At 41.2% G+C, this 123,928-nt stretch overlaps 1 protein-coding gene across 1 annotated transcript; it reads right to left on the reverse strand.

The window, feature by feature from the left end:
* Window positions 1-27,215: 27,215 nt before the first annotated feature.
* On the reverse strand, window positions 27,216-91,722 carry LOC126335732 (glutamate receptor ionotropic, kainate glr-3-like). Its single transcript, XM_049999188.1, has 8 exons — window positions 91,717-91,722; window positions 81,467-81,766; window positions 78,021-78,112; window positions 62,395-62,565; window positions 58,947-59,167; window positions 52,654-52,880; window positions 39,801-39,870; window positions 27,216-27,349 (listed from the first exon to the last, which is right to left on the reverse strand). Exons 1-8 carry the CDS (start codon window positions 91,720-91,722, stop codon window positions 27,216-27,218), a joined length of 1,221 nt encoding a protein of 406 aa, XP_049855145.1.
* Between the last annotated feature and the right edge of the window lie 32,206 nt (window positions 91,723-123,928).

The raw sequence follows: 123,928 nt of genomic DNA on the forward strand, positions 1-123,928 counted from the left end.
CGAGCACCAGCCACTGTGGTCCTGATCTCTTTCGATGCGGTTATCACGCCCATAAAGAAAGAAAGGGTTGACGATTCTTTTAGGGCGAGGATTTGCAGCAGGCATTTACTGACTTCTGCACGCACCAGTACACTCAAATAGATATCTTCAGCGTGGTGCGTCGGTAGGATGATGTCTCAATATTTACGGAGATTTTGCCTGATTGGCGTACTGATTCTGGGCTCTACAGTGTTCGAACGGAAGCGTTTTGTTCACCCACTATACAGTGAGGTGACAAAGGTCATGGGGATACCTCCTAATGTCGGACCCCCTTTGTCCTGTCGTAGCGCAGTAACTCGACGTGGCATTTACTCAACAAGTTGAGCCATGCTGCCTCAACAGCCGTCTATAATTGCGGAATTGCAATTATAGGATTTTATGCACGAACTGGCCTCTCGATTATTTTCCTAAAAGCCCGATGCAATTACAGTCAGGTGATCTGGGTGGCCAAAACATTCGCTAGAACTGTCCAGAATGTTCTACAAACCAATCATGAACAATGTGGCCCGCTAAAATGGCGCACTGTCCTCCACAAAAATTCCATTTTTATTTGGGAACGTGAAGTCCACGAATGGCCACTGTTGGTCTAGGAGTAACCGAACATAACCAATTACAGTCAATGACCGATTCATTGGACAAGAGGATCTAATCCATTCCGTGTAAACACTGTTCACGCAATTGTAAAGCCGTCAACAGCTTGCACGCAGCCTTGTTAACAACATGCGCCCGTGGCTTCGTGGGATCTGCGCCACACTTGAACCCTACCATCACATTTTAACAACTGAAACTGGGACCGTCTGACCAGGCAATGGTTTTCCAGACGTCTAGGGTCCAACGGATACGGTAGCGAGCCGAGGGGAGGCGCTGCTGTTAGCAAAAGCACTCGCGTCGATCGTCTGCTGGCATAGCCCATAACGCCAAAGTTCGTCGTACTGTTCGTACGGTTATGTTCATCGTGCGTCCTACGTTTTCTTCTGCGGTCGGCTCACGGAATGTTACTTGTATGTTAACACTGACAACTCTACCCAAACGCCGCTGCTCTCGATCGTTAGGTGAAGGCCCTCAGTCACTGGGTTGTCCGTGGTGAGAGGTAATGCCTGAAATTTGGTGTTCTCGGCACCCTCTTTATACAGTGAATTTCGAGATACTGAATTCCCTAACGATTTCTGAAATGGGATGTCCGGCGCTTAGGCGTAGCGCCGCATACAGATCCTACCTTGGAGGCGGTTAAGTGGGAGATGTGTCTCAGAGCTGGATAGTGACAGATGGTGACGCGAGACTGGACGCGCATGTAGTTTATGTACAGGGTGTCCAGAAAAGGGCTCCCTGATTTCAAAGTTAAATATCTCGAAAACAAAGATCGATAGAGGAATACAGTAAACGGTATGTTTATTGTGAAAGCTGTAAGAAGTTTATACAGCAGTTTGAAATAATAGTTACAAAAGCTGCTAACAGGTGGCGCTATACGCTGTACAGCTCATATCAGAATACATAAGTGAAATAATCGTATGAAAACAATCTTTGTAAACAATCACATCACAATGTTTTCAAAATGTTCACCATTGGCACTACAGAGCTGGCGCAAACGAAGAATGAAATTCGCCATCACATTTCGTAGTGTCTCAACCGAAATGTACTCACATGCCACAGAGATCACCGATTCAAGCTCGTCCAGCGTGGTGGGATACTTCGGGTAGACCATGTCTTTCGCTGTGCCCCACATAAAAAGTCACAGGCAGTCAAATCCGGCGAATATGGAGGCCAATCCATGCCTGCACCAGTAAATTTGGGATATTCCAAAGCAATGACTCGATTTCCGAAGTATTCCTCAAGAAAGCCAAACACTTGTTCGGTCCGATGTGGTTGGGCTCCATCTTGCATAAACCATTCAGTACCTGGTCGATCCTCTTACGCTTGCTGTGTGGCGACAAATTGCTCCAAAATTGCAACGTAACGTGCACCAGTGACCGTTTCTCGAATGAAAAAAGAGCCAATAATGCCTCTGCTGCATACTGCAGCCCACACAGTAACTTTAGGAGAATCCAGGGGTTTCGCTTCACACCAATATGGCTTTTCGGAACCCCAAAATCGCCAGTTCTGCTTATTCACGTATCCATTCAGGTGCAAGTGTGCTTCATCTGTAAACCAGATGCAGCCAACATCAACTCCTTCACTATCAATCATTGTGAGCATCTGATTATTAAAGGCAACCCTTTATTGCACAGCTCGTACAGGTATGGCCTCGTGCGTTTGAATTTTAAATGGAAACATGAGTGGGCACTTTCTCAGTATTTTCTGCGTGCTGGAACGCTTCAAACAAGTCTCAGATGCAATTCTACGGACGGATGACATTGGATTTCGCTGAATAATTCCAGGAACTGTGGCGATATTTTTAGGCATAACTGCGGTTTGCTTGCGGCCAACATGCCCCACTAGATCATCAGTTACGCTGCCCGTTCGTTGAAATTTTGCGAAGAGCGTACGAATGGTTTTCGCATCGGGTCTTTTTGGAACATTAAATCGTGCTTGAAAACTTCGCCTTGTTGCCGTAGGACTCTCTTCTAACCTGTGGTACTCTAACACCAGAAAACGCGTTGTTCAATGGAGTACATGGTTTTAAACTCTTCCTTCGGTACGCTAACCTCACGTTTCAATAGTGGAACTGATCGCTCTGGGCTTCGGATCACTATTTATACTAGGCATTACGTATGACGATTACAGCGTCATCTGTTAACAGCTTTTGTAACTATTATTTCAAACTGCTGTATAAACTTCTTGCAACTTTCACAATAAACATACCGTTTACTGCATTCCTATATCGATCTTTGTTTTCGAGATATTTAATTTTGAAATAAGGGAGTCCTTTTCTGGACACCCTGTATCAGCTTATAGAGGACAGTATTGGATAGGGGACTATGATTTAGTTTCGATCGTGCTCACTAAAGTCCACTAAAGTAATAGAATGTTTTTCATAAATTGTTCTAGTATTTTCATAAAGTGTTATTATGTCTTTTTGTGGATGTAAAATGTTAATAAATGTGTTTTAGCAGTATGAATGATGCGTGAGTGTGGTTTAAGGTTAATATGAAGATAATTGTTTAACGATTTATGTAGTGGGATTTAGTGTGGGAACATTTAGAAGAAGTATGGATGTGGACAAAGGGGATTTTTGTAGAATAGATTTGTAAAGTAACTTTATGGTAAAGGGAAAGTTAATTCAGGTATAAATAACAATAGTAAAAAAATTTATGCATAAACAAACCTTCAGCATATTAGATAATTAAGTCGGTGAAAAGTTCAGTCGTTAGGTTTATTTTTTTGCGACTGGTTATTGATGAAAAGAGCGGACTGGCGCTGGAGAATGTTGTTTTGCTATTGGCTGTTGAGTTAACTGACCAGTGGTAAAGCAATATTCTTCGCGCCCCTTTTTCTGCTGGTAAAGAAGGCTTAGAGTATTCTAGAGAAGAGTCGGAGCCTAGCCATGAAACAGTTCGGACGCGTGTAGTAGTAGTTCCGATGTAAATGATAAGTTGCCGGATCTAGCAGTGATTCATAAAGTTAGGGTTTTTAACATGGCTGTCAATCAGCGACTGTTGTATAATACAAAATTTTGAAAAACACAGCCGTCAGTTGCGAACACAATTAATTTGTAACCTAGGCTTCGGTGTCACAAGGGACACTTTCCTCGAACAAAATTAAAACTAAATGTTATTCTGACTATCTGACGCAGTCAGGTATGACCGTAACTTTCGTATTTTTTGATACCTTATGCTGTAACATTTCGCTTTAATTTTGTCCGAAGAAGACGTACCTTTGTACACCGAAACCTAGGATACAAATTAATTGTGTTCACGACTGAGGAATTTTTTTTTCAAAATTTTGTGTTGTAAAGTGATGGCATAATTATTGCAATGGGTATGTAGAAATACCGGAATTTTTAAGTGAATTTCCTGACGAGAAAAGACATAATTCGGCGTGGCGTATTGAGCATATCGGTGGCTAAAAACTGTGACTGTATTAAGTACCGACAGACATAGTATTTGGCGAGCATCCTCAACCAAAAACAGTCCGTATTTTTTGTAGCTATTACGTTTTCGGGAAATGCAATACCATAAACATGCTAACGTGAGTGAAAGGGAAGGTGAGTGAATGTGTTAAGACTAGCACGGGCTTGGCAGTGATACTTGTTCACCTAAGAATATATTAATTAAGGACAAAATTTCCAGCCTTTCATTTCGTGTGAAAACTTTCTCCCGAAACGTAGATTAGTGACTTTAATTGCAGCCTGGTTGAGGTCGAAGTACAGTACGTTTCGCTCGGCTCCCCTACTGACGATCTGCTGAGACAATGTTCACAGGTAGGTGCAGGTTCGTCGCTAAGAAACGGAAGGAACCGAGCCGCCGCAACGCGTCCAGCTCCAACTACCATTCCGCATTCAAAGTTTGTGAATTCCTGTCGTGCGGCCACGATCACATCGGACGCCGTTTCACATGAATAACCTGAGTGCAAATCACAGCTCTGACCTTTTATAACTTTTGTACGCTATATCACGGTCATCTGTATACGCGCATATCTCTATCCCACTACTTTTGTCACCTCAGTGTACTATCCAGCACAAGGTCAATTATCTTCCTAAACTCGGCTTACGTTTCCTCTTCATGCTCCTGCCCAGAGAGAATTATTTTAAGGTCCTCTTTGAGATATAATATGACCCCTTCTTTCTATAGCTTACTGCGCGAAATAAATAATGAGTGAGCAGTCCATCTCTGATGATATAATTTTTATAGTCATATCAACTGTATTTTTAATTTAAGCTGTAACATTTTGACATACGGTCATGGACAATAATATCTTAATTGAAATATAGACAGTTGTACATAAATGAAACGGTACTACTCTAGTCCCGAGGAATTCTAGATGTTTTTTCTCTATTATGGCCTGCTTTTACCTGTTTCCTGCTGAGAGTGTACAATGTAGACACAGCTGAAGTGCAGGCGCTCCTGAAGCGAAAGCACAATCTGGGCCAGTGCGTCACTGTGAAGCGAGAGGCAGGCACTGCTTCCCAAAACCGCTAGCGTCGCCAGCAGGAGCACGACGGCGTCAGATGCAGGCACTCCCGCCATTAGTTTTTAAGGTCCTCGCTATTCTAGTTCATGTGTCGGTAGAAAACCTGATTGCAAAGAACCGTGAAATGTATTTCATTACTCAGAGTACTCCAGCAATCAAGTTAATGGGCAGAGTAGGAACATGAGGAGTTCTTTGAAAACTCTGCTGTCCACTGTTACTTTAAATGTAACGGTTGTTGCTTAAACGCGCAAATGTTAAACATCCTGTGTTTGATTGCTTACAGAAAAACTGAACACAATTTCTTTTACAGACAGTGCTGCACTTAACAGAGAAAAGTAATAATGAAAAGAGGTTTATATAGGTGGAATCCAGCGTATTCAAAACTGCAGATAAACATCAAATAGTCATTAGCTAATACTGTCGCCCGCTGCGCTGCGAGCAATGTGGCGTATCGCCCTGCGACATTGGTCGGTGGGCTGCGCAGTTCGTCGCTTCCAACCCGCCCACCAACAGTTCTTTGGTACTTAATATATATCATTTCCGAAAAGTTCTCAAAATTACTTATGTTAATGATGTTTACAAATTCTGCAACCTATATATATCTGTAGACAGGGTGGTCCATTGATACTGACCGGGCCAAAAAGTCTCACGAAATAAGCATCAAACGAAAAAACTACAAAGAACGAAACTCGTCTAGCTTGAAGGGGGAAACCAGATGGCGCTATGGTTGTCCCGCTAGATGGCGCTGCCATAGGTCAAACGGATATCAACTGCGTTTTTTAAAATAGGAACCCCCATTTTATTGCATATTCGTGTAGTACGTAAAGGTATATGAATGTTTTAGTTGGACCACTTTTTTCGCTTTGTGATAGATGGCACTGTAATAATCACAAACGTATAAGTATGTGGCATCAGGTAACTTTCCGCCAGTGCAGACGGTATTTGCTTCGTGACACATTACCCGTGTTAAAATGGACCCTTCACCCATTGCGGAAAGGTCGATATCGTCTTAATGTATGGCTATTGTGATCAAAATGCCCAACTGGAGTGTCCTATGTATACTGCTCGGTATCCTGAACGGCATCATCCAAGTGTCCGGACCGTTCGCCGGATAGTTACGTTATTTAAGGAAACAGGGAGTGTTCAGCCACATGTGAAACGTCAACCACGACCTGCATCAAATGATGGTGCCCAAGTAGGCGTTTTAGCTGCTGTCGCGGCTAATCCGCACATCAGTAGCAGACAAATTGCGCGAGAATCGGGAATCTCAAAGACATCGTTGTTGAGAATGCTACATCAACATCTATTGTACACGTACCACATTTCTATGCACCAGGAATTTCATGGCGACGACTTTGAAAGTAGTGTACAGTTGTGTCACTGGGCACAAGAGAAATTACGGGACGATGACAGATTTTTTACACGCGTTCTATCTAGCGACGAAGCGTCATTCATCAACAGCGGTAACGTAAACCGGCATAATATGCACTATTGGACAACAGAAGATCCACGATAGCTGAGACAAGTGTAACATCAGCGACTTTGGCTGGTTAATGTATGGTGCGGCATTATGGGAGGAAATTGGCCACCATTTTATCGATGGCAATCTAATTGGTGCAATGTGTGCTGATTTCCTACGTAATGTTCTACCGATGTTACTATAAGATCTTTGACTGCATGACAGAATGGCGATGTACTTCCAACATGATGGATGACCGACACATAGCTCGCTTGCTGTTGAAGCGGTATTGAATAGCATATTTCATGACAGGTGGATTGGTCGTCGAAGCACCATACCATGGCCCCCACGTTCACCGGATCTGACATCCCCGGATTTCTTTCTGTGTGGAAAGTTGAAGGATATTTGCTATCGTGATCCACCGACAACGCCTGACAACATGCGTCAGGGCGTTGTCAATGCATGTGCGAACATTACAGAAGGCGAACTACTCGAAGTTGAGAAGAATGTCGTTACACGTATAGCCAAATGCATTGAGGTTGACGGACATCATTTTGAGCATTTATTGCATTAATGTGTAATTTACAGGTAATCACGCAGTAACAGCATGCGTCCTCAGATTGATAAGTTCACAAAGGTACATGTATCACATTGGAACAACCGAAATAAAATGTTCAAATTCACCTACGTTCTGTATTTTAATTTTAAAAATATACCTGTTACCAACTGTTCATCTAAAATTATGAGCCATATCGTTGTGACTATTACAGCGCCATGTATCACAAGCGAAAAAAGTGGTCCAACTAAAGCATTCATATTTCTTTACGTACTACACGAATATGTAATAAAAATGGGGGTTCCTATTTTTAAAAAAACGCAGTTGATATCCGTTTGACCTATGGCAGCGCCATCTAGCGGGCGAACCATAGCGCCATCTGGTTTTCCCCCTTCAAGCTAGACAAGTTTCGTTATTTGTAGTTTTTTCGTTTGACACTTATTCATGAGATATTTGGCTCGGTCACGATCAATGGACCACCCTGTATAAAAGCCTTGTGTATGTAGGTACTGACAGACTTTTCTCCATGATGGCCGTCTGCCATCTATTCGTGGCTGTGGTGGGAGATAGCCCATGTCTCATGCTGTTAGCAAGGGAGTTTGGTCGCTGTGCGTGTCAGTGGACAGGTGCGGAGGCCAAAAATCCGAGAAATAGGGAGCAATAAATGCTCTTAGGAGAAGTTATGCCGCCTTTGACTCACGAAGTTTGCCGTACATGTGAAAATGCATGCACTGTTTCATTCGTCCGACATTATACGATGGTTGCGTGGTTTTGTCATTCATACTTTAACAATGACGTGTGATATCAAGTATATCAGTTTTTAGTCTCTCAGCGCGTTTTCGTCAATCACTTCAGAGCTAAGAATAACAGAGACGCAAATAAAAAAGAAATTGAGATAGACTCAAAGATAAAAATACTCGTAACTAACAATTGCATAAGAATTTCGCTTATTCTTTATGAGTATAATGCTTTCATAATTAGCACGTTTTCGTCAGGTACTGCAGATATAATCTATAAGCCAGTATTGTGAAAACAAGAGATTATTCTTATGTATATGCATTGAAAAGTAAATGGCTCATCAAGTAAAGAAACTTCCATTACTTTCCCGCTTCATTTTTACTCTGTTAAGACGATTTTACTACATTATTGGTGTTACCCGTCGTTAAACATCTATGCGAAACGTAATATTAATGCCAGTATAGATGGAACAGGGTGAGGACTGTATAAGCGAGTACATTCACTAATACAGAAAAGTTCACAAGTCATAAAGAATTTGACATTCTCTAATAGTACTAAGCGCTCCACACCTCTCATTACATTGAGATGTCTGCCAACCGCAGTCACCCAGTTCCACCGATCACAGCATCGATGAAGCACGTTTAAGATGCTATTACTGTTACATTGCATCACGAATGAAACAACGTTGTCACGTGTACGGTAAGGTTCGTAAATCATATATTATTTAGCATTTCGTAAGCGTATTTATTGATCAATATTTCACGGATTTTTGACCACCAAATTCACTGCACAGACTCCAAACTATCTTACTGATAGGATAACTTCAACCATAGTATCCATCAGGAGATATACGTCTGTATGCGTCTCATATCTAAAATCGGTCTCGTGCATTCTCCCATGCCATATACTCTAGCCCAGCCAACGGTTTTCTCAGGTAGTATTCTATGGTTGTATAAATAAAAGCGTTCTCTATCCAGGAGTTCAGTTCTGTTTCGGCTGTATGTTTGTGGTCGTAGTAAATGTGCTCTCACTGTTAGCTGTTGAACTTCACTGACTACGCTGCTTTCAGTTTTTGAGTTTCTATGGTTGCAACGTGACACTATAAAACAAATAAGACTCCCACCAAAATTTTATAGTAGTAAAAAGAGCTGTTGCACACTATTTCAGAATCATTATATGCCATATCTGGACGTACTGTCACAGAATAATTTCAGTAATTCCAATATAAACAGGTGTAAAACTTACAGCCGTCTATCACACTTCCTCATGTACCAACATATGCAAAGGCATCGGAAAGACTCAAACTTTCTCGCGTGCTTTCTTAACTATTTGGAAGCTTAGTTCGAGATTATTTTACTAACAGAATCCAGCACAAGGTGGAGAACATGATTCGGAAGTTAGCTACTTGCGAGGGACCCTATGAAAAGCGAATGATCGTAGATGAACGAAACCTCGTAGAAATATTTGTAAGGCCATGCGGAAGAGAAATAACGAATAAATAATCGAAAGAAACGTTTTAAGTTTCACATGAGAGTGTAAAAGCTGTAAACTACGTACCATTTTTAAATTGCACGTTACAAACGTTGCTCCATGTGACGACCGCCTGCATCTACCATTTCACAGTCGCCGGCAGCACTTTTGAAACTGTGGAGCATGGGATGTTTAGCTACTGTGACACACCCCGTGCATTGCTTGGATATCGGACATTGCTTGCAGCATTCTCAGCTAAGGTAACTTTTTCAACAACTGTGACGCGATTGGCAGTCGGCCTCTCCCAGGAGTAATTCCCAAAGCGCCAGATAATTCGAACTTCTGAATCATGTCCTCCAACTTCGATACGGAAAGAGGACCTCTCTGTTTTCTTTTACCGCGTCGATACTCACGAAGCGCAACAGCAGCAATATTTCTGGTGTGTTGATAAATCAGCTTTATGAGCAAAATCCTGATCACCTTTCCTAGAGCCATGTTGACTGTCTGCACCTACAATACACAGTGAGTGTTTCAGTCCTACGTCGCCATACCTGTACCGCCGGCAGTTCATGCCAGTAACATTATTAACAACGGAAATCGTGCAACGCACAGACTGAACATCAGTTCTACAAAGTTGGGTACCCATACGGTACATACTTTTCCTTCTACACTAGTTCGGGTATAGAAATTTTAACTATAACCATTCTGCATGTGACATCTGATGTCTAGTGTTCCACAGAACCGGCCAAACTAGGGCGTCCAATTACTTTTAAGCTTGTGTAAAGAACACAGCAGCCGGCTATGCAGGGAGTAGTTACTATTACCTCCACATGTATTTGCCATTGGAAGGTAACGTGGAAAGTGTAATCTGCGGTAGTTGGAACATCTGTGTGTAGTCTGGTGACATGTACAACAACACAACTGGCCAGATTAGAAATGATTTCTGATTTAGTCTCACATTTCTTGAATAATGACAGAGTTGTGTGTGTGTGTCTGTGTGCGTGTGTGTGTGTGTGTGTGTGTGTGTGTGTGTGTGTGTGTGTGTGTGTTTATGCAGGGAGCTCAAAAATCAAATGGCTCTCAGCACTATGCGACTTAACATCTGAGGTCATCAGTCCCCTAGAACTTAGAACTATTTAAACATAACTAACCTAAGGACGTCACACACATACATGCCCGAGGCAGGATTCGAACCTGCGACCGTAGCAGTGGGGCGTTTCCGGACTGAAGCGACTAGAACAGCTCGGCCACCGCGGCCAGCTATGCAGGGAGTAGTTACTGTTATGTTCACAAGTATTTTCCATTGGAAGGTAATGTGGGAAGTGTAGTCTGCGGTAGTTGGAGCATTTGTGTGTAGTCTGGTGATATGTACAATGACACAACTGGCCAGATTAGAAAGAAAACAATTATAAAATAACGATAAACTCTGTATAATATGTACCTTTAATAATAATCTATTTACAATTATTTTGTTAGCATAAAGAGCTGAGTAGAGCATTTAGCATGAAATAATGCATAATTGTAACCTAAGGTATGACAATAATCACTTTGCTTACAACTGTTAATTTGCATTGCACATAAGAAAACATGCAACAGTCAACAAGGAGGTGACGAAGCTAATACATGGAACGGGAAAGGGGCAAGGAAAGCAAACCTGTTGTATTTACTAAGCCATATACTGGAACAATGGGAAGTTTCGTGAAGGTTACAAGGACAAATGGCTTCCAGATGAGTTCCCAAGATATTCGTCTAACAGTAGCCAAATCTACACGTATGAATCATGATGCTGTATGTGATATTAATGTATGTTCCAGCCCAAATATGTATACAGAAGCTCACTTCTCAGTCCTCTACATGTTATAGAACTCTTGTGAAATATTATGTAGTACAGGATGCTTGTAAATTCACCCCCTCTCATTGAATAAGACAATGGGCCAAATTTTATGTGATTTTGAATAACCTTGATTAACTAATACTTCCATATGGAGAGACTTTGTAATTTATCCCATAATTTTGTACATATTATCCTGTCAATAATGTTTACTTATGTTATTAGGTAGACATCTGAACATATCAACTGAGGAAATCTAGTACCGATTATACCATTAGACAATACTAGAGGCCATTCTAAAATTTCTTTATAGTAGTATAACTCACATCATAACACAATTATTCAATACCATACTGCTTTTTTTTCAATCTCCATGTGGCTTGAAAGAGCTGGAATTTACTACTCTTACATCATCATTTTATGATTGTTAAACTTTGGTCAAAACATGAGTATATTATCAGTTAGTTCTTTTATATCTATATGTTCACCATCAGCACAGTGAGCTTAACTATTTAATATTTTCTGACTTAACTCTTATGAAGTTATAGAAACTACAGTTTAATTTGTTCATTCATATCATTTTAACTGTAAGATCCAACAAGACCATGCTTGAGGAAAATAATCGCATCATATGATCATTAAGGTTCTATGTGTGAACTGACATACCAATCAGTTAGTTATTGGGTGTATTCTTAAGGCTGAACTTGTTTGAACCATTACTTTCAAATGGTAGTTGTGTATGTATCAACTGCATCACAACCACAGTGAGGCCATATCTTTAGTTAACTTACTACACTATACAGTTACATACGTTTCTATTATTTTCACGTATTGTCAAAGGGTGTTTCAATTGTATCACAGCCATAGCAAGGCCAAATCTTTGATTTATTTCATGTACTTTCTCGTTTCTGTGACAACTTATACATACCTTTTATATAAGATCTGATTTAATTCAAGAATTTGCAAAACTTATACATTATTTGTAAATAATCTAGATTATCCAACAGTCCTATTTCCAGTGTGGATAACATCCTTCTACACTGAAGCGCCAAAGAAAGGTATGCGTATTCAGTACAGAGATATGTAAACAGGCAGAATACGGCGCTGCGGTCGGCAACACCTATATAGGGCACCACTTATCTGGCGCAGTTGTTACATCGGTTACTGCTGCTGCAATGGTCGGTTGTCGAGACTTAAGTGAGTTTGAACGTGGTGTTATAGTCAGCGCACGAGCAATGGAACACAGCATCTACGAGGTAGCAATGAAAGGAGAGGGGCTTCCCTTACGACCATTTCACGGGTATACTGTGAATATCAGGAATCCAGTGAAACATCAAATCTCCGACATCGCTGCAGTCGGAAAAAGATGCTGCAAGAATAGGACCAGCGACGACTGAAGAAAATCGTTCAACGTGACGGAACTTCAACCCTTCCATAAACTGCTGCAGATTTCGGTGCTTGGCCATCAACAAGTGTCAGTTTGCGAACCATTCAACGAAACATCATCGATATAGGCTTGCAGAACCGAAGGCCCACTCGTATATCCTTGATGACTGCACCACACAACGCTTTGCACTTCACCTGAGTCCATCAACACTGACATTGGACTCTTGATAACTGGAAACATGTTGCCTGGTCGGGCTAGCCTTGTTTCAGATTGTATCGAGTGGATGGACGTGTACAGGTATGGAGACAACCTCATAAATCCGTGGGTCCTGCATGTCAGCAGGGGACTGTTCAAGCTGGTGGAGGCTCTGTAATGGTGAGGGGCGTGTGCAGTTGGAGTGATATGAGACTCCTGACATGTCTAAATACGACTCTGACAGGCGACACGCAAGTAAGCATCCTGTCTGATCACCTGCATTCATTCATGCCCATTGTGCATTCCGATGGACTTGGACAATTCCAGCAGAACATTGCGACACCCCACACGTCGAGAATTGCTACAGAAAAGCTCCGCTCTTCTGAGTGTTAACACTTCCAAAAAGACTCCCAGGCATGAACATAATTGAGCATATCTGGGATGCCTTTAAACGTGCTATTCAGAAGAGATCTCTGCCGCCTCGTACTTTTGAGAATTTATGGACAACCCTCCAGGATTCATGTTGTCAGTTCCCTCCAGCACTACTTCAGACATTAGAGGATCCCATGCCACGTCATGTCATGTCGTGGGACCGTACACGATATTAGGAAGGTGTACCACTTTCTTCTTGTCTTCAGTGTAGTATCGCTTTAAGATGCTTATTAAATTTCATTAAATTAGTATTTCAGGTATAAAATGGATATGATGTTTACACTCAGACTGTGGGGAGTCATTACTGTTAGAAAAATTGACAACAGTTTCAAAAGGAATATGTTGTGATTTACCAAGACGATCATGAAAGATTTTAATTCTGTTTGCACAGTATTTGGCGATTAGGTCCATCTCCTACCAGTTAGAGTTGTTTAAGCAATCAGCTGGAATGTGAAATTACTTCACAGTAAATATTCTGAGTCTACTCTTCGACTCCAGGAGAGTCTAATGACAGCTTTCTGTTATATTTCCATATTTCGCTCATGTCCATTGATTCAGTTGTTTTTTTTTTTTCATTTTGATTATCCACGAGCAAAGTTTGCTCTTATCTTTGTAAACCCAGTGATAGACTGCCGAACTGTCACTGCTACGCTAGGATATCTGCTCTGGTTATTTGGCACGTAAGCAGAATTGCCAGTGAGAGCTTAGGCACGCAGTTGTGCATTTCCAAGGAGAACAAGAACCAGTGCTTCTTCCATCTTTCATTTGTGACTGTGATTGTGATACGACGAACTGTTTGTGGTGTGAAATAGTGTGTTATTCATAGTGGCTGATTTTACATATGCTGCAGAAGAAGCAGAGCTATATATGTAAATATATGAAAGTGGCAGTGGTTTGTGTGGTCCTCTCACGTAACGACACAGGACAAAAGGTAGCAACTTTGATTGTATTAAATACAGGCGACCTGTGATGGCTCGCTGAAATCTGTCTAGATTAAATATTAGCTGCTGTGGCAGAATGACTCTCCTGAAGTAACAGATTATCACTAAACTGATACCACACAAGAGTATCAATACACATTTATTACAGTGACAGTTAAAATCATAAAGTATAGTACAGAAATATTCAATATGACATTTCAATAGGGCTTCAACATACCACATGACATCTTTTCTACATTCTACGAAGTTTTATGGGGTATATACATCCCACTAAATACATATTTTGTACAAACCACCAGTTGTTCTTAGGATTCTAGTAATCTTTCATAACAATTTTTATAATAGATAAGAAAACATAATTAGTTAGTCCAAAGATTCTTGGGACAAAGAAGGCGGTGATTTGATCTCATTTTGGTGAAACACCATACTGTGCCAGCTATAAAGAAATTGCACCTCATTTCATCACTTGCAGTCTTCTACGTATCCATACTATGGGTTGCAGTATTTTTCTCTAAGTGCAAAAAGAATCTCGCTGCATAATATCACTACTCAAATACGGGATATAGATATGCCAACGTTCAGAACTGTGCACATATGTGTTCTGTCAAGCATGAAAGATTAAGGACACCTAGCTTTATCGATGCTTGGAGCAGTAGTCTCTGCAACTGTTAGACAGTAGGAACTTTCACAGCTATAAGTGCCACAGCAGAATGTTGGACTGCAACAACAACTTCCCTAGTCCGCACATTTCATGTGCTGTGCTAGACAGTGCTTGTCAGTGCTAGTGGCAACTTTCCTCACACCGGGCCTCTTGCAGAATTTCCTCTCGAGCAGCAGGAAGCATATCGACAGCTGCGCTGCGCCCGCCAAGACGACTAGTGCGGGAACTACACTCTCGATGGCCACTGGCTTGAGAGACTCCCGTTTCTTCTGAACGCCTCCCTCCGGCCAGTGCTTCCAGTAGAGGCGGTGAGTCAGTCCTGCACTCCGCATCTGCAGCAGGCTGCGGCGACCACTCAGCATTACTTCACATTAGAAACGGAACAGCAGACACCTCTCAAATATATAATTCTATACTCTTAAGCGTCTGGAACGTAAAGACACAACCTGCAGACAAAAACTGTCAACAAGCTAAAATCATTTCATGTATTTCAGTGAATAGTTACAGGGCCTGACAATTTGTTTTCGTAGGATCCGAAAGGCAGCTCTCCATAAACTGCTTCCGGTAGGTCATGTAATCATCCAAATATTGATATTAGAAATACAGCTACAGATTCCGAAACGTAACTCCCACAATTGATGTTCGCCCTACATGAGTGTTGGGGTACCTTGAAATAATGGCTGGGTTGCCAGGTAAGCTGCTTTCTTTTTGGAATGGTATTGCATGGAGTGAAATAAAATCAGGAATACTGGAATTAGCAGTAAGTTATTCACATTCTTTATTTACTTGATAAAGAGTACTATTTTATAATTGTTAGATGAATAATGGTACATAAATGATAATTACTAAACGTCCAAAGCAAATTCACTGTAAACAACCCCATATTTTGCAGACTGTCCAATTTGTAAATCATACCAACCAACAGTGAAGACGAAAGCGCTCATGCACAATTTATAGCTTGTGATAAATGTTCACGAAGTCTTTTATAGGAACACAGATTTATCTTCCTCATTTGGAAGTTTTGTATGCATTCTGAACTCTCCCATAATGTTGAAGCACACAATTATTCCATAGCTGATCACTTCACATCTTTCCCACATGTGATCTAAACAGATGTCGCTTGTCTTAAATTCCATGACCACAATTTTTACTCATAATAATGATACTGTGCTCGTCTTTATGATAAATATAACAAACATACCGGCAATAAAATTTCACATAAAACAATTGCTTGCATCAATCTCTCCTTTTATTTCATCTCACGAACTGTTTCGAGAGTTTACAGTCTCGTCTTCAGGTAGAATAACGATATTATGCTACATTTTTGCTGCTTGCATGTAAGTAGTTGTTTCTTGTTATTCATTTTGCTACAAAACGGTAAAGCAGGAGCTCGTTAGCACTAAGATTACAAACTTTAGTCGGTTATAGCACTAATTACAATCTGTTACACTGCTTAAGATTTTTAATCTTAAAGTCTTATTACTTTGACAAGTGCCTGTCATACGTATTTGTAGAAAATGAAACCACAACAAACAACTGGTTGCATGCAGCTAGCAGAAGTATAATATAATGTTATTGTTCCTCATGAAGATTAGAGTATAAATTCTCGAAACGCCTCGTGAGCTGAGAAATAAGAGCGACTGACGCAGATAATTGTTACATGCAAACTTTTGTTTTCATGAAGAGTCACAGTTCCTTACAACAGTCAGACATTGACGACATAAGGTTAACGAAGCATAGCAATACTTACAACCCATTTAATTATGCTAATGCAATCAGAACAGCTGGATTATAAACACCAATCATGTAATACAACTGGCATTCAGAAAACGATTTGATTTGGCCTGTAAAATCATATAAACTTGATGAGATAATTTTTACTGGTTCCCTCGCTTTTTACTAACATTTATTAGCTCAAAACCTTTCAATGACATGTTACTATCATCAGGCACATTATAATCACATGTGCATTACATTGATTTGAAAGGTGATGAGGTTCATTTGTTAGGTGCAACAGTGGTGTTATGTAACGAAATGTAACCTTGTATAGAAACATACATTATTTTAGTACCTACCCAAAGTGCTTGTATGTTTAAATGACTTCATTAGTACATTTACTTACATTTTTGCTGGAATTTTATTTGCCTGGCACGGAAACCACATTAACAAATGCCTCATCGTTTTACAGTTTCATTTTCAGTTATTTACACCTTGCTAAAGACTTTTAACTGCTGTGATAAGCTAAGTATACATTGTTAAGACAGTAAAAACAAAGAACATGAAACATCTCCTATATAAGTGTGTTTATATTATGAAACATTGTAAATTCATGATTATTTGGTATGTATTGGTTACACAGTATTTTTAAGACCTTTTAATAAAAGAAGCACACAACATTGGAGAAAATTTGAAGCAATTTATACTCTTGTTTTCTAGCTTATCATTTAGCAACTTGTTGCCATGTAATCTTCCTTTTCTAACGCTGTATGCAATCCCATTTGGAATGCCTTCTCTATTAAATGTAATGTCTGAAGATCATTCACAACATCGTGGAAACAATGGCCAGTGCCCTTCATGTGAGTAGCTATTGCTGATTTAGCACAGCTACCTGTTTGTACACATGTATGTGTTCTGTGCATATTTTTTGGAAGCCTCTCCCAGTTTTGCGACATTGAGGTTTCCATGTACTACATAATATTTTATAAACTCCTGAATGTTTGTGTTTATATGTTTGTATATTTCTGTTCTGCATCACTGTGTATTGTAGTTTATGTCTTGTCAAAGCAATGGTAATGTTGTATGGTCTCAGTATGTTTGATATTTTGTAGGCGAGTTTGCCTGCTGCAGTGGTACGCAATCACTGGATTGTTTTATTTTGTGTGTAGATGTTGGTTTATTACTGATTCTTTTACTTTTCTGTGTTGGACTGCCAGTAAGTGTATCATGATGGCTATTTGCCATAGCTATTTGTTTGACTGTGCTGCATTCTTTATGCTTTGCATTTTTATACGTTGATATATTACTGGCTTGTTAACTAGTGCTCTGTTGGCAGTGTTTTTGTGTGTTGTACAGTGGCAGCTGAAGATGAACAGATAGAGAAAGTGTATGAGGATATTGAAAGGGTAATGCAGTATGTATAGGGGGACGAAAATCTAATAGTCATGGGCGACTGGAATGCAGTTGTAGGGGAAGGAGTAGAAGAAAAGGTTACAGGAGAATATGGACTTGGGACAAGGAATGAAAGAGGAGAAAGACTAATTGAGTTCTGTAACAAGTTTCAGCTAGTAATAGCGAATACCCTGTTCAAGAGTCACAAGAGGAGGAGGTATACTTGGAAAAGGCCGGGAGATACGGGAAGATTTCAATTAGATTACATCATGGTGAGACAGAGATTCCGAAATCAGATATTGGATTGTAAGGCGTACCCAGGAGCAGATATAGACTCAGATCACAATATAGTAGTGATGAAGAGTAGGCTGAAGTTCAAGACATTAGTCAGGAAGAATCAATACGCTAAGAAGTGGGATACGGAAGTTCTAAGGAATGACGAGATACGTTTGAAGTTCTCTAACTCTATAGATACAGCAATAAGGAACAGCGCAGTAGGCAATACAGTTGAAGAGGAATGGACATCTCTAAAAAGGGCCATCACAGAAGTTGGGAAGGAAAACATAGGTACAAAGAAAGTAGCTGCGAAGAAACCATGGGTAACAGAAGAAATGCTTCAGTCGATTGATGAAAGGAGGAAGTACAAACATGTTCCTGGAAAATCAGAAATGCAGAAATACAAGTCGCTGAGGAATGAATTAAATAGGAAGTGCAGGGAAGCTAAGACGAAATGGCTGCAGGAAAAATGTGAAGACATCGAAAAAGATATGATTGTCGGAAGGACAGACTCAGCATACAGGAAAGTCAAAACAACCTTTGGTGACATTAAAAACAACGGTGGTAACATTAAGTGTGCAACGCTAATTCCACTGTTAAATGCAAAGGAGAGAGCATATAGGTGGAAAGAATACATTGAAAGCCTCTATGAGGGTGAAGATTTGTCTGATGTGATAGAAGAAGAAACAGGAGTCGATTTAGAAGAGATAGGGGATCCAGTATTAGAGTCGGAATTTAAAAGAGCTTTGGAGGACTTACGGTCAAATAAGGCAGAAGGGATAGATAACATTCCATCAGAATTTCTAAAATCATTAGGGGAAGTGGCAACAGAACGACTATTCACGTTGGTGTGTAGCGACATATCATCTGACTTTCGGAAAAGCATCATCCACACAATTCCGAAGGCGGCAAAAGCTGAGTAGTGCGAGAATTATCGCACAATCAGCTTAACAGCTCATGCATCTAAGCTGCTTACAAGAATAATATACAGAAGAATGGAAAAGAAAATTGGGAATGCGCTAGGTGACGATCAGTTTGGCTTTAGGAAAAGTAAAGGCATGAGAGAGGCAATTCTGACGTTACGGCTAATAATAGAAGCAAGGCTAAAGAAAAATCAAGACACGTTCATAGGATTTGTCGACCTGGAAAAAGCGTTCGACAATATAAAATAGTGCAAGCTGTTCGAGATACTGAAAAAAGTAGGGGTAAGCTATAGGGAGAGACGGGTCATATACAATATGTACAACAACCAAGAGGGAATAATAAGAGTGGACGGTCAAGAACGAAGTGCTCGTATTAAGAAGGGTGTAAGACAAGGCTGTAGCCTTTCGCCCCTACTCTTCAATCTGTACATCGAGGAAGCAATGATGGAAATAAAAGAAAGGTTCAGGAGTGGAATTAAAATACAAGGTGAAAGGATATCAATGATACGATTCGCTGATGACATTGCTATCCTGAGTGAAAGTGAAGAAGAATTAAATGATCTGCTGAACGGAATGAACAATCTAATGAGTACACAGTATGGTTTGCGAGTAAATCGGAGAAAGACGAAGGTAATGAGAAGTAGTAGAAATGAGAACAGCGAGAAATTTAACATCAGGATTGATGGTCACGAAGTCAATGAAGTTAAGGAATTCTGCTACCTAGGCAGTAAAATAACCAATGACGGACGGAGCAAGGAAGACATCAAAAGCAGACTCGCTATGGAAAAAAGGCATTTCTGGCCAAGAGAAGTCTACTAATATCAAATACCGGCCTTAATTTGAGGAATAAATTTCTGAGGATGTACGTCTGGAGTACAGCATTGTATGGTAGAGAAACATGGACTGTGGGGAAAACCGGAACAGAAGAGAATCGAAGTATTTGAGATGTGGTGCTATAGACGAATGTTGAAAATTAGGTGCACTGATAAGGTAAGGAATGAGGAGGTTCTACGCAGAATCGGAGAGGAAAGGAGAAGGGACAGGATGATAGGACATCTGCTAAGACGTGAGGGAATGACTTCCATGGTACTAGAGGGAGCTGTAGAGGGCAAAAACTGTAGAGGAAGACAGAGATTGGAATACGTCAAGCAAATAATTGAGGACGTAGGTTGCAAGTGCTACTCTGAGATGAAGAGGTTAGCACAGGAAAGGAATTCGTGGCGGGCCGCATCAAACCAGTCAGTAGACTGATGACCAAAAAAAAAAATCAGTGGCAAGATGAGCAATGTATGGTGGTGTCTGCAGTTTCAATGTGGAGTTTGAAGGATTTTGCATTATTTTATTTAGTAATGCTAGGAAGCTGATGCCACCACTGGTTTGATACTGAAGAGTGAATTTTATATTTCTGCACTGTTTATTGAGTGCATCAAGTATGGCGCTAATCCCATTTGTTTCACCATCTAGCAAGAGCAATTCATCATCAACATAACATTTGTAGTAAATAATGTTATCCACATAGGTTAATTTTATTGCAAGAATTTTTTGATCCAGTGGTTAATACATGTACTGGCAAATTACACCCATTGTGAGGTCTTTATGATGTCATTTTTATCATGAACTTACAAAATATCTATAGTTTAGTGCTATTTCGAGTCGGTCCTTTCTTTTATGAGGTGTGACTTCATGACTTTCAGAGATTCTGGGATGGGTGTCGTAATATTACATGATACTAAATGGACTCAATGGAGAATGTTCATGATTTTAATTTCTTCTGTTACTTATTGAGTAGTTTTCATTGTATGTATATGTCTTGGATAGCATCTTGTTCAGTTCATTTCTAATTTTCTAACTTTGGCTATTTCCTGAGTTTGTATTAGGTCTAATTTGGCAACCTTCATGTCTGTTTTTTATTGCTAGTTCATCTTTGGTTTTCTAGGATTCATGGTGGTGCTATATTTATTCCCACACACATTTAGAAAAAAAGCTTATTTCTTAGCTGTGACATGAATTTTGTCCGAAATACTGTTGTTGTGTCTTTTGGTGTTTCAGTAACGTCACTTTCAGTGAAAAAATCAAATGCTTGCTTATGCTTTCTTCTTCTTTCATTAGACACAAAGTTTTCTCTTTATCCACATTGGTAATGAATGCTCCATATTCAATTAGCTTTCTCATTTATTCTTTGTTTCCTTGCGATCTTCATGGATATTTTAACCTGCTTCTTGTTTATTTAGTACAGTGGTTGTAACTTTCATAAACTCCTGAGGTGCAACAATATTTTCATTTTTGCCCAGCTTTACTGTATCTGCAGCGTTTTTTGTGGTAGCAACATTATTTGAAATTTTAAGTCTGAATTGATATTTATATTGCATTTCAGTTCTTTGTAAAGTAAAATGTTTCCTCCTCCATGAATATGATGTCAGTCTCATTGATAACTCTGTTGTAAAATTCATGTGTATTACCACATTTATTCTGTTTACATAGCTCTCCATTTTACAATTTTTAATTTTGTGGCCCTGATTCTGAATGATCTTCATAAATTAATTAACTACAGGATTAGTGATTTCATCGAAAATTTTTAGCAAAATACAGTTGTTGAAAGTACTTAGTTAATTCTAAGTGTATGTTCATAAGTTTCCTTTAAGAGTTCCTACTCTTAATAAAAAGATTAATTTCAGACTTCAACAAATATTTCTCCGCTTTTTATTTTGTTCTTCGGTCTAATGCTGCTGATATTGATTTTGGCATATTTGAGAAAGATGCCCAGATAGTTTCACATTTGTTGAACTGTAAGTTAGCCACAGTTTTCAAGACTTTCATTCTCATGTTTTTGCAATTGTGTATTAGTGAATACCCTGTTCAAGAGTCACAAGAGTAGAAGGAATACATGGGAAGACCGAGAGGAATGGTAAGATTCCCAGTGGATCATGGTCAGATAGAAATTTCGAGATTAGATATTGGATTGTAAGGTGTAGCCAGGAGCAGACATGGATTCAGAACATAATTTAGTGAAAATGAAGAGTAGAATGAAGTTTAAGAAAGTCATATAGAAGTGTCGGCGAGGAATACTAAGCTTTTGACGTTGACTAAGGATGTGGATACCGTTTAGTTAAAGACAAATGAGGATTTCTAAAATGCCAGTCACAGGTGTTTGACAATCAGATGTAAGTATCTTGGGTTATGGAAGAATTAATTCAATTGATGGATGATAGGTAGAAGTACAAAAAGGTTCAGAGGAGACAGGAATACAGTAATATAAATCACTTGGGAATGAAATAAACAGGAAGTATAGGGCAGCCAATTGAAGTGGTTCCAGGAAAAATAACACGAACTCGATAACGAAATGATTGTAGAATGGATTTACTCAGCTAACAGAAAAGACAGATCAAACTTCAGTGAAATTAAAAACAATGGTGGTAACATTAAGAGGACAATGGTAATTCCACTGTAAAAGGCAGAGGAAAGAGAGGATAGGAGAAGGACTTGTCTAATGAGTTAATAGCCAAAGAAACTGGAATCGATTAGGGGGACGTAGTGGATCCCATATTAGGGTCAGAATGTAAAAGAGGTCTGAAATACTTTAGATGAAACGAAGCAAAAGGGATAGATTACATTTCATCGAAATTTCTAAAATTATATGGGGAAATGGCAACCAAACAACTATTTAAATTGGTGAGTAGAATCTATGAGACTGGCGAAGTACTATTAGACATTCAGAAAAATATCACACATACAGTTCTGAAGATCGGAAATACAGACAGGTGCGAAAACCATCGAGCTATGAGCTTAACATTTCATTCATCCAAGTTGCTGACAAAAATAGTGTACAGAACAGTAGAAGAGAATACTGAAAATATGTTCGATGGTGATCAGTGTGGCTTTATGTATAGGCACCAAAGAGGCAGTTCTGATTTTGTGCTCGGTAATGAAAGCAAGACTGAAGAAAAATCAAGATACGCTCATAAGATTTATGATCTAGAAAAGCTTTCGATAATGTGAAATAGTTCAAGATGTTCGAAATTCTGAGAAAAGTAGAAGTAAGCTCGGAGAAATACAACTGATAGACGATACTCGTATGTTCAAGAACTAAGCCGGAACAGTAAGATTGGTGGACAAAGAACGAAATGTTTGGATTAGAAAGGGTATAGCAGTTGTAAATTGTCAAGCTGTGTTGTGAATGTAACAGTGCTCCAAGCGCTAACAGAAAACACTGATACTCAAATCACTGTAGGCACTGGAAGCTGGCTAAAGCCGGAGATAAGTTCAGCCGAAATTTTTCCGAAATTCATAACCGTATTTAGAAATAACCGGTTAAATATAGTTGGCAGTGCCGTTTTTGTTGCTGTTACAAGTAGTTTATCTTGTGGTGAAATTGAGGTGGATAGTTCGTGTTACTTAGTATGGGTAGAAGTCATTCTTGTCAATCATAATAAAATAGTAACTCTATCATTTTCCCAAGATCCCAACTCAGATGATACAATTGCTGCAAAGTTAAAGAAAAATTGAGTCTAATTTCAAACACGTACCCGATTCATTCAATTATAGTAGGTGGTGACATCAATTTACCCTTGATATGTTGGCGAAAATACATGTTCAAATCAGGAGGTCCGCAAAAAATCCAATTCGAAATTGTGTTAAACGCATTCTTTGAAAATTATTTCGAGCAATTAGTTCATGAGCCCACTCGAATAGTAAACTGTTGTGAAAACACACTTGATCTCATAACAACGAATAATCGTGGGCTAATAACGAGCATCGTAACGGATACAGGGATCAGTGAACACAGGGCTGTCGAAGTGAAACTGAATATCTATCTCCCCAATGCACCAAAACCACGAAAAATATGTGTATTAAAAATATATAGATAAAATTCTCTTGACGCCTTGCTGTGAGCCAATTTGCACTCCTTCCAAAGTAACAATGTAAACAAGATGTAGTTTGAATTCAAGGAAATAGTACCGACATCAACTGATAGATTGTGCCAAACAAATTAACAGACGACAGAGCTGATGCTCCATGGTACACGAAACGGGTCATAACATTGTTGCAGGAACAATGAAAAACATGCGAAATTTAAAAGAACGCAAGATCACAAAGATTGGTGACATTTTAGAGAAGTTCGAAATTTAGAGTCTACCTCAATGTGAGATGCTTTTAATAGTTTCCACAGCAAAACCTTTTCCAGGAACCTGGCAGAAAATGTAAAGAAATTCAGGACGTATGTAAAATGTGCTAGCAGCAAGACACAATCAGTGCCTTCTGTGCGCTATAGCAACGGAAATACTATCGATGACAGTGTTGCTAAAGCAGAGATACCAAACACAGCCTTCCGAAATTTCTTCACCAAAGAAGGCGATGTAAATATTCCTGAATTAGAATCAGGAACAGTTGGCAACATGAGTAACTTAGACGTAGATATCCTCGGAGTAGTGAAGCAACTTTAATCACTTAACAAAAGCAAGGATTCTGGCCTAGATTGCATAACAGTAAAGTTCCTTTCGTAGTATGCATTAGCTCCATGCTTAACTATCATATACAACAGCTCGCTCGACGGAAGATCCGCACCCAAAGACTGGAAAGTTGCATTCACCACACGAACATTCAAGGAGGGCACTAAAACTAATCCTCTGAATTACATATTCATATCGTTAACGTCGATATGCAACAGGATTTTGAAACATACATTCCTTTATAACATTATAAATTGCCTCGAAGATAAGGGTCAATTGACACATAGTCAACACGGATTTAGAAAACATCGTGTTTGTGAAACACAACTAGCTCTTTACTCGCACGAAATGTTGCATGCTATCAACAAGGTACTAAAAAATTTCTTCCATATTTCTAGATTCCCAGAAGGCTTTTGATTCCGTACCTCACAAGTGGCTTGAAACCAAATTTATGGAAGATTGTCTCAGTTATGCCACTGGGTTCATAAGTTCCCCTCGGTAGTATTACAGGCCACCTGTTGTTCCTTACCTTTATAAACAATTTAAGAGACGATCTGAACTGCCGTCTAATGTCGTTTGCAGATTATGCTGTCGTTTAAAGTCATCAAAACAAATGGCAAAATGATTTAGATAAGATATCTGTATGGTGCGAAAATCGGCAATTGGCCTAGCTAATGGAAGGTGTGAGGCCATCTACGTGAGTAATAATAGATGTCCTTTAAATTTCGGTTACACGATTAATCAGTCAAATGTAAAGGCCATAAATTCTACAAAATATCTAGGGTCTATAGTTGCGAACAGCTTAAATTGGAAAGAAAAGTTAGAAAATTTTGTGGGGAAAGCAAATCGAAGATTACGTTTTATTGGCAGAACACTTAGAAGAAGCAACAGATTTACTGAAGTGACTGCCTACACTACGCTTGTCCGTCCTCTTTTGGAGTATTGCTGCGTGGTGTGAGATCCTTAACAGATAGGATTAAAGGAGTACATCGTCGAAGTTCAAAGAAGGGCAGCACGTTTTGTACTCGCATTATCGAAAAACAGGGAGGGAGAGTGTGATACATGATTTGGGGTAGACATCATTAAAACAAACGTGTTTCTCGTTATGGCGGGATCATCTCACGAAATTTCACTCACAAACTTTCTCCTCCTAATACAAAACTATTTTGTTGACGTCGACATACATAGGGAAAAATGAACACCAAAATAAAATAAGGGAAATCAGAGGTCACTCTGAAACATATAGGTGTCGTTTTTTCCGCACGCTTTTCGAGAGAAGAATAATACATAATTATTGTGACTGTGAGTCGATAAACGCTCTGTGTGATTTGCAGAATAGCCATGTGGATGTAGATGCAGATGTAAGACGGGGATGCAGACGTCTGCCCCCACTGCTCAACCTATACATCGAAGAAGCAGCCTATCGTCACTGAAAGTGAAAAAAAATTACAGAATCTGTTAAACGAAAATTAACAGTCTAAATATTACTTATTATGGATTGCCCAGAAAAAGATAAAAATATTGAGAAGTAAATAGAATGAGAATAGTGATCATGAAGTAGATGAAGTTACGGAATTCTGCTGCCTTGAAACTAAAATAATTCATGACAGCCAAAGCAATGAGTACATAAAAAGCAAACTACCATAAGCAAAGAGGGCGTTCCTGGCCAAGAGAAATCTATTGGAATCAAACGTAAGCCTTAATTTGAGAAAGAAATTTCTGAGAATGTGGACAACAAAAGGCACTTTGGCCAGCACTGCTATTAGTCATTACACTGGCTCCCCACATAAGAGATTCGAGTCCTCCCTCGGGCATGCGTATGTGTGTTGTCCATAGCACAAGTTAGTTTAAGTTAGATTACCTCAGCAGTTTGGCCCCTTAATACTTTACCACAAATATCCAATTTTCAACAAAAAGACGCCTTTTTCTACTGACCTGAGGCATTCGAGCAGGCCTATCATGCATTAAAATATAAGTTCCAATCTTTCCCTTGCCTACCTATATCCAGTGAGGTGAAAACTGGTAGTGGCTGCAGACGCATCACAATACTGACTGTACGCAGTATCGAGTATTGACCCAAAGGACCTCAAGTAACTCAGAGCTACCAATCGCCTACGCATCTAAAACGCTGGCCCAAATGGGGAAAAGAGGACGATCGTGTTATGTTGCACGCCTGTTTATACGGTGCTAAGGTTCATCTGATAACATAGCACGAGCTACTGGTAGTCTCTTTGGACAACAGTAGAATATCTTTAAAAAATAGGAGAGGAGCTGCAGCGGTCGGCCTTCAACTTTGTATCACCATGGCATTTTATTACAAGATGGCCACGAAGCATGTTATCTTCTATGCCCTGACAAGTCTGCCAGTGGATCTATACCCAGTCACCCACAAAGATAAAAGGTGTTTATTCTGAATCATCAAATAGAGGCAAAACTTCTTGTCACTGCGTTATTTTGATACAAACCACTGACAAGGATGATATTTCGATCTAGATGCTCAAGTTCTTGCTATCACGGTTGACAAAAAGTGTGCCACACATTCACACTTACGTATACTTCCCCCACTAAGAAATCTGTTATCATTAGTGGATGACTCAGTAAGAGTGTCAACAACGAGCAGCACCAAAAATCACTCCCTTAACGCTAAGACCACAGAGCCATCAGAGAATGACATGCATAGTGAAGCTAGACCAGCAGCATATTTACTTTCTTGGGCACACCAAAGACAGAGAGGCACTTGTTCGCAACTGTATCAGGTGAGCAGAGCAGCTGTCGGCTCCATGAACTATTTTCTTCTCCTAACCTGCCTCTGTAGAGACCTGGGAATGAGACCACATTGAATTTATTAGCGCTTTCCTAAGATCTGTGTGGTTGTTCGTGTTGGAAGCTCTGTCCAATTTTCCTTCTATTTGCCCTCCATCAACATGATTATATTTGGTCACACGCCAAAATCATAGCCATCTAAGTCATTATCCAATGACTTCAGTACACCTTCAAAATTGCAGGAATAATACCCATCAATAAATGACCTCACAGCTGTTCCCTCCTCTGAGCAATACGGACGCCGAAAAAATGGTCCATACGTTTAAATAGCAATTGGCACAAACGGAACTGACTCTCATCTTATTCCTCGACATACAATGAATCATCCTAGTAAACGTGAAGAGCCTGTCTGTTGCGTACCCAGAGTGACAGTTATGAATCTTCATCATTCCGTTGCTCAGTCCCGACAACATCACACTACTCTACTTGCATCACTTCTTTTCCATCACGCCTACCGAGTGAGGTGGCGCAGTCCTTGGCACACTGGACTCGGATTCGGGAGGACGACTGTTCCATCTAGCGTCCGGACATCCTGATTTAGGTTTTTCGTGATTTCCGTAAATCTCTTCAGGCAAATGTCGGGATGGTTCCTTTGAAAGCGTATGGCCGACTTCCTTCCCTAATCGAATGGGACCGATGACCTGGCAGTTTGGTCCCCTTCCCCAAAACCAACCAACCATCATGCCCTTGTGTATGGGGATGCACATTCAATATAGACACCCCATGGAATCTCGCCGTAGTGGATTTCACATATGACTGCTTGATGTATGTGCCTACACAACATGCCAAACAACCAGCGAAGCACTCACCGTCCTGAGTCCTACACTGCCTCCAAAGTGGGCGGCATCCAGGGTTGACCCATAGTCCACATCGCCCCTTGCCCCATTCCTCTAGTTGTGCTTGGGTTGAAAAATATCACCGCATGCGACAGGGGCGCTTGCAGATCGCCAGCAGTACCAGCCAAGGAGAGACACTCACCACCCACGCCCACCCAACGTTATAGACGTCAGAATGGAAGACACATCAACATGAAGGTTCAAGGTCAAGTGAATAAAACTAGGTGCGGAATGACTTTCCAACCTAATTCCTGAATTTTTTTCCGTCTAGCAGATTGTGGGCAGGGGTTATCGTGGAGTAGCATCATTTCTGTCAGTCTTCCTGGTCGTTGTTCATGGATTGCGTTTTTAAGGCGTCCCAGTTCACGATAATAAACGTCAGCAGTGGTGGTTACACCTCGGAGAAGCGGTTTGTAATGTACCACGCCGTCGCTGCTCCACCAAATGCATAACACTATCTTTTGAGGATGAACGCAGATCTTTGTACGGTGAGTTTCTGCCTTGTTTGAGTTCAATCATCCCTTTCTTTTCCTTATGTTAGCATCAAGACAGCATTTCTCGTCACCAGTAACGATACAGGATAGAAATGTTCGGTGTTTTTCACGAGACAACTGATGATGAGCAAGGAGAGGTGAACATACGGTCACCAGCTGATTTTGTGATTTTGGTGAAAGCATGCGGCACCCACGCAACCGATTTTTCAACCCTCCCCATTGCATGCAAATGTTGCACGATCGTGGGATGATCACAGTTCGTCACATTTGCCAGTTCTCGAGTACACTGACGTAGATCATTGTGGATTAATACGTTTAAACGAACTTCGTCAAACTGAAGGTCTTCCTGAATGTGGAGAATCGCTAATGTCAACACGAGCCTCCTTAAAACGAGAAAACCATTTACTTGCCGTGCTCTATCCGTTGGCATTATCCCCATACAAGATGCAGTGTTTCTGGCTTTCAACCCTCTATTGAAATCAAAAGAATAATATGACTGAAATGTTCCTATTTCTCTACTTGGCACTCCATTTACAAGCGTCCAAGACTCCACTCACTATCTCCAAATAAGAAAATGACTCTAAATTGAAATAGTAACAGTGAACTACATGGCAACCGGAATACCAACGTTCAAACCAAACACGCTACGAATTTATGCACCAATCTAACAGTTTTGCATTTATGACTCTCGTTTGGTGGAATGACACATTTTGATGCTACTTCCTGTGTCTTACTCACAGCATGAAAGAGGAGATAAGTGGAGGTCTGTGGCATGGTTTGCCACAATGAGATCAGAGATGATTAGTTTTTGGTGTGCTTGGCATTTGGTTCACACGCTAAAGCGCTCACCGATATCCATCGATTAGGCTACCAAAGTACCTGATTATATTCTTAATTAATTTGTGATGGGGAATTTTATCAGCATTCAGTCAGGTGTATTAACAATCCGAAACAAATACATTACCAGCATGGCAGTATATATTCGCAAATGTATACAAGCTATACCAGCAACATTTAGACAGTACAAATAATTATATATATTTAATTGACAATTTCGTTAATTATTCTGAATTTTGTGTACTTTTCCCCATTTTTTAAATTTTTTTTAAAGATATATGCTCTGCAACAGAGACGTGCTGTACACATGCGTACTACAATTGTTCGCGTCAGAGCGAGTAAAGACTGAAAACGGACCACTGAAATAGAAATATGTACACAATTATTCAATTTATATTTGTGAACAAAGTTTTTAACGTATTATTAAGTGAAATATGTCATCCTAAGCAGTATTTTAGCGCACTTCGAATGACACATCTAGTTTTAAGATTACATTTTTATATAAAAAGATGTAAATATGACTGGTAGTTTCGCTGGTATGTAAAGTGCTCTGATTTCTTGGAATTTACAGGGTTAAGGGGACCAAACATATAAAAGGCGGCGACCATTTTGCCTCTTTCACAGTTGGTTGGACGCATCTTAACTGGACAGTGATCTAGCTTCTCACTTTTATGAACTTAGAGGTTTTTCGATATAACGATGGCGACAATCAGAAGTGTTTCGCATTGTAGTTCATTGGAGACTTTATTATTTTCGCAGTGATCAACACTTACAACTGTTTTGTTTGAAGTTTCAGTGTCGAGCTGATTCACACTTAGAGTAATCTTGTAGCAAGTTAAATGTCACCTCATCCTGTTAAATGGGGACTCTGTCTTACATGCTATCAACATTTACATTTATTTTATTGAGCGTCTGATGCATATATTGTGTTCAGTGTTGGTTTGAACACAGAACAATTTTAAGCTTTGAACACACGTAGTGTTACTAGTTCTTTTGAATATATCATGAGTCTATTAATTGCTATGTTGGGGACTCAAATTATTTTAAATCCATTAAGCGACAGTTTGAAGAGTAATCACCATTCTTCTCTACAGTCTGTTAATTCTGATCTTACTTGTCGAACATAATCCGCATGATCCCTACGTCTGTTTATCCTTATTTAGTGTCAGAGATAGTAATTATCTTTATTTATGAAAGCTTTAGGTAAGGTAAAGGCGCCAAATTTCGTCTCCGTGGCTAATTTCGTCCCCGTTAGGTTCTCTGTGCTGCCGGTAGGGGCGCAATCGGTGACATTTTTCCTTAGTTGCGAAAGTTTCATGCGGTAGTCCTCTGCGTGGACGTTTGAGAAAACGTAATCTAATTCATCAAAAGGTGAATTGTCGAAATAGTATTTGTAAATGCTCTTTTCGAATTATTATAATGTGTTTATTTAATTGTATTTGACATATCCGTTTAGGGTAAGCTATAAAGTGAATGCTCTGAGCATTTTGCCTTCTTTGGTTTACTTCATGTAGTGTATGAAGCCGCCATATTGGTAGGTAGGATGTTCCTATTTCCGTCCTCCCATCTGTTCCTAAATTCGTCCAGAGGACGAAATTTATAACATACTTTTTCATTTTGTTTCAAATGCCGCCTAGGAAGAAGTGGGACAGAGAAGCGATGAAATCGGCAATAATTGCGGTGAGAAACAAGAAAATGGGATACTATAGTGTGAGTAAGACATTCAGTGTGCCTAGGGCACACTGGATTATATAAAGAAAGCAGAAGATAAAAGTGCTGAAGAGTTAATTGAGAAAGGTATTGGTAGAAAACCAGTTGTTTTTACGTGAGTTGTAAGGACACAGAGAAAAATTTCTGTGGCCTTACTCTGAATGATCTTAGGCGAATGGCCTTTCAGCTTGCTATACGCAGTAATGTTTATCACCCATTTTCAGTCGGGCAAAAAACAGCTGGACAAGTGGTTACGTCTGTTCCTTCAGAGATATCAGACACTTTCTACACGAATGCCGCAATCCTTTTCACTAGCTAGGGTACGAGGTTTCAACGAGGGATGTGCTCTTTTTCTTTATTTCGATGCCTGAGTCGTAGAAAATACAACTTAATCCACGTAAAGTGTTCGACGTAGATGAAATCGGCATCACAGTGGAACAACACAAAGTAAGAAAGATAGTTGCTATGAAAGGGAAGAAGTCTGTGCACAAACTGTCGTCTGCAGAGAGAGGAGCACTGCTGACGGTTAGAGTAGATCAGATTTACTTTCATTCCAATTGATCCGTAGTGAGGAGGTCCTCCAGAATGTAGAACATGTCAGAAAAACAACCCTTTACACTAAAAGAAATAAGCTAATGTACCTTCCACAGGTCTCAAGTGGAGTGATGGTCTTTTTTGTGCATCTCGGCATCAGGTACATTTGTGCCTGCTCTTATGATTTTTCCCAGAAACCTGATGAAGAACTAACTCATGAATGGAGCTCCACCTGGGTCAATAGGAGCAGCGAATGAGTCTGGGAGGATCACAAGCCATCTTTTTGAACAGGTTTCGACATTTCAATTGAAAAGCCGTTAAAGGAGGATCCTATTGTGTTGATATTGGACGGACACTATTTACATTCTCGCAATGTGAATGTTATTAACATTGCTCGTGATAATGATGTTGCCATAGTCCGCTTGCCTCCTCACTCCACTTCAAAACTGCAGCCTCTCGATGTGTCGTCCATGTTTCCATTTAAGACATTTAATGCGCAGGCAATAGAAAATTGGCTGTCTAACCATCCTTGCAGGATTGTTGGTAACCTGCAGATTGCACAGCTATTCAATGAAGCCTATGAAAAGGAAGCGGTTGTAAAAACTGTTGTGACTGGTTTTAAGAAAACTGGGATTCCGCCTTACAACCCGAATGTGTTTGGTCCAGAAGACTTTTCAGCGGTTGCTGACGCCTCCTCAGCTCCTGACCCACATGCAAAAAATCAACCCCCGACAAGCACAGCTATACAGTCGGCCTTCCAGCCGCTCAACCTTCTCGCAGCACACAGATGCCACAGTTAACAGCAGGGAGCCCAAGAGATATCGTAGTGGTGCCTGTAATCCATTCATCTTCATCTAAGCGACGACGTAGTGTTGCTCTCATTACAGACTCACCTTACAAGACGAAACTACAACAATCTCAAGAGAAAACCAACTGTAATGTGAGAAAATGATTAGATCTAATTCCGAAGACATTGCCAGGAAAGGTAAGGAAACCGTTAAAAAAGAAAACAAAACTCGAAATAGCCAGTGACTGATGATAACTGTGTTGTCCCATATCAAGATACAAGTGGAGGCGAGAATAATGAACATGATGCGGAGTGCTCCCTTTACCTAACTAACACGTTTTTCTCAAGACAATCATGGAGAAAAACTGCTGCGTTGCATTCAATGTGCTCAAGAGCAAAGAACAAAAAAATTTATTTGCGTCTCTTGTTGGAAAGGGTAAAAAATCATCGTGTAATTGCTAGTCAAATTTTTTTGTACCAACCAATGAACGTTTGTAACATGTAACTAATGTAAATAAGTATTGTCTTCATTATAATTACCTTATTTTTAAACTGTTAATATCTCTTTTACAAGGGGACGAAAGTACAACCACTTTTTAAAGTTTGGTAAAAGTACATTTTTTTGAAGATTTTTTCTGTAAAGATAACAAATCATTTCTGATATATTTTGAGCTAAATACCTTGTGTAGGCTTAATTGGTGGTGTTATATATAAATGATTTAAAGATATGGTATTCAGAGGCCAGAAACAGACGAGGGGACGAAATTTGACGTCTTTACCTTATAGTTACAGCATTCCCTATGATAACGATGGCAGAGCCAATTTGTTGACAAAACTGTACTCTTTCATTCTCTTCATTGGGCTGGCTGTATCACATATGAGTCAGTACAGGAAGATAGTGTGCAGTGTAATAATCGGCTTCATGTACAAGTATCATTCGAAAAATCCATTTTACAGCCATGGTATGCAAACAGTATGTCCACAAATAATCCAGGGTCCGGTCATGAAAACCAGCCCGTGCTGTTGCCATCGTAAAATCACCTGTCCATCAAACTCTCGAAGTCAGCACATTCTTACACCCAAACGACTTCCGAAGTGCTGGTTCTGTTACCCGTTATCGACGCTGAACTGCTGAAGAACACGTCCAGTACACTACCCAGTCCTGTGACCACATCGATTAGTGTTCACCAAAGCTACGTTGCTCTGTAGTGGGATACCGTTTCAAGTTACATCGACGTCTGTAAAAACTCGATATCGATACGACTGCCATGTAGAGCCAAAAATTACTCACCTGGTGTCTTCTGAGTTGGCGAGGGACTGTTGTGGGTCTGAGTATTGTGGGTCTGCCTGTGTGCTCCCTGCATGCAGTTGGCCCGTTCTGCGGCTCAGCACACAAACAAACCTACAAGGAGCACTGCGGGAGTAATGTGCAACAAGTTGGCAATTTCAGTCGAAAGGGAAGCGTGCATAAAGCGGGAAATTCGTCCCAGTCCGACACAAATTTTCACTTGTCACAGTAAATTATTTCAGTGCTCTCGTGAGGCTGACGTCTTCTATCATTCTTAATTTATGTTGAGGAAAGTACGCCATACTAGGATAAATAAAAAGAATACGACATATCTACCAAACGTATTTTACATCTAACGAATTCTCTTTTGTGTAACAACTGACAATTCTTACACATCACCTGAACCTTGTCAATTACTTGGTGCAACGCCGAACAGATATTTATGGAACATTTTTAGCAAAAAGAAAGGATCTATCAACCACGTTAGCAACAATAAAACCCTAAAAAGGGAGAAACCAGATATTTTCCAAAGGGGCTAAGTCATGGTCTTAAAACAGTAAAAAATAAATAAATACAAAATTCCATTTTGAGCTCTGTGCGCAACCCATCATCGTCTATAACGGAAACAGAACGAGGTAACGAAATAACGAACCTTAGCTGGTATGCCACTATAGCGAAAGAAATGGCGCCATTGACAGCTTTCTTATTAGGAGACCACACATTATATATTAAAGGAAAATATTCAAGTAACTCATTGATCAGTCTCTATTCAAAGCATTAATTACACTCCTGGAAATGGAAAAAAGAACACATTGACACCGGTGTGTCAGACCCACCATACTTGCTCCGGACACTGCGACAGGGCTGTACAAGCAATGATCACACGCACGGCACAGCGGACACACCAGGAACCGCGGTGTTGGACGTCGAATGGCGCTAGCTGCGCAGCATTTGTGCACCGCCGCCGTCAGTGTCAGCCAGTTTGCCGTGGCATAGGGAGCTCCATCGCAGTCTTTAACACTGGTAGCATGCCGCGACAGCGTGGACGTGAACCGTATGTGCAGTTGACGTACTTTGAGCGAGGGCGTATAGTGGGCATGCGGGAGGCCGGGTGGACGTACCGCCGAATTGCTCAACACGTGGGGCGTCAGGTCTCCACAGTACATCGATGTTGTTTGCCAGTGGTCGGCGGAAGGTGCACGTGCCTGTCGACCTGGGAACGGACCGCAGCGACGCACGAATGCACGCCAAGACCGTAGGATCCTACGCAGTGCCGTAGGGGACCGCACCGCCACTTCCCAGCAAATTAGGAACACTGTTGCTTCTGGGGTATCGGCGAGGACCATTCGCAACCGTCTCCATGAAGCTGGGCTACAGTCCCGCACACCGTTAGGCCGTCTTCCGCTCACGCCCCAACATCGTGCAGCCCGCCTCCAGTGGTGTCGCGACAGGCGTGAATGGAGGGACGAATGGAGACGTGTCGTCTTCAGCGATGAGAGTCGCTTCTGCCTTGGTGCCAATGATGGTCGTATGCGTGTTTGGCGCCGTGCAGGTGAGCGCCACAATCAGGACTGCATACGACCGAGGCACACAGGGCCAACACCCGGCATCATGGTGTGGGGAGCGATCTCCTACACTGGCCGTACACGTCTGGTGATCGTCGAGGGGACACTGAATAGTGCACGGTACATCCAAACCGTCATCGAACCCATCGTTCTACCATTCCTACACCGGCAAGGGAACTTGCTGTTCCAACAGGACAATGCACGTCAGCATGTATCCCGTGCCATCCAACGTGCTCAAGAAGGTGTAAGTCAACTACCCTGGCCAGCAAGATCTGCGGATCTGTCCCTCATTGAGTATGTTTGGAAGTGGATGAAGCGTCGTCTCACGCGGTCTGCACGTCCAGCACGAACGCTGGTCCAACTGCGGCGCCAGGTGGAAATGGCATGGCAAGCCGTTCCACAGGACTACATCCAGCATCTCTACGATCGTCTCCATGGGAGAATAGCAGCCTGCATTGCTGCGAAAGGTGGATATACGCTGTACTAGTGCCGACATTGTACATGCTCTGTTGCCTGTGTCTATGTGCCTGTGGTTCTGTCAATGTGATCATGTGATGTATCTGACCCCAGGAATGTGTCAATAAAGTTTCCCCTTCCTGGGACAATGAATTCACGATGTTCTTATTTCAATTTCCAGGAGTGTATATTAGAAACAAGTTCAAACAAAATGAAGAAAAACCTTTCAAATTTAGAATGAAAGTAATTGAAGCAGTTTTCGAGAAATGCGTACAAGGATTTCCTTGACACACACAAAGAGATACAAGTACAACAAGACGTAGAAAGGAACTTCACCCCTCATATACCTCCGAACACAATGAAAAAGAGAAATCCTGTAGAAAGTATGGTGTATGCTGATCCAGAAGAAATGCTGATGGGAAAATATGCGAAAAGAAAGTGAACGTGGTGCGAAGATTTCAAAGTGAGCTTGTGTATGGAACCTTGCTTCAAGGTATACCACCCGTAAAAAAAAAGATATATATCGAATAAGTTTCCGCTGTATTTATAACGTTGAGCATGATTTTAGCGCCTAAATTAAAATTACTTCAAAATTCAGTTTCTTTGTTTTCTTCTTACATTCCTTCAGTACAGTCCTGATAACTGTTCTAATTATCAAATAAATGTGATCTGTAATTTTATACAGAAAAAGCGAAAAATCGCCTGCGGTCGGAGGATTAACTTGTATGCATGTATCTCCTAGTTCCTATTTTCATTTCACACCAGGAACAGGTTTCACAGCGCTATCCTTATTACTAACATGGTTAAAAAACGACACGGAGATAGATGACACATCACTCCTTGGTGTCGATCAGCCCATCTACAGCTTCATTGTTAATAATTTTAACGCGCAGTTCCATTATTCATTCTGTTTCAGCTAGCAAATCATTCTCAGTATCTTTAAAACTGTCAATGTAGATGTTATTGACACAAGTATTTATGCAGGCTCGATTTAAGTGTCTTCACACAAAAATCTCTTAAAAATATGCACGTAATTCGGGCTGGATATTACGTAAACTGCACAACTTTATAGCAATTTTATGTTTATCTGTTGCTCACCTCTGAGGTATCAACATCCTCTCCGTTCTTGGCTATTCATTGTAATCGCTCGATTCAAAATCACACTCATCTCTACTGAGCCACACAGTGTGCAAATAGTCAGTAACAAATTATTAATTTTTATTAATTTCTTCACGGCGTCCAGCAATGTTTAAACTATTATCTCGTCGATCAGACTCCAATGTGCAACTTACCGTCTGTAGTAAGATTCACTGCAGCAGTCTGCTGTACAGTGATAATTTCGTCAGTGCACACAAGATTTTTTGTGAACCTGAGCCACATTTCTGCAGCCACAGGTTCCCTTTCCCGTTCACTAACAGTTAAACTTAGAGACACCGAAACTTATTTTAGTCCGACTCACTTCAAAAATACCATTGCTTTCGTCGTTTGTTGTTGACACCTACCCCAATGCCCAATTGTCCAGCTTTAGTGCTACCAATTATTTCAGATCTCTTTATAATACATTGTGTCACAAGCAGCATTGCGCCGTTACAGCGATTAATGATTGTAGCTGTGCGAAATAGCTAACGCCATAATCATATAGGAATGCGATCGGTATATTTTACATTACGAGAGAGATTTGTGTCATATAGCAATGTGTTCGGCGTATTTTACACTATAACAAAGCTTTATGCAAATTCGGTAACACATCCATGAAAATTAAATATAAGCATGAATTTCCTGGCCACATGTGGACCGTTTTAAGGATAATCCACTTTATTACGTTTTGTTACTGTAGAGGAGAAGTGAGTCACTATGTTTCTTCAGGAAGGAAACTGGTATCAGATCATTGAGAGAAAGCCAATGGCAATGAAGTGCCTTACACTAGGAATATGTGTTGCACGTTTCCCAAAGGGTTTTGCAGTGGGGAAACTGTTGTGTAGATAAGAAGTAAATTTTTTTTCAAAAAATAAATATTTTTTAGTATCAAGCTCGGAACTTTTCAACTTCCCCGAGTACAGCAGAAAGTTCGCACAATACTCCTCCTCAGATGTATCTCCTCTTATTTTTTCTCTGTCAGTTGTACTTTCCGAATTTAAAATCATATTTAAAGAAATAAATATACTATAAACTATTGGACTTTCACAGAAAATTAAAATGTCTTGTTGACTGTGAGGTATTTTAAAGGATACTTACTGGCAGTTAATCAGTTCACGATAAGGGCTTCTCTTCCTGAAGGCTATAGCAGTCTGCATATTTATAGACTCCTGAGCACGTACTATTGGGCATTTTGTAGACCTCTTGCTTGCTCTGTAGATATCGGCAGGTAGCATTCCTGCATTTTTATGCGAATCACATATTCTGTCTAATATTTCCTTGCTGCGTATTGGAACATTTTCCTTCTCGACGTGCTTCTCGTAAATCGATGAGAGAACTGGGTGGCTGGTATTCTGTATTGAAATAAATTAAAGAATGTAAACAACAGAAGTGAACTGCATCAATTTAACTCATAGTTTGAGAAGATATGACAGCCACTGTTGATCCCTATCCTAACAAATTTCTCACTGGTTGGTCTAACAAATATTGTGCATTAGTAACTACCTGTACCAAGTCAAGCTTTCCTGTGGCTCCGTCTGCTTAAATGGAAAAAGAAATAAAAGAGTTGGCACAAGTCTTCTAATATGTACGGATGTACGGAATTACATTTATCCTCCTTCTCTACCCTCTCTCTGCCCATCTCACCCGATTTCTTTGTCCACCTGCTGCTCCTTCCCCCTCTCTCTGTCCATCACCTATCACCTCTTCCTCCTCTCTATATCTATCTTCTCTTCCCGCCTCTCTTTACTCACCTTCTCCTACCACCTCTCCCTTTCCCATTCTCAGTCCATTACCTCCAACCCCCTCTTTCTCTGTCCATCTGCTCTTCCTCCCTCTCTCTCCATCTCTTCCTTCCTACTCTCTTTGTCCATCTCCTTCTTCCTGAGTCCATTTTCTCCTACCCCTCTCTCCATCTCCTCTCTCTTCCGTGACATTGAACCTTGCTTATCGTTATTTCAAATTCAGATACTGTGGTAGTATTTAATCATAAACCAATAAGTCACAAAACTTTCCTGTTTGCTAACTTTGTTTCAGTATTATATATAAGTTACATTTTCGGATTTTTGGTAACAACGTTTTCCCTATATATTTATATTAAAAATATACATACATTAAACAATTACATGCCTAAAGACACGCCAGTATTACAATTCAATGTTGTATTAAAATTTAACAGTTATCGGTCAAGAGCTTCCAGAGATTAAAGATTTTGAACATACCAACATCTATATTTTTATGACGTTTCTTTTTATATTACCTACATGTTATATACATAGCACATGGCATTCCAGTAGGTATACAAAAACACGTGAGTATCCATTCGAATGCAGCGTTGTGTCAAAATTTCAAAGCAATCCGTGAAGAACTTCCGCAAAATCTAAAATTCTGAAAAAACGAACATCTACGTTTTTTCTTACATACAAACTGTAAGTCTTCCTAATAGCAAATCTCTGGAAGTTTCTGGCCGAATCCTTTGCAATTTTGACATAGCGTTGGATTGGAATACGCATGTTTTATATATCTGTTTTTAATGTATGTAATATGCAATTTTTTATAAATCTAATAATAGGGAAATTTTATTACAAAAACTATGACAGTCTCAGTCCATTACCTCCACCCCCCTCTTTCTCTGTCCATCTGCTCTTCCTGTGTCAAAAAGACACACACAAACACCCACACAAACAGATAGTACCTTATACAGCACGATTTGCATATTTTAATGTACATATACCCTTCCATTTCTCTCTCAAGGGAAAACCAGCCCGTTTTTAGAAAGTGAATTGAACACAAAATGAAGACTTACTATGTAGTACCTTGATTACTGCAAAGGGGGCGAGTATAAGGCCCACCGGCTGTGGAGGATCTGTGAGGGGCTGAAATTAATATATGTCAATTTCTTATAACGAGAAAAAGTGAACTACTTGAACAAGAACTGATATATTTAGGATGTGACAGCTGATGGAACAGCTGACAAAATGTAACGAGTATTATAAAAACGATATTAATATTTTCTTTCCGTATTATGTTATTAAAATTTAAAGACTTAATAAAATCTTGTGTTTTGTTTTAAGTATATGTTTATTGTAAACAGTAACAGAAAGTATTTGTCATTATCTTTGAATGAGTGTATGAAACAGAAAACAAACTGAAGATCAAAGATGCTGTGTGAAGGAAGAGAAAATTAATTTAGTATCTACTGCGGAAGAGATCTACCGTCTCACATCACAGGAACTCCTCTTTGAGCTGCGGCGCTGGTCGTCATTTCACTAAAATACGGTTTAACACCATTCAGATTTCGAATGTAATTAGGTTGCTAGTATCGATAAAGATCACCCGAAAGTACCACGTATTTTGAACGTGCCTGTCATTGATTTCTCGATGAATTGCATTCTATATCTGAGGTGAAATTTGCTTAAGGCTTGCAAGTGATAAATACAAAGGTACTTCACTTGTTTGCAGTGACTGTCACAGTTCAGATGTTCCAAACTGTTTTGATATAAGAGAAGAAGGAATACCCACAGATATTTTTTAGGTTGCGCAGTATATTTGATTATATTGCAGAGTTGGTGTCTTAATAAATAATGCTATGGCAGCACTGCGAAATATCGTCACCGTACACCAAAACGAAAATGTCCCAAAAAAAATTCCGTATCTCAAACTATGACATAGAACAAATTTGCGATTTATCAGAAATGAAGAGTACACGGAAAAAACAGGGTAGGCCACATTTTGTACACTTTTGCAGGACAGGAAAATAAAACTTTCAAGTTTACAAAGAAGTACTTAAAACATTTCAAACGAGTGTAAGTAATATAATTATAATGCCAAATTTAATAATTGTAGAGGAAGCACATTAGAAAAAATAATAATTGAAATTATGTAATAATAGAGACAAACACACAAAAAAGTACACCTTTAATACGGAAAGAAAGTGGGAAGTCCTCACTTCGTGATACATTTTTGTCCCTCCTTTGTGTTGTTTAACTTTGGAATATTCATTTTGTTGGTCTTGGATATCGGTTCGCCATGTGGTAGATTGGAACACAAATTTCTTGAGTCTTGGTCACAAAACTGTTTAAGTTCTTGAAAATCTGGATTTTTTTTAATGAGATTGTGATAGGAGTTCTAAAAATATATCCCTACAATTAGTTATTTGCAAAATAATCCTGATTTAACGTAAAAAAAATTTCATGTTACAAAACACTTGCCATTTTATGGTCGATGAGGCCATAAGAATTCGTCAGGTCCCTGAGCTTGATATTCAGCCTCTACATCTACTTGCAAACAAGGCTCAAGTTAAGTAATACTGTATTTGAACAGCTTATCTTCCTTCACAACCAGATCTTCTCTGAATGGTAGTGTCTTGAAAGAACACTTCCGTTTGTAAATGGTTCTAAAGAGCTTGTCCAGTCTCATATAATTCCTCGTTGAACTGCAGTGACTTTGTAAGGCCTTCTATTCACTCTTGCGGTTTTAAAAGCATTCCCCAGTCCTTTGACAACTCTTCAATAGTATTCTTTTTGTCAAACAAATTATTTTACCACCACCAGCGTCAACTTATGTGAAACATTATTCTTACACTGACCACTTAATGGTATGAACGACACAGTGAACGTACAAGACCATGCATAGTTCTTCTTATGTCCTGAGCACCAATCTCAGAATATTTCAAGAACCATTACTTTTGGATCAAGGATTTCACTCATATAATTATGCAAAAAACTAATTAATAACTTCATTCGCTTCCTTTTTGCCCTACATCTTCAGTATAAGTATAAAATATTGCATCACTGTTGGACATTTGAAGAACGTTGAAACCGCAAAACGATTATTGACGCTTGTCATAACCTTCATTAGTGCTGATATTTGACAAGAGTAGTTTTTTTTTAGATCGTGTATTCTGATTCGGTTACCGCTATCTTTTTACTTTCTTCGGTTCTTGAGTACAAAGCAACAGCCGTTATCTTGTGAACACAGTCTTCCGTACTAAGTATTTTAATTTTATTTGTAATGTCTATCTATTTTTTTTTTAGAGAGACGTTTTGTGAAAGCTTTTGCATTCAGACCTTTTAACTCTGTTTGAAATTTGTCACATGCTGAGCAGGCATCATTATGCGAGTATCCAAACGATAAGTTGAATTTGCTATTAAATATTTTTCGCTGTGTCTTACATGATACAGGAATTTCAGGGTACTTTTTTTTTATTCAACTCTTGACATTTTTTAATAATACTTCTTCTGGATGGTGAAATCTCTGTCTGCCTTTGTCTTGCCATAGCAACTCTCTCTTCCCTTAAATGCACCTATGTTGTTTACAACGGTTGCATCTCTCTTTTTTGAAAAGTTGCCTCTTGTCTTTAGATGTTGTTCCAGTATCCTTCGTACTTGAATGTGTAGTCTGCAGTCTGCGCTTTGTTATTCCACGCAGATCAGTCAAGGCCTTTTGCCATACAGCAGATTCACTCATGGTATCATTCCGTTCCTTTCCTACAGTGTATTGGAAAAAACAATCTTTGGCTTCGGAGTCGTGACGCCTAGGCCTTCTACGAACAACTGACGGAGGAAGTGCTAAAATTATGCAATGTCAGATTTTTCATCGAAGTCGGTTTATGTGCCAAGGAGAATAACATGTAAAAGGTTGGAAGTATCACACAGGTTTCATTTTAGTTCACAAGATGCCCGACAGGTGCAGGCGAATGGATGTTCAATCGGCAGTGGCACGGAGAACTCTGGATGTGCCCCATGCCTAAAGGCAGTGATTATTGTAACCCGTCTCTGGTGTAAGCTTCCACCAATGTAGCACTTTGAGTAGTGTGTATTTGTTTTGATATTGTTTACTGCTACAATGGAAAAGAAAGGAAAAGAAAAGTTGCTAACCTAAAAATGGAACTCTATACTCAATTTACAAAGGGACAGCTGTCGCTCCTAAGAACCACCAACACGTCATGTAAGTTCGAGCCAAAGGTATAATGGTGTGTTTTGCGTTACATAATAGCATATCTTTGAGTAATGTTATAATTTTAGTTTCATTGTTACTATTCCCAATGCTTTTATAGAGGTTTGTTTTCATGTGCTGTGGAAATGCACGTATGACTGCAAATCCTTATCACATGAACCCAGGAAGCTTCTGTTTGTGCAGTTTCACCAACCCTCTGAAGAGCAACAGGGTACATACTTAGCAGGTGCATTCAATTAACTCCTGTTGCCAGAAGACGTCACGGTACGGTATGTAGTAAAATGTTCGCAGATATTTTTAGAATTACATTCCGGCATCTACAGACCCTTCAAGAGAAACTTAAAAAGGGGGAAACAATGTGCAAGGACTATAGAGGACACACTACAAGTTCTCATGCTCATAGAAAAAAGTTCATCGAGGATGACGTGAATCCAATGAAAGCATTCAATAATAGTTTTCCCAGAGAAGGAAGTCATTACGGCACAATAAAATCAAATGAATAATATTTCAGCCTGTGCGTCCATCTGTTAAAGAAGAACACGTTGTTTCTTCAGTGACTTACAAACATTATTCTAACATTTTCAAGAAATTCTTCAGTAATGTTTCTTTCAGCAAACCAAAAAATAACACATGTGAACTATGTGATTACCTGAGTACAGATGTTAAAATTGCCTCTGATAAACCTTCGAATTCTGCATTGCAGACTAATCATGAAAATACCGACACACCTAAGGACATGATGAAAATAGACTTAACAAATGCACAGATGTCCTTAAGTGAGACATACACTGTGTCCATAGCTTAGCAAAAATACACGTTTACGTCTACGTTGACACACAGCACTACGTTTTACTCCTGTCAGCTCTCAAATTATAACTTGAAAAAACATGCTGATTCGCGCAAATCAATCATGTGCATGTTTCTCGAGGGCCTAACTGGTCGGGGAGGTGATGAAGTGGCATTCTGTGTCTGAAACGTTGTAGCTTCGGGATTTGCACACAAAAAGAAACTCATTTTGTGGCGTGATAACTGTTGCAGACAGAACAAAAATCGTATTATGTTGGCTTTAATGCTGCTTGTTTCAAAAGGTATCTTTGAAAGTGCTGAACTCAAATTTTTTAGTGTTTGTTCATAGTTACAGGACGTCTGATAGAGACTTTAGTATAGTAGACAAAAGGAAAAATAATGATAAATGCATGGAGCCCGAAGAACTGAAAAACGTGGTGGTCAGAGCTAGAGTACAAAATCCTTTTTTAGTGATCAGCGTGGGTGAAGGTGAGTTTTTTGCGTCTGGTTTTGCTTAGTTAACATATTCTTAAGACTAAGGGCAACCAAAGCTTCGGCAATGCCTTTCCCTTCAGACAAGGAAAGCAAGCTTCTGATGAAAATCCATTTGAATGAAGCAGACTAGACTGAGTTCTCTGTGTTCAAAAATGGTTCAAATGGCTCTGAGCACTATGGGAGTTAACATCTGTGGTCATCAGTGCCCTAGAACTTAGAACTACTTAAACCTAACTAACCTAAGGACATCACACCCATCCATGCCCGAGGCAGGATTCGAACCTGCGACCGTAGTAGTCACGCGGTTCCAGACTAAAGCGCCTAGAACCGCAGGGGCACACCGGCCGGCTTCTCTGTGTTCAAAACGGAACGATACTTCTATGGTCTGCCGTCCTTAGGAAAAGTGCCGCAACTTCCACAGTCAAGTGAAGAGAGAAAGGACGACCTACTACCTATGATGTCGTTTCTTGAAGTGACATATAGAGCCTTTCATGAATCTTTGTGTACGAAGGTTGCCCACAAAGTAATGCACCACATTTTTTTCTCATCGGAAAACAATCCTACGAATGCGAAACGTTACGTATGTATTATTTGAAGTCTCCTGAGTGAGCGCGCCAAGTTTCCGTCACTTCCGACACCATAGCTAAGATGCAAGACAGTCTCCAGATGGTGTTAGGTGATGTACGGTCATTGAATTTCTCACTGCGGAGAGAGAAACTGTGGGAAATATTCACAAACGCTTGTGCGATGTCTATAGAGCATCTGCTGTCGACAGAAGTACAGTCAGTCGTTGGGCACGGTGAGTGAGGTCATAAGAAGGCGGTTCGGCGGGGCTGCACGATTTGCAGCGATCGGGAAGACCATCCACAGCTGTCACACCTGACATGTTGCAGCGAGCTGATGTTGGCATTCCCAAGGACAGACATTCGTCGAAGACATTTTTGAGGACGATGAGGAGGTCATACGCACAGTGAAGCACTGGCTCCGCCACCAGGACAAGGATTGGTACCGACGGGACATACACGCCCTTGTTTCGCGCTGGAGGAAGGCCATAGAACGGAATGGAGATTACGTGGAAAAAATAGGATGTGTAGATAAAACGCCATTCTTTAGTGTGAGTAATTCTCATTATGTTTAATAAAGAACTGTTGAAGAAAAAACGCGGTGCATTTCTTTCTGGGCAACCGTCGGAACATGACAATCAAGTTTCCCTTGACATTCAACATTTCCTTGGCTAAGTGTTATGGCACACTCAACCTTACTGAAATATGAAGTTTTATGGAACTCTGCTTAGGGTCAAATGTTTCTTTTTAAAATGAGTTTGGGCGAAATATTAATAGTAATGTCAGATATCATAATTTATATTTCATTAAATACAAACTGTTTGTAATAAACTTCCATAAAGTTTTTCCTACCTTCGTAGATATTTATTTTTGGCACATTCAGCGTTTCTCGCTTCCAGTCTTAATCTTACAGAAATTAAGCTGGTATAGTAAGACTGGTCATTTCCGTTGCCTCACAAATTAAATTTGTTGTTAAGCTGTTCTCTTTCGCGGGCTTTCATTTGTTTGAAACATTCAAACAACGAGCAGTTACATTCACTGCCTAGCGCATGAGACATTGCCCTAAAGTCCCTACAGACATTGCTCATTCTGCCATGACTTTTTCTCTTTTAATCTGATTGATTAACAGATGGCTTCTAACGTTCACCTTACAATCCACACATTCTGAAGATCTTAATAGGACCACACCACTATCACACATCAGACTAAACACTGTTACCGTAAGGAAACAATCCACAGCAAGAACCTGATGCGATCACATTTGCAGCCGCAACCCACCTTACTTAACAGCTGTTATGCATACAATGGAAGAAAACTTTGGAATTCCCCCATTCTTTCCGTGAAAAGACCGATTTAGAACGTTCTTTCCGTTACTAATAAAAGTGAGCTCCTTTGTATCTCGGTGACTAGCCACGTTATTTAAGAGTCATTGTGACTGCCCTGTGGTACCGTCGATGTCTGACCATTAGAACGAGCCACAAACTCATTTCCTAATTAAATGGACTTCCCCGTTTTCTCCACGGGGTCTTCAAATGGAAATATTTTTAGTGACAAAATTCTTTTCTTTTCCCATATGATCGGTCATCTTTTCTGAATTAATTTAGTAGTGCCAAGTGTGTTATTTTCTTACAAATGTGTATCTTAGCTATCAGAGCGTTTTCAACATTGTGTTTCAGGCACTGCTGTATGCGAAATGACTTGTAATTAAGCTGTAGCTCTTTCTTGAGACTACGCGTAACTTTCTGACACCAGCGTAGCAGCAGAATTAGTAGTTTTATTCATCTGTAAAACGCTTTTATAAAGATACTGGACAGTAGACTGGACGTCATTCTAATTCTACTTCACAGAGATGCTAGTAGTGTAATGTCATATTTTGACTACATTGAAATAAGCACAGTGGTTTAATAATCTGTATAATTGGGACGTATTGATTCTCACTGTCATATATAAATATTACCTGCATGTATAAATTGCTCGGAATGTAATTAAATTCAACGAACTGACTGGCAGCTAGCAGGTTTATCTAGTATACGAACGTAAATACATATCGATACGGTCAAGTTAGGACTATGTCTCTGTATTTTCATCAAATAAATACCTTTATGGTACTTGCCCAAGAAAAGTAACTTCTACTCCTGTCACGTATTTCAATTTGCATTTCTAGCAGCGATGACTACTAGCCATTGCTGTTATTAAAAAAATAAATGTGTGAGAACAAGACAGACAAGTGCAATATTAAAATTTAAGTTTAGTGCAAAATTTAAACAAACGTATTTATACAAACGTTACTTGACAAATTCGGTTTGATGTTGGTGGCATGTGCAGTGCCTATGCTCACTCCATAGATATCTCTGCTCAGTGAAGATGAACAGTGATCTCAATCGTATCTTGTTGTCCAGCTGTAGCGTACCAGTCAAAGATAGCACTGCTTTTCTCGCTTAAAATTATGGAGGAAGGTGCATGAACAAAGTGCATTGTGTATTGAAACAGCAAAATCATAATCATGCGTGTGATAAAATGTCAAAACGTTCCATGCAGTTTTGAACATAGTAAGCTGAAGCACAGTAGTCACTTGTAGGCATTCTGCCCCTGTAATGAAATGACCATAAACATAGGACAAGACGCGAGGGATGGCGGAAGTGTACACATCAGCTGGTGTTATCAGCAAATTTGCTAATTAAACGCTTTCTGAACTAAAATAGTGACTATTACAATGGAATCGGAGAAATTGTAGATCAACAAGGACAATGTTATTGCCATAATTCTCTGAGATTTTGAGTAGGGACAAGATCTATTCCCTATTTGTGCCCATAAATTCACTTAGGAGTAAACTGCTACAAAGGTAGGAACCACCGAGGATGTATTTCCGTGAGTGAACAAAATTCATCTTTGCATCGTACTTGATCTGAAGAAAGGTGGACAACGCTTGAAGTCCACATTATGGGTAATCTGCCTCACAGTTCGACTTATCTCCAAAAGCTTGTGACAAAAATGTCTTCTTCAGGGAGAAATAAGAGACTTTTCCATGCACCCATCCTTCTTAAGGCAAGCCCACACATTGCGAGGTATGATTAAACATTTTTCGAATGATGGTGGGTACCATTGCTTCCCTAATATAGACAGTTGCCTCACATAACTTTATCCTACAGATTTGGGATTTGGTTGATTGACAAATTGAGCCTCACACTCCTCCAGCATCCACTGCTGATTCTTTTCTAACTGCTCACAAACCACATAGAGTACAACCTCCACAAACACATATTTCTTCCGAGTATAGAGGCTCTGATTACAACATGTTGATATTTCAGTCAACATTGAAAGCTTAAACTCAGTGAATATTTTCAGTTGTTGTTGTTGTTGTTGTTGTTGTTGTTGTTGTTGTTGTCGCTGTGCTCTTGAGTTTAAAGATTGGTTTCATGGTGCTCTCCTCTAGTTTATGCTATGCGAGGCTCTTCATCTCTGCATAACTACCACAATCTATATCCATTTGAACCTGCTTACTGTATTCAAGCACTAGTCTCCCTCATAAGTTTTACCACTCATGCTTCCCTCCATTACAAAACTGATGATTCGTTAATCCCTGAGAATGTGTCCCTTCTTTTAGTCATATTCTATCATATATTTCTTTCTCTTCACCGGATCAGTTCAGTATCTCTTCGGTAAAGTTACTAATCGTCTTGCCTTTGACATTATTCAGTATCCCCACATTTCAAATGGTTCTATTCTCTTCTAGTAGGAAATCGTTATTTTCCATGTTTCAAGACCATATAAGGTAACACTCAAGACAAACACTTCAATGAAGTCTTCCAAAAAGTGCTATTTGATGTTAACAAATGTATCTTTTTTATACAAGCTTTTCTTGTTACTGATTGTATTTTATGTTCTCACTACACCAGGCATTGCCAGTTCCTTTTTTGCCGAAATAGCAAAACTCATTTACTACTTTCAGTGTCTCATTTGCTAATATAATCCCTCACCATCAACCGATTTCATTCAAATACATTGCATTAATCTTGTTTTACATCTTGCGAGTTGTGCGTATTCCACAGCGGGGCCACCCCTTTATATCAATAGTAGCCATTCACAGCGAATGTCTCTGACTAGCCGCTGGGGAACCGAAGGAAGTCTTCTTACCAAGGAACAGGGAAGCGGTGCCAAATGAAAAATATTGAGGTGTGCAGCATACTCGTGAAGTCTTGTCCTATCGGCGGAAATGTACATAGTTCGGGGTCTGCCGTTGCTGTAGATATGTTGACATTGCTGTGGGCTGAACATCATCACTTGATGTCGGCAGCCTGATTTGGGTTTTCTGTTGTTGGCACCGAGACGCCAGCTAGAATTCAAACTGTCGGCTACTCAACCACCTGGAAGAAACATACTTGGCTCGAGAATCCGTCTCGCCTCAGGACTTATCCTTTATGGTACGCGCCCACTTTCTTCTACAGACAGCAATTTTGAAACTGATAAAAAAAGATGTGCCCAGGGCACTTCTCTAGTTTGTGGGTGATTTTCCTGTGGTTCATACAGTGTGAGGCGTGTGAAGACTCTTTTGTTTCTGTATTGCGCCATCTCTAGCCGTTTTGAGTACGTTTCGTGGCTTGTGATGAGTATGGGCTACTTTTTAGATTTACTGTTGGGAAAAAGAGAAAAGGAAGGAATAGGCACCTTGGTGTTCTGCTTAACACTTTATGCACGATTAGACAGAGGCATCATATGTCTTTGTGAAGCAGCTGGACGGCTAATTTTGTGCATGAACTTCGCTACATGTTTTTTACTGTTGAGTGTGCTCGCCTCTTGTGCTACTATCACGTTGCATATTTGTTTGTCTCCCTCTGTTTGCCCAGTAGCTTTAATCTGATATATTTAGCCTACATATTAATGGTTATAGACAGCCATTAACTGCTTGAACTGTTAATTCCTCTAACTGAGCATTTACTTAATTTAGTTGCTTCATGGCTGTCTTGCTTTAATGTATGTGCTGTGATGGCAGGTGGTCTTCTGCTATCGCATCTTGTAATGCTCACAGTTAATTTTATAACTTTCTTAATAATCTGAATTACTGGGATAAGCTTAATTATTTATGGCCGTTGATGTCAAATCCTTTTGAGAAAGCTATTGAGTTGCTGCGTAAGTTCGTAAGGTTTTTCCATAAGTTTAAAAGCAACAGGGACTTCCTTCACCCTTGACTATTTACAACTGTCGGTCAATGATGGGGTAATTTCTCGATTTCTCGACTGTAGAACCAAATGGTTTTTGAAGCGAAGAACTCGTCGAGCCATGTTCAGAGAGAATTTCCATCCGGCAAGGAAATTCTATGAAGTACGTTTAATAGATAGCGTAAAAGGTGAAAATCTGAGGGCGCGAAATCATGTGAATAAGGCGAGTTTGGAATGAATTCCCAACCCAACTAAGGGTAATTTACGGCGTTGTCAGTCTATCAGAATGTGGAGGGGGGTGTTATCGTGGAATAACATCACTCCACAGAGTCTTTCTAGTCGTTAATTTTGGAATACGTCTGCAAGACGTTTCAGTTGTTGACAATAAATGTCAGCAGTGATAGTTACACCACAGGGAAGTAATTCGTAGTACGCCACACAGCCGCTACTCCACAAGATGAATATTATTATCTTTTGTGGATGCGCGTGAGTCTTTGTGCAGGGGGTTGCTGCTTTGTTTGGGCTCTATCATTCTTTTATTTTCCTTATGTTAGCATAACGACACCATTTCTCGTCACCAGTAACTGTACAGAACAGGAATAGTCGGTGTTATTCACGAGCCAACTGACGACGCGTAAGTAAAGATGCACATATGGCCATCCGTAGATTTTTGTGATTTTGGTTCAGAGCTTGTGATACGTGTACGCCTGATTTCTGAACCTTCCCCACTGAATTTGATGATCAGTTCACCACATTTGCCAGTTCTCGAGGAGATTAACGTGAATCATTGCGAATTAAAGAGTTTAAACGATCTTCATCAAATTGCTGAAAGTGGAGAGACAATAATGTCAAAACGATCCTCCTTAAAACGGGAAAACCAGTTTCTTGCCGTGCTTGTTCCAGTGACATTATCCCCATACACAGAGCAAATATTTCTGGGTACCTCTGCTGCTGTCACCCTTCAACTGTTCTCAAACAGAAGAATATGTTGGAAATGTTCCTGTTTCTCCACTTGACACACTATTTTCTAGCGTTCACAGCTCTACGCAGTATCTCCAAATGACGAAATGGCAATGTGTTAACTCAAATAGCAACATTGAAGTGCAAATTAAAAATGACAATCGATAAATACATCCATAACAACCGGAATACCAACATGCAAAAGGAAAACCCTACGAACTTATGCACCAACGTAATATTTGTGAAAATCTTTGATTGCACCATCGAGAGGTGACTCTTGGTATGTTATTGTATTTGCCAGCGACAAAGTGTTTTAAAATTTGAAATCATTTTCTCGTTCACAGTGGGCCTCACCTACACCTAAGTTCAATACTCTCTGTAAGTTCGACGTTTTGAGAGGCCTCAATTATTACAAATATTTTATTGGCCGTGGACAAGGTATTTAATTGTGTTCAAAAAATGTTGCTGCGTCTCAGCAAGAAATGGCGTATTTTGATTAACATTGTACACATATTTTTGATGGGTCTTTTTATATTCTAGTGAATTACTTTGCAACGAGCTGATTGGGCCGAGGATGCTAAATTAATTGTTCGAGATTATTATCGTCTTTATTACTGTTATTGTTATTGCTTGACCTGAAGCTCTTGATCGCAAATTGCTAGTGTTGTCTTGATCGTTTTGTATTTTATTTCAGCAGTCGCCAAACTTATGCAGTTGTTCCACGCTTATAAAATTTTGTAAATTGTAATTAACTGTTTTCAGTTACATTTTTGCTTAAAGACTGTTGATCGTTCCAGCTTAATTTTTATCCTTTGTAATTAAGAGATTCTTTTCCTTAAAGATGATGATGATGAGTCCCATACCCCTATACAGAGCGTAGGAGAACGACGCGGGAGACCCACACCGCCGTACTAGGCAAGGTCCTAGTGGAGGTGGTTTGTCATTGCCTTCCTCCGACCGTAATGGGGATGAATGATGGTGATGAAGACGACACAACACCCAGTCATCTCGAGGCAGGAAAAATCCCTGACCCCGCCAGGAATCGAACCTGGGACCCCGTGCTCGGGAAGCGAGAACGCTATGGCGAGACCACAATCTGAGGACTTCTTAAAGATAATAAATTATTAATAATGGAAATACGGTCTAATCTTCCAGAACCTTACCAACTCACAAGCAGCTCTCTGCTACTTCAGTTTGTTGATTTTCATCTCATAAACCCTTTTTACAATACTATTCATTCGGTTAAACTTGTCTTCCGCCTCTTTTCCCATCTTTGACAGATTTAAAATATGATCGACAAGCCTAAAAAATTCTATATCTTTTCCCTCAACTTCAATTGCCCTTCAACATTTCTGGTTGGTTACCTTTACTATTTCCTCAATTTCCAGAGAGAATAACAGCGAGAACCAGCCACAAACTTCTCTGACTTCCTTCTCGACTACACCTTCCCTTTCGTTTCCTTAGATGCTTATAACTTCAGTCAGGTTTCAGGACAAGATGTAGGTATCTTTTCGGTTCTTGTATCTTATTCCTGCTACCTTCATAATTTCAAAGAGTGCGTTCCAGTCATTTTCATTTATGTATACTTAATCATTTGAGTATTGCCATGTACGTGATCCGTGTTATATAGTTCCTTTCAATCAAATGTTTTCCGTCTTAGTGCTTCAGTTCTGGCAAACATTAGTGTAGCATAGGCCATACGAAGATGATTGAGAATAAGATATATTGGGACCATACTAACATCGAACATAGCCATTTCTCCAGAGGCGTACAGCAGCAGCAGCTTGTAGGAGCCGTCGATCAGTAGGCCCTTCAGGTCTGTGAAGGGCATCCTCAACCGATGGGCGGCCAAAGAGGCGGTGAGGGCGCCGCAGTAGGCGGTGTACACCACCATTGCAGACGTCGATGCCACCAGTAGAGACGCCCGCACGCTGCAGCGCGACTGTGTGTCTCTTCCCTCACCACAACCTGTCGACCCCATTGGCACCCACAAGTAGTATAGTTTACAAATTTGTTATTTATTTGGAAATTTTTTTAAAGGCACACTAGGATAATCTAAGGCTGTCTTGCGAGTCTTGTTGTCCAGTGCAACAGTTTATTCAGTAACCCAATTACTATATGCTTTTAATACCAAAATATCGATAGTAACATCAAATTAGTATGAGAAACAATTGGGTTTTAATGAGATATTCTTTCATATACAGAGTGACAATTATTGAACTATACAAAAAACAAACGTAACTTAGTTACAAATTACGGCGTGCACACGCTTTATTCAACATGTAAACATCACTACAGATTTGCGAACTGACGTTATGAGATCTTCGATGAGCCTGCCATCATATTGGCTATCATGTGGCTCAGACGAATAACGAAATTCTGCATGACCCGCTGAAGTATAGGAACATGGATGCTGTCGATGACCTCTTCAGTGACTGTTTTCAGCTCAACAATGGTTTTGAGTTTACTGATGTACGCCTTGTCTTTAATATAGCCCCACAAAAAGGGGTCGCATGTGCTCAGATCCGGAGAATATGGCGAAAAGTGGAGATCCATGCAGTGGCCTCTGGGTACCCCAGATCCAGAATCCGGTTCCCAAAGTGATCCACTAGGACATCAAACACTCTCCTGCTTCGGTGTGTTCGAGCTCCGTCTTGCACGAAATCAGGGATAATGGGGATGAAATCATCTTCCAAATCCTCCACGGTAGTCACCGTGCTCTCAAGGAATATAGCAGCGATAATTCCGTGACTGGACACTGCACACGACATAGTCACCCGTTGAGGGTGAAGAGACTTCTCGATATCGAAATGCGGATTCTCAGTCCCCAAATGCGCCAATTTTGCTTATTGCCGAACCCATCCAAATGAAAGTGGGCTTCGTCGCTAAATAAACCATACATGCGCATACTTCCCATCATTCCCCGAAGCCAAAAAAATGGTTCAAATGGCTCCGAGCACTATGGGACTTAACTTCTGAGGTCATCTGTCCCCTAGAACTTAGAACTACTTAAACCTAACTACCCTAACGACATCACACACATCCACGCATGAGGCAGGATTCGAACCTGCGACCGTAGCGGTCGCGAAGCTCCAGACTCTAGCTCCTAGAACGGCTCGGCCACTTCGGCCGGTTGCCCCGAGGCCAATCGTGCAGTTTAAATGTCCTAAAGGAAACCGTTCAGAAGTTATGACAATTTTATTTCATACAGTTCAATAATTGCCATCCTGTGTATCTATATCTTGGTTCATTTCATACACTAAAGATGGAGCGAGAGGTCACAGCGCTAATTGTGTAATTCGTCAATGAAACGGTGGCAGACATTTCTGTACCTTGCCAGTGAGAGGTTCAGTTTAGTCACTTCACTGAGAGACAGCGTTTGTCACAAGGTGTATAACTAATTTTTAATCTTTCCTAAGCTGAGTAGATCTGCATTCCTAGAAAACGTCCAAAACTCGCAGGAGCTTCATTAAAGAGTCTTTGTGCTGATCTAACAACCATTAGAGTTCCCTTAACGTAAGTGGAATCTGATGACTGCAGTACGCAAGTAATGTGAACGAGATGTTCTGTAGTGGCAGCGCCTAACAGAGAAACCCAGCCAAGAGAGTGGAGGGTCTGACAAATGAGAACATCTGGTAACGAGATAAATACCTAGGAACTGACAGTCACTGAACTGATGCCGTAATAGTCTAGCTGGCAAATCACTAGTGTGTTTCTCTACCACAAAACGGAGTACGTTTCAGTTTAATATGATGATTCTAATTCTACTCTTTCCTCATATTTTTCCCATTATGTTTAGCAAACTTTAACTGATTCCTGTCCTGGACGGCTACATGGCCTGAAACATCTCTATGTAAATTTTTTCCGTATAACTCTTCATTGTTCCAGCAATTGAAATTTGTTATTCATTTTTTCAGAATCTTCATTTACTTTCCACTTTTTCAAGAATTTCCTCCGTATTTTAGTTTCACAGCTCAGTATATAGTCCACTAGATGCGACCAGAGTTTACCGTCAGCTCCGATATTGTTTATTGCTGATTTAATTTCTCTGTCCGTTCATTTCAATTTGTATATGCTATTAAAAGATGCAGTTAGAGATAGGGGCGAAAATCTTTTTCGATCTTTCCACTTGGTTGCAAGGTTGATTCACCATGTCATCCTTTTATGCTTGAGACTGGCGTGTTACTTGCACACTTGTTATAGGCTCCTAGTGACTGGTCTTCTCAAAGCATATTTTTCTTTATTTTATTGTGTTCATTTCCTTTTGGTTAGACTCATCACCCGGCTGTAGCGCTTACAGTTTCATTGTAACAGAGCAACTGCAGTTGCAGCATACAAGCACACAGTCACTGCTTCCTGAGTTTTTGATGTCATATAGATATGCCTATGCTTGTCACTGGACCACTAGATAGCGCTATGTCGTATACACATATGGACACGCCTCAGACTTAAAATAGCTACATACAACTTCAGGTCCCCCTGAGGCGTCTCTCGACGGCTGCGAACGTGGAATAATGCGAGGTACGTACTTTTGGAAAACGTTCCACATACAGCCTTGCAAGAGCTCTCCCACTGCAATCGCTTTGCATACCTCCACGTATGGAAAATATGAGTAGAGCATTTAAATACAGAAGGTTCCAAAAAAACACCGACAACGCTTAGCATGTTGTGCTGGAAGGCAAACTGATTGGTTTTCAAGTCGGAATCCACATCTGGAAACGCACAGCTTGGGCGCTGGAGGGCGTCGAAGTCTGAGAACGAACGGTTGTGACGGTTTGTTCCGATTCGTTTTGGTGTATGAATACTTAATTCATGCAACTCTTTAGCCATGTGATAACAGCTGATGGACGACATGAGCCTAGTAACATTCCCGCGCATGCGCTGTATTCCTCCGCATACCCTCTGAGCGCATCCTACTGCGGACCTTCTGTGGTCTGCCAATACAGTAACGTTGTTACAGAAGTGCGTCATGTACCAGTATACAGTTGCGAAAATGACCGATATGGTGCTTGCACACAGCAAAGCGATTGCAGTGGGAGAGCTCTTGCAAGGCTGTATGTGGAACGTTTTCCAAACGTACGTACCTCGCATTATTCCACGTTCGCGGCCGTCGAGAGAGGCCTCAGGGGGACCTGAAGTTGTATGTAGCTATTTTAAGTCTGAGGCGTGTCCATTCTGAACTAAAATAACAGCATTTTGTGCTTGGTACTTGCAGATACTATCCCCAGTCTGCTGATTGTTCTCTGGTATCTGACGAAACATGATCCGGGCCGTCCAGATTTGGCGGAACACTGAAATTGGTTGAGGACGTGGTAACAATATTCAGAGAGGACCCAGCCACCAGCACTCAGCGGCCAGCACAGGAGCTGCACAAGGATAAAAGTGCCGTGTGGTGAGTTTTCCGTGAACACCGGCTGCATCCATGCGATTTGCAGGAAGTCCCCACTAAGCGAGATGGCGCAGTGCTTAGTACACTGGACTCGCATTCTGGAGCACGACGGTTCAATCCCCCGTCCAGCCGTCCTGATTTAAGTTTCCCGGAACTTCCCTAAATCGCTCCAGGCAAATACCGGGAAGGTTCCTGTCAAAGGGCACAGCCGACTTCCTTCCCCGTCCTTCCCTAATCCGATGGGACCGATGACCTCGCTGTCTGGTCTCCTCCCCACCCACACAACCCAGAAAGTCCAACCATTACACGAAAAGGACTACCCATGAGGGGTACGGTTTGTGCAATGCTATTTACAACAGTGCATATTCCAGCCACAATTCCCTAGCTTGGTGCTACTCACGGAAGAACGTACGTTTACTAGAGATGGCATATTGAACTTGTGCAGCAAGCATGTCTGGAAGGACGAAAGACCGCTTGCACAGGTGATTCAGAATCACCAAGACAGTTTCAGTATTAATATTTGTGCCGGTATAATTGGTGAACGTATTGTTGGGCCATATCTGCTGCCAAATAGTCTACCGATGTGCCTCACATTTATTAGAGATGTTTTGCCTACTTTGTTGGATGTAGTGCCACTAAATCTTCGGATGGACATGTGGCTGCAACATGACGGAACTCCAGCACACTTTGATGTCGACGTGTGGAATCACCTCAACGACGCATATCCTAATCGATGGATTCGTACAGGTGAGCCGCTCCGAGTGGCCGCGTGGTTTGAGGCGGCCCCTCCCGCATGAGGTTCGAGTCCTCCCTCGGGCATGGGTGTGTGTGTTGTTCTTAGAATAAGTTAGGTTAAGGAGTGTGCAAGTTTAGGAACCGATGACCTGAGCAGTTTGGTCCCTTAGAAATTCACACACTTTAGAGCATTTTGTACAGGTGAGCCAGTTCTATGGCCAACACAGTCGCCAGATCTGTCACGTCTCGACTATTTTCTGTGGGCTAGTATGGTGTATGGCACCCCTGTAACGTCAGCACAGGATCTTTGTCGTCGAGTCCACTTCAAAGACAACCTCACGTAACGGCTCATATGCGTTGGGCTCAGTACCACCGACGTAGGCTGTGAATTGAAGTAAGAGATATGCAGTTCTAAGCTTGTTTGCACTGTAGGCAGCGCGATGTGCTGCTCATGTTGGGCTTACTGACGTTAATTGGAAAGTGTACCCAACTCAGACTTCGACCCTCTTCAGCTCCCGAGCCGTGCGTTTCCGGAATGTGGGTTTCTTCTTGAAAACACACCAGTTTGCCTTCCCGCACAACGTACTAAGCGTTGTCGGTGCTTTTTTGAAACACCCTGTATATATAAAGCTGTAAATGGAAAGATGTCCTATTACAAAATAACCAACAAAATTCTGTTATTCAAAAGGTGTTGTTGGTAAAATATATGAGTAAACACGACTCTTGAGAAAGTGACTGTAGTAACATGACCTGCCACAGAGCTGACATATGACTGATTCCATATGAGACAAATGAGCACCTTTATAAAATTTGTGCAAACAAAAATGTGCCTTGTTGGAAACAGTAAGAAAAAAACAAGAAGTAGTCAAGAAACCGAATTTTAAGTCTTTAACATCAGGGAAATGTATGACATATTCTAAAGGAAAAACTCTGTACTTCAAAAATTAATTTTAAGAAAAGAGCACTTTCTGAGAGAAACAACATGATAACTTTTTCTTAATAGTTGTTTTTTGGTAAAATTCTCGTTGCTAGATTTTTTTGTAAAGACATTTAACTAAACAGAACAACATTCATTTCCTCAGACATTTATGGGTTAAAATATTTCTTTGAAAATTTTTAATGTAATTTTCTACCATTTATATATTTTTTAATATCGTTTGATATCGTACATACTACAACACCTCACTTCCTCCATATTCATATACTTGATAAACAAATAATCTTTATGTTGGATTACTGATTTTTCAAACTTTAAATTCATAAATAGAGATTTTCCATTTACTTTTCTTCAAACAGCTTCATCAAATATCTAAACATAAATATCAGGTTAGTTGTGTAATATTATGATCTCAATCTGAAAGATAATTTAGGTTTTTCCTGTATTTTGTATCAGTAACATTAGAATTACAAATTTAAAATTTATTATTAATTTCAAGTTTAACTACATGATCAATTTATATATTGAAAAGTATTGCAGCTTTCATTGTATTTTGAACGTGTGTGTGCTTACAGCGTCTAGTGTTGCCAACTGTAGCTGTGTGTTTATCTTTCGTCTTCTGTTTGTGCTATGTGGTTTCATGTTTGTGCTTTAGTTTTTTTTCTGTGTATGTATGTGTGTGTGTGTGTTTTCTGTTATAAAGTTGTACGCTAAATTATGTATACTGATTTTTAATTTTTGTAAGCAGGTACAATTTATTACAATTAATTATTAAATTGTATTAATCCTAATCGATTTTATCTCTTAACATATTTTCTTCTAAATTTTTGTTCATCTGTTTACTTATCATACATTTTGTTTATTTCATTCATATATTGTTATATTTAGAGTCATAAACTAATACAGTTTATTCCTTACATCCGATCTAACTCTAGCTATAAATTTTGAAAAATACAAAGGAAATTATCTGTACCTTGCATGAAGAATATTCCTGCGACGTGTAAAGCATCACTGTAAGTCTGGCTGTAATCGCTGTGATGCCTCAAACCTCCCCTGTATCTCTTCTGAACTCTGAGGACGCCCCAAATGAGGAGTATGACCGTGGTGGTGCCGAGCCAGAGGTATCTATCAAAGGGTCGCAAAAACTCGTCCCACATCAGCTCCTCCTTTGGCTCCCGAAGAAGTAGGACCAAGCTACAGCCCGAAAATGAAAGTCATAACATCAATTCTTCTAATTCCATCAACTGAGCTCATTTATGCTATATGATGAAGTTTTATTTCTGAGATAAAAAAATGAATTTATTTATTTTCAGTCTATTTACTGAAGACAGCTGTGAAAATTCTAATATCACAAAATGGTGGAAATGCACCCAAATTTGTAAAACACTGATGAAGGTGCTGTAGTGTCCATTATGACTGTGCGGGCTAAGTTACCATTACTCAGTGCAACATTCGGTGGTGAAGAACGCGCTCGTCGGTGCGTACATATCGTACCGATATATCAGTTCCACACGTGAATGAGAGCGACTCAGCAGAATGCTCTGTACGGTCTGCAAAGTCACGCTACAGCAAACGGATTTCTTAGAGTCTCACAAATTATTTCATATTGCAATTGAAATTTTAATGAAACATACCAGTAATTGGTTTTACATTTCATCTTAGTTTTGTGGATCTTCATTAACTGAAATTACCTTTAACTCTGACCTTCATAGCAATACAAAGTAGGTCAGAGCATACGTCATCGCTCCGTATTAATAGGGTAATGGCAGTTAGAATGGGCTAGCGGCAAGCATGGATCGTTAGGTGATTCTCGGATTTGCCCATAGGCACCGAATTCACGCAGTGCGTCAAAGAAAGAGCAGAATCACTTCGACATCTGACAGAACTTGAGTGATGTAGCTGTTGAGTTTCTGTCACAAATAAATTTTATTTCTTTTTGAGCGTAGAAGTTGGTGAACGGTATAGTTTTCAGCATTGGTTTATGTAGGCGAGGCTAAGAAGTAATATTATCACATTAGAATTAACATTTAAGCAGCCTAAAGTGGATTCTTTTGGAATAATGAAATCACACTCAGTCAAGCAGGTTTCTGTTCGGTCAGGTTTTAATGTGTAATTTAAATCGAGTAGCATGGGCGATACCAAACTCAGGTGGCACAGGCCACGTAAGTAAATTCTTGGTTTGTTTTAGGGAAATTCGCTAAGGTTGAAGACGAAGTGTGCCGGTTAGGATGTAGGGGAGTAGTCTGAGACCGCAATGAAGTCATCGGCTTCAGATATTTTAGAAGGCGACATGGGCGAAACCGTGAATCAGCAGACATGTATAACGCCTTAGACAGTGTTTCTAAAACCAGCAATGTGAGGAATTTTTCGAGGAAAACTGTATGCTATGTGGAAGATGCGAGGGCTTAGCATAAGAATTTTGTGCAGATTTGAGGATTCATTCTATAACAATGAAAATAGCTGATCTTTACTTTCTACTGTTTTTTACTTTCCACTCTGAAAATTGGAAGGTACTGTTCAGAGAACTTGCATCGCTTGAAGGAAGCAAATTATTATTTTCCACAGTCAAATTTAAGTTACAGTTGTTCTACTTACATTAACTTTTTTATTGTATTGTATTTTTGATGTATAGTGTATATTTATTAACGATTAAAAACCCACGAAGCAACGTAGATAACACCCGAGACAAGTAATTTAATAAGAGACACACTGCGCCACAAATGTCGGAAAATACCCCTAAAGTGGATGGGAAATGTTGAACATTTGACGTCACCAGATAAAGTATTTTCCCACACGAGCAGCGGTTGGACATCGGCGTAGAGGGATGAGTGAATAACAACTCTTGTATCAATACTGATTATGGACAAATACTTCTATTAATTCTAGAATCAGCAGTAGCTATAACCCAGGCCTACATTTTCTCAATTCTATAAACTTTATGTTCTATAGAAATAAATATACTAAGCTTACTTTAACAACCCACTCAAACCACCCATTTCACCTAGGAGGTTATAGACCTTGACCACTAACGGGAGCAACTGGAGCAATAATACTGACATTTTTTTTTTAATAATCAGTCTTCTGACTGGTTTGATGCGGCCCACCACGAACTTCTCTCCTGTGCCAACCTCCCCAGCTCAGAGTAGCACCTGAAACCTACGTCCTCAATTATTTGCTGGATTTATTACAACCTCTGCCTTCCTCTACAGTTTTTGCCCTCTACAGCTCCGTGTAGTATCAGGATTAGCAAATTGATTTTACTTATTCAGTATCAATCTATTTATCATCGGATTTTGAGTCACCCTACTAACAATAATTCAATGATGACGAGATGTAGTACGTAAAGAAACACAGCAATGATTACATACAGCATTACGGTGAGGAATAATTTTATTTATTGCATCAAAGGTCTTATTTTTTTGTATCTTTCTTCTGAGCCTTCTTTCGTAGAAGACTAGCACTATCACTTGCATTCATGCAAACAGTGCAAATTTCGAACACTTTTTGTAAATGTGATCTGTTTTAAACGTAGAAGTTACAGAATTGTTCTCCTCCCTGTAACCAGGGAGCTGTTTTTATTTTGTGTTTCTTTCCTTTTCTTCCTTTTTTTCTGTTCCAGACACAATTTAGTAAAGACAACACTCGGTAATTTGCTGGCAACAACATCATTTGGAAGGTTAAACTCATTTACTTATGAAGCAATGCGGCAGGCTTTTGTTGTATCGCAACACCGGTGAACAAAATATTAAATCTTATCTCAATGAAAACAGATATTTGTCTAACTCAACGAAAAAATACTGCCAGACAGACGCAAGATACGAACTCCGGAGCCCCACGTGTTGACGTCACGCACGTGGCCTGGAGCCACACTGACGTGAATACTTGGTCAGTGTTGGAATGATCTGGTATGACAGAATTTTACGCCTGTTTGAGGTATTTCCCGACATCTGCGGCCCTATGTTCCTTGGCGCTATCTACGTTGCTTCAGAGGCTTTTAAACGTTAATAAGAATCACCCTGTACAAACAGATTTCATTTGTTTGTCAAACACAAAAACACATTTTTTAAATATCAATGTTTTATTAAGATCTCGAATTGCAGATCCTAAAAAATCTTTTCTTACTTTGTCTCGTTTTGGTTATAAATCTTTCTCCACTATTTAAACAACAACAAACCCTCAAATAAAGGTTTTATGCACTTATACCTCATTTCAAAACAAGAACTTTGTACTAATTTTGCTTAAGTGGCCCGTAATAGCCGCAGTTCCCCTAATCATTTGCTACTAGAAGATTGTTTTGAATATCCCAGTGTTTGCATTCGATTGGATCTCTTTTGTTCCTCTAAGTGTTGTAATTTCACAACAATTTGTGCATACTGCTGGATGTCAGTGAAGATGCCACAACTTTGCCAGCGAAGGCTTACCGTGAGGAGACGAGAGGCAGCGAGAAGTCCACGGCACTCCGGCGTTCCGCCGTCACCATCAGGGGCGCCAACCCGATATCCACGCGGTCCTGCTGCAGCTGCCCCATAAGGCCTTCCCAAGTGCCGTTCACAGGGCGGCTGCCGTAGATCTCGCTGCCTTCGAAACTGTACCTGTCGGCAGCAGACACACTCGCTCAACAGTAAACACTCAGTGCCTCTTTACACGTTCCCTTAAGTGCACAACACGAGTGAAATCTGGTTTCGCAGGACAGACCGGTACAGGTTGTGGAAAGGGGCCATGGTCAATTACTGTTACTTATACAAGAACACACACAACTTTATTCCTCGAACCAATGCACAGTTTTCTCTCTAAAACAACTAAGATCAATTCACAGCTGAGGGCCCATGTAACTTCTCCAGAGTAAAGTTAAATGATTGCTTTTAAAACTCCAGGATTTAGAGTAATGGCTGAAGGCCTTACTTAAGTAAAATTACAATATCTTCTCGGCTAAAGGCCGAAATAATGTTTCAGATCAACTATGGAAATTCTTTAAAATCCAAGCATTTACAACTTCAGGATAAAGGCCATATTAATGAAAATTCAAGTTAATTCTTCGGCTGAAAGCCCAAAAGAAAAATTTATTTACATAATGAAAGAGTGGCTTTAAAGATAAACTTTTCCATAGCACAACATAAAAACATCTTAAGAAAGGCCCAAACAATTACTCAAGAATAATTAAAGACCACCTTCAGATAAACATTTACAGAACACGGCTGAAAGCCGTTACAAGAATTCAAGATAATTAAAGAAAAACCTTACAGGCAAGGATTTACATATTAAAGCCACAGATTCTGAAGCAAACGTGACTGAAGGCTTAAATACAGAGCAACAAGAATTTTAAATGAAACACGGCTGAAGGCCTAATTTTAAAGTTGTTATGAAGTTCGGCTCTAGACCATTTACTGAACATAAAATAGACAATATTAAATCACAGCTGAAGGCCTGTCACAGTACCTGCGCCCAAATAAAATGACAATCACAAAGAACAAACAGTAGTGCTCAGAAGTGTTCCAAGGGTCGGCCTGGGGAGAAAACTCTAATCATAGTTTAGGTGAGACAGACAGCCATGCGTAACATTAAACAGTCGGGTGGCAACACGACCTAGGAATGGCTTTAGAACCAACCAACAACCTAATCAACTACCTCTGTCCTAACCTACCAACTGCCTACTCCAGTACGCAGACATCATTTATCTGCTCACTGCAAATCACAGAAGCTACACACGGTTCCACGTAAACACACTTTCACAGGAACTCGAACAATCGTAAAATCAATCACTGTCGAACCACAAGGACGAATCAATTCGACACACAGAGTTTCCACAAGCGGTCGGCGACCAAATGTACGTCGTCCGATGAGACGACCGACCGAACGACCAACCAACAGTCTTTCCCACTCAAATTACGTGTGTCGGCAACGGTCGGGCGAGTCCTGGCTGTCTGTAGCTGACTGCAGCTCCAACCCGACTCAACTCGATGACCGTTCGGAATTCGGAGACACGGCGACCCGGGCACACTGGCTCGGACCCAGCCAAGCAGAGGTAACTCTTGCCCATTGGCCACGACATCTCTGCGCCAGGAAGGAACCGACCCACGTCCGGCAAGATGAGCAACTGACAAGGCCCAGAAATGGTCAAAAGACCAAATACGCGCCGCCCGATGAGACGACCAACCGAACGACCAACCAACGGTCGTCCGAATCCAATCTCCTTTCTTCAGACAGTTCATGTGTGTCGCCAGCTGTCGGCAACCACTGGCTGTTCGCACCTCACTGGCGCACTGTCGCAACTGCTTTCCCGACTGAACTCCCAACTGAACTCCAGACACACGACTACCCGGAAATACTAGCGGTCGCTCCAGACATAGCATGACGGTGCACTTAACGATAAGCACTGTTGCTGCCACTCACGAGCAGGTAAGGCACAAGGTTAGTGACGCCAGTAAATGGAATACGAAAACGAGGCGGCAGTACAGTAGGAGAAGATAACAAACAGCAAGCGGGATGAACACGAGCCACGCACAGCTCAACGAGTATACCAAGTTGCGCAGACTAGCTAAGGCGCTATGCCCTACCCTTCTGCATGTTGCACAGAACCAAAAACCAGTCTATATCTGTGCCTGATGTTGCATTTAGTGTTACACGAATGCCGATAGAAGGCGAAAGTTTACTCGCAGGTGTTCCTTCTAGCGGTGAAGACGTCTGAGGCTGTGCACTCCATAGCTCTTGTGGATCACTCACAAATTGTTTCAGCCAGTAAGAATTTATGATACAGCAAATGTGCAAAGAGCGTTTGAGTGTTTTACTTGACAGCATGCACTGAAGTGGAGTGGATATTCTTACATAGAAACACTTATTCAGTACAATGGTGGTGCAGAAGACACCAGCCATCGTTTCTGATCTTCCAGCATCAACAGGACTTCTTAAGGACCTGACTAGACAGGAAAACCATGGTGTGTGAAATCATACTTGCTCGAAGATTACAAAAAAATGGTTCAAATGGCTCTGAGCACTATGGGACTTAACTTCTGAGGTCATCAGTCCCCTACAACTTAGAACTACTGAAACCTAACTAACGCAAGGGCATCGCACACATCTATGCCCGAGGCAGGATTCGAACCTGCGACCGTAGCGGTCGCACGGTTCCAGACTGTAGCGCCTAGAACCACTCGGCCACCCCTTCAGGCTCGAAGATTACCGTGGCTGCTCCAACCTATTGTGACTTACAGTCAAGGACCGCAATCACTGTGAAAACATTAGCCAGCTTGGCTCCTATGTGTGCCACCTAATTTAGTCCCCTCTAGCTTTCAGTTTTGCACAGTATGGCCAGTGACACAGTGAATGAAAGCCAATAGTCACATGAAGAAGAGTGCTTGCTGTGTGAGATGAAGCAGAAAGCCACCGCTAACAGATTTTGCTGCCAGTAGTTTCGGTCCGTTGCCTAAACCTGTGTGAAGTCAACTAGGTGTCTTCGCCCTTTGGGCCACCTGCTGTGCAACAGGTGTTGGCCACCTCCCTGGTGGGTAGAAGGATAGAACCTGGGCCATCTAGCTACCAACATGTACTATCACTGTCCATTGCCTTCGATGGGCCTACATTATTGCTGTTCATCACACAGAGTGGGCACACATCATCGTCTTCACCGATAATGGAGGCCACAGTTTTAGACTCCACCTGCACCAGTGCTTCTACTGTCTGTCACTGGTACAGAAGAAGGCCACTGATCAGGGCTGCGTGTGGTGTCAGTTGCTGGTAGCTGCCACTACCCTGTGCCTGTGTTCTAACACTGAGCTATCTCCAGCACCATGCTGCCAGCCACCATCGCCATGCACCACCTTCTTGGCTGACGACTGCTGATGCTGGCACACCGTTTTCAACATGGCTTAATACGTCTGCGAGGCCAGTGACGCCGCCCCCCCCCCTCCCCCCTTATGACACTGCTTCCATCACTGTGTTTGTGATAGGCATAGTCTCAGTGATGTTCAGTTGTGCCTATTATGCGCAATTATACAGTCGGTGTGAGTCAATAACGACATAAAGGAGACTGCTTACAGTGTGAGATTAAGCAGACAGTGACCACTGACAAACTTTGCTGCCAGTAGTTTTCAAGCTGTGCCTGAGATAACTCTATATGCTGTCAACTAGGCGCCTTTCCACTGTCAAGTCACCAAAAGGATGACCACCTTCTCCTAACTGCCATCTTGCTCGTGCACTGTAGCTTCAAACCTGTGGCATGTAACTCCGCAGCTGCACTGTACTGTCTGCTGTCCGAGGTGAGCCTACTTTGTTGCTGTTCATCGCCCATAGCGGGCACACACCATCGTCCTCAGCCATGCCAGTGCCCATCGTTCGACCCTCTGTGTCTCGGTGTCTTCCACTGTAGCGAAAGAAGGAGGTCAGCAGTCAGGGCTGCCTCTGCTATCCGTCATTAGATTTTCTTAGCCAGATATGTTCTTGTGATGAGCCACTGTCGACTCCACCCAACACCATCGCTGCAGACCATTCCCCAAAAGATTGTGCGCCACAGACAACGTCAGAGGAAATTAAAAAGAAAATGAAAACATTATATTCGCAGTACTGCCGAGGTAGGTGCCAATGAGATCTAGAAGAGAAGTGGCACTGGTAGAAAGGACCTTCATATACCAGAAATACAGATTTTTACAGACTTTTGATACACCAGAGGCGTAGAACCATTGCATAACTCATAACTTCAAGGAAGAAGTAATTTTATTTCTCACCTGTATTGTTCTTCATTAATTTTTGCAGCACAAGATCAAGCGCAAGTCAGTAATTATTATCACCTATTATCAATAAAAATAGAAACGAATATTCTTTCTCTTCTTGATATTTTTTCCTTTAACACTCGACGTCATGACTGCTAGCTGCCAGTGTGTGCACTGTTTTTCTGTGCTTAGAGGCACGCCTAAACACACACGACCTTTTTCTAGTCGCTTTAGCGAGCCGTTTGTTGCGTGCTTTAAGGAACGCGTACATAGACACTTGTACCTGATGTTTAATGCAAAGAAAAGATGAAAAATCGTTGCTAAACTGCTGCCTAGAATACCCTATCGATAATGTTGGAATCCAGTGGTGTTGGCCCACCATTAGCCTTCATGATAGCTTCCACTCTTGCAAGCATACGTTCCATCAGGTGCTGGAAGGTTTCATGTGGAATGGTAGCCCATTCTTCACGGAGTGCTGCACTAAGGAGGGGCAACGATGTCGGTCGGTGAGGCCTGGCACGAAGTCGGCGTTCCAAAACATCCCAACTGTTTTCTGTAGGATTCAGGTCAGGACTCTGTGCAGACCAGTCCATTACAGGGATGTTATTGTCGTGTAATCACTCCTCCGGAGGCCATGCATTATGAACAGGTGCTCGATCGTGTTAAAAGATGCAGTCGCCATCCCCGAATTGCTCTTCAACAGTGGGAAGCAAGAAGGTGCTTAAAACATCAATGTAGGCCTGTGCCGTGATAGTGCCACGCAAAATAATAAGGGGTGCAAGCCCCCTCCATGAAAAACACGACCACGCCATAACACCACAGCCTCCGAATTTTACTTTTGGGGCTACACACGCTGGGAGATGACGTTTACCGGGCATTCGCCATATCCACACCCTGCCATTGGATCGCCACATTCTGTACCGTGATTCGTCACTTCACATAACGTTTGTCCACTGTTCAATCGTCCAATATTTACGCTCCCTAGACCAAGTGAGACGTCGTTTGGCACTTACCGGTGTGATGTGTGGCTTATGAACAGCCGCTCGTCCTAGCTGTTAAAGTACTTGCAGTGGATCCGGATGCAGTTTGGAATTGCTGTGTGATGTTCTGGATAGATGTATGACTATTAAACATTACGACCCTCTTCAACTGTGGGCGGCCTCTGTCAGTCAACAGACGAGGCCTGCCCGTACACTTTTGTGCCGTACCTGTCCCTTCACGTTTCCATTTCACTATCACAGCGGAAACAATAGACCTTGGGATATTTAGGAGTGTGGAAATCTCGCTAACAGACGTATGACACAAGTAACACCCAATCACCTTAGCAAGTCTGTGGGTTTCGCGGAACGCCCCATACTGCTCTCCCACGATTTATAATGACTACTAAAATAATAATATCGTGTGACGATGGCTTCCCGTGGGGCAGACCGTTCGCCTGGTGCCAGTCTTTCGATTTGACGCCACTTAGGTGACTTGCACGTCGATGGGGATGAAATGATAATGATTAGGACAACACAACACCCAGTCCCTGAGCGGAGAAAATCTCCGACCCAGCCGGGAATCGAACTCCGGCCCTAAGAATTGACAGTCTGTCGTGCTGACCACTCAGCTAGCGGGGGCGGACTGAGGTCGCTGATCTGGAGTTGCTGGCACTAGCTGGCAGCACAATGCACCTAAAATGAAAATGTTTGTTTTTGGAGGTGTCCGGATACTTTTGCTCACTTAGTGTAACTGCTGATGGCCTCTACTAGTTTAACATTATTCTTTGTGCTGTATGTAATGCTCCAGCGACCTCACGACGTAGGATGAACAATCTGATTAGGCACTTTAAATGGACGACTGCACAGTAGATATCAGAAATGGGATTCGTATTCACGCTTTAAACTCACCAGTGAGTGTTATGATGTTGTCTCCGAACTCACGGTCTCCATGTGCTCGTAGCCTCGACTAATGAGTCTCGGCCATTGCCCACTTATCACTTACGTCTGTTGTTAGGTACAAGAAGGCTCGACTCACTCAGAAAGAAGGGCGACTACATGAGTTCGTAGGAATAAACGCGGAGTGCGGCGTTCCCCCTACATATGCAACCAAAGAGAAAGAAATTTTTTCATTGGTCTGTAAATTTCATTTTCTTCACGCAATCATAATTTCGGCTTCATATCCATTCTAAGCTGAAATTTCACAAAATGTCCGACCTGCCTAAGGCTATCCACAAAGTACATTACGTTTTGAAATTAAAAGTAAATAAAGAATGGGAATTTTTTTTATTATATACAGGTGAAAGTCACACTTAAATACTACTTTTCTACATAGTTGCCATTTAAATTAAGTCACTTATCGTAGCGATGGACGAGCTTGGAAATTCCTTCATCGTAAACGTGGGGACATCTTTTGGGACAGAAAAGGTGTGCGTTTCTGGTCTCTACTGTACAACAGTGCAAATATCGACATACGCGCTCTCTTGAGGCAAGCAATGCGCTCATGCACCTGCGCCCTCATTCTCGTGTCTATCACTCTGATGGCTCAGTAACGGCGTGATTACTTCCTTGCTGTTAGTCGATTCTCTCGACAAATCTAATAATTTTCCCTAACGGCTGGAACGAACCCCTATTGTTATTTTCTTCTTTCTTTAATGTATTCTTTACTCCATGGATAGCTTATTTGCATCAATAGTAGTTCAGGATTCAGAATTAATAGCCGTACCCCTGTTTTGCAGACTGCCTCACCATTTCCCTAGTATTTGACTCCAAATACGGCTTTTGAATTAAATTGCATCACCTTTGCCATTCTTCTGTAGCTTCTAAGAAACTCAAATAAGCCACAGTTGATACATCTACTATAGGTTGCTAGTTCCGGTCAAGCAGACACATAATTTTTGCAGGTAAGCCATAACTGGTATGTAAAATTGCAAGAAGGGGTAACAGAGTTTCAGGTATTTCCATTTTAATTAAAGGTGTCGTATGTAATAACTGTACCCTACCTTTTCATTTATTAATTCCGTCACAAGTAGTGACGAAGAAATGTTACAAATTTCTCCAGGACTTAACATACCTGTAACATACACAAGTCCAAGAGAATTATACAAGGTACAAATGTTGTATGAAAATGTGCCAGTGATACTTTCTCGGGTAGGCAGCCAGATAATATAGTCATCTTGACAAAATATTTGAATGGACCAACTGGCCGCAGTCTTCAGGTGAATGTGCTGATATATAATCTCGCTGGAATTGAGTTTCCAACAGAACTGGTGGATCCTTTATACACTACGTCTGATCCACTACATGTACACGAGAAGATGTTTTAGTTCACAGAAATGACGATAGGACTTTGGAGCATAATGTATGCCGTAAACTTACGCGTACTGGTCATTATCTTCATGCAACCGTCATCCTCCACCCCAACACACGGAGTTCTTGCTGACTTTGATGAAGAGAGCCAATACTATTTCCGATGCAGAAATTATGGTAATGAAATTGCACCATCTTGAAGTTTTTTTTTTATGTGGAGTGGTTACACTGAGCAGCAAATAGGTCGTGTTCTCCAGTTCAGATTGCTGGGGAAACCATCGGATGATACTTGTAAATTTGTTGCGTTTTTTCCTTTTACTGGTGTATATCCTCTTAAATTTCAAGAATAATAAGAGGATATTACACCAAAAGTTTATTTATGCCACCTGCTAAGATTAGATTCCTTCATGGATCAATAAAGGATGACGTGGGACTGAGGCAACCCAGAGTATGTAAAATTTCTTGTCACAATGCGACGGCTTATATGGGCCCAACTATCTGTATTATTCACGACCAAAGTATAGAACACCATCGTCACACTCGTTTTCTCCAGCCAGAGAAAACTGCAGTGGCAGAAATATGTCCTAATGAGAGACATAACATGTTGTATGTGAGACGCTAATGATCGCTACAGCTTCATGCTATTGGGAATGTGTTCTAAAGGAATCTATTGTATTTAGATTAACTGATAATATAATTAAAACGGCTAGCGGTTTTCCTTCGAATAAGACATGGGATCCGATTTCATCTGATATTAAGCAACTGTCTTCATTTCAGCCAGTGGATTCTTTTAACTAATATTCTGCTAGCGATACATCAAAAAAATGGTTCAAATGGCTCTGAGCACTATGGGACTCAACATATGTGGTCATAAGTCGCCTATAACTTAGAACTACTTAAACCTAACTAATCTAAGGACATCACACACATCCATGCCCGAGGCAGGATTCGAACCTGCGACCGCAGCAGTCGCGCGGTTCCTGACTGAGCGCCTAGAACCGCCAGACCACCGCGGCCGGCAGCGATACATCGTTTTGCCTATTTCTTCCACAGGTGCACTATAGGTTTACTTGTGCTGCAGGACAGAAACGCTGCTGCTCGCACAGGCACGGTGTTCTGGTTACGGTATATAAAAAAGCCACTAATACTGTGGGAAACCCTGTTCCGGGGAGATAGTGCATCGACATACTCACCTGAAGATGGTGACCAGCTGGTCCGTTGAAATATTGCGTCAAGATGAATATATTATCTGGCTGCATATCCGAGAAGTGTATCATCTGTCATTACGCTAAAAGATTCTACGTAATCAAATCAAATGGTTCAAATGGCTCTGAGCACTATGGGACTTAACACCTGAGGTCATCAGTCAGCTAGAACCTAGAACTACTTAAACCTAACTAACCTAAGGACATCACACACATCCACGCCCGAATCAGGATTCGAACCTACTACCGTAGCGGTCGCGTGGTTCCAGACTGAAGCGCCTAGAACTGCTCGGCCACTCCGGCCGGCCGTAATCACATCACGATTTGTGAGTTTAAAGCGGCAAAGCCACAACCTGATGAATGAATTCACAGATAAGGCAACTATAGCTTTGGTCATGTCATATATCTGGCAACTATGACACGCGAAAATGCGACAACATAAGAATTCCACGACGTGTACTGAACCAGTATGGCAGTGTGTACCCTGAATGCCAACATTGACTATGTTTCCAGTACAGGAGGTCATGGTAGGGGTTGAAATGCAGCACACGCAATGAGGTTGTGTGTAAATTTATTGTGCAAGAGTACAAAAGAAACAGAAATAAATCAAAATCAACTACTGTGCTTCAAAATAGTTCCCTGGTGCAAACAAACAGCGTTTCCAACGATGTGGAAGGCGCTGAATACCACTGCCATTGCCATAAATGTGGGCCACTTTTCGCCGAAATGCTGTGAGCGCATCTGCGCTGTTTGCAAAGCTACTTCTAAGCAATGGTTTCTCCGTTATGGAGTAGGGTCGAAGTCGCGTGGACTGATGTCTGACGAGTAGGGTGGGAAGGGGGGGGGGGGGCGGGTGTTCCATGTTGTAGCACGGCCAACCTCTCATAGAATGTTTCAGGCGCTGCTACCAACCGCAGTCGTAATCTCTCAGTTGATTTCGGTAAGGTTTGTCGTGTTTGTTTAGAATGTATTTACTACGATTTCAATGGTGCCACACTTTCGCACAATACATCATAGTTGCCATGACTAATAGAATCGCCCTCGTAATTTCAAGACGTATAATAACATGTTTCAAAATTCTTTTAAGATGGATCTCATGGGAAGTACACTGATTGAATATCAATAACAGTTTCAAAAAATTACGTGTAAACATTTGAACTGATAGGCAGAGGTGCTATTCTTGATGACTTACAAACGTGTGATGGGTTTGGAGCAATCATCCCCAACAGTCTGCTCAAAAACACACATCAAAAAAAGTCTTGCATCACCCCAGTTCCCAGAACTCATGAAAATAGACGTTGACTATGGGCATTGTAACATAGACACAGTCCTTGGCTGTTTAGAGATGACATTAAACCCGCCCAAAGGTGTACACAACCATGCATCAGCAGCGCCTATTAGACGGAGAGGGTCCGACAGCCGTTCAGTTCCAGTCATTCCACAAGGAAGGAGGTAAAAGCTCGCGTTCTCTGTAGTTCAACCCTGCCTAGACGGTCGATACGGCGGTTCGATCGTATCCGCATTGTTACTTTGTACCAGGATGGGCTCTCAACAAGGAAAGCGTCCAGGCGTCTCGTAGTGAAACAAAGCGATGTTGTTCGGACATGTAGGAGATACAGGTCGCACGGGATTAGCCAAGCTGTCTGGCGCTGCAGTCACGGATTGTGCGGCTGGTCCCGGCGGAGGTTCGAGTCCTCCCTCGGGCATGGGTGTGTGTATTCGTCCTTCGGATAATTTAGGTTAAGTAGTGTGTAAGCTTAGGGACTGATGACGTTATCAGTTGAACATTTTAGGAGATACAGAGAGACAGGAACTGTCGATCACATGCCTCGCTCAGGGAGCTCAAGGGATACTACTGCAGTGGATGACCGCTTCCTACTTATTATGGATCGGAGGAACCCTGACAGCAACGCCACCATGTTGAATGATGCTTTTTGTGCAGCCACAGGAGGACTCCAACTGTGTGCATTTGGCTGCACGATGCGTAACATCACTCCCGACATCCATCTCGAGGTCCACCGTTGTAACCACGACACCATGTAGCGTGGTACAGACGGGCCCAATAACATGCCTAATGGACCGCTCAGGACTGGCATCACGTTCTCTTCACCGATGAGTGTCGCATATACCTTCAACCAGACAATCGTCGGAGACGTGTTTGGAGGTAACCCAGTCAGGTTTAATGCCTTACACAAACTGTCCAGCGGGTGCAGCAAGATAGAGGTTTCCTGATGGTTTTTTTTTGGGGGGGGGGGGGGAGGAGGAGGGGCATTATGTGGGGCCGACTGACGCCTCTAGTCATCATGGAAGGAGCTGCAACGGCTGTACGATACGTGAATGCAACCATATCGGCAGCATATTGGCGAGGCTTTCGACTTCATGGACGACAGTTGGCGCCCATCGTGCACATATTGTGAATGACTTGCTTCAGGATAACAAAATCGATCGACTAGAGTGGCCAGCATGTTCTCCAGACGTGAAACCTATAGAAAATGCCTGGGATTGATTGAAAAGGGCTGTTTATGGACGACGTTACCCACCAATCACTCTGACGAGTCTACGCCTAATCGCCGTTGAGGAGTGGGATAATCTGTAGCAACAGTGCCTTCGTGAACTTGTGGATAGTATGCCACGACGACTACAGGCATACTTCAATGGAAGAGGACGTGCTACTGGGTATTAAAGGTGCCGGTGTGTACAGCAGTCTGGACCACCACCTCTGAAGGTCTCGGCATATGGTGATACAACATGCAATGTGTGGTTTTCATGAGAAATAAAAATGGCGGAAATAATGTTTACGTTTATCTCTTTCCACTTTTTTGTACAGGTTTCGGAACTCTCGGCACCGAGGGGATGCAAAACTTTTTTTGATGTGTTTATTAGGAAGCACGAATGAATATGCTTCGTTTGAAAGGAACCCTGCAAATAATAATAAGTGTGATATTGCTGAAACAAACACATATCCTTGACGATATGAGTGCCAAAGAAGTCCGAAAATTAAATGTGGGAAACACTCAGGTATGCACCAATTGTGAAATATACATCAATATATGTTTGACATCCAGAAAATATGCATTAATCATTTAATATTTTTCCTGTAAACAAATTTTTATCGTCCTTGGCTCAGTCAATTCATGTTTAGGATATATTTCCTTTAACTGTATTTTGTTTGTCATTATTTTCTGCCACTATGACAGACCTATTCAATAACGGTATATTTAAAATCCACACTCGTGACTAGGACGCCCGACCACCGTTTTCGCGGCAGCGATGCAACCCCTAGTCCACCTAGGGGGGTTTCATATAAAGATCAATCAGCAAATATGTGACCATTACCTCTGGCCAAATTCTAGAGATTCATTTGTTCACAACCCACGTTCATGAATTAGTCTCACCTATAAGTTACTATACGCTAAGGACTGCCGGTACCATATTTCTTATATTCACTGTCAGTTCGGCACATTGTTATGCCAATTAACGAATATTTTCTCCTGTTACTAAAAGTATTTATATACTCTATTTTGTCGATTCAGTAACTCCACTGAAGGTATATTTTTTTAATCCATAAAAGTAATGATAAGAACATTTTAGTATCGGCCCGTGACTGTCATTTTAATGTGAGCCATGCTCCAGACTAACTTATCTGATATGTACGGAACTTCACATTATAGATAAACAGACAGTCGTATTTAGTTCCAGTGTGCTTTCTGAATAAGCGAAGCAAATGCGAGTGTCTCTTTATAGCCTTGAGCCTAATCTTTTCACTTAAATAATATATTCGTCGCTCCCAGCCTTTTGTCGTTGCCAGCAAGAGTTTGACATTCTGGAAATTAATATGTTTATTGTTGGATTCGCACTAAAAAACGGCGTCAAATTACAAAATAATCACAAACACAAAAGTTCTCGCTACTTTATTATAACCACTCTATGACACATTATACTAAGTTCTAAATAACAGCACTGTGGGAATTCTACGAAGGAAATGAGTATTCATAGGAGTGGTATGGTGTAGAGTATTTTTAGAAATGCCAGTACAACACAGTCGAGGCTTTGATTGTGGTTATAAGTTCAGTCTGAAGCCCGATGCCGTCTGCCCAACGGATAGCTACTCGTGTTCGTCAGTCGAACAAATACTTCTCTTCTCTGGTATTTTTCGTTTACTGTAGCTCTCTCTAGTACCACAGACCTCATTCTCTGATGTCTTATTACGTATGCTATCATGCAGTCCCTTCTTGTTGTCAATGTTTTCCAGTCCTCTCTTCCCCGATTCTGTGGACAACTTCGCTATCTCTTTACAAGTCCCATTGATTTTCAACATATTTCCACATCATTACATCTAAAATGCTTTGATTCACTTCTTCCCTTCTCTTTCGGTTTTTCCTCTTTGAATAAATCACTTGCACACAATACTGTGATCCAGAAGCACATTCTCAGAAATTTCATTCTCACATTGAGCCCTAGTTTCTTACTAGCCTGTGCTAGTCTGCTTCTTACGTCATGCCCACCTTGCTTTGTCCGTCACGCACAATTTACCTCCAAGGCACACAATTCCATCACCTTATCTAGACCGTGATCCCGTATCTTGATGTAAAGTTCAACGCTAATCTCATATACGATCATCCAACTTTCTTCACTGACGATGATTCACGTCACCGCTTACATCCTGGACTATATCACATCACAATCTACAAAATAATTCGAGCAGCTCTCTATCAGCACCAAAAATTTGGGGCGGTATTACATTCTCTTCGTTAATAGTTTTGTGTCGGTGAGAGAAAGAAGCAGAGGGAGGAGGAGGAAAATGGGAAAATGGGGAGGAACTGGGGAGGAAAGAGAGAGGGAAGGTAGGTCTAAGAGAGAGGACAAGTGCCTAAGCAAATGAGTGAATGCATTTATATTCATTTATTAGAGAGTAGTTTGTTTATTTCTATATTTCTCACTACTGTTGGAATACGTTTAACTATTTAAACCTTCTACTTCTGCGGTTTTATTATGAAAATTCGTACTTCTATGGATTGCTTTGGATACTTCGCTGTCTTATAATTTCACTAAAGTAAAATAAGTTTGAAACGCCATCACCTAAGATGAAATTAAATGTTCAGCTGCAAGCAAGTGCTTTCTGTAAGTGTGCTTTGTATAGAATGAATATGAGCGCTATCCGTGTACAGTTTGTATCCTCTGAAGCTGATAGAGTTAAATTCTTAAACTAGTAGTGAAAGCAACACAAAATGTATACCATTCATCCACATTCAAGTTGGTATTCCGATTTGCTATTAAAAACATTCAATAGCGCTTATTTGTTTATTTAATCGTATGGCTAGGGCCCCCCGCCGGGCAGACCGTTCACCGGGTGCTGGTCTTTCAATTTGACGCCACTTCGGGGATCTGCAGTCGATGAGGATGACAGGATGATCATCATCATCCTGTCATCCTCATCGACAGCCCAACACCCAGTGCCTGGGCGGAGAAAATTTTCCTCATCGCTGGCTGAGTAATGTGATAAGGATATCATATACAACAAAATGGGAGCTATGTAAAAAAATTAGAGATAGCCAAAATCGAGCTACGTAGTCACTACAAACAGTACTGTAAGCTACTTAAAATGTCAATAATAAGGAAAAGGAGTGTAATATGTCAACAGAATAGCTATTTATTTATTTATTTATTTACATGTCTAGTTCCGTAGGACCAAATTGAGGAGCAAATCTCAAAGGTCATGGAATGTGTCATTATATGAAATTACAACGTAAAAGTAATAACAGATGAAATAAAACGTTTATGAAGCCAAAAAAGAGTCAAGCCACAAGTTTAAGTTAAAGCAATCCTCGACAGAATAGAAGGAGTGACCCCTACCTATTTCTGAACCAAAAATATCATTTCAGAATGGGAAGAGATACCCCAAAATATAATACCATACGACATAAGCGAATGAAGATAAGCAAAGTAGATTAATTTTCATGTAGAACAATCACTTACTTCAGATACCGTTCGAGTAGTAAAAATTGCAGCAGTAAGTCTTTGAACAAGATCCTGAACGTAGGCTTTCCACGACAGTTTGCTATCTATCGGAACACCTAGTAATTGTAACTGTTCAGTTCCACTAATTATATACCTATTCTGTCAAATTAAAACGTCAGGTTCTGTTGACGTATCTGGATAAAATTAAAACCATATGGTCAGTCATGAAGGAAATGTCCAGCCAACAGCACAAGATCTAGGACATGAAGTCAATACGCAGTAAAAATGTTTTTGTTACCGATAATTCACCGATATGTAGAGTACTTAACATTCACTTTCTAAGTACAGTGCGTGAATTAAATAAAAAATTACTTTCTACAGGGATCGTATCACTTTCTTAGGAAATGGCTTTCCAGGAGTGATGCGTTAAATAAATTCCTGTGATACTGATAAGGAGAAACTGAGTCAATAATTAGCTAAAGACTGAGGACTTACATTGACATGATTTGGTATCTAGCGGGATAGTAAAGCACTGTGATGTGTATGTTAGCCTAGTGCTCAGCCAAATTTGCTATTTTTCGTTTAGGAATTGTCAATTTCCTCAACAATTAAAGTACTCGGTAGTGATATCGAACTCTTTGAAAATTAATTCAAAATTTATCAAAAACCATTTGTAAGTCATACTTGTAAACTTAAAAAATAATATTTAATAAATAAAATTGGCAGATTTTTTTATAAACATAAAAAGAAATTAGAAGGATTTCTCTGCAGAAGTATTCGATTTAGAGGATATGCGTATCGGAACTTTTTTGCTTTATAAGTCCGTTTCACTTTGTGAAATATTTCCCCTCTTCCCCAGACACTATGTACTCTTTGTAAACAAAATTACACTCACGTGACATTAATTCTCTGCGACAGAACTTCCCACACTTCGCACACATAACCTCCACAGTGTGTCTTGTTGAAGAAAGTCACGTCTGGCCAGTCCTGAAACAACCCAACAGGGAATTAAATGTATGGAAAGAAAATAAGTGTGGCAAAGTGCTGTATATCAGCTTCTTAACAAGAGTGTCGAAGAGTCCGTCAAACATTATGAGACCAGACATAAAAACCACAAAAAACGTCTTTTATGTAAATGGCCATATGATATTTCGTCCCCGTGTATATACGTTGGACAGAGTCTTCAAATAGTTTTTTTTTTTCGTATACACATATGTAAAACGAGAAATTTTCAACATAAACCACAGAGAAATAGTGTCTCATCAATACAGTTCAGGCATGCGCTCATTTTCCTGCCTGTTAGACGATGAGGCTATAGACCAGCGAATGAAGCTACGTATACTGTTTGTTTCATGTGATAGTAATAACTGAAGTAGTTATATCCTATTTACATCTACGGTCTGATGTATTGTAATCCGCAAACTATCTGTACATTATTGACTGTGATCCATCAGTACCTTCATCAAAAATGTAGAATCCAACTGAAAGACTGCACTGTAAGGCTGGTCATACTGGCTGAACAACCTCTGGCACGTTTCTTTTAATGAGAAGGGTGCGTAATCCCTCATTTCCTGACCATCGTCAGAAGATGATTCCTTTTTGATTTGGCTCTCTGCCGATTCTTGCAGACGGTCGAGAGGCCACTCTTCCGTCTCTTTCGTCGCTCTTTCCTGTACTCCTCCTGCACTGCGCTAGGGTCGTCAGACAAGAAAATCGCTGTTCCGGATGAAAGCAGCTCGTCGTTGTCAGACAGGTCTGTGTGAGTGTGTTTACTGTGAACCGCGCATCCCTGAGCACCAACAGATTTCTACTACAAGCGAACATTCAGAAACGGTAGGTAGTCGTCAATGTCGACAGCCGTGGTGCATCTGACGTGTTTACAAATGTTGACCCGTCCAAATACCCGCACTCATTATCACGCCTCTTTCGGCGTTCTGGTAAGTGCGCTGGCCCCGCTTGGAGGTGGAATCCACCCGACGCATTAACGACAATTGCTGGTGTGCTGACTATCCTGGATGTGCCTTTTAGGAGGTTTCCCACAGCTGAGTAGCTGAGTACCGGGGTGATACCCACGTCCCACGTCGGCTGCATGATACTCACACTTTCGCACGGCTAACATCGGACACAAACAGACGTAGTATACAATTTCCATCCAAGAGTGGAACAGGAGGGATAGAGAGGAGGGAGGGAATGGGGAAAATGGGATGGGAGGAGGGGGTGGTGGCCAGCATCCGACCCACTAACTTCAAAACTTCCGTTTGACGAACCGGCCCTGCGTAGGTACCGGATGAAGTCAGATAAACAGAAGAGATTATTTATAAACGTAATGTAACTCATCCCGAATTTTGCCAAGCAAATACCCTGCGTGTTGGCATATCACGGACGTTTCGCCTACGCATCTGTAGAAATGTTTCAGTAGCGTTAATGCGATTTCTTCTAATTCCACTCAAAAGATCGCCTCTACAGGTACGGTACTACCGGTTCAATAATGTTGAGGATCAGCCGTTGCAGCGATTTGAATATAATTTTCGCAGCCGACAACCACACAAAGAGGCAAATTGTATGACCGAAAATGCGCCAGATTCTGGAAGGGGGTATTTGCCTTCCGAAACGTTGATGAGTCAGTCAGAACTGGGGGTCAAGAAAACCGATAAAATTGTATTTCAGCGTCGTGGCACGAAAACCTTAACAAGAATAATAGTACACTACTGGCCATTAAAATTGCTACACCAAGAAGAAATGCAGATGATAAACGGGTATGCATTCGACAAATATATTCAGCTAGAACTGACATGTGATTAGGTTTTCACGCAAATCAGTACTCAGAATAACCACGTCTGGCCGTAATAACGGCCTTGATACGCCTGGGTATTTGGTCAAACAGACCTTGGATGGCATGTACAGTTACAGCTGCCAATGCAGCTTCAACACGATACAACAGTTCATCAAGAGTCGTGACTGGCGTATTGTGACGACCCAGTTGCTCGGCTACCATTGAGCAGACGTTTTCATTTGATGAGAGATCTGGAGAATGTCCCGCTCAGGGCAGCAGTCGAACATTTTCTGTGTCCAGAAAGCCCGTACAGGAAGTGCAACATGCAGTCGTGCAATATCCTGCTGAAATATAGGGTTTCGCTGGGATCGCATGAAGGGTAGAGCCACGGATCGTGACACATCTGAATGTAACGTCCACTGTTCAAAGTGCCGTCAATGCGAACAAGAGGTGACCGAGATATGTAACCAATGGTACCCCAAACCATCAACCCGGGTGATACGCCAGTATGGCGATCACGAATACACGCTTCCAATGTGCGTTCAACGCGATGTCGCCAAACATGGATGCGACCATCATGATGTTACAAAAAGAAATTGCATTCATCCGAAAAAACGACGTTTTGCCATTCGTGCACCCAGGTTCGTCGTTGAGCACACCATCGCAGGAGCTCCTGTCTGTGATGCAGCGTCAAGGTAACCGCAGCCACAGTCTCCGAGCTGATAGTCCATGCTGCTGCAAACGTCGTCGAACTGTTCGTGCAGTTGGTTGTTGTCTTGCAAACGTCCCGTGGCTGCACGATCCGCTACAGCCATGCGGATAAAATGCCTGTCATATCGACTGCTAATGATACGAGGCCGTTGGGATCCAGCACGGCGTTCCGTGTTACCCTCCTGAACCCACCGATTCCAAATTCTGCTAACAGTCACTGGATCTCGACCAACGTGATCAAAAATGTCGCGATACGATAAACCGCAATCGCGATAGGCTACAATCCGACCTTTATCAAAGTCGGAAACGTGGTGGTACGCATTTCTCCTCCTTACACGAGGCAACGAGAAATCAGTTGGAAATTTTCCTCATGTCAGCACGTTGTAGGTGTCACCACCGGCGCCAACCTTGTGTGAAAGCTATGGAAAGCTAATCATTTGCATACCATAGCACCTTCTTCCTGTCGGTTAAATTTCGTGTTTGTAGCACGTTATCTTTGTGGTGTAGTAATTTTAATGGCCAGTAGTGTATGTGCCGCCGTTACATCTTGCATTTTATTCCACACCTACGCAACCTCTAGCAAGAGAATCATTGCTCAACACGTCAGTATAACAGGCAATTTCGTTTCGATTACAAAAAAATATTTAAGTGTACCTCAGCTTCATTCGTTACTTCTGGTTTCGGAGATGGCGTTTCAGCCAGCACTGCTGTTTCTTTTAGTTACCAGGAACCTCTATTAAAAATATCTACTTCTATTAGACATACGGTACCAGTACTACGCGTCAGACATAGTTCAACTTTTTTTAGGTTTTAGGATGTTGTAGATGTATTTCTGAGTACATCGAAAGATGACTTACCTCAACTACCCCCAACTTCATGTTGTATCCCATCAAGTCTTTCCGCCGCATACCGATGGTCTCGTTTGCACAAGTAAGTTGTTTGCTAGTGTGCCATGTGCAGTACTTGTTCGTAACCAGGGGATATCCCTTGCCCACCCGGTAAGCTTCCAGTATATTGTGTGTACCCTTAACTGATGGCACAGCGACATAGAAATTCGAGTTGAATTCAATGTGCAGATCGTGCAACACCAAATCCGGCTCCCTATCATTCAGTACCAACAACCATATGAACTCCGATTGCCGCCTCTCGAACAGTTCCTGTGTGTGCAAAAAACAAAATCACTAATCAAAGGAATGTATGAGATGAATTAATTATTTTTAACAGGACAATGCTTCCATAAATAAGGTGATTTCGTTGCTTACGTAAATGAGTTTATTAAGTAACATATTTCTCAAAACGTGTTTTTTTCTCAGTGTATAGTCTGAAGTGCAGCATGTTGGTATCATCTATGGTCGATACTGACGAGTCAACAGACTGCGCAACATAATGTGTGACGTGTGCAATACTGACCTGACACAGATGTAACACCACTTATTGTTGTAATTAGCAACAATTTTTACTACTGAATGTGTCACAGCTGTTGCTCATCCAAGATACGATGACGATATAATTCAGGAAATTGTCTAATATGTAACAAAGTTTATAATTTTAGGTAGACGCACACAGAAAAAGTAATCTTTCTAGTTACAGGACAGCTAATTTTAGTGTCAATGTGCTATATCTTTTATTTGTATTTGGGCGCGGTTCACTAACGCACGTTTGACAGATGGTGAGGGTCTGATGTGAGCCTAGGGTCCCTAGGAGGTGGCGTGCCGGAGCTGACAGATTTGTGCAGACAACTGAGCTACTGTTATTGCCAGGTAGCAGCTACCACGAAGTCCATTGCGTAAGTAATTCTTTGACTAATGACCGTTTGAGGGCAGTGTGTTCCGTGAGGGGAGCGCGTCTTAATATAATTCACGGCCGCCGCAAGAATAAAATCAGTATTAATGAATTTACGCAATACGTGTAGGACCATCTACATCTACATGACTACTCTGCAATTCACATTTAAGTGCTTAGCAGAGGGTTCATCGAACCACAATCATACTATCTCTCTACTATTCCACTCCCGAACAGCGAGCGGGAAAAACGAACACCTAAACCTTTCTGTTCGAGCTCTGATTTCTCTTATTTTATTTTGATGATCATTCCTACCTATGTAGGTTGGGCTCAACAAAATATTTTCGCATTCGGAAGAGAAAGTTGGTGACTGAAATTTCGTAAAAAGGTCTCGCCGCGATGAAAAACGTCTATGCTTTAATGACTTCCATCCCAACTCGTGTATCATATCTGCCACACTCTCTCCCCTATAACGTGATAATACAAAACGAGCTGCCCTTTTTTGCACCCTTTCGATGTCCTCCGTCAATCCCACCTGGTAAGGATCCCACACCGCGCAGCAATATTCTAACAGAGGACGAACGAGTGTAGTGTAAGCTGTCTCTTTAGTGGACTTGTTGCATCTTCTAAGTGTCCTGCCAATGAAACGCAACCTTTGGCTCGCCTTCCCGACAATATTATCTATGTGGTCCTTCCAACTGAAGTTGTTCGTAATTTTAACACCCGGTACTTAGTTGAATTGACAGCCTTGAGAATTGTACTATTTATCGAGTAATCGAGTTCCAACGGATTTCTTTTGGAATTACACGAGGCGAGTATGCAAGATTAAAGACCCACTCTGTGCTTGTAACAGCGTGATACTCAGTCTCGAAGAAATATATACTATTACCGAAATCATTTAAAGTTAGTTAATTTCGATCTCCTTAAATGGGGAAATTTTAGCAGATCAGTACTGTTTTCCGGACCAGAAATCGAGCCTAGGACGTTTCCCTTTCTTGGACAAGTGCTCTAACGACATTGTTTGTCGTCCAGCCTCTATCGTCTCACTTTAATGCCAGAAATGACTTGTTATCGGTAAGATTCTGTCATTCTGCTATCTCTTAAGTCCTTTTATTTTTTAGGTGTAATGTCTTCTTTGAAACTTCAATGCTCTTGGGAAACTCAAAGTTGTTCTTAAAGAAACGAAGAAAAATAAATAAATAAAATTTCTTCGTTCACTAAAACGTCACTCGAGGTTTATATTGGAGTCTTCACTGTTCTAAAAATTTAAACAGAACTTTATTACTTCTAAAATTCAAAAGATCACGAGAACTGACAACTACAAAAAATTTTTAAAAATAAATTAATTAATTGAGGACATATAAGCACTTCTGGTGGAGGTGACGAATGCTTCTGTTGAAATAAATTGTTCTTCTCATTTGGTAACTCTTCTTTAGACATAAACACACTGAAAATCAAAATTTTTCGTTGATGAATAATTTTACGGTGAAAACTGAAACTTTTTTTAGCAAAAATTTTAAAAAAGTCAAACAATTCATTTTCTTTCTGTTGATAATGCAATTAGCAGGAAATCATTCATCCATCTTTTATATGTTGTGTTTTTTCTAATATCATGGTGTTCTTCCACTAGGTTCATGATGCAATTTCTCGTTATTGTGTTTTCATCTTTAGTGTGTAATAAACATATTGTTCTATAATCGAGGCACGATTATTGTTTCTTGCGTCAGGTAATAGCTTCCATTCTAGATGTAATGCATGGTTGATGCTTATTGTGGTACCTGACGTTCTGTTCATCAACGCTGTTCTGTTCTCCTCGTCCAGTTCAAAATTCGGTCTTTTCATCCACGAGTTAGGAATGTCCATCAGGTTACGTCGCTCGCAAAGTGACCTATCTCTGAGACATTTTGTGGAGACTCTCTTCCGTAGGAAATAGTTCTTTTCTTCACAGCGAGCGGTCTTTCGATTGAAATATTGGCATGATACTTTTCCTCCGTAAGTGCTTCCACTTTATTAGCCTAGAATTTCCGCTCCGTTGGAGGCAGTAGTATTGTTGTTTGGTGATATCACAATTTTGATGTTGACGTGACACGGGATATCTTGCAGATGCCTTTTTTTGCATAAAAGGTGCAAACATGGCCAAAATCGTGATTTATGTGGCCTATGATTAGTTCTTGAAACCTGTTTGTGAGATCCAAGACTCAGAAGAGCTCTTTCGTAATTCCCATTTGATAATGCAAACGTTCTCGAAGTTCCTGCTATAAAAATGGCCGTACTTCAGTGTCTAGTCCTCCTGGAAGGTATCTTAGAATACAGTTCCCGTCTAGATATGCCGTAGGAAAGAGCGAAGATATTTTGCTATACGGTTTTTGGTACAGTAGCGTCGCTGTGAAATGATATATTTTGACTAACAAGTTACCGTTAGTTTGTTCTGCTCGTTGAAACTTATCGAACGCTCTTATGTGTGACTAAGTCACCCTAAAATTCTTAGGGATGTTTTAGGGTAGGGGAGAGAAGCGACTGGCATGTGAGCAACGCTCCGATATGGCTGGAGTAAATTCTACGAATCTTAGCACACAGCCGGATTACTATTTAGGTGAACATGTTGTCGATTAATACATCCCTATTATACTTAGAAGTGGTGGTTGGAAGGAGGTTACATGTAAAAATAATCGAAAGCGACCGATACTAGCGTCTAATCCATAATTTTCGGAGTAGCTAGTGCGATTGGCAGTTCCGATGACGCTTCAGTGATGGTAGAGGTGGACATGGGAGTGCAATAGCTGTAGTATATAAAAATTACGAAACATATTAAGTGGGCTTAGGGGCAAAACAGAAGTAACATGTAAAGACATTCGAAGTACTGACATTACCGTGAAATATGAAGTATTAGAAGTCCCTAAGGTCACTGAAGGCAGTTCCGATGACATTAATACCGATGGGTTGTGATGGAGCTGAGGGTGGCAAGGGAGAGGCTTATAGATACACTCCTGGAAATGGAAAAAAGAACACATTGACACCGGTGTGTCAGACCCACCATACTTGCTCCGGACACTGCGAGAGGGCTGTACAAGCAATGATCACACGCATGGCACAGCGGAAACACCAGGAACCGCGGTGTTGGCCGTCGAATGGCACTAGCTGCGCAGCATTTGTGCACCGCCGCCGTCAGTGTCAGCCAGTTTGCCGTGGCATACGGAGCTCCATCGCAGTCTTTAACACTGGTAGCATGCCGCGACAGCGTGGACGTGAACCGTATGTGCAGTTGACGGACTTTGAGCGAGAGCGTATAGTGGGCATGCGGGAGGCCGGGTGGACGTACCGCCGAATTGCTCAACACGTGGGGACTGAGGTCTCCACAGTACATCGATGTTGTCGCCAGTGGTCGGCGGAAGGTGCACGTGCCCGTCGACCTGGGAACGGACCGCAGCGACGCACGGATGCACGCCAAGACCGTAGGATCCTACGCAGTGCCGTAGGGGACCGCACCGCCACTTCCCAGCAAATTAGGGACACTGTTGCTCCTAGGGTATCGGCGAGGACCATTCGCAACCGTCTCCATGAAGCTGGGCTACGGTCCCGCACACCGTTAGGCCGTCTTCCGCTCACGCCCCAACATCGTGCAGCCCGCCTCCAGTGGTGTCGAGACAGGCGTGAATGGAGGGACGAATGGAGACGTGTCGTCTTCAGCGATGAGAGTCGCTTCTGCCTTGCTGCCAATGATGGTCGTATACGTGTTTGGCGGCGTGCAGGTGAGCGCCACAATCAGGACTGCATACGACCGAGGCACACAGGGCCAACACCCGGCATCATGGTGTGGGGAGTGATCTCCTACACTGGCCGTACACCTCTGGTGATCGTCGAGGGGACACTGAATAGTGCACGGTACATCCAAACCGTCATCGAACCCATCGTTCTACCATTCCTAGACCGGCAAGGGAACTTGCTGTTCCAACAGGACAATGCACGTCCGCATGTATCCCATGCCACCCAACGTGCTCTAGAAGGTGTAAGTCAACTACCCTGGCCAGCAAGATCTCCGGATCTGTCCCCCATTGAGCATGTTTGGGACTGGATGAAGCGTCGTCTCACACGGTCTGCACGTCCAGCACGAACGCTGGTCCAACTGAGGCGCCAGGTGGAAATGGCATGGCAAGCCGTTCCACAGGACTACATCCAGCATCTCTACGATCGTCTCCATGGGAGAATAGCAGCCTGCATTGCTGCGAAAGGTGGATATACACTGTACTAGTGCCGACATTGTGCATGCTCTGTTGCCTGTGTGTATGTGCCTGTGGCTCTGTCAGTGTGATCATGTGATGTATCTGACCCCAGGAATGTGTCAATAAAGTTTCCCCTTCGTGGGACAATGAATTCACGGTGTTCTTATTTCAATTTCCAGGAGTGTAGTTTAAAACAAATAAAGTTTGTGTTATATAAACTTTATTTGTCTAGGTTGCGAGTTTATAAAATGATATGCTCGGTTTCGATTGTGCTACTAATCATCATCCTATCATAATAAATGGTCACAGAGTTTAACGTGTCACACAATGAAAATCATGTACCGAGTCATTATAACTGTTTAAATGGATCAGTGTCCGCCCCCGGTAGCTGAGTGGTCAGCGCGACAGACTTTCAATCCTCATGGCCCGGGTTCGATTGCCGACTGGGTCGGAGATTTTCTCCGCTCAGGGACTGGGTGTTGTGTTGTCCTAATGATCATCAATTCATCCCCATCGATGCGCAAGTCGCCGAAGTGGCGTCAAACCGAAAGACTTGCACCCGGCGGTCGGACTATCCGACGGGAGGCCCTCGTCACACGACATTATTATTAGTGGACCAGTACTTGACCGTGCAACGTGAAGTGCTACACTCTGTAGCGAATTTTATTATCTGAAGATGATTGCTATCAAAATCGACAACCGGTTATAGCACATTTTAAAGTTGCGGTCTAGTCAGACAAAGCTCATATTGAAATGTGAGATCGCGATTCCACATTCTTGACCATTGAAGTCACACATTATTTTACTGTTGCCTGGGTAGTATTTGTGATTTCTAGGATGGCTGGTGACAGTATGGAATAGCTGTTAGGGTTTGGATGGGAAGTTGTAGGTAACACGTAAAGCACAGTGTGTAACGTGCAAGGCAATCAAACACGCTGGACATTTAAATCACAGCCTGGAAAGACAGTGGGCATAAAACTTGTCCAGCACACCTGGACGAGGGAGTGATAGAAGGTGGAATGGTAAGATAAGGAATATGACTGGTATTAGTGCCTGTAGCTTACTCAAATCTACATCTCTATATCTACATCCATACTCCGCAAGCCACCTGACGGTGTGTGGCGGAGGGTACCTTAAGTACCTCTATCGGTTCTCCCTTCTATTCCAGTCTCGTATTGTTCGTGGAAAGATACATTGTCGGTATACCTCCGTGTGGGCTCTCTGATTTTATCTCATGGTCTCTTCGCGAGATATACGTAGGAGGGAGCAATGTACTGTTTCAGTCCTCGGTGAAGGTATGTTCTCGAAACTTCAACAAAAGCCCGAACCGAGCTACTGAGCGTCTCTCCTGCAGAGTCTTCCACAGCATCATCCGCAAAAAACCTCAGTAAACTTCCGATGTCATCCGCAAGGTCATTTATGTATATTGTGAATAGCAACGGTACTACGACACTAGGTCCATCGAAGAATTTATTTCTTCTCACAACACGGAGGTAAATAACAGTTGTGTTAAATTAACATTTGAATGAATTTTTAAAATACTTTTTAGTTAGTATACTGTATCATCTTCGTAACGCTTTCGCGATTACTAAATGATCCTGTAAAGAAGCGCGCTGCTCTCATGTGGATCTTCTCTATCTCTTCTATCAACCTTATCTGGTACGGATCCCATGCTGCTGAGCAGTATTCAAGCAGTGGGCGAACAAGCGTACTGTAACCTACTTCCTTTGTTTTCGGATTGCATTTCCTTAGTATTCTTCCAATGAATCTCAGTCTGGCATCTGCTTTACCGACAATCAACTTTATATGATCATTCCATTTTAAATCACTCCTAATGCGTACTCCCAGATAATTTATGAAATTAACTGCTTCCAGTTGCTGACCCGCTATATTGTAGCTAAATGATAAGGGATCTTTGTTTCTATGTATTCGCAGAACTTTACATTTGTGTACATTGAGATTCAATTGCCATTCCCTGCACCATGCGTCAATTCGCTGCAGATCCTCCTGCATTTCAGTACATTTTTCCATTGTTACAACCTCTCGATATACCACAGCATCATCCGCAAAAAACCTCAGTAAACTTCCGATGTCATCCGCAAGGTCATTTATGTATATTGTGAATAGCAACGGTACTACGACACTAGGTCCATCGAAGAATTTATTTCTTCTCACAACACGGAGGTAAATAACAGTTGTGTTAAATTAACATTTGAATGAATTTTTAAAATACTTTTTAGTTAGTATACTGTATTAAAACTGTTAAAATCATGTAAATAAACTAAATTTATTTTTACGATAAGGGGATTGTGGGTCCCCTTTGATGCAAACACGTTTTGTTTCTTCAGCGTGTCTCCTTATTATAGAACATAAATATTAATAGTTACATTAGATGACGAAAACCGTTACAATATGTTGCACTGTTTGACTCCAGACACATGTGCGAATAGTCCTATACTACCTTTTTTATCTTATAGTCATCGCATGTTTCTACGATTGTTGTGTTTTTAGACGTACAGTAAGTCACCTGCAAAGGAATGAGCAGTTGTCATTAACAAAATCTAAAATATGAACTTGAAAATATTTGTATTGTGAAAATGAAACCTGCGGCTGTCTAGTGAGAACAGTTTTGGTGGGCACTGGGTTATAGCGCATTCCGTCGTGAGCTCTCGTTGGCTGACCGAATTCGAGAAAAACCAAAACTTTAACTTTGTCAGTAATTCAAATATTACACCATCTTGCAGTTGACGTGTGTCGCGAAAGCTATCGCAAATCGTGAAGAGTTTGAAAGGTACAGTGGGACATCTAACAAGTCCTGTTTATTAGATATTGGTCAGGGTGGAGCGGAGCAATTACTACTGTGTGTGTGTGAGTGCGTGTGTGTGTGTGTGTGTGTGTGTGTGTGTGTTTTATTTCCGTTCCGTGTTGCGTGTCAGTTCTTTTAAAGCACTAAGGGATGTGTTGTTTCGACATGTTGAACGTTCATTTGTTACCGTTTTATCTTCCACAAGAGCCTTTTGTATATAATAGTTGACTTCTAATGTTAATTAATGGTATATGCAATTGGTGTGCTTCAGAATGTTGAAATCTGCCGGTCAGACTGCTAACATTCAATGTATTCGTCCTTCTGCAAATTATGACCGCAACCGTGTTCCAAAGATGTTTTGTGCCAAGTAATCTATTACTTAAGGTATCACAGTTTTTGACTAGTCGAGTAAAGGCAAAGACTACTAGAGAGTACTTTGAGGCTGCAAGTGCATGCCAATCAAGGGTCTGTGTGAGCTCCCTGATCTGTTTTGTGGGCTCCTTTGAACGAGGAACAAGTCATTCTGTTCTGTTCCTGACTGGGTTTCCGACCGGCTTCCCGCAAGCGGCGTTATGCCGCTTCTATCTTAACGTTGTTCTTAAGACTTCCTCCTTAGCTGGAGCAGATTCGTTTGTGTATTTATATCTGTTAACATATTTTTGCATTTTTCTTTTCAACAATTAATTGTTTAGAGAGGTGAGAAGCTGAAAGCCAGTATTTTACGGCACTACATGCTGCGACTGAGAGTATGTCCTGTTTCATGTATCAATGGTTATGGACTGAGTCATAATGATCTTAAATTATTAACTGAAGCTTCTACGATTTATTTTCTACCCTCTGTCACTTACGAAATTCGTGTCTCAAGATGCAACTACTTATGTGGTTTTGCATTTATTTCACAATCTGGAACTAACATCAAGTACGAACTGTAATCAAAAACCTAGCTCTAGTAGGAATGTTGCGCAATGTAAGGCAAAACTACACCCAGTGTAAGCCTTTTCAAAACTGTAAAGAGCAGAAACCTTTCTTCTGCTCTTTACGTGCCTTACAGCTTACAAAGTAAGTAGTGATGCGGAGACTGTGAGACAGCTTGCTCTTTATCAGACAATGCCCGATGTGGTTGTGGTACATCTTTATATTTCAGGTTTGGTTTCGAAATGAATCTTTGAGTAAGATTATGACACTGCCATGAGTGAGAATGGTTGTACTCAGGTATTCATTTGTGCACCATTTACTTCCGTTGCGCAAGGTAAGCACATCCTGTTCTTGGATATGTTTATGAAGGTCAGGTTACATTACAAATTATTCTTTGGGCCAAAACTGGATGCAAAGAAGTTTATACTATCAGGGCATTGTTCTGAAGACATATCTTCATGTATTCAGGTCACTATACGAAAAGAGTAGATGGCTTACAATGTGTAGATCCGTTTCATTACTTGTGGGCTGGTGGTTTTCATTTATTAAGTGATCTGCGAAAGGGGAATGAAAGATGTCACTCTTTACATCTTTCATGCGTTCTGTGTACCGTTTTCGGGAATTTCTGCATGTTTCTCTTATATACTGGGATTAATAGTGTTGCTTATTAGTTGACACCTTCCTGAATTTCTGAATTTGTCTATAGTTCTTTTGTCTGATCGTAGTCTGTCTTGTTTTGTGTTATTTGTTATGCGTGTTGTTGTAATCTCTTGTTTCTTGATTTTATTTGCAGTTCTATGTGCTATTTTATTCTTATATGCGTACTATCTGCTTCCTTTTTCATGTGGTATGTGGCCTGTTATGTTGCCTATGTGTTCTGCCTCTGAGCTTCCAGACTCTTTAGTTGAATCTTACTGGCCATTCTGATTACCTTTCATCATCATTATGCCTTATTGTTTTCATGGTTTAGAATAAAGAAATACACTAAAATGTCGGTATATCGTCGAAACTAGTTCGGGAAATTGAAAACAAGATGTGTTTGCATCAAGATGGACTCAAAATCCTAGAAAGTCTTAGGTAGACTCGAACCAAGAAAAGAAGAACTCAAGTGGGTAATGTTTGTTTATTTTTACCCTTCATGCTTGTTCATTTCCTTTCCTAATCCAGTACAAGATTAAGATGATCAGTTAGTGACGTTACAAAAACCTAGGCACGTTAGAATAAAAGACGGAATGGGGAAAATGTGAATATATGCAAAGCAAATATTTCCAGACCAATGTATTATGACGGTAGTTTAAATACATATTTCGAACATTTATTTTTCAAGTCGTCATCAACGTCTGCAAAAGAACAATGCTTGAACATAAAAACATATTTCACTTACCGACATGTTCGATGCCTTGAAGAGCAAATCTTTGTTTGGCACAATGAACAACGGCATGCCTGAACAACTGTGAATAAAGTTCTTTTGGAATGTATGCTGCAGCATCCCCGTCTGATGATATGTTGCCATTTGTCTGAGCAAGTCCATTAGGGTTCTCGACTTCCTTAGCGTGTCTGGAGGATATTCAAAAAATCATTTTCTACACAAGTATTTTCACAACAAGCGATTTTCGAAAAGCAAATCTGATAACTAGTATCTACTAGTAATTTGAATACCAGAAATGAATTTGACACACAAGAAATATAACTTAGCGATACAAAGATCTTTCACTAATGTAGCAATTTCTGCGTTAATATCAAGACTGCCATATCGAATAAGTGTGCTTAGATCAGCAGATTCTTCTCTTATGGTTGAGTATAACGCCCAGTCGACAATCATATCGTGTCTGTGAACAACTAGGGCTGCGGAAGCAATCGACTATGGGCCTGCTAAAAGAAACATAATACTATATGCTTGAAATTAATTTAATGAGCACAGGGATTTGAAGCCATTTTTGTCAGAATAAGGTCCACTGTTTTAATAGTCGGCGTATGGTTTCCGCTACGATTCATCAACGTAATACGAATACTGTTCTCCACTTTTGCGATATGAGTGCTTCAATGAATGTGGTACACAGGTAGTGAATCGTGTTCAGCAAGTATGATAGATTTTCATCTTTGAATAGTTTCCACAAATTTGCTTCTTAAATGAATAGTGAAATCGAATAGACATTTTCGTACACTTCGTCCTTAGTTACTTGTTACATAATTTTTGACAGCGACTAAAACCGCAACATTTGCTTTGCATAGGCCAAGAGACTGTGAAAGAATGGGTGCATAAGGATGCTGTCCAGTACTTTCTTTTATTTTCTTTGGTATCTTCTGACTTTTCCTTCTCTGTCCATCTTCATTATCAAACTAAAATACTCTTCGTTCCTGGTTCCTCTGATATTTTCTCCACTGTTACCCCGTCCTATCCCAGTAATTTGTATATATCCTGTCGCTATTAATAAAATGTCCTGTTTTACTGGAGTGTATACGAAATTCAAGATAATTTCATACCTCGATACAATCTACATCTACACCCGTACTCTGTGAAACACTGTATATTGTATGTCATGTCGTTGTACCACGTATCAGGCAGAGTTCCTTCCTGTGCGATTCGCGTATGGAGAGCAAAAATTGCTCTGAGCACTATGGGACTCAACATCTTAGGTCATAAGTCCCCTAGAACTTAGAACTACTTAAACCTAACTAACCTAAGGACAGCACACACAGCCACGCCCGAGGCAGGATTCGAACCTGCGACCGTAGCAGCCCCGCGGTTCCGGACTGCAGCGCCAGAACCGCACGGCCACCGCGGCCGCCTATGGAAAGCAGGAAGAAATACTGCTGAAATATGTTTGTGTGCGCCGTAGTAGACATCGCTGTCCTGGAGGATTGTTATGTAAAAGCATGTGGAGTATTCTTACGTTAATCAGTTAATATTCGTTCATGAAACTCTGTAAACAGCTTTTCACAGATCGTTCACATCTATCTTCAAGCGACTACCACCTCTATTTTTTCATCATTACCATGATGCTCTTCAGTGTGTCAAACAAAACTTTGATTGTTTCTACCGCTTTTCTTCGTACGTGTTCAATACCCCATTTAATCCTATTTCGAATGAGTCCCACACACCTGAGCAATATTCTACGATGCAACGTACCGATGTTTTACAATCAATCTTCGTCGTAGGCTGACTACATTTGCCCAGTATCCTACCAATGAACTGAAGTTTTGCCACCTGATTTACCTATGATTTAGCGTTTGTGGTGATTCCATGTCCTGTCTCCACAAGCTGTTTAACCCAAGTGTTTGTATAAGTTGTCTCAATTCAGCTGTGATTCATTGTTGTTGTTCTCATAGTATAATAAGTTTCTAGATTTTGCGAAGTGCACAGTTTTACATTACGGGACATTTAAGACAAGTTCCCATTGTTTTCACCACTTTGAATTATTAGCAATATGTGACCAAATATTTGTGCACTTCGTTTCAGATAGTACTTTGTTAGAGATAGCTGAATCAGCTGCAAAAGATAGAAGGTCAAAACGGATAGCATTTGTCAGTTCATTACTATATCAGATGAACAGCAAGGGTCCGAAGATACGCCTGAAAGTGCTTCACCCACCGATAACTCGCCACCCAAGATATCATGTTGTGTCCTCCCTACCAATTCAGCCACAAATTTCACTCGATACGCTGTATGATCATAATTTTTCTCAGATGTCCTACATAAAAAATTACTTTTATAATACCCCCCCCCCCCCCCCCCCCCCATGAACCATGGACCTTGCCGTTGGTGGGGAGGCTTGCGTGCCTCAGAGATACAGATGGCCGTACCGTAGGTGCAACCACAACGGAGGGGTATCTGTTGAGAGGCCAGACAAACGTGTGGTTCCTGAAGAGGGGCAGCTGCCTTTTCAGTAGTTGCAGGGGCAACAGTCTGGATGATTGACTGATCTGGCCTTGCAACATTAACCAAAACGGCCTTGCTGTGCTGGTACTGCGAACGGCTGAAAGCAAGGGGAAACTACAGCCGTAATTTTTCCCGAGGACATGCAGCTTTACTGTATGATTAAATGATGATGGCATCCTCTTGGGTAAAATATTCCGGAGGTAAAATAGTCCCCCATTCGGATCTCCGGGCGGGGACTACTCAGGAGGATGTCGTTATCAGGAGAAAGAAAACTGGCGTTCTACGGATCGGAGCGTGGAATGTCAGATCCCTTAATCGGACATGTAGGTTAGAAAATTTAAAAAGGGAAATGGATAGGTTAAAGTTAGATATAGTGGGAATTAGTGAAGTTCGGTGGCAGGAGGAACAAGACTTCTGGTCAGGTGACTACAGGGTTATAAACACAAAATCAAATAGGGGTAATGCAGGAGTAGGTTTAATAATGAATAGAAAAATAGGAATGCGGGTAAGCTACTACAAACAGCATAGTGAACGCATTATTGTGGCCAAGATAGATACGAAGCCCACACCTACTACAGTAGTACAAGTTTATATGCCAACTAGCTCTGCAGATGATGAAGAAATTGAAGAAATGTACGATGAAATAAAAGAAATTATTCAGATAGTGAAGGGAGACGAAAATTTAATAGTAATGGGTGACTGGAATTCGAGTGTAGGAAAAGGGAGAGAAGGAAACATAGTAGGTGAATATGGATTGGGGCTAAGAAATGAAAGAGGAAGCCGCCTAGTAGAATTTTGCACAGAGCACAACTTAATCATAGCTAACACTTGGTTTAAGAATCATGAAAGAAGGTTGTATACGTGGAAGAACCCTGGAGATACTAAAAGGTATCAGATAGATTATATAATGGTAAGACAGAGATTTAGGAACCAGGTTTTAAGTTGTAAGACATTTCCAGGGGCAGATGTAGACTCTGACCACAATCTATTGGTTATGACCTGTAGATTAAAACTGAAGAAACTGCAAAAATGTGGGAAATTAAGGAGATGGGACCTGGATAAACTGAAAGAACCAGAGGTTGTACAGAGTTTCAGAGAGAGCATAAGGGAACAATTGACACGAATAGGGGAAAGAAATACAGTAGAAGAAGAATGGGTAGCTCTGAGGGATGTAGTAGTGAAGGCAGCAGAGGATAAAGTAGGTACAAAGACGAGGGCTGCTAGAAATCCTTGGGTAACAGAAGAAATATTGAATTTAATTGATGAAAGGAGAAAATATAAAAATGCAGTAAATGAAGCAGGCAAAAAGGAATACAAACGTCTCAAAAATGAGATTGACGGGAAGTGCAAAATGGCTAAACAGGGATGGCTAGAGGACAAATGTAAGGATGTAGAAGCTTATCTCACTAGGGGTAAGATAGATACTGCCTACAGGAAAATTAAAGAGACCTTTGGAGAAAAGAGAACCACGTGTATGAATATCAAGAGCTCAGATGGCAGCCCAGTTCTAAGCAAAGAAGGGAAGGCAGAAAGGTGGAAAGAGTATATAGAAGGTTTATACAAGGGCGATGTACTTGAGGACAATATTATGGAAATAGAAGAGGATGTAGATGAAGACGAAATGGGAGATACGATACTGCGTGAAGAGTTTGACAGAGCACTGAAAGACCTGAGTCGAAACAAGGCCCCCGGAGTAGACAACATTCCATTAGAACTACTGACGGCCTTGGGTGAGCCAGTCATGACAAAACTCTACCAGCTGGTGAGCAAGATGTATGAGACAGGCGAAATACCCTCAGACTTCAAGAAGAATATAATAATTCCAATCCCAAAGAAAGCAGGTGCTGACAGATGTGAAAATTACCGAACTATCAGTTTAATAAGCCACGGCTGCAAAATACTAACGCGAATTCTTTACAGACGAATGGAAAAACTGGTAGATGCAGACCTCGGGGAGGATCAGTTTGGATTCCGTCGAAATGTTGGAACACGTGAGGCAATACTGACCTTACGACTTATCTTAGAAGAAAGATTAAGAAAAGGCAAACCTACGTTTCTAGCATTTGTAGACTTAGAGAAAGCTTTTGACAATGTTGACTGGAATACTCGTTTTCAAATTCTAAAGATGGCAGGGGTAAAATACAGGGAGCGAAAGGCTATTTATAATTTGTACAGAAACCAGATGGCAGTCATAAGAGTCGAGGGGCATGAAAGGGAAGCAGTGGTTGGGAAAGGAGTGAGACAGGGTTGTAGCCTCTCCCCGATGTTAGTCAATCTGTATATTGAGCAAGCAGTAAAGGAAACAAAAGAAAAATTTGGAGTAGGTATTAAAATTCATGGAGACGAAGTAAAAACTTTGAGGTTCGCCGATGATATTGTAATTCTGTCAGAGACGGCAAAGGACTTGGAAGAGCAGTTGAACGGAATGGACAGTGTCTTGAAAGGAGGATATAAGATGAACATTAACAAAAGCAAAACGAGGATAATGGAATGTAGTCAAATTAAATCGGGTGATGCTGAGGGAATTAGATTAGGAAATGAGACACTTAAAGTAGTAAAGGAGTTTTGCTATTTAGGAAGTAAAATAACTGATGATGGTCGAAGTAGAGAGGATATAAAATGTAGACTGGCAATGGCAAGGAAAGCGTTTCTAAAGAAGAGAAATTTGTTAACATCGAATATAGATTTATGTATCAGGAAGTCGTTTCTGAAAGTATTTGTTTGGAGTGTAGCCATGTATGGAAGTGAAACATGGACGATAACTAGTTTGGACAAGAAGAGAATAGAAGCTTTCGAAATGTGGTGCTACAGAAGAATACTGAAGATAAGGTGGATAGATCACGTAACTAATGAGGAGGTATTGAATAGGATTGGGGAGAAGAGAAGTTTGTGGCACAACTTGACTAGAAGAAGGGATCGGTTGGTAGGACATGTTTTGAGGCATCAAGGGATCACAAATTTAGCATTGGAGGGCAGCGTGGAGGGTAAAAATCGTAGAGGGAGACCGAGAGATGAGTACACTAAGCAGATTCAGAAGGATGTAGGTTGCAGTAGGTACTGGGAGATGAAGCAGCTTGCACAGGATAGAGTAGCATGGAGAGCTGCATCAAACCAGTCTCAGGACTGAAGACAACAACAACAACAATACATAATTGTTCATATTGGTAGGAACTTTCTCGCGATGACCTTAGTGTATATCATTATCCCGGTCTTAATGCCTCTTAAAAGTAGAGTAATTGTTGAGTCCTGAAAAAGAAACCCTGCAGATACGACGTCCATCCGATATACAGTATGCGAACTAGTGTTAATTATATTGCTCATGGTACGTGTAATTAGCACCCATTGGGGGTAGTGCATTCAGTGTATTTTACACCTCGTTGTGGAAATGTTTCATCTGCGAATAAAACTTCCTAGTGACGATTGCCGACGCTTCGTCGTTACCACAGAATCGCATGTGTACTCATAGTGAAGCGATGTGTTTGTGTCATAAGCTGCAACATGTTCGCGAATTGAACAGTGGCTCGAATACAGAATAAATTTCCTTTACTATACGTCTATGGCTACAATTTTGTTGTTGTCATATTACCGGCTTCGGTCTATAATGACCATCTTCCCATCTTCAGATATGCTTTATAAAAACATGTTCTAATATATGGCGTCAATTTATTAGGACATTTTGTATAGATCAGCTCTGAAGATGGTCATTATTGACCGGAACCGGTAGTCTGACTACTAAAAAATTGTGACTATAGACATATAGTAAATGGAAATGTGTTTATAAATAAAAAGTATATTGGCAATTGAAAAACTTTGGAATCTGATCTCCCATTATAAATTATCCCTGAAGGAATGAATTACCACATTATAAGACAGTGTTGCAATTATTGCAACATCATTTCTATTTGTAATAATTAGTGTCATGTGTATACAAATATTTAAAGACATGTGTGATCCAATGGGGAAATTATGGTAACAATTGATGTGCATTTTACACATTTTCCAGAAGCTAGCTTGTGAAATTCTGTCTATTTCTCGGAAAAGCATTGTACGAAGTCAGTTGACCTATAAAATAGCAACGCTAAAAGTGAAGCACCTGCTTTCATGAGAAGCTGTGAAGTTTTCGGATTTTTTCATACGAAACACTGGTTCACTCTTTGCCTTGTATTTGCAAATCCAACAAACTTTTTACTGAACGTCTGCTGCTGTAATGTTTGAAAAATGAATCAGTAAGTCAACATTTAGCGCAGGTTTTTCAATACTCAGAATAGGACATTTATATACTTACTACAATGATCTCTTTCATTTTATCCTTCGCGTAAGGTCAGTTTTACTGTGGTGCTACCTGATTCATGAAAACATATTACTTTCCTATCCACTTTATGTCTGCAGCAGTGATGTTTCTTCATCAGGGTATGAACTTGTTTTGAACATGGTGTTCGGAAATTCCCGTTACAGATTTTTAGTTACCTGTTGTTGAAGATCGCTGTATTTCCAGCGTCTGTATTATTTATCTGTACAATATTTTGGGTGCGCGGAAAGAAGAAAAGTAAGCTTCTTACGTCTCTTTGGCAACTTGATAATTAGAGACGAAGCACTAGTTGAGTACACAATGAGTGTAGAGGAAATCGCCCATGGTAGTATCAAAGAAACCAAGCTATAACCCATCTTCACCGATTTATGCAAAACATGGAAACGAATCGAAACTTGGAGATTCGTCTGTCAGCTGATGTGTGTCAATTTCCTGTGTATCTCGTAGTCTCCATGTGGCCGTCTTCTGAAACCTTGGAGGTACTTATGTGTGACCCAGTTAGGCTACATTATGTCCATTTACTTACTACTAAGACTTCCAGCTCTGGGGTCATTCAGCATCAACTGCACCCCGTGTCATCCACTGACAATGGCGTAATTCGGAAGCAGTAAGTAAGGACCTGTGGTCAGGAGACTGCTCTCCCGGAAACTATAAGTTTCCCTGACCTTGGAACTGCTTCTTGTCATTCATATAGCTCCTCAATTGGCGTAATAACAGGCTGAGTGCACCTCGTATCAAGTCTCCCACCATGGATAAACTCCTGACAATACTGAGAACTGAACCGTATTGTAGTCACAAACGCTGACCATTTAGCTACGGTGACAGATTAATGTTGACAATACTGGATATTAAATTTCCAAACCCACGAAGGCTAAATGCAATGTACTACATTATAGGATAGATAAACATAAGCGTTTAAACCCAGTGACAGGAAGTAAGTAAGAGTAACGTGATCTACATTCTGTATGTAAGGAAACATATGCAGTCACCCTGCCCTTCCAGTAGGAGGTTGGAACGATGGGCCTGAACCCCGTCTTCTCGAGAAACGCTAACCTGAAAATGAACCTCAAAGAAAGCGTTAGAATAGGACCAAAAATGTAAAAGGAACAAGTAAACGAAAACAGACTTTGAGTAGAGGAACAAGGAACACATACGTTAAATACTAAGAAAGAAGAGGTCTTCGAACAATCAGATAAGTATAAGACGGACGTAGCTGTCCTCGCTGAGACCAAAAAAAGGGACATGGCATAAGCAATCTGAAAGTATGTCCCCTGTTACAGTGAGACTGAAGAATCAAGAAGAGAAAAAACAGGAGTATCGTTCCCAGTAAACAAAAACCGGAGAAACTACGTAAAGAGTTGGAAGAAATAAACGAACGAGTTACCAAAATGGAAATGTATATATAGGATCACACTGGTTTTGATATTGAAATGTGCATTAAAGACGGCTTTCAGGACAGAGGATGACTCTCCTGACAAATATTAGCGAAAGAAAAGAACTAATACTATTTGGACACCTAAATGCAAGAACCAGGTAAAGTGGTATTTTGGAGAGAATAATGGCAACAGATTGGTCGAAATATGCCGAGATCGTGAATGGAGACTTTAAACATTAGATAAAGCCGAAGATCTCCACTTCAGACTGTGCATGTAAAAGTGTACAGAGGAGCGGAATGAAGCACTGATCATCTGCTGCTAAAGAAGGAAATTTTCCTTAAAATAAAAGAACCAGAGAAAATGTAAACACTGCCCTTGAAGAATTAAAAAATAAGCTACAATTTTTGAAGAATTCCTTTATCAATTTATTTACGAATAGCTAAAATTATATTACATGAGGCTGCCTATGAAGCATAAGGTCTAATCCCTAAATACAGTTAACACAACAGATAGTATGTAGTCTCAAGAAACGGAGTAAGAAACACAGAGGACCTTAGGAATCTCACCTCGGTCGACGAATTCGATGCGATTAACTAGTGGAGGGCCGCCTGCTGATTCCCTGACCGCGGCCGAAAAGCAAGCTTTGAGTAGTGCAAAATACGGAAGTCGGTAGGACTGCTTAGGAAACAGGGTAGAAATGTCGTAAGTACGGATGTGAGTACATTTCGTGGAAGGACCCCTGGCACTCTTCCCCATTTACCAGTTCCCATCCATGACCGACTGACTCTTCATTCGCTAAGTTTGCTGTGTGTCCCAAATTGGCCGAGCGAGTGAAATATCGTAAGTTCGGTACCTACTGACGAGTGTCATGGAGACGGCGTCACCCGCTCATTGCTGGCACTGCGCTGCCCCTAGTAGAGTTGGAGGGCCCTAGCTCTACAGCTTCTTTTGAACACTGCTCTTCTGGAAGATGAAACAATGATGTTCTGTGCGTGGCTCACCACGCGGTTAGTGCATAAAGCCAACCATATTTGGCTCTTCTCGAATGTCCCCTCTTTGCTGCTCTGTAAGCTACATGGAGCTAGTCACGTAGGCCGCCGTTGTGTGTCACAAGGCCACCAGAGCCAGCGTCCTGTATCGAGGACAAATATTAGTTCACGGATTCCGGCGTTGAAACAAGCGGCATGCTGCATCCGACCTAGAATTACATTCCAAGTTGTATTAATTAACAGGTCAGACAATCTTTACGTTCGCGGCAAGTGACATCGGAATATGGAAGAGCAGTTACAAGATAAATAGAGGGAATATGAAAAATGATTAGCTACAAAAGATCAAGATGATTGGGCCCTGTATGTTACAGATGTAAGAGAGACGAACAAAGGACAATCCAAGCGAGAGATGACTTCTGAGAATATAAATATGAGGAAGTAGATTTATACATATGAAGAACAAGATCAAAAATCGCTTGTGAAATGGCAAAGAAAATAAGAAAAGAGTCGAAGAATAAGATAAATATACAACCGATACAGATGCAAGAATGGGTGCTACACAAAGAAAATTTTTTCACAGAAGTTCGAGAAGAGTTCCTACAGATAGAATCATATACTATTAAGGAGGGGATGGTTCCTTGGTATAACTGCGAGAATTAAAAATAAATAAAAAAATGAAAAATGGAAGATTCCCAGGTCCAGGAAGATTTATCACTGAGTCAATAAAAAAATACATCAGAGGACATCCTAAAAGTAATTCAACTTATCTTCAACAGATGTTTGATTAAACAAGAAGATTTCCCCCCCCCCCCCCCCACCCGAAAGGATACGTGATACGATTTCATAAGAAAGCATAAAAAAAAACGTTGCAACCACTGGACACATAAAATTTAGAAAAAGACAAAAAAAGATTGTATGAATCAGTACCATTTCTTTATTTGGAGTAGAATCCTAGGAACACAAAAAACAAGTCAGAAGGCCGTATCATTGGGTTGGCAGTATGGTCGGATTGTAAAAGAACGTCTGGAAAATGAAATCATAATAGGAGAAGAACAGAATGGATTTACCGCAAACCGATCCCGTGCAGGTAATAAGAGACAACTTAAAAAAGAAGAGCCAGGGGGAGAGATCCGCATATGATTTTCGTAGACTTAAAGCATATGCCACCAAACCAACAAAAAATCGTTATCGATATCTTGACAAGAGCACAATAAATAAGATGTACGTGCTGCAGTAACAAAAATTTACAAAGTATTAGAAACAAGAAATCTTAAAGAATGGATGACAAACGGTAAGCAATGGGCCTAAACAAAGATCGGGATCACTATCAAGTTTACTGTTCGCCAATGATCAATTTACATTGGCTACAGATGACTATGATACAGAGTACATGGTGGAGAAAATCACAGAAACTTGCAGTAACACCGTACTAACAATAGATTATTGTAAAACAAAATATCTCTCTACATAGGAAGTAAACATTATGACACTCCCATAGATGGAAATGTTATTGAGATACGTCAAAAGTATAAATACGAGTATCTAGGAGTTATAATCTCATTTCAGGGTTCCATTAAACAAGAAAGCCAGAGGACAAGCCAAACAAGCAATAAGTAAGCTGGATTCCATCCTCTGGACACATAAAATTTAGAAAAAGAGAAAAAAAGATTATATGAATCAGTACCATGTCTTTATTTGGAGTAGAATCATGGGAACACAAAAAACAAGTCAGAAACCAAGCAAATGGATTTTTTGCCAGAGAGGATCTCAGATATAGAAATCGGGAAATGAGTGAAAACTTCCACGCACATCAACGAACATGTGGAAAAACGCCCTTTAGCCTGGTCTGGGAATGTGATGAAATTACGCTATGGACGAAGGACCAAACACCTCCGTACAACCTACATACAAGAGAATAAGATTTGTGCATAACGGAAGAATCAGGTAGAGGACTGTAAAAGAAAATTTATACAAGAACTGAGCGGTTTGGATAGTGGTTGCGAGAAAGAGCCTCAAGAGCTGCAAACAACCTGCAAACATTCTTGTATATATAGTCTCCTCCATTGATGACATTATGATTGGGGACTGTTTATACTAGCGAAACGAGGTTATCCCTAAATTTTTTTCTGGTTACATTTGGGTGTGAATACCATGGTCAATACTTCGTAAGTGATGCCGATATTAGAGCGAGTAAATTGACAAACAGCTAAATTCTCTATCATTAAAAAATACCCTATGCCAAACAGGATAGCAGCTACATTCTACACAGTATTTGTAGCTCTGTTAGTTCCCTAGTATGGTAGATCTCTCGAACAAAAAACCGTGCCCAGTGACAGGAAAAAAAACCACACATAATATCTGTCTACAAGAAGGATACAGAAGTTACCCACAAAACCACTGTCTAATCTCGTTGAAATATATCTCCTCCATATCACTCACTACGACAACAAAGCTCGTGCGAATTCCAAGTTGCGCTTTACTTAAAAGACATACTGAAAGCGAAGGATCGAGACAGTTGGATGCAGTATTTCCCTACTTCCGAAAAGTATTTGACTCAGTGCCACACGTATGCTTATTGTCGAAAGTACGTTCATATGGGATATAAAGCGAAATTTGTGACTGGATTGAGAATTTCTTGGTGGAGAGGATGAAATATGTTATCTTGGGTGGAGAATCATTAACAGATGTAGAAATAACTTTTGATGAGCCCCGGGTCAGTGTGTCTGGATCCTTGCTGGTGATGTGTATTAATGAGCCAGAAAACAAAAATAACTATTCCTACTAACTGCTTCCTTTTCTTGCGTCATCAGTCTCCTTACTGGACTGATGCGGCCCACGACGAATTCCTGTCTCCTGTCAACCTCTTCATATCAGAGCATCACTTGCAGCCTACATCCTTCTCACTTTTGTGTTGGATGTTTCCAGACTCTGTCTTCCTCTACAGTGTTTGCCCTCTACTGCTACTTGTAGCACTATGGAAGTTATTGCCTGATGTGTTAACACACACTCCATCACCTTTATCTTGTCAGTGATTCCCACATAACCGCATTTCTTGCTTGTCCGATTCCTCTTCATTCCTTATCTCATCAGTCCATCCTTCTCTATCAATAAATCTCATACGCTTCGATTCTCTTCTTTTGCAAATTATGCGGAATCCATGATTCCCTACCATACAGCACTGTGCTCCAAATTTACATTCTAGATATTTCTTCTTCAAAATAAGGCTGACATTTGATACTAACAGACTTCTCTTGCAAGTAATTTCTCTTTGTCTGTGCCATCAGATTTTTGTGTCCTCATTGTTTCGTCCGCCATGGTTAATTTTACTTTCAAGATAGCAAAATTCTTTAATTTCGTGTACTTCCTAGCATTCAATGTCGCTACAACATTTATAACTAATATCGTTTCTGCTACTCCTCACTGCTTTCGACTTCCTTCGGTTTTGCTCTCAGTCCATATTCTGTTCTCATTAAATTGTTCATTCCACTCTATATGTCCTGTAATTTTTTACTCTCACTGAGGGTTGCAATGTCGCCAGCGATTCTTATCACTGATATACTTTCGCTCTGAATTTTAAACGCATACTTTAACGTGTATTGATTTTTCTTAAAACGACCTTCCGTTATTAATCGCAATGTCAGGACCGCCTCTCTGGTGGCCTTACCTTTCCGAAAGTCAAACTGTTCGTCATCTAACGGATCCTCATTTTTTCCCTATTTTTCTATATATTATTCCTGTCAGTAACTTGGATGCGCGATCCATTAAGATAATTGTGTGACGATAGTTGTGGATCTATCTGCCCTTGCTATCTTCGGGAGTGCGTAGTTGATATTTTTCCGAAAGTCTCATGGTATTTTTCCCACCTTATAGATTTTGCATACCTGTTTGAAAAGTCTTTTGGTTGCTATTTCCCTCACTCATTTTAGAAATTCTGAAAGTATGTTTTTTCATCCCTTCTACCTTATTTTATCGCACGTCTTCCAAAGATCTATTGCACATTATCTCGAATACTGAATCCCCTAAGTCTTCCATTTCGAATCCCATTTCTTCCTCAGTGATGTCATCATACAAGTCCTTCCCCACCATAGACATCTTCACTGTGGTCTTTCCACCTAACTTGTCTCTTCCCTGCGTTTAGCAGTGGAATTCCCATTGATTCTTAATGCTGCCGCCCTTGCTTTTAATTTCATCGAAGCGTGTCTTGACTATTCCATATGCTGAATCATTCTTTCAAAAGTCCATTTCCTTATCGATTTCTTCTTATTTTTTCTACAACCATTACGCATAAGCTTTTTTGCACTTCCCTTATAATTTCATTCCTAAGTGATATATCTTTGTATTCCTGAACTTCACTGACCGTTTTTTGTACTTCCTTCTTTTGTAGATCAGCTGAATCATTTCATCTGTTACCCACGTTTTCTCTGTTGTTGCCTTCCTGGTACCTATGTTCGTTTGTCCAATTTCTGTAATTCTTAGAGATGACCATTCCTCTTCAACTGAACTGCCTACTGTGATGTTCATCATCGCAGTACCTAAGCCTTAGAGAACTGTAAATACTTCTCATTATTCCTTACTTATTCAGTATTCCATTCCTTTGCACACTGATCCTTACGCTTAAATTTCAGTCCACTCTTCATAATTGTTAAATTATGATTCGAATCGATATCTACAACTGGAAACGCGTTGTAATCCAATATCTGATTGCAGAATGTTTGTCTTTCCAGAAAGTAATCCATTTGGAAACTACCCTGTCTCCTGGCCTTTCTCAAGTTTACCTCCTATTCTTCTTATTTCTTAATGGTGTATTCTTTATTAATAACTGCGCTTTGTTGCAAAACTCGATTGGACTTTCTCCTCCCTCATTTCTTCTACCAAGCCCATATTCAGCAGTAATATTCTGTTCTATTTCTTCCCCTACTACCGTGCTCCAGTCATACATCATTAATAGATTTCCATCTTCTTTACGTACTGAACTACCCGTTCAATAACTTCATATACGTTTTCTGCTTCTTCTTCATCTTCTTCTTGTGACGTCGGCATGTACACCTGAACCAGCAACAATGCGTGCCAAGCTTTTGACCAGTATTCCAAACTGGGTGTCAGAAGTGATTTGCAAGCAGTCTCCTTTGTAGACTCACTGCATATGCTGCCAATAAACCCAAGCCTGCCACGTGGTGAGAGATCTGGATAATGTGCTGGCCAGGGCAGCAGTCGAACATTTTCTGTATCCAGAAAGGCCCATACAAGACCTGCAACATGCAGTCGTGCATTATCCTGCTGAAATGTCGGGTTTCGCAGGGATCGAATGAAGGGTAGAGCCACGGGTCGTAACACATCTGAAATGTAACGTCCACTGTGTTCAAAGAGCCGTCAATGCGAACAAGAGGTGACTGAGACATGTAACTAATGGCACCCCATACTATCACGCAGGGTGATACGCCAGTATGGTAATGACGAATACGCGCTTCCAATGTGCGTTCACCGCGATGTCGCCAAACACGGATGCGACCATCATGATGCTGTAAACAGAACCTAGATTCATCAGAAAAATGACGTTTTGCCATACGTGCATCCAGGTTCGTCGTTGAGTACACCATTGCAGGTGCTCCTGTCTGTGATGAAACGTCAAGGGCAACCGCAGCCATGGTCTCCATGCTGCTGCTGCAAATGTCGTCGAACTGTTCGTGCAGATGGTTGTTGTCTTGCAAACGTCCCCGTCTGTCGACTCAGGGATCGAGACGTGGCTGGACGACCCGTTACAGCCATGCGGATAAGATGCCTGTCATCTCGAATGCTAGTGATACGAGGCCGTTGGGATCCAGCACGGCAATCCGTATTACCCCCCTGAACCCACCGATTCCATATCCTGCTAAGAGTTATTGGATCTCGACGAACGTGAGCAGCAATGTCGCGATACGATAAACCGCAATCGCGATAGGCTACAATCCGACCTTTATCAAAGTCGGAAACGTGATGTTACGCATTTCTCCTCCTTACACGAGGCATCACAACAACGTTTCACCAGGCAACACCGGTCTATTGCTGTTTGTGTATGAGAAATCGGTTGGAAACTTTCCTCATGTCAGCACTTTGTAGGTGTCGCCACCGGCGCCAACCTTGTGTGAATGCTGTGAAAAGCTAACCATTTTGTATATCACAGCATCTTCTTCCTGTCGGTTAAATTTCGCGTCTGTAACACGTCATCTTCGTGGCGTAGCAATTTTAATAGTCAGTATTGTAATTTGAGCAGTCATTCTTCCCGTCCTCCGTTGAAACGGGAAGAAACACCAACATGTAGTACTATGCCAAGAACACAGTACCAAGCACTAACATGGGTCGCGGAGTATGTTTATAGGTAAAGATTTACATGTAAGACTGCTCCATTGGGTAAATACACTCTAAGAATGCATATCACGAAGGAATAATGCAAATTAGCCTCAAACTGATACTCAAAGAGGCATTGATGGAATGCAGCAATGTAAACATTGGCGGCCGAGGGATGAACGTGTGACGCTGCAGCACAATTTTACCCGTGGCTTCAAAAACGGTTGAAATGGCTCTGACCACTATGGGACTTAACATCTGAGGTCATCAGTCCCCTAGGACTTAGAACTACTTAATCCTAACTAACCTAAGGACATCACCCACATCCATGCCCGAAACAGGATTCGAACCTGCGACTGTAGCAGTCGCGCGGTTCCAGACTGAAGCGCCTAGAACCGCTTGGCCACAAGGGCCGGCTTACCCGTAGTTGGTCAGCATAGTAAAAGGGGACATGTCGATACCAGGGCACACGTGTACTCAGTTGGGCAGTAACTAAGCCCAACAGACAGGCACATGAACAATATACGCAGATGTCAGCATTTGAGAGAGGACGTGTAGCTGGGCTCAGAGAAGCCGATTGGAGTAATCAGCGAATTGCTCGTCATTTGAATAGGAGCCATGGCACTATTCGACGACATGGCAGTAATTGGTGAACCATGGCTGAACACACCATCAAGAAGTAAGCAGTCGACCTAGAGAGACGACAGAACTTTGATAACTGAGCAATCGCCAGAAAAGCACTCATAGCCCTTGATTCATCATTATCACCGATTCGACCACAAAGACCAATAAGGACAGGAGTAGAATTGCCTCCATGATGAGTCAAGCTTCGAAGTGAACCCCGATAACCGGCGAAGGCGTGTCTGGAGACACTCCGGACAGCGATGGGATACCAACCTGACTGCTGTCGTCCGCCATACGGCACGAGAATAACGAGTGATGGGCTGGGGTGCCAGTTCTGTTCATAGCAGTACCCCTTTTGTTGCCATCAGGGACACCCTTGAAGACAGAGGTACGTCGACGACATTCTACGCCCGTTTTGTAGCCCTTCATGGCAAGCTATCTTGGGCTTACATTTCCACATTGCCTGCCCGCACATGATGAGACTTTCTGCTACACGTCTTCGTGTTTGCCAAACCAAGCCTTAAGCAGTAAGAGCACTGGATCTCTCCCCAACTGAGAACGTTTGGAGCGTTGTGGGCAGGGCCTCTCAAGGGTCTTTGGATGTTGACGATCCAACGTGCCAGTCGAACAGAATTTGGAACGATATCCCTCTCAGGATTACCAACAACTCTAACAATCAATGCAAAGCCGAATAACTACTTGCGTAAGGGCTATAGGTGGACCACCGTGTTATTTATTTCCTAAGTGTGTGAATCTCTGTCTCTTGAATAAATCATCCAATTTTTCTGAAATTGCAATAATTTGTTTGTCTGTACATGGAAATCACATCTAATGATTTCCGTCCTACTCGTCTAATTTCTTCGTGGTGCGTCGTTCTTGTTTTTTTCCTTAAAGTGTATTTTGGGACAAAGGTAGGAGGTGAGTGTTCATCGGAGGTGAGAGTGCCCCAGGGAAGTGTGGTAGGTCCGCTGTTGTTTTCTCTCCACATAAATGATCATTTGGATAGGGTGGATAGCAATGTGCGGCTGTTTGCTGATGATGCTGTGGTGTACGGAAAGGTGTCGTCGTTGAGTGACTGTAGGAGGATACAAGATGACTTGGACCGGATTTGTGATTGGTCTAAAGAATTGCAGCTAACTCTAAATATAGATAAACGTGAATTAATGCAGATGACTAGGAAAAAGAATCATGTAATGTTTGAATACTCCATTAGTAGTGTAGTGCTTGACACAGTCACATCGATTAAGTATTTGGGCGTAACATTGCACAGCGATATGAAGTGGGATAAGCATGTAATGGCAGTTCTGGGGAAGGCGGATAGTCGTCTTCGGTTCATTGGTAGAGTTTTGGGAAGATGTGGTTCATCTGTAAAGGAGACCGCTTATAAAACACTAATACAACCTATTCTTGAGTACTGCTCGAGCGTTTGGGATCCCTATAAGGTCGGATTGAGGGAGGACATAGAAGCAATTCAGAGGCGGGCTGCTAGATTTGTTACTGGTAGGTTTGATCATCACGTGAGTGTTATGGAAATGCCTCAGGAACTCGGGTGGGAGTCTCTAGAGGAAAGGAGGCGTTCTTTTCGTGAATCGCTACTGAGGAAATTTAGAGAATCAGCATTTGAGGCTGACTGCAGTACAATTTTACTGCCGCTACTTACATTTCGCGGAAAGACCACAAAGATAAGATAAGAGATATTAGGGCTCGTACAGAGGCATATAGGCAGTCATTTTTCCCTCGTTGTGTTTGGGAGTGGAACAGGGAGAGATGATGCTAGTTGTGGTAAGAGGTACCCTCCGCCACGCTCCGTATGGTGGATTGCGGAGTATGTATGTAGATGTAGATGTAGGCATTACATACACGAAACAATACTACTCTAGTCTTAAGGAATTCTAGATTTTTTTCTATTATGACATACTTTTACCTGTTTCCTGGTGAGAGAGTACAATATAGACACAGTTGAAGTGCAGGCGCTCCTGAAGCGAAAGCACAATCTCGGCCACCGCGTCGGTGCGCAGCAAGAGGCAGGCACTGCTTCCCAAAAGCGCTGATGTCGCCAGCAGGCGCACGATGGCGACAGATGCAGGCGTTCCCGCCATTGATTTATAACTTAAGGTTCTCGCTATTCAAATTCATGAGTCGGTAGGAAAGCTGAACGTAGCAAATTTATTACCACAGAACTCCACCGTGAAGACCATTACTGGATTGAAAAGAATTATCAGTAATCATCTAAATAGAAATGGTAGAAATGTAAGGAGTTCTTCGAGAGCTATTCATCACTGTGGACAGAAAAACGATAAACATACTGTGTGTGCCTAGTTAAAGAAAAACTGACTGCCATTTCTTTAAAAAACAGTGCTGCCCATACCAAAGAAAAACATAAATAAAAATAGAATTATGTGGGTACAATCCAGCATTTGCAAAAGTGTGGGTGAACGTCGTGTAGTAATCAGTCAGTACTGCCGTGCCCCATGCTGCGTGCATGTTGTGTGTGGGTGAGCGATTGTTGGGGTACTAAGGGTCGCCGCTTCCATCCCGACCACCAGCAGTTACTTCCTATTTATAATTTATCATTCCTGGGAGGTTCTTGAATTTTTTTATGTTTGTAATGTTTCTGTATTCTGGTGTGCGTCAAGAGCGAAGTGCTGTACGTCATTGCCGACCCTGCTTTCGGATTTGGGCTTTATTGTGGCTTCGACGTGAAGTTGTTTGTTGGAGACCATAGATGCTTCAAAACATTTACATCACTGTGGCCTCAATTACGCAACGTAAAGACCGTCACCTGCACACAGGTTGTAACACCATAACTCTAGTGATTTACTGATTTAGTTTGCTTTTGTTTTATTTAATGTTACATCAATGAGCTTCTGTAAATGTGTTTGTTTGAATCGATAACACAAAATTGTATACTCCTTTCTTTGTAAGAACTTCGATGTCATGAAATGATTCTATGCAATGTACTGTATCTGTCATTTAAATTCTTTGTCCTATTTGGAGGGAACAAAACTTACTGTATATAATTGTAATTTCTGTGTGAATACTTTTTTCTAGAAATGTCAATATGTGCAAATATTCTGTTTTACTGAATAAATTTGGTTGCTGTTATGTAAACTGCTGATCCTCACTTAGGGTTCTTAGTTAGTTTGTATGTAAAAGGTGTTGTGGTTCCCCTCGGGAACGGAACTAATTGTGGTTGGCCTAGGTATAAAAGGTGGAACAAGAGTCAGTGGGGGACGAGCTACGAGTCGGGGACGAGCTACCAAACTGTGCACTGCCATGTAAATGTTGCATATTGTGCTGGTTCCGAGAGAGGCTTTTTCTGCCACTTTCCAATGCCTCGTATGGATGGGTAAATAGCTGGAACTATTCTGGAATTTGTATCAATCATCGCCACCAAGAAATGACAGAGTCCAGCAATTCTACCTGCAATTTCACCTACCAACACGCAATCGCCACCACACTGCGCAATCACTGTAAAGGAGTACTATAATAATGTACAGTGAATGATCAGGTATAATGGATGTGTCAGTGTGCTCAAATATAAGGTAATTTGTAACTGAATTTATGTACCTACCTTGATTTTTCTTCTTTGATTAACACCTCTCAGGTTCCTCTCCGTTTGAACTAAAGTGATTACCGAGTGTCCCTACTGAAATAACATTAAAGACCACTGTTTTTGCTAATTAATGCCTCTTGAACATAGTAAAAAGAAAGTTAAAGTTAATGTGGCAAGAGAGTGAGTTAAAGTTAATGATGCTTGCTGAAAATAATTTTCCTAGTAAAACTGCTTATTAATCTGTTGTTGCCAACTTCAAATTAAGAGTTCGTAAGACTGAGGTTTATAAAGTTTTGCTTAGTAAATGATCACATTACTGCCTGTTGTAAATCGCAGAAGGTGAGTCAGTATCTTACATATATGTTAATTTTGTCTCTCAATGTAGTAAAGGTGGAAAACTGCAGTGTGAAACGTTATGTACTCATGTTTCCTAAGTGTTTGTCTCTCTTGTGTATTAGAAGTGCATATTAATAATATAACAAGATCCACAGTTTGCCTATTGTGTTAATGCTGGGTAACAAGTAATGGGAAGACGACTAATTATGAAAAACATTATTTCTTTATTCAAATGATAGTGAGAAGCAACCTGTTAGTGGATTCCAATTAACTTTCATTTTAAATAGTAAATTATTTAACTGAGAGAGACTTAACCTATATCCAATTAATGATTCTGCAGTGAATAGTAATAATAACGTTATAAAGACCATTTAGTTTGTGTAAGCCCTGAAAGTAATAGTGTGTTTCGGTATCTGTTATAATTTTGCAAATATGTTGTGCTGCTCTAACTCTTAGTTTCAATATTACCGTAAACATATGTATGTGTCAGAGTTCACTGCACTCGCGTGTGACAAAGTATAGGTTGTGTTTATCCATTAAAGTTATTAATAATTATCTTCTTGAACGAGAATTTCTCTTGCCTAATTAGGCTGGCGACCGTTTTTTTTATCCGTTAAACAATGCAGATAGGCAAAATTTGTTTGTTACTGTTCAAATATTTACGTAATTCTGACTTTCATTTCCGATAAGCCACCTTCGTCAGATACAACACGGTCAACATAACAAAATTCCTCTCAGAGGGTAACACTGCTCTGTTACTTTGTACCATAATTGCTTTAACAAGATAGTTTTATTCCATGACCTGCTTCCAACTTTAAGGTTACGGTATAGCAGTAGCGGACGGTAGTGTTATAAGGGGCCCACCGTTCGCAAGAAACACATACTCAGAAGATCAGTGGAGTCCACACCACCAGTAAGTCAGCTGCACATCAGGCACCCATCAGTGTTTTCCTGTGACGTTGGTCAGTACGCAGCGAAACAGACGAAAATATTCGGCTGAACCGCCAAATACAAGAAATGGCATGACGATGTATTTGGCAAACGTTAATTTTACTTCGACAGCATAACTCAGCAGCGATTCGAAAACAACGAAGAGATTTTCGTTAGTTAAGACAGACCGTAGGCCTAACTGAAGAAAGCTTTTCGTTACAGTCAGTAACAAGTCTGCTTAGGGGAAGAACTATTGAGGAACAGCACTCAAAGTGACTGGAAAACGACGCAGACCCACATGCACAATGTTCTGGTCCTTTGCAACATTGTGAATCCGAATATGCAACAAGACGACAAAATCTCACATTTGATGAAAGAAGTTGCAGAATACGTGTAACGAGCTTTCTGGTAAAGGATATCGCGACAACCAAGTAATTCGTCAGGTGATGCCAGCACATCGAGGAAATTTTACAGAAGAATCGAACGTCAGTGTTACCATCTCCCCAATGTTGTCCCCATGGCAGCTATGGAAGAGCACCACGACTCCGTCTCTCTCATGCTTGAGGTAGTAACAGAGGGCATACAGCATTTTACGACAGCCAGATCTGTAGGCGCGAGTAGAAAGAGAAAGCAGCCTGTGAATGTCGATCCCAAAAGTCAAAAGGTAACAGGGACTGTTGCAGAAGTGGTGTGCTGTGCTTTAGTATCAGTCTCCGCCATCAGCCGAACGTGTCAGGAAGAACATGCTGCTCACCCGCCCATCACAGGTACAAGCAATTCCTCCGCAAACATAAAGATGAAGTACGCCCTCGACATGTAACCCATTGCAGGAAAAGGAGATGAGTTTTCGACAACTACCGCAAGACGTAAACCATCACATCTACGTCTACGTCTACATCACAGTCCGCAATTCACAGTTACACCTCGCAAAGGGATTATCGAGAGCCACCTCAAGGCTATTTCTCTACCGGTCCAGTGTCGAACAGCAGACGAGAGAGACTAACACCTGAATCATTCCATGCGAGCTCTGATTTCTCTTATCTTATTACGATAATGGTTTCTTCCTACATAGATGGGTGTCAAAAATACTTCTGCATTCGGTGGAGAAAGCTGATGAATGAAATTTCGTGAACAGATCTTGGTGCAACGAAAAAAGATCTTGACCCAACTCATATACCAAATCCGTGACACAAACTCTCTGGTTTCGCGATAATACAAAACGAGCCGCCCTTGTTCACACTTTTTCGATGCCATTTGTCAACCCTGTCCGGTAATAATCCCTTACTGCGTAGCTGTACTCCAGAAGAGAACAGACAAGCGTAATGCAGACAATCTTTTTGGTAGATCTTTTACATTTTCTTAGTGTTCTGCCAATAAAACGCAGTCTTTGGTTCGCAATCCCTACAACATTTTCTGTGTGTTCGATGAACAGATCTTGTTGCAACGAAAAAAGATCTTGACCCAACTCATGAACCAAATCCGTAACACAAACACTCTGGTTTGGCGATAATACAAAACGAGCCGCCCTTGTTCACACTTTTTCGATGCCATTTGTCAACCCTGTCCGGTAATAATCCCTTACTGCGCAGCTGTACTCCAGAAGAGAACGGACAAGCGTAGTGCAGACAATCTTTTTTGTAGATCTTTTACATTTTCTTAGTGTTCCGCCAATAAAACGCAGTCTTTGGTTCGCATTCCCTACAACATTTTCTGTGTGTTCGATCCAGTTTAAGATGTTCGTAATTGCATTCCATAGGTATTCACCTGAAATGCCAGCGATTAGATTTGTGCGATTTATCATGTAATCGAAATTTAACGGATCTCATTTAGAAATGTCTGAGTTCACTTGACGATCTATAGGCTGAGATATTTCTATGTCAGTCAGACGCGGCCAATTTCCGTCACCGCACAGAGGTACAAGTAGCTCCCCTAGCTGACGGATTCAGGAAAACTAAACGAGGCGACATTCTGTGGACAGTGACGGCTGCCTTGTAAGGGCACAAGAGCACGTGAACACTCTGACTTTCGACACCTTGCGGATTTTTTTGTTATTTTTCTTTGAATGCTGTTAACACAGACGCAGTAATCTGAAATACACGGCGCTAAATCTACCGTGCTATGTATTGCTGCTCCTCTACACTACGTGAAACTTGGCATAAGCGTCGCAAGCAATATATTCAATTGTGCAAATTTTAAGGAGATTTTCCGCATTCGCAAATGGCGTGACGTCATTGCCTTTGGGTAAAACACATACTGCTTTGATAAACAACGTGCACAGTCCTCAGCGTGCACAGCTACCTCCTACCAAGCAACTACAAGTTTACGTCAGTGCCACCAGGTGGTAGCACGCTGCAGCGGACTTTTATCCTCGTTTGCTTGGCTTAAGTCACGCTAGAGGTAGCATACTCCTCATATACGCCAATTCTCTCACTATTTAATAAAATTAGAGCGGACGTCAGTATATGTTATAGTTATACTGATAGAAATACCTAGTTTGTGGGTTTGTGAATGAGTTACAGTACATTCAGTTTTGGATTGTATCATACAGTAATTCATTAGAGGCGGTGAGAACCATAAGAGCCTAAACCACATCAGCGTCGATTGAGGAAGTGAAGTATTTATTCATGCTTCTGAATTTTTTGACCTTGTGGTGAGTCACTTTTATCTGTTCTGTAGACTCACAGTGTATATATGAACATTCGCGGAAAGCTGTCTCCCGGTTGTTTACTGTGCAGGAATTGGCTTTCATGTGTCGTGTCAACATTAATTCTGTTGAATCTTTTTGTTAGTGCCAATAAAGAGAAAATTAGCAGAAAAATTTAGCCGAAAAAGAATTAGGGCTTCCCAGACCAGTTCTGTTGGTTGAGGAAGTGAAGAAATCAATTAAACGTCTGAACAAACGAACGATTAACAAAGGAGTGTACAATAGCGTCAGTTGTTTGTAGGTGCAACGTAAGGATTCTGATTTTCAGACCGGCAGTTAATTCTTGAACTAATACATGTGTTATTGATCTCGTAAATTTCGCCAAAAAAATATAAAATAAAATAAAACACGAAAACTCTCACTTACACATAAATTTGAAAAGCAGAGTAGTGAAAGTTTACACTTTACTGTCATAAACTGTACTTAATCGTGTATAAAACAATAAAATTCGACAAAAACCAATTCTTTCTTTTGTCACCCAAGTTATGCAAATAATAATAATAATTATTATTATTACTTTTGGTATTATTGGAAGTGGCTGCAGTTGTATAAACTTGTTGATAAGTTGTATAAACTTATTGATAAGCGTAACTGTTAAACAGCAGATGATATTAATTTCACAATCTCAGAGTCATCTGAATCTAAAAATTTGTGAACATCCAGAATGTATACTCACAAGTCGCCTCTGTGTACGGAGGTGCGGCCACCACATTTTTTTACGGTTGTCTGCAACATGGAACTAATAGAAAAGTTACTGAAACACAACTTTGGATCTTATCGCATCCTTCGTAGCTTGTCGCTCGTCACACATGAAACTGAATTAATAATTCTCCATCAAGGAGACAAAAGGGCAGAGACGTTGCCCATGTAATCTGTATGAAGACCTACTACATTACAGAGGCGCAGATCAGTGATGGGGATTCAAGGAAACTGGAGACCCACTCAACAATCGAACGTGAGGGGTCGTCTTCGAGGCTCATCATTTTGAAGAGGTACAACACCACTAGCCGAATGGCAGGATCTGCCAGGGACGCCATACAAAGAACCATTGATTGTTCATTGAGGTGACAAAGTCAAGGGTAGCTATTTTCACACTTGCAGGTGGCGGTAGTATCACGTACACATTGTATAAAAGGCCAGTGCATAGGCGGAGCTATCATTTGTACTCAGGTGATTCATGTGAAAAGATTTCAGGCTTGATTAGCGACGCAGGACCGGAATCAACAGACGTTGAACGCCGAATGGTAGTTGGAACTAGACACATGGGACATTCAATTTCGGTAATCATTAGGAAATTCAGTATTCCGAGATCCACAGTGTTACTAGTGTGCCGAGAATAACAAATTTCGGGCATTACCTCTCACCACGCACAGCGCAATAGCTAACGGCCTTCATTTAACAACCGAGAACAGCGGTATACGCGTAGAGTTATCAGTGCTAACAGACAAGCAACAATGTGGAAATAGTCGCAGAAATCAATGAGAGACATGCCACGAACGTATTCGTTAGGACAGTGTCGTTAATGGGCTGCAGCAGCAGACGACCAATGCGAGTGCCTTTGCTAACAGCAGGACATTGCCTGCAGCCCCTCTCCTACACCGTGACCTTATCGGTTGGAAACTGGACGACGGGAAAAGCCTTGCCCTGGTCAGATGGGTCCCCAGTTCAGTTTGTAAGAGCTGATGGTAGAGTTCGAGTGTGGTTCAGACCCCATCAAGCCATGGTCCCAAGTTATCAACAAGGCACTGTGAAAGCTGGTGGTGGCTTAATAGTGATATCAGCCGTGTTTACATGGAATCGACTTGATCGTCTCGTCCAACTGAACCAATCCGTGACTGGAAATGGTTATACTGTGCTACTTGGAGACCATTTCCTGTCGCTCATGGACTTAATGTTCCTCGCGAAGTGGTCGCGCGGTTTAGGCGCCATGTCAAAGATTGGTTGGTTGGTTTGTTTGAAGTTTAAAGGAACCAAACTACGTGATCATCACCCTTCACAGATTAATCGGCCCCTCCCGCTGGAGGTTCGCGTCCTCCCTCGGCCTTGGGTGTGTGTCTTCCTCTTAGCATAAGTTAGTTTAAGTAGTGTCTAGGGACCGATGACCTCAGCAGTTTGGTCCCTTAGGAATTCATGCACACTTAATGTTCCCAAACAACGATGGAATTTGTATCGCTAACACTCGCCACTTCAATGGATCATAATTGTCTGTGAATGGTTTGAAGAACGTTTTGGGCAATTTCGGCGAATAGTTTGGCCACCCAGATCGGCTGCCATCAGTATCATCGAACATTTACCGGACATAATCAAGAGGTCAGTTTGTGCACAAAACCCTCCACCGGCAACACTTTCGTAATTATAGACGGCGTCGTGTTTCCTGACTGGTTTGATCTGGCCCGCCACGAATTTCTCTGCTGTGCCAACCTCTTCATCATAGAGTAGCATTTGCTGGATGTATTCCAATCTCGGCCTCCCTCTACAGTTTCTGCCCTCCACAGATCCCTCTAGTCACCTGGAAATTATTCCCTGATGTCTTAACAGATGCCCTACCATCCTTTTCCTTCTTCTTGTCAGTGATTTCCATATCTTCCTTACCTCTCCGATTCTGTGCAGAACCTCGTCATTCCTTACCTTATCAGTCCACCACATTTTCAACATTCTTCTGTAGCACCACATCTCAAATGCTTCGATTCTCTTCCGATCGGGTTTATCCACAGTCCGTGTTTCACTACCATACAACGCTGGGCTCCAAACGTATGTTCTCAGAAATTTATTCCACAAAGTAAAGTCTGTATTCGACACTAGTAGACTTCTCCTGCTCAGGAATGCCCATTTTTCCAGTTCTAGTCTGCATTTTATGCCGTTTTATGCCCTTCTTGCTCCGTCCGCCTTGGGTTATTTTGCAGCTTAGATAGCAGAATTCCTACTCATCTACTTCGTGATCACCATTCCTAATGTTAAGTTTGTCACTGTTCTTAGCTACTCTTCATTACTTTCATCTTTCTTCAGTTTACTCTAAATCCATATTCTGCACTCATTAGACTTTTCATTCCCTATAGAACATATTGGAATTCTTCTTCACTTTTATTGAGGGTACCAATGTCATCAGCGAATTTTACGATGATACCCGTTCACAAAAATGGTTCAAATGGTTCAAATGGTTCTGAGCATTATGGGACTCAACTGCTGTGGTCATTAGTCCCCTAGAACTTAGAACTACTTAAAACTAACTAACCTAAGGACATCACACACATCCATGCCCGAGACAGGATTCGAACCTGCGACGGTAGCAGTCGCACGGTTCCCGACTGCGGGCCTAGAACCGCGAGACCACCGCGGCCGGCTATACCCGTTCACCCTGAATTTTAATTCCACTCTTCAAACTTCTTTTATTTCTCTCATTGCTTCTTCAATATATAGATTGGTCAGTAGCGAAGAAAGACTACATCCCTGTCCGGCGCCCCTCTTAATTCGAGCACTTCGTTCTTGATCTTCCGCTCTTACTGTTCGCTCTAAGCTCGTGTACATATTGTATATCACCCGACTTACCCTATGGCTTACCCCTGTTTCTCTTAGAATTTCGGACATCTCGCACCATTTTACATTGTCGAGTATTTTTTCCAGGTCGATTAATCTTATGAACGTGTCTTGTTGTTTTCTGTAGTTTTTCTTCCATTATCAATCACTTGGTTTAAGAATCATGAAAGAAGGTTGTATACGTGGAAGAATCCTGGAGATACTAAAAGGTATCAGATAGATTATATAATGGTAAGACAGATATTTAGGAACCAGGTTTTAAGTTGTAAGACATTTCCAGGGGCAGATGTGGACTCTGACCACAATCTATTGGTTATGACCTGTAGATTAAAACTGAAGAAACTGCAAAAATGTGGGAAATTAAGGAGATGGGACCTGGATAAACTGAAAGAACCAGGGGTTGTACAGAGTTTCAGAGAGAGCATAAGGGAACAATTGACAGGAATAGGGGAAACAAATACAGTAGAAGAAGAATGGGTAGCTCTGAGGGATGTAGTAGTGAAGGCAGCAGAGGATAAAGTAGGTACAAAGACGAGGGCTGCTAGAAATCCTTGGGTAACAGAAGAAATATTGAATTTAATTGATGAAAGGAGAAAATATAAAAATGCAGTAAATGAAGCAGGCAAAAAGGAATACAAACGTCTCAAAAATGAGATCGACAGGAAGTGCAAATGGCTAAACAGGGATGGCTAGAGGACAAATGTAAGGATGTAGAAGCTTATCTCACTAGGGGTAAGATAGATACTGCCTACAGGAAAATTAAAGAGACCTTTGGAGAGAAGAGAACCACGTGTATGAATATCAAGAGCTCAGATGGCAGCCCAGTTCTAAGCAAAGTAGGAAGGCAGAAAGGTGGAAGGAGTATATAGAAGGTTTATACAAGGGCGATGTACTTGAGGACAATATTATGGAAATAGAAGAGGATGTAGATGAAGACGAAATGGGAGATACGATACTGCGTGAAGAGTTTGACAGAGCACTGAAAGACCTGAGTCGAAACAAGGCCCCCGGAGTAGACAACATTCCATTAGAACTACTGACGGCCTTGGGAGAGCCAGTCATGACAAAACTCTACCAGCTGGTGAGCAAGATGTATGAGACAGGCGAAATACCCTCAGACTTCAAGAAGAATATAATAATTCCAATCCCAAAGAAAGCAGGTGCTGACAGATGTGAAAATTACCGAACTATCAGTTTAATAAGCCACGGCTGCAAAATACTAACGCGAATTCTTTACAGACGAATGGAAAAACTGGCAGATGCAGACCTCGGGGAAGATCAGTTTGGATTCCGTCGAAATGTTGGAACACGTGAGGCAATACTGACCTTACGACTTATCTTAGAAGAAAGATTAAGAAAAGGCAAACCTACGTTTCTAGCATTTGTAGACTTAGAGAAAGCTTTTGACAATGTTGACTGGAATACTCTTTTTCAAATTCTAAAGGTGGCAGGGGTAAAATACAGGGAGCGAAAGGCTATTTATAATTTGTACAGAAACCAGATGGCAGTAATAAGAGTCGAGGGGCATGAAAGGGAAGCAGTGGTTGGGAAAGGAGTGAGACAGGGTTGTAGCCTCTCCCCGATGTTATTCAATCTGTATATTGAGCAAGCAGTAAAGGAAACAAAAGAAAAATTTGGAGTAGGTATTAAAATTCATGGAGACGAAGTAAAAACTTTGAGGTTCGCCGATGACATTGTAATTCTGTCACAGACGGCAAAGGACTTGGAAGAGCAGTTGAACGGAATGGACAGTGTCTTGAAAGGAGGATATAAGATGAACATTAACAAAAGCAAAACGAGGATAATGGAATGTAGTCAAATTAAATCGGGTGATGCTGAGGGAATTAGATTAGGAAATGAGACACTTAAAGTAGTAAAGGAGTTTTGCTATTTAGGAAGTAAAATAACTGATGATGGTCGAAGTAGAGAGGATATAAAATGTAGACTGGCAATGGCAAGGAAAGCGTTTCTGAAGAAGAGAAATTTGTTAACATCTAATATAGATTTATGTATCAGGAAGTCGTTTCTGAAAGTATTTGTTTGGAGTGTAGCCATGTATGGAAGTGAAACATGGACGATAACTAGTTTGGACAAGAAGAGAATAGAAGCTTTCGAAATGTGGTGCTACAGAAGAATACTGAAGATAAGGTGGATAGATCACGTAACTAATGAGGAGGTATTGAATAGAATTGGGGAGAAGAGAAGTTTGTGGCACAACTTGACTAGAAGAAGGGATCGGTTAGTAGGACATGTTTTCAGGCATCAAGGGATCACAAATTTAGCGTTGGAGGGCAGCGTGGAGGGTAAAAATCGTAGAGGGAGACCGAGAGATGAGTACACTAAGCAGATTCAGAAGGATGTAGGTTGCAGTAGGTACTGGGAGATGAAGCAGCTTGCACAGGATAGAGTAGCATGGAGAGCTGCATCAAACCAGTCTCAGGACTGAAGACAACAACAACAACATCAATCACAATGTCCGAACTGCCTCTATGGTGTCTTTACCTTTCCTACAGAAAGACTGATCGTCATCTAACCCATCCTCAATTTTCTCTTCCAATCTTCTGTATACTATACTTGTCAGTAACTTGAATCCATGAGCTGTTAAGTTGTTTGTGCAATAATCCTCGCACTTGTCGGCTCTTGCAATCTGCGGGTGTGGATGAGGTTATTCCGAAACTCAGATAGTATATCGCCATACTCATACGTTCTACACACCTGCAAGTTTGGTTGCTATTTCCCCCAATGATTTTAAAAATTCTGATGGAATGTTACACTAAGTGATCAGAAGTATCCGAACACCTGACGGAAAATGACTTACCAGTTCGTGGCACCCTTCATTGGTAATGCTGAAATTCAGTATAGTGTTGGCCGATCCTTAGCCTTGATAACAGCGTCCACTCTCGCAGGCATACGTTCAATCGGGTGCTGGAAAGTTTCTTGGGGAATGGGAACCTATTCTTCACGGAGTCCTGCACTGAGGAGGGGTATCGATGTCGGTCGGTGAGGCCTTCACGAAGTCGGCGTTCCAAAACATCCCAACGGTGTTCTATAGGATTCAGGTCAAGACTCTGTGCAGGCCAGTCCATTATAGGGATGTTATTGTCGTTATTGTCGTGTGACCACTCCACCACAGGCAATGGATTGTGAAAAAGTGCCCGATCGTGTTGAAAGGTGCAGTCGCCATCCCCGAATTGCTCTTCAACAGTGGGAAGCAAGAAGAGGCTTAAAACGTCAATGGAGGCCTGTGCTGTGATAGTGCCACGCAAAACAACAAGGGGTGCAAGCCCACTCAATGAAAAACACGACCACATCATAACACCACCGCCTCTGAATTTTACTGTTGTCACTACACACTCTGGCAGATGACGTTCACCGGACATTCACGATACACACACCCTGCCATCGGATCGCCACATTGTGCATCGTTATTCGTCACTCTGCACAACGTTTTTCCACTGTTCAAACGTCCAATGTTTTTGCTCTTTACACCAACCGATGCGTCGTTTGGTGTTTACCAGCGTGGTGTGTAGCTAATGAGCAGCCTCTCGACCATGAAATCCAAGTTTTCTCACCTCCAACCTCAGTGTCATAATTCTTGCAGTTTGGAACTCCTGTGTGATGGTCTAGGCAGATGTCTGCCTATTACACAATACGACCCTCTTCAACTGTCGGCAGTCTCTGTCAGACAACAAACGCGGTCGGCCTGTACGCTCTTATGCTGTACATGACCCTCAACGTTTCCATTTTACTATTACATCGGAATCAGTGGACCTAGGGATGTTCAGGAGTGTGGAAATCTCGCGTACTGACGTTTGACCCAAGTGACACCCAGTTACCTCACTAAGTCCGTGAGTTCCGCGGCGCGCCTCCATTCTGCTCTCTCACGATGTCTAATGACTACTGAGGTCGCTGATATTGAGTACCTGGCAGCAGGTGGCAGCACAATGCACCTACTTATAAAAACGTATGTTTTTGAGGGTGTCCGGATTCTTTTCTTCACATAGTATATCTTTCCTTTCTGTCTTCTTTGCTTTTAAATCACCCGAAGCTGTGTCAAAAACACTGAATCCGCTATCTGTTCTATATCGACTCCTCTTTCTTCTTCTGTCACATCATCAGGCAAGTCTTCCTGATTACAGAGTCCTTCACTGCACTCTTTCCGCCTATCCACCCTCTCCTCTGCATTTAACAGTGGAATTCCCATTCCACTCTAAATGTTACCACGTTTGCTTTTAATTTCACAGAAGACTGTTTTGACTTTCCTATAAGCTGAGTCAGTTCTTTCGACAATCATTTCTTTTCCAATTTCTTCACATTTTTCATTCAACCTTTTGTCTTAGCTTCCCTGCACTTAAAATTTATTTCATTCCTAAGTGACTTGTATTTCCGTATTCATGAATTTCCCTGAACGTTTTGGTACTTCCATCTTTCATCGATCAACTGAATTCTTTCTGCTGTTACTCATGGTTTCTTCGCAGTTACCTTCTTCTGTACGCATGTTTTCCTTTCCAACTTCTATGATTTACTTTTTTAGAGTTGTCCAATCCTCTTCTAATGAACTGCTTGCTGAGCTATTTATTATAGAAGTATCTACAGACTTACAGAACTTCAGGTACATCTCTCAGCATTTCTGTATGCCTCTTCTTTGAGCGCCGATTCTTTCGGACTAATCTCGTAAATTCGATCCCACTCTTCATCACTACTAAATTATGACATGAGTTTATATCAGCTCTTGGATACGCCTTAAATTCATTATATGATCTCGGAATCTCTGCCTGACCATGATGGAATCTAAATGAAATATTCCTGTATCTCCCAGCCTTTTCCAAGTAAACCTCCTCCTCTCTTGATTCTTGAACATAGTATTCACTATTACTAGCTCGAATTTATTTCAGAACTCAATTAGTCTTTCTCCTCTATCAATTTTAGAACCAAACCCATATTGTCCTGTAACCTTTTCTTCTACTCCTCCCCCTACAGCCGCATTCGAATCCATCATGACTATTAGATTTTCATCTTGCTTTAAGTACTGAA

The sequence above is a fragment of the Schistocerca gregaria genome, chromosome 2 (genome assembly GCF_023897955.1).
Source record: "Schistocerca gregaria isolate iqSchGreg1 chromosome 2, iqSchGreg1.2, whole genome shotgun sequence".
Lineage (NCBI taxonomy): Eukaryota > Metazoa > Arthropoda > Insecta > Orthoptera > Acrididae > Schistocerca > Schistocerca gregaria.

Bases quoted from the DNA above. Each gene is read 5' to 3' on its own strand.
- LOC126335732 (XM_049999188.1), bottom strand. The intron at 52,881-58,946 runs GTACAGATAATT...TGGGGTCGACAG, and splicing joins AGGAATATTCTTCATGCAAG to GTTGTGGTGAGGGAAGAGAC. The intron at 27,350-39,800 runs GTAAGTCTTCAT...TCTCATTCCCAG, and splicing joins AGTAATCAAGGTACTACATA to GTCTCTACAGAGGCAGGTTA.